This window comes from Harpia harpyja, chromosome 12 (assembly GCF_026419915.1).
Source record: "Harpia harpyja isolate bHarHar1 chromosome 12, bHarHar1 primary haplotype, whole genome shotgun sequence".
Taxonomy (NCBI): Eukaryota; Metazoa; Chordata; class Aves; order Accipitriformes; family Accipitridae; genus Harpia; species Harpia harpyja.
In genome coordinates this window covers 24,940,044-25,061,939 of record NC_068951.1, presented here as the reverse complement: position 1 = coordinate 25,061,939, position 121,896 = coordinate 24,940,044, and the positions used below count along the sequence as shown (strand labels likewise).

Genomic DNA, 121,896 nt, shown 5'->3' with positions numbered 1-121,896 from the left:
TTCCTTTTTACAGCAACTGCCCTTCCCTGAATGACCTATATGTAATTCTGGGCTCATATAAGCTTTGCCTCAGGTGACACCCTCATTTCTCAGGCACGCATTGCGACGAAAACACAAAACATAAATAAAAATGCCTTGCATCATGCCATTCTGTGAGCCTCCGTGGAGGGATACGCCTACTGGTAACATGATTCAGAGAGGCAGAATTGACCTCCGGGAGACTTCAAAGGGTAAGGCATAGGAAAAGGAACAAGCTGCCTTTCCTTTTTTAGCTGGGCATGGCAAGGTTAATACCAGGTAGCCAAAACACAGGGTAGGTGCTGTCCGTCTGGGGACAGGGCTAGGGCGATGCCCCGTTTTCCACGGGCCGGTGGGACTGCAGCAGCGCTCAAGCCATGCTTAATGCTGTGAGGCCCAATCACGCTTCCCTGTATGGGTGCGAAAACCTGCACTTTGACCCTAATGAAACATCTGTCACAAGCCCAAGAAGCGCGATATCGACGGGGGGGGTGGAACTCTGGCAAAAAAACCCCAAAACCCCAAAACCCAAACAATAAAGCCAGGCATGCCCCCTACAACGCGTCCTGCGAGTAGGCCCCCGGCCGACCCCAGCCCCGCCACCCCTGACTGGACCTGCCGCCCGCCCGGCTTCGCCCCGCCCCGCCTCCCCGCGGCGTCGCTCTCCGCCAATCAGCGGCGCCCTCTCCTCCCGCGCGCCTTCCCCCTCCCCTCGCCGCCCACCGCGACGCTGACAGCTCGGCGCCGCGCGGCTCCGCCCGCCGGAGAGGGGCCGGCCGGCCGTCTCGCGAGAACAGCGGAAGCCTCGCGAGAGCGGCGAGGCACACCCCCTCGCCCCCCCCCCCCGCAGGCGGCGCTCCGCCCGCGGCCCTCCCGCCGCCGCCGCCGCCGCCGCCGCCGCCGCCGCCGCCTCCGCCTCCGCCTCCGCCTCCGCCCGCCGCCGCGGCCGGATCTGTCTCTCGCTGGCTGCTGGCTGGGCGGTGGGAAGGGAAGAGAGAGGAGAGGAAAGGAGAGGAAAGGAAAAGAAAGGAAAGGAAAAGAAAGGAAAGGGGGGGGGGCGGTCGGCCCTGCGCACTGAGCGATGTTTGTCCGCCATCGCGGCGGAGGAGGAGGGTGAAGGAAGCGCCGCCGCCGGAGCGAGGGGCCTGCGCCGCCGCCTCGCCGCCGCCTCCGCCGCCGCTTCCTCCCTCGGCTCGGCCCGGCCCGGCCCCGGCCCCGACCCTCCCGCCCTCCCCGCAGCCCCGGGGGCCGCAGCCCGGAGTGAAGGTCGCCAGCGGCCTCCTCTGCCCGGCCCCCGGCCCCCGCTCCCGGGGTCTGCCGCCCCGCCGCGCGTCCCCCGGCGCCCCTCCGGACGGGAGGCGCCGCCGCCGCCGGGCCCGAAGATGTCGAACCTGAGCAAGGGGACGGGCAGCCGGAAGGACACCAAGATGCGGATCCGAGCCTTCCCTGTGAGTACCGGGCCTAGGCCGGGCCGAGCGGCCGCGCCAGGCCCCGGCCTCCGCCTGCCCGCAGGCCCCGCGGCCTCGCCGCCCCGTCAGCCGCGCCGTGTGCCCGGGGCCGCGGGGCGGCGAGCCCGGCCGGCCCCGGGCAGAGGCGGCCTCGGGCCTGGGAGGGGGCCGCGGGTGCGGGCGGTGCGGGGAGAACTGTCAGCCGGCCGGCGGCCTCGGGCACCCCCCGTGCGAGTTGCGGGACGGAACGGGCGGGAGCCGCATCTCGGGGGAGCGGTGCTACCTGCCGCCCGACGAGTGGGAGGTGGAGGAACTGGTCCCTGCGATTATCGTCTCCGTCATCAGTCAAGCAAATCAATTATGGAAATCCACGTACGGCATGGGGGGGGGGGGGGGGCTGGTTTCTTTGTTTTCAAGGAAAAGGCCTCAAAGAAGGAGTCGAAGGTGATACGCCTACATCAACAAAATTAGTTAACCCCGGAAGGGGGGTGTGTTTATTTATGTCTTCTGGAGAGTTTCCTTTTGGTGGATTTATTTCACTCTCTACTCCGTAAAAGAGGCTATAAGTCGTATGATTATAAGATTTAGGTGGCACAATGCCAGCTGTTTGGAAGATGTTACTATAAACATCTAGGCATAGGTAACTTTCACGCATGTTCGGTGGAGCCATGAGCGTGCCATCCTTTTGAGTTACAGAGGGGAATGAGCCAGATTATTAATTTATACTGCCATAAAGCTTGCTGTGTTTTGACAGTTGGTTCAATTAAAGCTTACAACAGAATAACAAATGCAGTACTATTAATGGCGCTGAGGAATGAGAGAAATAGAGAAGCTTCAGTCTGCCAGAGGATGGCCAGGAAGTGTGTATGTGTTCATCGGTGTATATGTTAAAAAGAAGATACTCAGTTGAGTCACTGGCTTTTAAGGTTTAGCGTTAACTTTTTGATGCTACGTCTGATCCCAGTAGGCAGTAGTGTAGAACTAATGTGCTTTGCCTTTATAGAGAAACTGGATATACCTGTTTATCTTATTTCACTGGCAAGGAATATATCAATATATTTGCTTCATCAAAACTCTCGCTGATGAAATTAGAGAATTCTTTATATTCTCAGCAGCTGGCTTAATCTTAGCAATCTGATTTATACTGTTTTCCTCTTATTCTTTCCTCTACTTTTAATGACGGACAGTTGCATTTAGTGGTAAAAGTCAAAAGAAGAAAATGGGCTATGAAATTAGGAATTTTAGCTGATGAAGGGTTCTTGATCTCCAAATTGCCTTTATTTTTTTAAACAGCATTTTTCAAGAATATCAATTTTGTTAGGATGTGTTAGATTATAGGAATAAAGAAAAAGACTTACTGCAATGTGGCCAGGGCTCTACTGACTTCTTCCTATGGTAGTAGGAAAACCTGTACAAACATAAACCATGACAAAAACAATGTGTATGTTTTATAACGAACTACACCAAAAAATAGTCTTTTAATTTGATAAACAGATTCTGTATTCCAACTGTGAATATGTAGATATGGGTCAGCCAACCAAGGTGGACTTAACAATGGTATAAACTTTAGTTTGTGTTTTACTTTTTTCATCACTTCTGTAAACGAGCATATGAAATTAGTTTGGGGGGTGAAGAATGCTCATACAGAGCCCTGCTCTTACATAAAGTTAAACATTGTCATCAGGGTTTTTTTCTTCTGAAACTGTTTTTGCTAGCATTGTCTTTTCAGTTGCTTAAAGAATGTCTAGGTTAAAAGTTTTTTAAAAAATTACCTTCTTCCTAGAATAATTCGATAAGTAAATAGGCATCAAGGCCTACAGGTCTTAAGTGTTTGGTGACATCTGTTGACAGCAATTTTTCAGGTGTTCACTTCAATAGATTTTCTTTTCCAAGACATTTTGTTGACAATCCTGTTGATAAAGCGTTTGTAGAAAAGAAGCATGTACTTGGTTGAGAGATTTGGAGGGGTTTCTCTTTCATAATTGCAGAAGGCAATAGCTGTACTTCGTGTAAAAATCTTAATGCGAATTTTGTGGAGGCCTAAGTGGTCGTATAGCTTTGGTCCTGTGAATAGTGCCAGCGACTGCAGTGGGATTATTCATGTCAATGAGGTTGCATTTGTGTGGGGGGTAGAGTCTATATTTAGAAAGTGTACTATTCGTACTTTAGCTACTGATCTTCGTTCTTTTCTCTCAAATTTAGTGGTTCTGCTTTTGAGTTCTGAATTGACTGCTTGCAGAGGTGACTTTTGTAGGCTGCTTTAATTTGTCTTCTTATTGATCATCTTTCCTCAGCAGGTCTACCTATTTTAGATTAGTTTGCTTCTTGCATGGAGGTAGCTATTTACTATTATATTAAACTAGAAGTAGCCAAATTTGAGAGGTAAGGTTCCTGGAATATAGCAATATTATGGTAGCTCCTTCCATGTAGGTTCTGTCTGTAATATTTTCTATTTTTCATAATGTTTTTGATATTTCTGTTATTGTTACATTTTACTGTAGCTAAAGGAAAGGAGAAATAGTAATTTGCAAAATATTACTACTCCAAAGTTTTCTTTTTGTACCTTACTAGAAATTAAGTAGAAATTGACCAAAACATTTGAAAACCATCAGTGTTGTACCTAGAGATCTTAATGTTTTGGAATTAGTTTTATTCCAGATTCATTGTTTATTATTTCTTGTGATTGGTGGCAGATTATCTGTCATCTCAAGCGTCCGTTAATATTTGCTAGCTCCTGGTATGTGCTCTGATGTGCTTTTTCATACCTCAAGGGCAATGACTGAGTACATGGTGTACTGTTTTGCTGAAGTGGGTTGTAGAGTAATCAAAAGTAGTTGAGGAAGATAGTTTTGTATACATTTAACCAATTTTTCTGTTCACAATAGAAAAAAATGCATTTCTTTTCCTAATTTAAAAACTTACTTACGAAAGAGTTTTTTGTGTTCTCGTGTTGGGCTTGACTTAAACACAGCGATAATCTTTGCATCAGAAGTAGTCCAGCTGAGGATGCATTTTTTTTGAGACTTCAGACTTGAGCATTTTTTTAAAATCCAGAAAGAATAATAGAAATAAATTTTTATCAAAGTTTACACAGTTAAGCTTGTGCAGTTAATTAACCTTATGTACCACTGTAGAAGACTTCCATTGTGCTACTTTCAATAACCACTTATGGTACTTTTAACACCTTCATAATATATAGCTGTTCTATATTTGTATAAGGTCTATCCAGATAGTGTTCAGAGTAGCATTAGAGTTAATGTGAGAGATGGAATAGTGTAAGAGGGCTTTTGAGTGAGTGCAGGTTCTTTTTTCTTAAGCAATCTTTAAACTTTCTTGTTTCAAATTCATACACACTGCAACAAATAGGAACATGTTGTGGTTGGACACTAAAAATAGCAAAATAATTTCTGAAATGTCAAGTAATTGTCAGTGATGTAAGTTGGATACAGTTTGTAAGTATTTTATTTTTTTTAATTATTTGGAGGAGTGCAGTAGTATTTTTGCTGAATACACAGTGTGTGCATTATGTGAAAATGCAGCTATGATACTCCTACAAAACATTAATTAATTGTACCTGTTTTGGAGAAGTGTTGGGATTTGTTTTCTTCCGTTCCCTGGTTTAATTTAAAGTACTCTGAGGGTCTCAAATTGGCTCTCATTGCTTAACTCTCGGTGAGCCCATTACTGCTGGCTAAAGGAGTACTTTAAAAGCTCTCAAACAAGCTGGCAGCAAATCTGATTTTAAGATGATGTAGTTGATCTGAGAAAAGTGGTGCCGAAGAATGCTAGATTTGCACTTAAAACTTTTGGAGAGATGTGATGTCTATAACGGAGATCTAGCATGTGTAAATTATGTTTCCTGCAAGTGTATTTGAGGTGGTTTGCTGTGACTGTTTAGCTAGTGGAAAATAGTAGCCTTAAATGTGTTTTGATGGAAAAGTTGTACCAAGTAAAAGATGCACATTTCTTACAGAAATAAACAGTATGTGAGAATTTGGAAAGCATTTTGGGAATTCATTTTCAAAATTTATACAAGTAACGTTAAGCTGTGTTGAATGAACTTTTTTGCAAGAACTCGTCCTTCTCTCAATGCAATATGTCAGCTGTCACCATAAAATTGGTTGGACAGATCTTTCTGAAAACCAGCATGACCTGATGTAGGTTATTGGGCTTGATCTTTATAGTTGGGGTATCTTTTTTTTTTTTGAGTGCTTTTAATCATTTTCATTTCCTGCAGAGCTATCTTTGCTCTCTAGAGCAACGCTACAAAATAGTGTTTTGCCAATTCTCAGAACTATTCTAGTGGATCAGTATTATATGGTTATATTATGAATTCTGGAAAGCATTTAGAGAGATCCTACACATGCACTTGCAATTGAACGAGTCTTTCAAGTATGTATGTGTGTATATATATATATACACACACATACATACATACATATATATAAAATAAGCTTCACTGATTCATTTTATTTGAAATAGTTGTGTCCAAGAAAATTCTTATTTCATGCGGTCTTGTGCAGAAAGGCAGACAGCCTTTTGTTTCTTTCAACCCCATTTATCAATTGATGTTACTCCTTCCTCAAAGAAAGTTCTGTAAACTTAGAAGTAAATGGCTTCAACTCTTCCATGAGAAAGTATTAAGACTCATATTTCCATTGCCACTGCTCCTTTCTCCTCAGATCTAATGGCCACTTGTTTTGGGCTTTGTGTAGGCAGAAGGCTTTTTTTTTTTTTTCTCGGGGAATGCTAACTGCTTCTGTGGTTTGTTTTGAATCTTGGGGAATTGATGATGCAAGTTGATATGAGGTTTGTTAAATTTATGCTTCAACATAATGTGTAATCTATCAATTCAAGAATTTTATGTAAAATTTTTGTCTGTCTTGAGCATCTTACAGCAGATAGACCATAGAAAACATGTTGAACTGTGGTCAAATGATTAGGTGTTCATATTATGTAAGCAATATGTGTATTTCTGCTTTGGTTTATAACTGTTAGAGTATGCGTGCTGTATTGGTGAGTGAATGGAGAGGCCTGGAGGACAGAATGGGGATAGAATTGGAGGATGGTTTACTGCAGGCTTTTTTAGCTCTGATTAAAATAATGCAATCCCACCGAGTGCTGCAAGACCACCTAGTGAACCTAAGGCTTTGCATGGTTGCTTTGTGAATCTTGATTGCTTTATATTCTCAAACATATTTATAAAAGCATCTTAGCTATTAACCCATATAGTGTATACAGTAGTAATAAGTTAATGTTAGCAACTAAAATTTTAGTAGGTTTAAAATCTCGAAATAAAACAGACCAAAAACCTAAAACAGTTTATCTTACTCAGAGGAAAAAGGTGGTGTTTTCATGTAAATTACAGAAAAATAGAGAGATACTTGCTGTTTATTGGACAGTTAACCTTAATGAAGGCCTTCCAGTTTTCACAGATACTTTTTCTTTTTTGTAATGAAATGCTGTGAGCAGACTGACTGCCCTGATACTACATTTAGAATTTTTAAGAGATGGTAACGCTAATTCAGGGTAGTTTTTGAGTAGTTGTAGGTGGTTTTTTGCTTGGTTGGGTTTTTTTAATACACTGTACATACTATCTTTTAGTTGTGGTCTAACCTAATCTCATTAGAATTCCTGAGTTCTATAGATGTTTGGGTTTCAGTTGCACATTTTCTTGGTTTTTCTTGTTAGTTGGGTCTTAAGTTCTGAGCAATCATCATTCCAGTTGGTCTGAGTTTTGAGTAAGTGCCTCTGCATGGCATTGGAAAGGGTACTGCTGTTTATGGATCTTGCCTGTATTTGAAATTTGCTTGATTTTCATGCAGAAGTATAAAGTAACACCACTAGCATTCTGTTAAGATTTTTATACTGGCTAATTCAATCTGAGGTTTTTTTCAAGTGGCTTGATAGGTTTCTCCACCTCCTCATTCTTGTGTTGTATAGTAGTGCATTATTAAACAGGAATTTTTTTTCGCTGGTAGTGGTAGGTAAAAGGGCTTTGTGAGACTTGCTGTAAAACTGATCAAGAGCTTTTGGTATTCTACATGAAGAGTTACAATAACAGAAAGTAACATAAAAATAGAAGTTTTTTCTAGAAAAATTATTACAATTTTTCAAAATGTTTCTTATTTTAATCTCTTTTGGGCAGATGTACAGGACATAAGTGGCAACATTTCTCAGAATTTCAAATATGTACTCTGAAGTCTTAGGCTTTGATCTGTAGGACAGGTAGTCTTAGTGCAGGTGCTTTTAAATTTTCACCACCACGACTGATCTGCAGTGTCTGATAATCTCTCTGTATGGGGTGAAAACATTTTGTGATGGACTGGGACAGATTTTCTTAAGATAGTTTGATTGAGTCCAAAATAGGTTTTTGACCTTGTGTGTATGTTATCTTTGGTTTCTAGTAGCTATACATGTGGAAAACTAACTCTTGAGAAGAAGTGAGCTCGTATTTCTCATTCTGAGACAGGTTTTGTGGAAACAAGGATAGGAAAGTACTGTAATAGAAAACTGTAGCATGGCCAAGCATATTTTTTATCATATGATTATTTTTCTGAAGTTCAGTTAAAGCCAGTAGAAATTTTAAATCACTAAATAGTTCTTTTGTGAAGGTGCAAGTATTGGCATATCAGCAGAAGTAAATACTGTTAGATGACTTAACAAAAGAACTTCCATAATGACATTTTTAACACATGCATTTTAGGGCAGGAAAAAAGTGCATTTAATACCCGAATACAGCAAGGAGGACAAAACTGTAATAAACACATTTGGATGGTGCTTGCTGTGGAGTTGCCTAGATTGTTTAATTAGTTGTGCATAAAATTGGTATTTGAGGGCTGAAACTGTCTTGCTTGTAGTTTAAATAAAGTGTAGTAGTATGCAAAATGTACACAGATAACTTGCTTTATTTGTTTATGGTTATGGATGAGGTGCATTTGTGGAAATGCCAATTTTTGGTTTAATACTTCTGAGATTAAACATAAATGAGGACAATAATAATTTAAATTATACATGTGAATGATATAAAATTAGACTAGCTTATATAATAAAAAATTTGTGACATTCATTTCTTGTAGTACATGTAGTCTGAGTACAGGCTGTGCGTGTCTGTTTCTTACATTTTGTATGTGAAGAATCTTTAAGGAAATAAATACTTCCCTTTTACTTTCACACTACTTCTGTTTTTAAAGTGTTGGTAGCATCTGAGTGGACCTATTTTTTGATATATACGTGGATATAACTTCCATGTATAGCTCTGGATTTTTTCTTTTCTGTTGCACTCGTTTCAGTGTTAGTCTTGCTCTTCCAGGCACTGCTGATTTGTGCATCCGATCATGGTGTATGCACTGTATGGTGCAAAAACCCCCAGAGAAAGGTTACTGTCAGCATGCAGCAGTATTGATTATCTGTAAATGCGTAAGTGATTTATTAAGTGTATCTTCCTTCCACTCCCTGAAGTAAGCTGAGAAAAAAAAGTTATCCTCTGTTGGCCTCTGTCTACCATAAAATTTTATCTTTTATTTACTATACAAGTTCTTGAATTGTTATACTTTTATCATTACGGAGGAGGAGTTGTCAGCAAGCCTCCAAAGCCTCTAAAGGCCCATCTGCCCCACACCCACCCTTTCTTCCTTCATTCCCCCCAAATCGTTCATTGTGTTCCTTGTTCTGAAATGGCCTCAGAAAACGTGTCTGCAATCTGTATAAGTTCGTGTGTATTTCACAGATTTCCTCTTTAAATAGTGTTGATTTTTGAACAGTTGTAAAATATTGAACTACTTGTAGGTTAATTGAAAAAACCCAGAAATAATTCTTGTGGGATTTGCATTGAAGTTGAGTGGGCAAAGAATGGGCCATTTGTGGTTCAGGGAACCCTTCTGAATCCAGGTCATTGAGGCTGGAAAGTTAATAAACTAATGGATTTTTTCACTTGGAGAGATGATACCCCTGAGGAGACTCGGTGCCTTCCACAGAAGGTATGGATGCGCAGAACAGCATTGCTCTTTCCCCCAGCAGTTCTTAACTGTGATTGAGGCACGCAGCATCTCCGTTATTCTTTAAAGTCGTTATAATGTTAATATTATACAAGTCATCAATATAAAACATTTGCCAAAAACCCCCATGAATTTGCCTCTTGTTAAATTAATGCTATTTATTTCTGCTTTTTAATGTTGGGATGATGATCTTAAAACTAATAGAAGTATGATCACATATTGAATCAAAGTTTTAAAAACTGTTTTGACTTAGGTTAAAAACCAAATATTTCTTTTGGTTTAGAGTTAGGAGTGATGTGAGTGGCAGGCTGGGTGTAATAGTGCTGCTTCTGTGGACAGTGGCCTGTCGTCCGTTATGGCAGTTTCAAGACAACCTACTGCTTGTTACCTGGAATGTTGGAGTCCCACGCTTGGGTTTTAAAAGGAGATGAAGAGAGTCAGGGACCTAAATCCCATTGAAATTTGAGAGTTCCAGCAATTTTTAATCTTTGCTAGTAAATCTTGTTAGGTTATAGGTAAGCAAAGAACTTTTCTTTCTGCTTATAAGTCTTCAGTAAATTGGGAGTAATTGCAGTGGAAGTGGAATGAGCCACCTTCCTTCTACTGCAGTGTAAGAGCCTGCACATGGCCAATTATCCCAAGTAAGCTGCTTTGAGGAAATTTGTAGTCAAACTTACTTTGTGGTACTGTGCTCATAGTCACATAGTCCTCAGATTTGAAAAGCATGTCCTTGGCTGTTCTAAGATTTTATTGCAGTGGAGAGCTAAATGACTTGAATGAATTTTTGGGGACTGGCCCTTGTTTGAAAGTGGGGAAAGGCATGCCCCGTAGTTTATGAAATTTTGTGCCACTGTTTCCACTGTCTGTACTGTCACCTTTGACATGAGCCTGTTTGACAGCTACAGACACACAGCTGAGCTCTTGAAGTGTAGAACTACCTGTCCCTGTGCCTTCTAGACCTCCAGGATCCTGCTGACACATGAGACGGATGATTCACTCCCAGAAACTCAGCTCTTCTTCATTCCATTTCTACTGTTCTAATTCAGTTCAAATATTTTCTTTTAACGCCAACTTCATTTAGGATAGAAGTCTTAAAGTTACTCTGTTTCTTTCAGGAACATATTTCCTGCTGTTACACAAGCCTTTCAGAATTTTTTTTTTTCCGTAACTTTAATTTGAGGAAAGTTGTCTTAGGATTGCTACTTCTGAAGTGAATTGAGAGGACTCTTAACTTCTCATTAGTCTTCAAAATATTGATACTCATTCTTTTGGGCAGGAGAGAAGTAGGCAGATTTTTGGTGTTAAATCTCTGTATTTATTCTGCTGTTTCATTCAGAATGGGTTTTTTTGAGTTAAGCAATCCTGACCTGATATACTCTTCCCCCCCCCCCCCGTGTTAATTGCACCTTAAGTAATCAATACAACTACTGAAATAAGCCAAAAACTTTTTTCATGTCTGAAAATGCTTCTGTTACCTTGCAAAGTTAAACATGAAAGATCAGAGTTTCTGAAGTGTCAACTTACATCTAGACTTCAGCTGTAACAGTTTCCAAATTAGTAAGAGAAGTTTCAGAAGCATAGACAGTTCTTCTTTACTATGGTTAGGTTGAAGCGTTCTTAGGAAGTAAGTAGTTTCACTATAGGTGTTTTATAATCCTCCTCCATTTTCAGGCACTATAGTAATGAGCGCTGTAGAAATGTCATTGAATGTTTTTAAAAGAACATTGGTTAATACAGGCAATGTCACTATTTTGGCTGTATAATCACTTCCATTCTATAGCAGTGACAACTATCTTTTGAACTAGAACTTCCTATATTTAGCCTCTTACCAATTCAGTTCTTCTAGAAGCTTGAACAAAACCAGTCAACTGTTATCTTTTAAATACAGCTTTTTTAAAAACAACTTTAATAATGTGATGACAGGTGGGCAGAAGCTTGCACCATGGCAGGGGAAGAGTTACCCATTTATAGATAATGCCTTTTGGTATTTGAAAAGGCATTTTTATTTGTCTGCAGATGCTGGGGAAAAAATAAGGTAACTTAAAAACTTGGATTTCTGTATTTTTAATTAAATATTATTCTGCTATCCTCTTTGGGCAAAGCATGCAATTCTAGAATAAAGTCCCTAGTGTAATTAGTAGCATCTTTGAAAGTTTATGTTGAAAAGAAGTTAATTTAGGTCTGTTTTCTTTGTTTTTCCCCAGTATCCAACCCTGCTGGAGGACACCATCCCTTAGTCCTTGCTGACTAAAGCATATGTGTATTTCAAGCAGTTTGGGTCCTGTGGAAAATAAATAGTAAGACAGATGAGTGTATACGAGACAGAGTTCAGCTTTGTATAGGTGATCTTAGATACAGTATTTACTGACTCTGATTATCTTGTGTTGTTACTTAACTTACTGATAGAGTTTTTCTACAGAACCTTAAAGACTGGCCTGTGTGAATCCATATATACCAATAAGTGAATGAAAAATGAGGCTGGTGAGCTATCAGTCATTTTTCATTGACCCACTTAGACAAGTAATATTCTGATTTTATCTGTATTAATGGGAGTGACTGTTCGAAGGTGCATTTTGTAAGTTGAACATCATAAATTGCAAATTGAACGTGTAAGTTGATTTTTAAACAGCATAATGTAGTTTGTGGGCTACCCTTAATGGACCTGCAGCAGAGGAAAAAGATAGGCAAGTCTTGTCCATGGACTTAAATGTGTCATGCAAGAGTCTGCAAGTCTAATAAAAAAGTTGAAAGAATTGCCAAATCAGAGAGTCTCAAGGGTATTAGAGAGTAGTGAATACACATGGACCTTGTTTTGAATTAAATAGGTGCTGTTACGTACTACGTACTACCCCTCTGCTATTTACTGCTGACTAAATATATTGTCTTTTACAGTTGGGTTATGCTTTGCAACCATTTTATGAAAGACTGTTGACCTTAGTCTTTGTGTATATGATGCATTCTTATAGTTCATTAGTAGTTACAAACACTTAGTATGAGTTAGCGTTGGGAAAGCGTGCAAAGATCTGTAATGGAAAGAAGTCCCCATTCACAGAATCAGCACTGTGTAATTTTGTGTTTCAGTTTATATTTAGTTGTCTTCCTCTGCAGGTTTTCTCCATTGTTTTTGCATTTTTTTAAAGAAATTAAACAAAAAGTTTTAGATTATCTTTTGTCTTGTGTTTATTCAGTAACTGATGGCTGCTCAAATTTACATAGTTCATAGTCACAGTTCAGATGAAACAGGTGTTTGGGAGGAGTTGTTTTTCTCATTTTTTCCCCTTTCCTCTGGGGTAGTATGTTCCACAGATTTGCAAGACTGAAGGTGAGGAGGGGCATTTGGGAAAAATGAAGACATTTTATTAAATAAAAGTTGAAATCTAGAATAAGTCAGGTAGGTTGGCAGTGCAGGATTAGTCCCATTCTTCTGAATCGGTTCTTAAAATATGAAAGAGAAACGAGTCTCTGATTTCTCTGATCTTTCTTTAAATTTGTTCAGTCTCCTAAACATGTCAAAACTGCTGCTGCAGTATGATATTTTCTATTAAAAACTTGTTTTAAACTTTTCATATAGGCTGTTAAATTGCTATTGTGTGGTGGAGCTCCTGTCAGGTCTACCTATAACACAGACATGTTACCTTTTGAGAGGAGGAACAAATCTTTTTTCCTGGGCTTTAGGTTTACTAGAAAAGGAAGTTCTTGGAGGATATTAGTTTGCTGTAAAGCTTATCAAAACCAACCAACCAAACCCCTTCCTTTTCAAGCCCCCACCCCCAAGCAGCACTTGTTTTGTGATGAGACCAGCAGTACTCTAAGACAGTGCCTTGGAGGTAGACCAAATCTGTCAGTTGCTACGCAGGAGGTATGACTCCGTCTTTTAAGGAACAATCACTTTTAATCTACTTACTACTTCAGCTCTGTGCTGGCAGAATAGCTTTTCATTGCTGCAGAACCCATTTAAGCAAAGTGGAGAAGGAAGGGGTTTTGCCTAAAATCCTGCAGCCCTTGAGTGTTTCAGTTGACAAAGAGTATTCCCTTTTTTTACTTAATTGTGCATTCTGCTTGCTTCTGCTGAATAAAGCCTGACAGAGCTGGGAAGGAGAGGTGGATATTTAAATTCCTGCATTTCTACTACTGACTGAGTATTGTCATGGAGCCCTGCCTGTTCTACAGAGGCTGGAGCCTTTTTTGGAGTCAGACTAGACTTGATCTTTCTCTTGGCCTTTATGGGATTACTCTCAGCACTGGTTACTCAGCTCATCTTCTGAGCCTGGAATGGAACATGGTGCAGGCCATGAATATTTCTTGCAGGAGGAATCTGGAGAAGTTTAGTGTAGAGGTTGCCCACCCAAACAAGGGTGAGGCTTGAATGTCAAGGGATGAGTGAAGAACAAACCACAGATATTAAAAATGGTGTCAGTATTTAATGTTGTAAATGATAACTGGCAGATGCCATAAACGAACTGCAGGCATACATTCCCCACCATCACACACACCCTCTGAGGGAGTATAATAGCGTAGTAGGCATTTCCTGACACTCCTAGGAGATGTGGATAATACTGGATAGTCATCTCCAGTTGTTGTTATAGGTCACCTAGGAGCAAAAGCCTAGTTATTAGGACCAGGTTTGGTAGCACGTTGCTGTGACTTCCCTGTGACTCTTTCAGCAGATGGCCAAAGTGGAGTAGTAGCCTAGGTGCAGAACAGCAGTAGGTCAGGGTGCCCCTTACTTTCTTCGTGCTCCTTCTCTTAGCTTCCAGTCATGTTCTTTGGTGTGTAACAGTCAACCTAATCAGATAACACTATTGAGGAATTTTGTGCCTGGTGGTTTTGTTTTTTCAGAAATTAGTTGTTTTTATTTGTGAGTGTGTGTTATGGAGTTATTTGCTTCTTGACATACTGGTGTTTCTTAGGCAATGAGTTGTAGTCAATGTATCCTCTTCCAGGTAATGCTCCTGACTACAGAGTGATGAAAACTTCAAAATTCAGAGAAGTATGAATATTGAGCTCTCCATTTGTCATTAATAGGAGTACATTTTATCTGCTCTGTAGTTGAAGAATATGTAGTTCCATATCTTAATATGCCTTTTTTCAGAGATATTATTTGAGCAAACGCTAGACAATATATCTCTGTCATTGTAAATTCTTGTCTTCTAAATTAAGAATATTGGAAGGGTTTATAAAAATTCAAGTAGCAATTGGGTTCTGAGGCAGGAAGTGTGCTGCTCTTGCCCTTTTCTGGATAACCTCAGCCAAGCTTCATCCAGAATGAAGGATCCAAGCTAAGGATGCTGAGTTATTGTGTAACAGGCTATTTAACACCATCCTGATGAATGCCCTGTCTTGAAATGGAAGTGAAGACTATTAGTTTTGATAGCCTCCCTTGCCTCTTGGACTGTGGGTCAGGACCCCTGTGGTAGCAGTTTTAGATGGCTGCGGTCAGCCCCTGCTCATTTTGTCCTGCTGAGGAATGGGAAATGGGGGAGTGAGAACAGGATGCAATTACTAGGTACAAATGTTTACTCCCAGAGCTGCTAACTAACTTTGTTGGTATCCACTCACCTCCTTCAAGGAAGAGAGCGTAAACACTTGCATTCTGTAATTTCAATCGGTTCTCACTCTAGTGCTCTGGGGTGTTAGACCTAAAGGATGTCATGGAAAGGAACGAGGCAGGTGATGGTTGTGGTTTTTGAAAATCATGATAAACGCTCTGCAGCTAGTCTGTAGAAAAATTGAGTAGTAATGTTTGTGACTTTTTTAAAGCAAAAATGTCCTGCAAGTGTGTTTACAGTCTGTTAAAACTTCTGAGAATTAACAATGACCTGTTTCGTCTGAGATCTTTGTGAGAACTTTGTAGAACTTGTCTAGAAACTTCTTCTGCAAGAAGGATGAGAAGCTGTGTCTAGTCACTAGTCTTGTGAGTACTAGTTCATGTGCCTCCTGTTTCTGCTGTTTGGTAAACCTCTGTGGATGCTCCTACCGAGATTCCATGGGACATCTATTACCTCTTCCTCACTTCTTTCTTAACCACCTCTTGTTTAAGAAGACTAAGTAGCTACTTCCAGTAAAAGTAAGCTGGTGTAAACAGTCAAGGGTTCAGCAGGTTCTTAACAGTTTACTCCTGTAACTGCCTTTCCTTACAATTCACAGCAGTTCAAGCATGGTTATATAAGTAAGAGGAGCAAGTTCTGTAGTGTTAAGGGCAAAATGACCAACTGACAAGAACATGAAATGAAGTTGCGTTCAAAGGAAACTGTTGTAAAAGCTAAATTGTATAGAATGGAAATTATACAAAAAAACCCCAAGCATTTATTTCTGTGCAAAGTAATCTGGATTTCCAGCAGTAGATCTGTTTGATGTTCTGCATAAATCTGGGAGTTTTAATGTTCTTTGACTGTAGTTAAGATAAGCTAGGGACCAAATGCCTGGTTCCACTGGTGACCGCAAGCATTTTATTGCTTGCCTTTGTTATCCTGTGACGCATTTCAGTTGGAAGACTGGTGCTGGCAGTTTTAATAAGTCATGCTTACTCAGGGAGCCCTGGTTTTCTGAATTCCTCAGTGTACAGCTGTAATGCGTATCACCAAATCAGAGAATGGTTGAGGTTGGAAGGCACGTCCAGAGGTCGTCTTGTCCAACCCCTCTGCTCAAGCAGGGTCACCTGCAGCCGGTTGCTCAGGATGGTATCCAGACAGCTTTTGAGTATCTCCAAGGATGGGGACTCCACAACCTCTCTGGGCAACCTGTGCCACTGCTTAGTCACCCGCACAGTAAAAAAAAGTTTTCTTGGTGTTCAGAGGGAATCTCCTGTGTTTCAGTTTGTGCCCACTGCCACTGGTCCTGTCACTGGGCTCCACTGAAAAGAGCCTGGCTCCCTCTTCTGTACACCCTCTCTTTAGGTATTTATATACATTGATTTGATCCCTGTGAGGCTTCTCTAAGATAAACAAATCTGACTCTCAGCCTTTACCCATGTGAGAGGTGTTGCAGTCAGTTATCTTAGTGGCCCTTCACTGTACTCTTTCCCGTATGTCCGTATCTCTCTTGTACTGGGGAGCCCAGAGCTGGACAAAGTACTCAGCGTGTCTCACCAGTGCTGAGTAGAGCCCTCAGCCTGTTGGCAATGCTCCTCCAAATGCAGCCCAGGATACCATTAACCTTCATTGCCTCAAGGGCCCATTGGCTTGTCGCCAACTTGATGTCCACCAAGAGCCCTGGGTTCTTTTCTGCCAAGCTGCTTTCCAGGCAGTTGACACCAGCATGTATTAATGCATGGGGTTGTTCCTCCCGGGGGACAGGATATTGCACTTCCCTTTGAACTACATGACTAGAAAGGAGATGATAATATTTTGTTTGAAGTTACACATTAATACCAAAACTACTGGAGTTTAGCTGTTTGCCCCTTTTGATTTAAGGAATGCTGATGAAGTTATTCAAAAGAGGTGGTGGCTGTAGTGTTAGCTTCTAGGAGGGAAACACTGAGAAGTATATTCAGGACTGTTACTAGCTTTACCTGCTGGTGTTGTACTCTTCAGATGATAATGGCAGATTGCTGACAGTGATTATTTATTCTGTCTTGGAGATTTTAATAGGATAGACGAACATTGTTAAAGAAAGGTCTTGCATGTATCTGATCCTGCACTGTGGCAGTACTGTGGAATAAAGGACCTTTTGAGTCCTTAACAGACTTTTTTTTTTTTTTTTGTGAAATGATTGTACTTTCATGTCCACTGATATTTTAGTCTAATTTCCTCAAGATGTACTTCTGCTACACTTTGAGTTCAGATGTTTGTGTTCAAGTTGCATCTTTGAATCATTAGCATTTGGGCAGCAGTTTGTGGAAGTTTTCCAACTAGCGGCTTCTTATAAACAGCTATCTCTTCTGCCAATAATAGACTTGATCTCTCTCCCGTTCCCCAAGAAAGGTAATATTCAGATAAACTGGAGTACATTAACACATTTCCTCTCTTTGGATACTGGTTTCTTACTATCTTCATGAATCTTGGTGTAAACACTACTGAAATTACTGGGATTTTGCTTCTGAAAGCTTTTCTGAACCTGGGTGGTTTTGGTTTGGGTTTTTTGTTTTTTTTTTTCCAAAGCACCAGCAGAAGCAGTAATTTAGCTTCTGCTTAAATCTGCAAGAATAGTAGGCACAAGCAAGGCAACTGTATTACAACTGTGGAGTTGACTTAAAATACAACCGTTAGAAGAAATCTTGGAATGAGCATGGAAGAACATTTGGGCTCTGATCCTGTATTCATATTTGTGGAAGTGGATCACTTATAGGCTTTGTTGTTGACGGAGATCTAGAGAGTTGCATAAATCTTCACTGTTGGGTCAGACTGATGGGTTAGGATCACAGTTGTCTAATAGTGTTTTTAGTGATGCTTTTGTACAGAATTCTGAAAGATGTCAAAATGTTCTAGTGACATCACAAACTTATTGCTTAGTTGTTTTTGTTGTGGTTTTTTTTTTTTTTTTTTAAATTGCGTACAAGCCTGACTTAAGGAAGGGGGATGAAAAGAGATGAACCTGTGAGTTAAATAATCCAAGGGTAGATTTAGTCATTGCAATTCTTACATAACTTTGAGGATAGTGATAGAGGAAGATCTCTTCTGTTGAAAAGGTAAACAGCTTTTCAGCAGTGGAGAGGAAATAATAAATTTTTGCTAAAGCTTTACTGCAGTGACTTACTGCCCGATAGAGTGGAGCATTTAAAGTATTGGGAGCCTTTGCTTTGTTAGCTGGCTTGTTTACAGCAGTATTTTCTATGCTAGAGCTTTTTTGGAAGACAGTGCTCTTCTAACTTGGTACCCTAGAATTTTAGCAAATCTGTTCCCACAAAACCTCACAGATAGTAATCTAAAGTAAGTCAGTAGCAGAATAGGAAGCTGCACTGAGAAGCAGAGTCCTTTATGCTTAATCTTAAAAGGTAATAAGATAAGTTTATAATACTATTTCAAATATTTCAGTATATTTATGCCATGGAGATGTGGACTTCTTAAAATTCCCTTTTATGGATCTTTTTTGTGCTTCCAGAGCAGCTCACGGTGTGTCAATTGTTAAGTGGCAGAAAGCTATGTGTTTATGTTTGTATTCAGTGAGTTCGGAGCAAATAATGTTACAATCATTCCTTCATTTTTTTGTAGCATTTGGATTAAAGGTAGAAGAATTAAACAGCTCACTTTTAGCTTTTTCTTGAACAGATCCAAATTATTAGATGTACTGCTTATCTGTAACGTACAGGAATGTTTACCGGCTGGCCAACCCAGAAACAGCAGTGCTGTAGTATCTCTTCAAACTAGAGGCTGGTGATTTCCCTGTTTTATACAGATCATACTTTTTTTTAAATACAGTGAGCAGTTAAGTTGCAGTTGAGATAAAAAGGTTATCCTGTTGGCTGGGAGATTTTTTATTAGCAAGGGGAGAAAATGTCATTGGGACGTGTTGGTTTGAGTCTATGCTTTGTTTGAAAACAAAACCTCTTTTTTTTTTTTTTTTTTTTTAAAGGAAGACTGAAAAGCTTTACTTGGATTGCTGTCTGCAATTCTAAATGGTTGCCTTCGTTATTAGTACTTGTAAAATTGCTTGTTCAGGAAAGCTTTAGAAAATAATTTGCCTGAAGAGGCACCAATGTAGCAAATGCAAATTAAAAAGAAAATAACTGATCTTTCAATATTATGCATAGCAGAATAAGCAAAAAGCAGGGCTGGGGGGATGACATTCCGCCATTTCTCTGTTACTTTGAGGTTTTGGTTTTGGGAGGTAGGAAGCTAAGAATTTTTGAATGTGTATGTGAATTTTTTGGTTTTAGATATACAATGACATATCTCTTAAGTTTTGGGTACATACAGGTTAGTAGGCTAGTGGATCTGGTATCACGAGAGTGGGAAGAGTAGCGATAGGATTATTTTTATCGTGAAAATCTTTGTATTTAACTAAAACTCAAAAAGACGAGGAGGGTGGAGGAGTGTGTCTTGTCTTGATTTTGTTCGGCAACCCATTCCCTCCTAAGGCAGTGAATGGCTTATCCTTATTATGAGCTGTACTTTTATTTATAATGCCTAGAAAACTTGTTATTTTGAAATTGCATGTAAAAATGTACTTTTAATGAAAAAAGTTCTGCTAAACATTGTGTTTGATTACAAATGCAGGCAAGTCTAGTGTTCCATGTTTTTCCTCTATTCACTTAGTGGTTTTTGGGTGGAAGAGGAGGGAGAAGAAAGGCAGACCAGGGCTAGTCATGATTTTCCTCTAGAATGTCATACCATTATTCTTTATACTCTTACTACTTTCAGCTCTTATTTTCATGGCTGCTTTGACAGTATTGGTAGACTCAGGCATATTTTCATTCTCCACACTAATTCTGGGAATAGTGGCCTTTTTCCTCTCTTCAGCCTTTTTCTTTAGATGTAAAATGCTAGATCAGTTCCTTTTTGTATAAACTAAACCAAACTTAACTTTAAACATGCATTTTAAATTTGGTTCATTTAAAAAGTTTGGGTTTTTTTCGGTTGGGTGATAAAACTTGGCTAAATCACAAACTTTAAGCAATACTGACATCTAATAACTTTGTTGCTATACTTATTTGCTATCCCAGATACTGCTTTATATAAAGCATCATATTTTGAAGCACCTTTGCATTGGTAAAGCACAATCGTAAACTGATTCACACTACACTAGACAAGTTGGTGTGATATGAGACTATTTCTTATAAGAGTTTCTCTCTTTTTCTCTGAATTTTTCTTTATTGCTCTAGTTTTTATTTGGTGTATTTACTGAAGTATTCAGTGTCTGAATAACATCAAGTGGATGCATATTCTGCTTAGTGCTTGATGCATATCCTGTAGCAACTTACTTAACCATATTTGTGCCGTGGAAATATGTTCAATACAGATGTTAATTTTGGACATTCGTAGGGTTTTTCAACAACACTTCCAAGTATTTAAATTGTAGGCACAATATTGTAGGCACGTAATTCTTTGGCCATTAGTATGTTGCTGTAAATAAAGAATATCTAGTTAGCTGAAGCAAATGACTAAGTAAGTTTGCTAACTCTGTGTCAGACATTATTGTCTTTTATTGTACAAGTTGATTTGGGGTCTGATTAAGCAGATCAGTGTTGCAGTGCAATTTATGAGGTGCCAAGTAGCATGTCAGTATGGGAGGAAAGTTAAGTGACTATCATTATTAACGCTGTGGAGGAAGAGTAGGGAAGAGACTCATGTCCACAATTACCTGCCTTCCCTCCTGCACAGGCTCTGGAATTGGGTTCTGTAGATTTGAAGGTTTGAAGGAGAAAAGCGTTAAACTTTTACAAACTACAATTTTCATAACTATTTTTTGAAATCCCATTAGTTTCATAAATACTGTTTTCCTTTTGATAAAGTTTGAGAAACCTTGTGATAATGGAATGAATAAAATGTGGCAGAAGCAATTACTGCTCCTGGAGTTAAAACTTCCAAAGATAACTTTCTGTAGTGATCTTTCTTGATTCTAAACAATAATGTATTGTTTTATTTTTACAGATGACTATGGATGAGAAATATGTGAATAGCATTTGGGATCTTCTAAAAAATGCAATCCAAGAGATCCAGCGTAAGAACAATAGTGGCCTCAGTTTTGAGGAGCTGTATAGGAATGCATATACAATGGTGTTGCATAAACATGGCGAAAAACTCTACACTGGACTAAGAGAAGTGGTCACTGAGCATCTAATAAACAAGGTATGTCATTTTATGAATTAAAATTGAAATGTCTTATATGAAAGAACTCTGAATAGTTATTTAAATGACAAAAAAAATTTATTATGTTATTATGTTGCCTTGTGTTGACATTGTATTGCAACCCTCAAAAGTGGTAGCTTAGAGCTAAGCTAACATCAAGCTTAAATGACTTCTTATTCCAGATGCTGTTTAAGTTATTCATGGAGGGTGGACCATAGGAAGTATTTGAAAGTGTATAACAGGTAACAACTTTAGCTGAAGCATAACTGTTGAGAACTGGGAATTTTTTTTAAAAGGTTTGTGGCCTTTTGGTGGCAATTTGTGACGTTCTCAGAACAAATTTTGGTTTGTTTTCGAGTCAGTTTTTTCATCTGTGGAACAAAAATACCAATTTAAGAACCTGTTTGCTATGGGGTAATGAACTAATTCACAAGTTAATGAGAGTTGTGCTAGGATTACTCTATTTAAAGAGGCGGTAGGCAATGTACAAAAACATCAGCTCAGCAACAACAAAAGTCCAGAGTAGTCTGCATTCTATCATTTCAGCCTTTTCGAAACCATGTAACTCAGTCAAAAAGACATGCAGAAACTTCTTGTTTCTGAAGATGTATCATCTTAGAAAAGGGCTCTTCACATCTTACAGTAAACCATGGAACCACCTCTTCAGTCTTTGAGCAAAGTTTAGGGTTGATTAATAAGTATGTCACTGAAAAAAAGTTAAAACTCAGTTTTTATGAGTCCAGATAATATTTACTGGTAATAGGATCATAAGTCTAGGGAAGATGCCTTACTCCTTGCGGTAACATCCATAGCTGCCGATTTTTGAAAAGAGACACATTTGATTTCATATACTGGCTGTGGGTCCAGATGGAGTGTCAGATTTTTGTTCTGTTATTACAACATTTGAAAAGGAAAGTCATAAACCATCATGTGTCTTGGATGATTACTTATGGCTGAATTACAGAGAGTGGATGGGAGGTTTATGTCTAAATAATGCATAATACTTGGGGAGCTTTTTGTGCATTCTGACTAGAGTTACTGCTGTGGCAGAGAAGTGTGTTCATTTCTTTTCTAAAAATCTTAGTTTTCAAAGGTGTGTTCCAGACAAGTATAGTCTAAAACTGCTTTGAATGTGGAGCTTTTTTACTGTTCGCATGAGAGGAAACATCCTGTATGAAGTGGCTAAATAATTTATGGCTCTGTTTTATAATTGTAGCACATCTGTGACTCTCAAACGCTTCTGTTTTCATAATCTGTGCATTCATAATCTGTACTATTCATATAAAATGTGGCAAATGGCTGAGGCTTTTTGTGCCTTGTTCTTGTATGTGCCTATGTTTACAGTTTATACTTAATAATAATCACGACACTAAACTTTTATTCTTCTAGGCTTTAGTTATACCCTGGCTTAATTTGAGGAAAGCTTCTTATCTTTGTTCCTATCTATTCTGCATATTAAAAATTCTTCTTATCTTTGTTCCTAGCTATTCTGCATATTAAAAATTATCCATATACACAACTAATTATTCTGAAGTGCTGATTGTGGCAAACTGACAAAAGAGCAGAAGATCCTGTGAGTTTGTATTGTCACTGCACTGGCTGAGAGGGTTGCACAGATACCAGTGTAGAGAATTGCCTTTCTGACACTTAATGCAATTGTATCTAATGCTTAAAAAGCAAAAAATAATCTCCAATGATCTAGTATTCTGATCTTTATTGTGATTAATCAAATTATATCTATGTGTATGGGTGACATAAAAATGGATGATCAAAAGCTGCTTAAATAAAAAGGCTAACTACTGAGTTTTAGTAGTTAAATGCTGTAAAAAGGCTAAATTATTCAGATGTCTGATCATGCCGTCCTATAAATTAAATAATCCCAGGAAAAGATTTTAAAAAAAGAAAATGTGACTTCTGTCAAAAAGTTCTCAACAATAAAGAAAACTTCTGTGGGCTCAAAGCTACTTCTTGTTCTTTTTGGTGGTTTGCTTAAGGATGCTATGTTGAGGCACTTACAGATGGAGGTATGGAGAAAATAGTGCATTGTTTATTAAGAATAGGATCAGTTCTATAATGGCATCTTATGATTGTGCCATTAGTACGTGTTGTAAGATAGATAAAAAGAAATTTTTGTTTAACCTCACACTTCATGTAACAGAAATTTTAGAGGAGTCATGTATTTTCAGTGTCTGCTTCCAAGAGCAGTTCGCTGTTAAATGTTAAGTAGCTAATTAACAATAAATGCTCTCATCACAAGTCTTTGTAAACTTCTATTCAGAGAATCAATGGTGGATGTTAGAGTTTAGAAGAGGGGCTTTTGCCAACTGAAATGTTGTTCATGAAACCTGTTAACTTTTATCAAAACGAAAATGTGCAGAAATGAATAGATTTTAGTAAAGGACTACGCTCAGTTTAGGGAGTGCTTCTGAGGAGCCAAACCCAAATTTTGAATTGCTAGAATCCTTGAAACAGAATTGCCATTTGCTGTCCACATCTGCTGGTTATCTTTCTACAAATAAAGTTACATCCCTGTAGTATTCCAGTCATGCTGGTTAATTAAGAATAGATGAAGAGACTAGGTAGAGGCAATGTATTTGTTCAGATGTTTTTACAAATAGTTTTCAAGCTTGGAATGCAAAAGTTTTTATTTTTGGTGTGGCACAGTTAAGAGCTGTATTTATGCTTTATGCTTATTTAATTGCTAGATGAAAGTTGTGCTTACTCAGCATTTTTATTAGAAAGAAACCAAACACTTTAAAGGTGAAAATTATCTAACTTGTCAACAAGAAAACACAATACTGCGTACTGTCTTTACAGCCTGTTTAATTGTAAATAAAATGACAGGTGCAAACATGATCCATACAAGATACAGGCACGCAAGCAAGTTACTATAAAGTATGCTTGATTTTGAACTTGCAGACCTTAATGGGTTTTAGTTACAGTCACCAGGTTCCGACTGCTTGATGAAGGCACTAGTAAGCCAGGTAGCTTACTCTACATCATTGACAAGAGTCAGCTGTCTTGAACTACCTTGTTTTTACTGCAGGGTAAGGACATGCTAGAACTTGTCTTTGTGTATTGACATCATTATTAAAGTATAGTACATATAAAATTTTATTTAAAAATACCGTTGAATAAAAAGTACTGAAACCTTTCATCTTAATTCAGGCATTTAATTCTTGTGCATCTCGTACTTCATTGATTTCTTGCTTTCTTGTCCTTCAGCAACCTTGTAGCCTGATGTGGATGTTCTTCCTTCACACTTCTCAAGTCTAGTCTGTTATTTCTTCATACAAGTGTTGTAAAAGTGTTTTTTAAAAATAAACACACAAAGCTTAGTTTACAGCTCTCTAAACCATTTGATCATAAGCAACATCACTTGTGTTAGAATAAAAAAAATCTTGAAGTTAAAAAGTTTGCAGGATAGTATTTTTAAAGTTCCCTTCATTTTAATGTACACTTCGTAGTCTAGTGAAATCTAAACCCATGACATGCAATGTCATAGACATTATGTAAATCGTGTGTGTGTGTGACAAAGAGATTGACTGATTTGTTGGCCAAGCCCAATACAGTTTTGTTGTTTTTTCTGTGCAGTGTACATCAGAGATTCAGAGATGTAAAGGACTGTCCTAAACTTAAATGGGCTGAAATGTGCTGTTTTGGGGAGATACTAGAGCATTACTGAAAAGGAAGAGATGCTTGGGATGTTCTTATTATGTCCTATAAGATTTCTTGATCTTACCAAACATTTCTGTTACTGTCTGTTGCTGGCATGCCAGAATGCCTTATGACCTGGTGGTCATTGCTGATACAACTGGTGGAGGTCGGTAACAGCTGTCCATGCTATTTCAGAATAATAATAAAGGCAGGCATGCAAGAAAGCCTTTGGTAAGGGGGGCACAGAGCCAGTCATTGTGGCAGTGTTGTTGAGTGCAGAAGAAATTGCATGGGGTGCTGGTGCAGAAGGTATGGGGTAAAGAAAGCATGTCTATTCTGGGGCTTATAAAGATATGTCTAGGATCCTTGGCAAGCTTTAAAATTTGCTATCGTGGTGTTGCAGAGAGAAGGGGAGAGAGAAGATAGGAATCTTCTACGGGCAGTTTGAAATTATTTCCGTGACATGTATGAAATAGGGAGGAATGACATGAGGAGTTGTGTCAGAGATAAATTAAATAGTGAGCATTACGGTGTGCTGTAAGCCTGACTGGCAACGTATGAAGTGTTATCTGCCTTTATCTTTCCTTAATGATGTTTTAAGATGATCTTGTGCAAGTCTGCAATTATATGGAGGGCAAAAGGATGTGAGGGAATTGCAAGAAAGTAAATGCAATTCAGAATCATCAATATTCTTCAGTAGTTTTTTTCTTTCAGCAAAAGGATAGCAGCTGCAGGGGTGAACACATTTCCGGTAAAGTCAGAGTTAATCTGTTAACTTAGTTGGAACTGTAAGATTTTAGAATACTATCTTTTGGACTATGGAACTGTAAGATTTTAGAATACTATTTTTTGGACTACTTGGACTTTCATAGAAGATGAAGGAACTCCATAATAAAAGTGCTAAGTCCTGGAGGACTTAGTTCAGAAAGAGATGTTCTATCCTGCTGCTCCCCACAGAAGATTCTAGCTGGCCTTACAATAGTGGAAATTACATAATTGAACTATTCGTGCTGCTGCGTCAGGCCAGGCACTGTAAGAGAGAAAATACTAGGCCGTAAGTCTGCTTTGTGTACACTTAATAGAGAGTTATTCAAAGGTATTGAAAGCTTATGCCAACAAACTATTCATAAGAGATAGGTGGGGGAGGGTGCTATATTTCCTTAAGAGCTATATCTAGTAGAAAATACTGTTGAGCTTGAAGTTATATGCAAGATTTCATCCTTGCAAATACAAGAAGACCTTGTATAGATCATGAAGCTGCTTGCTTATTTCTGAGACTGTATATGGACAGTCCTATTTAAGCTGGATATGCTTGCCAATTTACTGCATAACTGCAAAGATTGTCATAGAAATCACTATAGGCTCAGCTAATTGAAAGTAACATTCTGCTGATAAAAATCTTTGAGACTGAAGTTTTCTTGAGGCTTTGGAAGAGCAGCAGCTGTGTCTGTGAAGGGCTTCCTTCTCTGTAGAAGAGTGTGGATATCCAGCCTTTTTTACTACAAGTTATTTATTCCACCAAAGTGGTTTGACTCTGCACCTTTGCATGGCTAAGCCATTTTGTCCATTATAGTAGTTTTTCTGTAATATTGTTGTATTCATGGTCCATACAAGGAAGGTGTTCAATGCTTATTAACTAAACAGCTGTTGTAAGCAACAATTTAGTTGGCTTTTGTAGCAACTCAAAGAACAGCTTCCCAAATGTGTCTGCAGCTTAAAATAAACCTAGGAGAAAGTCACTGAGAAGCTTCACAGAGAGACTCTTAGTTTTGTTGTACAGCACCATTCCTGCATTTAAAACACATTTGCAGAAAGCCACATGGCATACTGTATGGAGCAGAGGTGGCACAGATCTGAGTGGTCCTGTGTCTGCTTGGAAGCAAGTTGGCATTGCTACCTGGTGGCAAGAACCCCCTTTTGCTACCAGTGATTTGGCACTGGCTGGTCTAGTGGGATTATTGTGATGGGTGTGTGTAATTATAAAGGCACACAGCCTCTGAGTTGTTAAAGAAGAAAAAAAAAAATCTTTGATCACTGAAGAGTTCTGTGATGGCCTCATACACTTGGGTAAAATTGACCAATCCCTACCCTGGTTATCTGTGCTTGTAAACTAATCATACTCTTAGTTTTGCTTTGGTAAATTTTACTAGTGTGGGTGATCTACCAAATAATGTTTTCAATGTTTTTCATATTGACTAAAGAAGTGAAAGCAACCATGTCACGTTTGTTTCTCTTGTTCTGGGAGATTCTGTGTACTCTTTAGAAGTATGACTGGTGAAGTTTTTAATGCATATTTACATTTTAGCTGAAAACTACATAGATCGGATGACAACAGGGCACACATTTGGGACACCAAAGGGTAAATGATGATCACTATCAGAAAGAATGAGGCAGCTAAGCAGTGCTGCTTGTGACTTATAACTGCATATTGTGTTTTCCAAAAGCAAGGAGGAGAGGCCTTGCTCAGTTCTGGGGAGTAGGTGTTTGAAGATTTCAGAAGAATTTGATCAACCTGCAGACATGCCTATATTACCTAGATTTAATAACAAGGTAAATGTTATGGGGATAAGTTTCCACAGCTTCTCGAAGAGACCATTGTGTTCATATGATACGCCATTCTATGTTTCTGGTTTGCTCATCTAAGTTTATGGAGTATATATAGTAGTGTGGCAGACTGAATTTTTTGTTATGCTGGTTTTGCCTAATAACTTCATAAAACTTAAATGTCAGAATGAAGTCTGTCAGGTGGTTGCATCTGATGTTGGTGCAGCTTGTGGCTGCTTGTCGTGTGTGTTTTGTTTTCCTATTTGAATTCTCTCTACTTGTGCAATAGTGTAAATTTTGGTATAAATGCAAATCTATAAATGTAAAAATACATTCTGTTTGGTTACAACAGAGGGCAGAATGTCAAAAGTCTATTCACATTTTGTTAATTCTGGAATAATTTTTTGTACATTCCCTCAGGTTTCTCCTTTACATGAGTTTAAAGCTTGAGCACTGTAGTATATGCGTACTGCATGAAAATCAAAATATGAAACTGGATATTCTTTTTTATTAGTAGGGAGTAGTAGCGTCAAAAAGAAATAAAGCCTGAAGTTGATGGGACAAATTAATCAACGAGGAAATACGTTTGTAAAAACAATGATGACTTCCTTTTGTTCTCCAGAGTCTTGTTGGCGATTATGGACTATTAGTACGAGAGTCTGGTCTTTACCAAGTGATTGATTGTTTTCTTTCAGAACTGTTGTTTGCTGTAACTTTATGCTATCTCAGCATGTCTTCCCAAATGCCATTATGGCCAGTTTTCCACCTGTGCTTGTTCCTGTTCATAACATTTACCAGTACTACCTGATATTCTGAAATTACTTCTGATAGTAAAGTTAACATTAATTGAAACACTATAGCATAGGAAATTAAACCTTTGAGGAGTTGTAAAAAAATATTTTTAACATTTGAGTTTTCATGTATTCCTTTGAAATTTAATATCCATTTTATTTTGTTGCTCTTGGTTTTAGCCTGTTTTTATTTTTTTATTTTTTCCACAGAAATGAAATAAAAGGTAGGGACGGTGAGCACCCAGGAAAAGCAAGAACTTGTTTGTAATATTTGAGTTTGTAGAGGAGAAAGAAAAAAAATTTTTTTTTTTTTTTTTTTTTTTGAAGCAAAGCTTGTTAAGATTTAAATGATGCAGGAGAAACTGACGTGGGTTTATAACAAATTTTTTTTTTTTTTTCTCTCTTCAGGTGCGAGAAGATGTGTTAAACTCCTTGAATAACAACTTTCTACAAACACTAAACCAAGCATGGAATGATCATCAAACGGCGATGGTGATGATTAGAGACATTCTGATGTATATGGTGGGTATTCTGCTTTTTCACACATTTAACTTGGTGCAGTAAATTGTCTTTTGACAAATGTAAACAAATGAGCTGGAGGGGTAAAAAGCAAGGCATGCTTACCGGTCTTCCTAAGACTGCTGTCTGTCCCTTGTTTTGAATTTCCTGTGCGCACACAAGACTGTTATGGGTGTGTGACCAATTATAATTGGATTCTTCTTTCAGGTTATCTCATTATCACTTGAAAAATGCATCTGAAAAATGGTTGAATTTTGCAGTTCTTAAAAAATAAGCTAGTCAGACCCATTCTGGCAGGTTATAGATGTTACTTGCATGTTTTAGTTCACATAGTGGTGGTTTCTTACTGTGGAAAGCATAACAGTGTAAAGTCCCCTCAAACTTCCAATGTGGTGGTTGTTCTTTAACCTTAACAGCTTGAAGAGGATAACTTTGCTTAGGTACAGTCTGTGTCCTTGAATGTTAAATTCTAATTGAATACTTTGCTGTTCATATAGAGCTTAGGTACAAGATCAAGCAGAGTACTTAGATGATGATGGGATCTTGGTTGCATGGTTGTAATTTTAAAAGAAAAAAGGAAAGCATTTTTTACCTGATAGCTAACAGAAAAGACCTTTTCTGAAGAGAGAGGGCTTACATTTTTGTGTCTGGATTGTGTTATGCTTTAGGTAGTTGGTATATGTCATGGTTTAACCCCAGCCAGCAACTAAGCACCACGCAGCTGCTCGCTCACTCCCCCCCGCCACCCAGTGGGATGGGGGGAGAGAATTGGCCAAAAAAAAGTAAAACTCATGGGCTGAGATAAGAACGGTTTAATAGAACAGAAAAGAAGAAACTAATAATGATAACACTAATAAAATGACAACAGTAATAATAAAAGGATTGGAATATACAAATGATGCACAATGCAATTGCTCACCACCTGCTGACGGATGCCCAGTTAGTCCCCGAGCAGCAATTACCCCCAGCCCCACTCCCTCCAGTTTATATACTGGGCATGACGTCACATGCTATGGAATACCCCTTTGGCTAGTTTGGGTCAGCTGCCCTGGCTGTGTCCTGTGCCATCTTCTTGTGCCCCTCCAGCTTTCTTGCTGGCTGGGCATGAGAAGCTGAAAAATCCTTGTCTTTAGACTAAACACTACTTAGCAACAACTGAAAACATCAGTGTGTTATCAGCATTCTTCTCATATTGAACCCAAAACGTAGCACTGTACCAGCTACTAGGAAGACAATCAACTCTATCCCAGCTGAAACCAGGACAGTATGTGTTTAAAATCCCAGAATGGTGGGTATGGTCTGAGGATGCAGGAGAGTGTATTTTTGCATAGATTCTAGCCAAAGGCTTTAACTTCAGAAGGAAAAGAAATATGTGTTGAGACACTGTGGGTTTTTTATATAAAATCTTTTTTTTCCAAAATATCATACTGAAGATAGTACTTTATGCAATATTAGACAGTGAAGGACAGATAATGGTAGTGCTTATTTTGTTTTTGTCAAAAAAGATGATTAACTGAGATTGTACTCGAATATCTGCTGAACAACTGGAGTTAAGATCTTGTAGCTGTTAAAGATCTCAGGCTATGAAATTGAACCTGTTTGTATTAGCTGTGAAGAAATCCTACTTGGTTAATAAGCTACTAAATGTTAAAGAATTTGGAGTAATTATTGTAGCTGCATAGCTTAATTTTTTTTTTTTTTTTAAGTTGTGAAAAGACCACATACCTAAAGATAGAGGGCTGGATAAAATGCCTTCAGTGACACTTAATGAACCATGTATCTTATCTTGCCAAAAGGAAGAATGGGAGATTATTTTGAAGATGTACTATCTTCACTATAAGAAATCCTGGAATCTCTTATGTTTGTGAAGGACAAATACAAATCAATTGCTGCTAGCTGCATCTGGGCAAATTCAATAATAGTTAACGATTAGAATAAGCTACCAAAGCTAGTGGTGAATTTTCAGAAACGTTAGAAGACAGAATCCAGAGCTTTCTAGGGGAATAGCTGTTGTGTCTTGGCCAAATACTACGTATTATTTCAGTACAGGAGGTGCTGGATGCTCCAATACAATGTTATGTGCTGCTCTTAAATTCAATAGATCTTTGATCCCTCAAACAGTGTCAGAGAAAGCTGGCCTCATCAGCTCTTCTTGTTTTAGTGTATTGACCAGTATATTGAGGACCAGAAGTCCCCTTTCTGAGGAAGGGTTACATGCTTCAGTTAGCACTTCTGGGAGGAGATGAGAGCTGTTTCCTAAGTATTTTTTTGTGCTTAGGAGAGCAGTGCCTTGACTTTTGTTTGAAGCTTGCAAGTGCTGTTAGAACAGCCAGCCAGCCTTCTCTTTTCCACCAAAACTCCAGAAGGTGGAGACCTGCAGCATTCCTACAAGTGCAAATTGAACCTCATTGGGTTGGTTGTATTTTAGATTCAGAACAGAATAGTAAACAAATAAACTTGAATACCTCTGGAATATATAGTCTTTCACGTGCTGTTTGACAGTTCCTAATTATTTCAAGTGGGTGTTCAGCTGAGGCCTCCACTTGCCTAATTATTTGCCTCTCATAGGCTTTTTCCCTTGTACCAAAATGACACCCAAGAAAACAGAAAAGATGCATCTAACAATAAAACATATTTATCGTATAATAGTAAAAATATAATAAACTTTTCTTTCAAAATGCTTATATAAACTTGTCAAACTTCAGGAGCACTGATGTCTTTGTTAAACATCTATAATGTAACATGGTTTTTATGATTATAAATTTAATCTTTATTAGATAGAACTGTCTAATGCAAGGAGCTAATACAATGGGTAGATTCCCTCCTTTTCTTTGACTTGTAGGGGCATAAGATGAAGTGTCATGAGAAAATACATGCTTTGATTACAAATTAAAAGTATAAGCTATGGTCTAAAATGGGACTAGTCTCAAAGATTTGCAGTTTCACCTTTGTCACTGGGATGTCCTGTTAGTCAAACATAATTCTGTTCATTGGAAAAAGGTTAAGAGCAGGAAACTTCTAGTCTTGAGTATGTATTCATTCAAAAAGCTTGAAAAAGCTGCTAGTACCAAAAAATTACAAAGCAGAGGAATATCTGTCAAAGATGAGACCTGACTGCTCTTCAAAGAAACAATTTTCAAGAACTTTATAAAATAAGGAATGATTTGTTCTTTTATGATGTTGAGTCTGAATGAAATGTAGTTTTATAATGATATGCTTATGTCAGAAGTTGTTTATACCTTTTTATTCAAGCACAGTTAATATAATTTACCTAAAAAATACTTTACCTTAAAAAAACCCCAAAAAACAAAACACCACTGTATAAACTCAGTCACTAGGCATTGTTAATTGATATGCTTGTGTTCCATCAGGAGAAGTATATGCAATTTTAATATGTCTATAAAAAAAGGATGACCCAACCCTCCTCCTCTTATTTTGTAGGCTGTCCCAATTACTTACTCATCACTTTCAGGAAATGTACCTATTGGTAACCAACAAGCCACAGTCTGACATCAGTGAAAGTAAAACAGTTAATATCCTCTTGAATTCTGATCTTACTTTCTTAAATTCTTGCTTCAGCCTAGTGATTGTACCTCTTAAACTAAACTGTATCTGTTTTAATGCCATGTTTGTTTTCCAGCTTATTTTCACCCATTGTCTCCCATATGATGTAAGTCAAAACAAACCTCTCCAACCCACCTTAATCTCTTTCCTCTGTTTAATTTTGCCACTTCTAAAATAAAAAATAATTCAAATATATCTTTTTTAGAAAGGTATATATTTTGTACAATGGAGTTTGTGCATTGTTATGATACTTAGTGACTAGAATACTTGCCGTTTGAGGTTTACAGCAGGATTTCATTTTACATGCAGAACCTCTTCCCCAAGACACTTGTAAAGCTTGCCTTCTAGTTGCATTTTAAAAAAAAGTCTCACGTCTCTTGTGTTGTGGTTGCTGCCTGGTAGAAGTCTGCTTGGTTTCAGGTCTGTTGCATAATGTAGTTCTCATGTGAGGTTTTGCAACCTGTAATTGCACAATAAAGGCAAATCTAAATTTCTTGAGATATTCCAGTTTCATAGTTGAATTTCAAGTTTACGTAGTTCCACTGTATTTTATAGTATATGTGCACTAGCTCTCCTCCTTTTATTTTACGTGTTTAGGCAACAGTAATCAGTGCCAGAATAGATGTAATAATCTCTGTAAATTCATGGTACTGTCTGCAGCAAGCAGTGAGGTACCAAAGCAGTGAAGTCCTGTCCTAAGTAGTATCTTCACTGAGTCAAGTAACGTACTAAGACATGTTGAAGTAATGTACTGCAGTTGGGCATATCTGAAATTTAGTCTCACTTACGGCTGCAGTGTAGGTAAGCATACCTACAATAGGTTTTATTTAGCTACTGTATGTAACAGTAGTAGTGGAGGTGGAGTTCTTTGGTTCTTCTCTTCAAGCTACGTGAGCGTGCGTATTCTTGGAATGTCTTACGGAAACTGGGCTAAACTTGATTCTCTGGTGTCCTTTCTTTACTACTTGTACTTGCTAAATTTAAAGCAATTTCAGGTATGCAAACACAGCGGTCACACCCCTGGCTGCATTATGGGCATATGGGTAGTGCTAGTTAAGCACTGTCAGAAGTGAACAATTACTCTTGCGAATACAGCTGTGTATTTCACAGAGGGCAGAGCATATACAGCTGTGTATTTCACAGAGGGCAGAGCGTTCCCTTCTCATCTGTGCGGTGCACAAAGCCAGTGTCTTGATTTAGGCCAGCACTGACAGATCAGCTATGTGAGTTTTGACCTCGAGGCATATGACTGTCATTGTTGATGGCTTATGCACAAGGTAGTAGGGAGAAGTGTTGTTTTTATTTTCAGAACTAGGATCAAAGACACTTGCTATATATATATATATATATACGCACAGCAGTGTCTGAAGGCTACATCATCCAGGTAGTGCATCCATGCAGAGATGGGCAAAATGTGGCTGGGGATATCTTACAGTAGGTAACTTGCTTTAGTTGAGATCAGAATTATTCTGCAGTGTAAGCAGCATTGTAACTTATGAATAACTGCTGTCTGAAACTCCACCCTTGTCTCCTGAGAGTTACTCTTACCTTTAAGCACCTGCTGCTTCTCCCCGTGGGAAGTGATGGCTGTTCAGTAGCATATAGCCTTGTCAGTCAAACCTGTTCCCAGATGGGGCTTCCTGTCTCTAAGATTATTTTTTTTTAGGTTTGGGAGAGCTTCCAGTAAACAGTAAAAGTGATCTGTTACCAAGGGTAAGCAAATCAGCAGCATCAGAAATGTTAATGTTGCTACTGTAATTTGGGCATTGTGGAGTGGTCTGGCTTACTAAAGAGGCATTGCTATTGCCTTAAGAAGAGTTTCTAGTGCAGTTACTATTTCATTTCATAACGGCAGCATTTAGCACTGCCACAACATAACATATGCAGATGAGTCATGGCCATGGCTTTAATCCATTTTGATACCCTGCTGCCTGTGCTTCAGAGGCCTGAATATTCTTTGGAAATAATATATATGTTCTTTTCTCCTCAAGTTATATAGTATATTAGACACTATTTTTTAATTTCATCTTTCATCTCTTTGAAAATGTATTTTAAGTTTGCCTTACTTTAGAATCACATTTATTTCTATTCTTGATGCAAGTGTCTAAATAAGGGAGTGAAATAAATAACCCTGTCTTTAAATAACGGAAAAAAAAAAATAGAGTAACGCATTCCAAAGACCTAGACCACCATGTGTCACTAAACTGACTTCATGAGCCCAATTAGTAAACTTTTTTGTTTGAGGCAGAACTGAGCTCACTTCATGGGCCACAGAGTAGGCATATCTGACCTGTTCCCATCTTGGTTTTGCATTTAAATTAAGTGCTGCCTTTCTGAAGGGAGTGAGTGGGAAATCACTTGTCAATTGTGGAATCTGGTGTTTTGCTTTCCTCTGGTCATCAAGTGGCAATCTGGCATATAATTAGCATACAAGTAATTTTGCCAGAAGTCCTTATGTACAATTTTGCAGTATCAATCCATAAATGTTTTGATTGTAACTATTCTCATTTTGGCTTTACGTTTTCTTCTGTTCATGTAATGATGCTATTTTAAGGAAATTTCACTGAATATTGAGGGGGAACTCTCTGCCTAAAAGGAGTGGTAGGAAGATGCATGGGAGATGGGGAAAAATTCATTAATTTTTCTTAACGAACAAAGAGGGGTGGATGGAAGGGGTTTGAGTAGGTAAGTAAAACATCTTTCAGATCGTGCCATGAATTTTGTCATTATTTGGAGATTCTCCTGCCCCCAAACTAAGTGGCAAGGCTGGAGATTTGTTCTGGCGTGCTTTATTCATAAATGCTATGCTTCCACTCTTAAGCAAAGTAGAGTTGCTGTGTAAATAAAGTTTTGGAAAATGGGACTGAGTTTGAATTTTGAGGGTACTTACGATTTCCTTTTATGAAGAAAGGAGAGAAGATTAATTTGATTATTTCTGCACAGTGGAAATATGACCAATCTCTTGCAATTTTGAATAGCATGGGTGTAGTGAATTTAAAATTTTATTGCTGTGTATGCCTTCATTGCAGGACCGCGTGTATGTGCAACAAAATAATGTGGAGAATGTCTACAATTTGGGCTTGATTATTTTTCGAGATCAAGTTGTACGCTATGGCTGTATTAGGGATCACCTGCGGCAAACTCTGCTGGATATGATTGCAAGAGAAAGGAAAGGAGAAGTTGTAGACAGGTAAGATGTTTGTAAGTGACTGCATTTTGTTGTAAATAACGCATGTCGATTTTTAAGAGTGAAGCAAGAACATACACAAATAAATCATTACCTAAGGCTGTGTTCCTGATCACAAGATAAATTTCTTCATAATCCGGGATAACATATTTCTTTGTATATTAAGGTTTAGCATAATGGTAAATGGGGAAGCTTGATAATATATATTTTAATATTTATCTTGTGGGTTTTATTAAAACATCTGTTAAATCTCTCCATTACCTCCTTATGCCAGAGCATTTGGTTATAAAACAGAGTTTTGACAATTCTCTGCCTCCTGCTACCCTGTATTTCCTCTGTACTGAGAGATTGTTTCGTTTTCTTGTACCTGTTGATTTTTTTTTATTATTGTTGAAGCTTTCTTTTTTAATTCGATTTCCCTTCCTCATGTTTTGATTCATCTGTTTCTTTGTAGTTTAGTTGTATCTCTGAGCTTTTGAATCTGTTCCTCCTGTTCTTTGACCAGTTCAGTAGATGTGGAGTTTTGTGCCACACGTTGCAGATACTGCAGCTGAAGTAACTTCAAATTTGCAAGTTTTCTTGGGCTTCTCCAGTTTCAGAGCAGCTGTTGGGTGTGGAGATATGTAAGCTCCATGCTGCTTTGGCTGCAGTTCTGTGACTGAGATTGCCCAACATACAATTTATGAAGAGAAAAATACTCACTGGCAACAGCTGTGTGTATTGTCCCCTACTGCCAGAAAGTGGAATTTTTTCCTGGATGCAGTTCTTTTGTTTTCACATTTTATTGATGTGTTTCTATGCCTAACCAAATGCTGAACTTGCTGATAGATTTTCATTTTGTGGGTTTTTTTCTTTTGTTTTTGTTTTTTTAAAAAAACCCCAACCAACCAAAACCCCCAAACTTTGCTTTTCTGAGTTAGTAGAACTTGAGACCTGCTTCCCTATCGTTGTATTTAAAATATTTAATAAACATTGTCAGTTCCTTAGTTTAGAACAAAAACAATCAATCTTGCTCCTGTAGTCTTCTTGAAAACCTGTCGTGTGCCAAACAGATTTAGGATGGACTTTCTATTACTATATTTTATTTAAGTTGATACCATGTTCTGAGTTGTTATTCTGCTGTGTACTCTGTCTTACAAGCATGTAGATTTCTCAAGTTGTTAACAACTTACTTTTTGGCAGAGGCGCAATAAGAAATGCTTGCCAGATGTTAATGATTCTAGGTCTTGAAGGAAGGTCAGTCTATGAAGAAGACTTTGAGGCTCCGTTTTTGGAGATGTCTGCAGAATTTTTTCAGGTACAGCAATGTTGTCACATCATATTTGGAATGTTGTTATAACAGCCTGGAATTATGAGAATTGGCGGTACTTTAAGTAATTGCTGCTTATTTGATGAGTGTGTCCATCTCGGTTAAATAAGAAAAAAAATCACTAACTTTGTGGGAAAGGTCACACAAATTTTACAGCATTACCATAATTTGAATGTAGTTTTGAGCGATGGGTGCCAATAACATGTAAAGTAATCATCATGCTAATCTTGTGCCTGCTTTGGGCTATTTCATGCAACTTAGTCTATCCTTGCATTGCAGTCACAGTCTTTTTGAAATACCAGTTCTAAAGGTTCAGACTGTTTCAGGCTGGGAATGGAGAGGGGAGACTACCTGTCAAACTGCTTTTGAGGAAGCTTTGTTTCCTTCATAGTTTCTACATTTGTGAGGGGTTTTTTGTAATAAAATGAACCGAGTCAAGGAATTAAGTGTATCCAAGTGGCTATCCAGTTGTTGGCCAGCCAGTGAATAACATATTTTAAATATTTCCTGAGTTTTTTTCTGAGATTAGTTTCAGGAAAAAAGCCAGTTGAATGGTTGTTGAGTGTAATCATGCTCATCTATTGTTGGAAATTTGTAGAAATTGTAAAAGCATGTTAAAAGATATCTAGATAACATAATTTGTCAGTCTCCCAATTCTTACGCAGTATCGAGTGTCTGTCATATCCTCTGATCTCCAATCTTCTTTGAAAATCGGAAGCATATGTTGCACAACCATTTAAAAGTAATTGTATTCTGTTTTTCATTGGTGCTACGTAAAATTAAGAAAAATAATTACTTTCATTTAAGTTTTATTTCTTAGCTCCACTGTAAAAAAAATAAAAAATAAAAAAATCTTTCTTCCAAAAGACTATGCTGACCACTATGGATAAAAGCAGTTTGACATGAATAATGTGCTCAGCATTGTCACAAATGAGAATAATGAGAACTGTTGATCCTCACAACTCATAAATATGCCATAAACTGATGTTTGAAAGGAATTTCTGCCTCTTCCCTCTCCCCATCCTTCTGTTTTCTTTGGACCTGTGGCTGAAACTCTAGCTGGTGACTGGAAACTAGGTTGGCTTAGGTTGTTTTAGTATGAAAAATACCATGTTCATATTGCATGTACCCCCTTATGTATGTAACACAATTGGTGTAATAGAACCTTTATTTTGTATTAAGCATGTATGTAAATCTTGGGGGTATAATGATCTCATTTGTTGGACATGCTGGGTTTGATTTGAACTTGCTTATAAATGCTGATCTGAAATAACTAGTACGTTTCCTTTTTCCCCTTGAAAAAAAGTCTAAAGTACTAATTTGTGTTAATCACAGATGGAAAGTCAGAAATTTTTAGCTGAAAACAGTGCTTCTGTATATATAAAGAAAGTAGAAGCTAGAATTAATGAAGAAATAGAACGGGTGATGCATTGTCTGGATAAATCAACAGAAGAACCAATTGTGAAAGTTGTTGAGAGGGAGCTTATTTCCAAGCATATGAAAACTATAGTGGAAATGGAGAACTCTGGGCTAGTTCATATGCTGAAAAATGGGAAGACCGAAGGTAAGACTGCATCATATGGGAGACAGAAATGCTTACAGTACTGCTTATTGTTTTTAAACATAGGATAAGTCAAGCTTAATGTTTGTGTTCCTGTGTAATTGTAAAAACACTTTGGTGGCTCTGTTTTGCAAACATCTGAGAATATTACTTCAGAGACTTTCAGAGGGCTCTTAAAACAGAGCCCATACATACAACTCATGTCTATTTAGTACCAGATAAAAGTACTTTTTTGGTAAGCCTAGTATCTCTTAAGAAAAGTACAAATCTATTGTAGTGGTCTTTGTTACCTGTTTTCCATGAGCCATTTTATTACTTTCATTCCTCTAGTATGTACCTGTCAAAATGCATCGAAGTTTTTTGGTCCACAGGCAGTTATTTAAAAAGTGCTAGTGTAAATCACTTAATAGAAGTATTGCAGGACCAATTCTTCGGGAGAGGGCTTTGTTACAGAAAAAAAGTTGGCTGCTTCTAAAGGATACGAAGCAGCTTATTGCAGTAGTTGAAAAAGAAGGGCTTGGCTTGATTTGGGTTCCCTAATAGAGGTTAATGTAGGACAGAATGACTGCATGAAAGTTACTATGGAAAGAAATAGAACATAAGTTTCTAAAGTAGCATAATGAAGAGAGTGATTGTAGTATCTATATTTAGAAATCAGTGCTCACACTAAAGCTGTGAGATTGGGGAACAGACTTGCTGCTTAGATTAATGGCCTTTGTTTGTTAAAGCAGCTTCGCAATTACTAGGTGATAGTCAGAGTGACAAAGTGAGCAAATTTCTTAGCTGGAAGAAAAGAGAATTACTGTGTTGAATAGGAAAGTGATGATACTATACTTAACATTTTTTCTTTAATATCCAGTTAAGATAGCCTTCAGGCTGAGGGTACAAGGATATTGAAGAGTATTCATAAGATACAGGAATTAGTTTAACTTTTATGAGCCTTGGTTTGATTTAGTTAAACACTAGAGAGGAAATACTTGCTGCATTGTGAAGATAAGATTTCACATAAATGTGCAAGGATGGATTGCTTTTTTGGAAAGCCATGTTTAACCTAAGCCACTTATCATGATTTTAGATGGATGAAACAAAGTAGTGTAAAATTATATGGCTGACTTTAAGACAAATATGAATTAAACTCTGATTTTTTACATTTTTTTGCTTTTGATACAGAAACAAGCATCTCATTAGTGTTGTCCTATTTGCTTTAACTTAGACTTTTCTTATAACTTTTAATACAGTATTTGATTTTGGGGATGATAATCTTGGAAGGTACATTCTTAAATACCACTTGAAAATATAATCTTACTGAAGCTTTAAATGCACTATCCTTCAGCACAAGCAACAACTTTTGCTGGCGTAGGGATCAGCAAGTGGCTGAACTTTTACTGTTGTCTTTCGCTATGAGATGAATGAGTTACAGAAGTATAACAGACAGAGGGTGTCCTGCATAATACCTCATTCTGTTTCCAGACCTTGCTTGCATGTACAAGTTGTTTAGCCGTGTGCCAAATGGTCTGAAGACAATGTGTGAGTGCATGAGCTCATACCTGAGAGAGCAAGGCAAAGCACTAGTTTCTGAAGAGGGAGAAGGAAAGAATCCGGTTGACTACATTCAGGTAGTTAAATATTTTAACTTTCTTTTCTTCCATCTTTCCCACGTTCCCCAGAGTAGCAGTTAACTACATGATTGAAAAGGTAAACCTTAATATTGATTCAAGCTACCTTTATAATTTTGTTTAAAATATACATTTTCTGAATTTTCAGACATTTTTAGAACTCTTCTTTTACCTAAGTTGCTTGGAAAGTACGTGCTCAGTTTTTGTGCTTTTGGTAGCTGCTTTTATTAAACAACATATTGAGGCTAATTATCTAACTGCTGGGAACTTTTTGGATTATCCTAAATGATATTTGCCTCCAGAGTGAGTTGCACGTCTGCTGGCAAATAGCTTTATAGTGTCTATTTTGTTGAATTTTATGTAAAGTTAGTTATCAATGTTTGAGACAAAAATCACATGACAGTATTTCATGGCAAGATTAACTATGTCTGAGAGGTGAATGTGTTATAAATTATAACAAATTACTTGCTTCATTCTCTGTCTCCCTGAGAAACAGAACACTTCTGCATGTTAAAAGACATAAGTGTTCTTTCTTGTTCTCCATCTCTCACTAAGAAGTGATGTATACCATTAATTTATCAAGGTCACAAAATATGCTTTAGGAGTGTTTGTCATCTTTTCTCTCCCATTGTCTCTGAGAAGATGGTTTTAAATTTGCACATAAAATCTTTAGACTTCCTTGGACTTTAGGAAATGTTTTTATAGCTGGAAGATGTTTTATACTTAATGTGAAAATGTGTATTCATTAAACATTAAGTTGGGGGGGGTTTAAATGTGTAGTTGAAGTCCTTGTGTCTGGTCTTTAGGAGAAACATTTAATGCTGTATGTCTATTATCTCTGCTGTTTTGTTTGAAATCAGTAACTTTGCTAGAACTGGTTACTATTGGAAGAAGCCATTTGAGTATAAAAACATTTTTGATTGGATTATTAATTTTCTGGCAATGCTGAAGCAAACTTCTTACCAAGCTTGAACAAGAATCACCTCTCCAAGGACTGTTAAAAAGAAGAGAGAATGCCCTTTGAAATTTATTAGGTTTAATGATTAAGGGCTGTTATGTTTTTTTGTGGTTGTATGATTTAAAAAAAAAAAAAAAGATATGGAAAATAAGTGTCTGGATTACTTTGAAGTAATTTTCACTCCTTTTAAATCCTGATGGACCTAAAGGGGTATCATTAAAAATTTAACTGAGAAAGAGTTAAAAACTTAATTGTGAAGATGCTATCAATGTTTCTTGCTACAAAGGTGAATAGCATAATGAAGCTGAAGACAACTTATACTGCATGTCTTTTGGCAGACCTCATCCTCTCTGCCCATTAGTATGTACCCCAACCATCTCATGAAGATGTCCTAGGGAAGGGATTGATACTTGATTACTACTAAACCCCCAAATAGATTTATCTTCCACTTCCATTGACACAATGGAAAAAGAGAAAAATACCTGTGAACTGAGGAACCACCTCACTCTTCTCATCTCAGCCTTGTTCATCTGAATCTTTCAAGGACTTAAAGAGCAGTAAGAAGACAGGCAAGGAAGCTACATTATACCACCAAGAAAAAAAATTCATCATAGGCCAGCACTGCTTCTGAAACATGACATCACCAAACCCTGAGCGTAATTGGCGAGATGATTGCAAAAGCATTGCCAGGGGATTAGATTTAAAACTTCTTAAAATAATTTGAAAGGATGTTGAAATGCTGTTGTAATTTAAGGTACTAACAGTTTCTCCTGTTCAACACCAGGTTGTTCAGATGGTGTGTACTCCTGGAGAGGAGACATAAGCTAACCTTGGTAAACAGAGAGATAGTGGGATTTACTTTGAATTTAAAATTTCTAATACGCATTAATTAGCCTGTCTAAAGACCATTCCTTTAAGTGAGATGGTGAGTTCTTAAGAAACATTACTACTACTTTGAGTAATTCTTGAATGGCTTCTTTAAGTAACCACATATAAATAATTTCTTAAGAAACCAAGGACTTTAAGATCATTTAACCTGAACAGTTTTTGTGGGCAGTTGTTATCCATGATAAATTTAACTCTCGAGTGATGTTTTCTCTGCTGCCCCTCGCCCCCAAGTGCTGTCTTAGTTATGTCTAAACCCTGTGCGTATCATAAATACTTAGCAAGGTGTTCAGGTGATTTTAAGATGCTCTCCCCTCCTGCACTCAGTTGTTTTAACTCTGGGTGAAGATGGTGCAAACCTCAAAAATGATGTTAAGAATCTGATGATTTAGCTCAGACAAAGTGGTTCAGTTCAGGCCTGTGAACTTCACACTGTGATAACTGGAGAGCTACTGCTTGTATTCAACTTTCATATGTTCGCAGTGACTCTTAAAGATCAGCTAGAAACATGCAACTAAATAATGCAGAACGTGTCCCTGGATTGAAATTAGAGGGGGAAAAAACCTAACAAGATTAGGCCTGTTGTTGCAGTGTGTTTTCTCCTCAAACTTGTTTAGTAGCTCTAGGGATGCAGCTAATGGGTGCTTAGCCTCATCTTTCCCATATCCTGTATTTATGGTAGTGACTTTGTCAACGTTATTTGAAATAGAAAAGGCTTAAGTACAACAAATACCTCCTTTAAGCTGTGGATTTAAAAATACAGTAAATTAGCCTGTTTAACAAAGGTGATTAAAAAACTTTCTTAATCTTCAAGTAGCCTATTATAGCAAACTGCACCAGTATTTGACACCAATGTTTTAGGCAATTTATCTGTAAATTGCTTCTGTAAGAGATTTATGGCAGCTATACATATTTAAAAAAAGGAAATGAAATTTCAGATACTTTCTAAGAATGCTGAACTTAGAGAGCGCTTTGCAGAATTTCTGACTGTAGATGTGGTCCTCTCTATGACTTCATCTATTGTTACTGTTTTACAGCTTACAACTTCAAATCAGTGAAAATGTTTTTGCTTTTTTTAAAAGGGTTTGCTGGATTTGAAGAGTAGGTTTGACCGCTTTCTTCAAGAATCTTTCAATAATGATCGACTCTTCAAGCAGACTATTGCGGGTGACTTTGAGTACTTCCTCAACCTCAACTCTAGGTCTCCAGAGTACCTCTCATTATTTATTGATGATAAGCTGAAAAAGGGAGTCAAGGGAGTAAGTATAAACTAAATGAAAAGGTCATGTTCTTTGCTGTATAAACTTGGATGAAACTAAACTAAGCTACTTTTCTGAGAATTATTTTTATCTTAAGATAAATGGCAATACTGCCTTAAAAAAAAAAAAGTATATGTAACACATCTGAGCTCATAACACTTTAGATATAAACTTAGAGAAATATAAGGCACAAGGAGATCGAGATATTGTGTGGCTTGTCCCCCATCTCTGAAGCAGTGTACCTGGATTACTTCTGGCAGATAGCCCCTCAAAAAAAAATTAGGTTGTAGTAGATTGTGCAGCTCCCTTCTCTTGAAAGCTTAAATATCAGCTCCTTAAATATATTTATAGTTTGGCAGTTACTCTCAATATGTAATAATTTCTTTTGAAAATTAACTCACTTGGGTAGGCTAAACAGTTTGTCTTTGCCTCTTAATACTGCATTTACATATCAGAGGACTATTACCATATCTGTCTCTTCTAGCTTAAGTACAGCTGTTTCTTCAGTCTTACCTCATAGCTTCTTTTATGAAATTTTTTGAGGTACAGCACCTGGAACTGGACAGGATGGTTCAGCTGAGGCTTCAGTGGCTCTGAATAAAGCTGAATATTATTGCATGCATCTTATACTTTGAGAATCGAATAGTAAATTCTATTTATTTATAAAATAAGTAATCATTTTACTTGTTGTGGCATTAGACAGGCTTTGCAAAACGAGTCTTAACATTTTTAAAAGCTTTCATTCCAAGCTGACTTTTCATACTCTTAATACTGGTTTCCATCTATGCTTTTTTTTTTTTAAATACTTAAAAACTTATCCAGGAACTTTCACTATATTTATCCAGGCATTCTACCCATCCATCGTCTCCTGTCTCCCTCATGATTGCTTTTCCTTCCATTTTAGATCTGTTTCTTTCTCTGCTCTATTGAGTTTGTGCGCTGTTCATTTGGCTCTATCATTCACATGTTGGACCAGTTTTGTTGGCTTCTTTAAAGGCTACTGTTAGACCATATGCTTGCTGTGAATTAGTTTTAAGTATTTAGGTTGTATAAGACACTTGTGCTGGAAGGTTAAAACCAGTAAATTATTTCTTTTACAGCTAACAGAGCAAGAAGTAGAAACTATATTGGATAAGGCAATGGTTTTATTTAGGTTTATGCAAGAGAAAGATGTTTTCGAACGCTATTACAAGCAGCACTTGGCAAGAAGACTTCTCACAAACAAGAGTGTTTCAGATGACTCTGAGAAAAATATGATATCTAAATTAAAGGTAAGACAGTATCTGCATACTTTTTCTTTTTTTTTTCATAAATATGGTTTCTTCTGTTTTTACATAAGGGATGTATAGATAACATACATCTTGATCGCTGTTAAATACAGATTTGATTTTAAAGCCCCAACAGAAAATATGAAAGCCTTTTTTGAATAATTTCTTGGAAATAAAAGGAAGGAAATACTGGAAAGCACCTATGATGAGAGAGCGATCTAGAAAACAAAATAATTTTTTTGAAAATTTGTTAAGATTTTCCAAATAAGAGGACAACTCCTGTTATCTAGTGACTGGATTTGAAGACAAGACTGTGTTTTATCCTATATTTTCCGTTCTTCACAGTAGAATTTTTTTATTGCATGCATTGTTGTTCTTTAGTTGCCTCCATCTGCAGACTGGTGATAATGTTCAACTCCTCCTTTGATTAAGTGGTTGAGATAGATTGAAAAAAAAGGTCTTCATATCAGTGTCTGGAAACACGTTTTCCTGTTTGGTTCATTTTACTGATGAAATAGGCCAAGAGATGGAGAAGAAAGGTGAACAGTCCTTGAAGCAAGTTCTAATGCAGCTTCTTCCTCAGTGGCGTGATAAATGGCTAGGGAACTTCCAAACCAGAGTGATTTGATCCTAAGATCAAACTTTACTGATCCTCATTTTTGACCTTTGTATTCTATGAGTAAGCCTGTTTGCATCAGATTTCTCCAACCTATGCGTATTAATTGCCTCTCCACTTCTCTAGCCTGGTGATTTAGAAGGCACGGGGCATACATTTGCAAAATGAATCAGTGGACTGGAACTGCCCTCTTTTCTTACGGATTTGCACAGTGATTAGGATGCTGAAGCTAACATACTTGCCTTTACCATATGTGTCAAAGTACATGTTAGAAATAGGCACAAAGTCCTGTATGTGCAACTGAAATGCATGTGTTTGTGCACATGTATCTAGATATGCATATGTCCCTGATTCTCAAAAGGTCTATTAATCTCGCTTGGTAATCTGCAGCAAGTGTTTAAAATTACATGCTCTTAGGACAACAAGATTTTTTTTCTGATACAAATAAAGTTTATTTCCCTTTACAGTATCATGCTAAAAAGCAGGTGAAAGTGTATGCCTTGGTCTGATAAGCTTTCACAGATTTTTAAGATGAGATAAGAAGCTAAACAGAAATAAAAAATACAAAAATGGAGAAAAGAGAAGGAAAGTGAGTTTTGATATGTGTAGGGTTAGATCCTTATATGAAATATGAAACTTTTCTAAGTTCTGAAGATAATGCAAATGGGAATCCCAGGAATCGGACGTAAAGAAATATCATTTTTATGAGATTTATAAGCTAACTCTTAGTCTTGCAGCTCACGTATCAGAGGCTCTGTTTTCGTAGCGCTGGCACAAGTTATTTTGTGTGTTTTTAGACTGAATGTGGATGTCAGTTCACGTCTAAACTGGAAGGAATGTTCAGGGACATGAGCATCTCAAACACAACGATGGATGAGTTCAGGCAGCATCTTCAGGCGACCGGGGTAAGAGCGTTGGGGGACTGAGTGCTTGTCCTTTTACTTCAGTACAAACCCTAGACCTTTATCAAGGCTCGTGGTTTTTGATTTGTTAGTATATGCATGTGGAAAGAAGGATTTTGTTAGCGTGCTAAACTTATATTTCTTTTACTGTGTTTCCTATCTTACAAGCTTTGTTAGTATTTCCCGAAATACAAAAGTCAGTTCGAAGCTTGATCCACAGCTTGAGTAGTGCCAGTTTCGTTCCATAAAATCCTGTTCCAACTTCTGTCGTACCCGCATTCTTCTGAAAGGGCTCAGGCTCGCTGCCGAGCGGCTCTTCCTGCTTGTGGCCGGCAGGGGGCGGGCGGTCGCTGCTGTGCCCCCCGCCCAGCTGTGCCCAGCTGTGCCTGCCTCCCCTGCCCTGCCACCCCGCCCAGCTGTGCCTGCCTCCCCTGCCCTGCCACCCCACCCAGCTATGCCCCCACCCAGCTGTGCCCACTGCCCCTGCCCCGCCACCCCGGCCTGCCCAGCTGTGCCCGCCCCCCCTCTCCCCCCAGCCCAGCTTGGCTCCTGGGGCTGGTGGCCTGCTCTCGTGTGCATTTCCAAAACGCCGTGTCACCAGCAAAGTCTTCCCTTTCTCATTCTTTAAAACTAATCTTCACTGCGACCTGTATTTTATGCTAACAGCAAGAAAAATATTGCATACTGCAGGTATTTGAAAAACATACCATCTCATGTTTAACTTCTCGGATGCAGTTAATGCCTTTACTAAAAGCAGAACTGCCATTTTATTCAAATTGCCAAATGTGGACTTAATTGTTCGATCAGGAAGTGTTACACCTTGTTGTAAAAGTGGACCTCTGGAATATTGCATAATGGAGAGATCGTTTGTATTTTGAGATATCAGTTTGCTTGCTCTAAACACTTTTTTTTCTATACTGATGCTCAGTAGCGCTTAATAATATATAATAAAGAACCAGGTAGTTCCCCGTCTGCAGGTAAGTAAGTCTGTATATCAAGCATGTTTGAATGAGTTTCAGAAATCTGAATGCCAGGAATATGTTTGTGGATTTACTGTGTCCATTGTCCCTGGTTGTGCAAGGTGATCTGAATGAAGTCTTTGCTGTCTTGAAGCAGTGAGCTGAAATCTTCCTCATCAGCATACTGTGAATCATCATGAGTGAAAGAACGGGATGTTCTCAAAGTCGTTTCAGAAAAAGTTGTAGAGGATATGGATAGATATAAAGGTGTTTGTGGACAGGCAGCTTTACGACTGCTTTTTTTCTTTAGAGGCTAATCATGTTTTCCTTCTAGAATGCTTGAAATACTGACTTCAAGAAAAATTTGTTAGAGCATTCCCATTTTTTAGGTATCACGTGGGACTTGTACATGGAGGAGGGCTTGTGTTAAAGATTCATGTAGTTTACACGACAGTTTTACATTGAGTGAGTTAATAAATGATGTCTATCTTCTTTTTAGTTATGTGCAGCTAGTAAGTTGAATTTAAAATGTTAACAGGTATTCTGCTAGGCCTTATTTGAAACTTCATCTTTCTCTTGGCAAGGGACCAGCAGTTTGCCTGATGGTTGCCTTTTGATCACCCTAATTGTGGCCTTCTAATGAAATTTCTGGAGTACTTATTTATGATAGGAGTGTATATGTTTCTACTGGTGTCAATAATATTGGAGAGGAAATACAGACAGGAAGACTTCTGGTTTTTTGTGTTACTGTTAACTTGCTGGTGATGCTGTGTTTTATATGAAATAGTCTATTCTACGCCTTTTTAAACAATTTGTGTACCTTGAATACATATAGTGCCTCCTAGAAGAGTCAGGCATCTGTTCTTCTCTAAATAATCCTACCTGCAAAGTCTCCTGCTGGATCCTCTATCCTGAGATACAGGTAGTGCCAAGGATTGTGTAGATGATTGGTTTGCTATCAGTAAGTGGAAAGCTCAGCGCTGGGGAAAGTCCAAGCTAATAGATTATGAGTGATTTCTACAACTGTGATCCTGAAACTTCAGTTTGTTGGAGTTTGTAAAGATTGGATCACTTCAAGGCACTTTCCGTTAGTTCATACCATTTTTATGCTGAAAAGACATTTGTAAAATAAAGTGCTTCCAAAACTTTTTCAAGTCACAAACTGCTCAGTGCTCTGTATAATGTGTGTTGTGAGGCATTCTAAATTAATGCTCTGTTCTGGTCTGGCGAAGACCAGAAAAATTTGGGAAACGGTTGCCATCTGAACTAAGATGTTTCAGTTCCAGATAAAGATACTTTCTGTACCTTTTCGTCTGCATTGATGGCCCTTCCGTACACTTCGGCTGGAGGGAGAAAACTTTTGAAGCTTTTTTAGGTGATTCACAGATTAACTAGTTTTCTGTGTCTGAATGGCTGTTTGAATTTGTCTTGTGAGCCTTATGACATTGGTGATATGAAATTAGAAACACGGCAGTAATGTTGGCTACCGAACAACCTTTATATGGGTCTTTAAATATTTTTGCAAATTGTTCCTCTTAAACCTTAATGAAATTCAGTCAAAGGGATTTCTGTATGAGTAGCCTGTCACCAGTCTGTCTAGATTTTTCAGAAGTTTCCTAGGCACAGGTTTGTTGATGCACGCAGGCATTCAACACACACAATTCAACACACACAAAAACTCTTCCATAGTGCATGGAAATGCTACTCTGCTACTTAATAGTGGAATTTTCTGAGTTTATATGACAGTTCTTGACCTTCTAAAATATAATGTGCTCTATTTCTGTGTAGTAGGTTTGTAACGAGCTGGATATGGTATGCTTTGTTTTTTCTTGTCAATAATGTCCATAATCTTTTCCAATAATCTTTGAAGGTATTAGTTATACCTCCTAGAGCTGAAAGCAGTCAGTTTTACATTTAATAATATTCAGTTTAATTGAGATACCTAGTGAGGATTATGCCTCATGGGTAGGCAGATGTTTATCACCTACTAACACAACTACTTTATAGATCAGCACTTCAGTTGTAGAATGTTTCCTAACCAGTACTGAATATTTATAGTAATGGCTGTCTTTAGGGAAAGTGGCTAGGTTGTGTGTGTAAAAGTGAGTAACTGTTTACATTGCAGTCCAGAATGTAAGGAAAAGGACTCCCAATGGTTTAATATTAGATATTCAGTATTTACTCTCTGCTTCCAGGGAGTAAATTTGTAAACAGTTATTTTGAAACTGATATGTTTAGCAAAAACTGGATTTACTGTATGTCATCAAAAACCTGTTTAGAAAGAATTGTTACATGTATTATGAGTTCTGTTTATGATCACAGACATTTCATTGTTGGTTAAGAATTTATTTTGTTAAATTCTGTACACTCTTAAATGCCAGAGGGGAAAAATGTGGAGGATTTTTGGTGTACGATCTACTCTGATAGTGATGAATTCATTTGTCTGGCTTTGTAAAAAATAATGTTCATAGATATATTTCTATTTTTTTCTTAATCTGTGAAAATTCTATACTTTCTACACTGATACAGAAAAATGGTAAAACATGGTCTTGTTTTAAAATAGTGGATGTTTTCTTCCAATTGTCCTTAGGTCTCATTAGGTGGTGTTGATCTTACAGTGCGGGTCCTCACAACAGGTTACTGGCCTACTCAGTCAGCCACACCAAAGTGCAACATCCCTCCAGCTCCCAGACATGCTTTTGAAATATTTAGAAGGTATGTATTAAAACAGATTTTTAGGTAGAGGTTTTAAGAAGAAGCTTTCTGAACTTAACTTAGAGGTATGTTTTGCCATTAGAGTTAAAGATATGCTAGCATACTGCTCTTCTTCAGTTCATGTGAAAATTAGAGAATGCAATGGTCACATTATGAGGCTTGAGGTTTTGGGAGCTTTTAAGTAGAATTCTAACAAGAGCTAATGTTTTGAAAATGCAAAAGTTAGAAATTTCTTGAGAGTGTCCTTAATGGCTATGAGAAGTCTAGGTAACTGTTTAAAGCAATTTCCTCTTAAATACAAAATGTGAACTAAGTTTTCAATTTAATTACATTACAGATTTTATTTAGCCAAACACAGTGGGCGACAGCTGACACTCCAGCATCATATGGGTTCTGCAGATCTCAATGCCACTTTCTATGGGCCTGTTAAAAAGGTAAAGTATCAAGATTATGAAAATACTGTGGATTTCCTTACTTTTTGAGATACATTTATAATAATTTCAGAATCTTGTAAAATAAAAGCTTACCCATTGATAATACAAGAATAAGAAAAAGATGCCTTCAATCGGTTTTATAGTCTGATTCTTCCTTTGTAGCAGTTTTGGTTTTGACTTTTTTCCCCTCTCTAAATCTAATTTGAATGCATCACTCGGCATCATTTCTTTGTTACCTCATAGAAAAGTAGTAATTTTGATCTTGAAGGGACCTCAGTGGTTTGAGTATTTTGGGGTTTTTTGACTGTGAATCAGTCAAAAGTGAAATGAAACTTGTTTCTCTCTAGAGTAATTTTTGTTAATGTGAAAAAGTGTTGTTAAGCCAAGTTTAGCCTGCTTTTCGTATACAGAGTGCTAGCAAAGTAGACAACATTTTTTTCAAACATGAGAATCTTAGTAGAGTTTATAGAAGTACAATGCTTAATATTTATTTATACAAGAAAATAATTTGCTAGTGATTTAGACCAGTTCTAAAATGCTAAGCTAGAGGTAGTAATGGCATGATGCTTGGGAACATAGAAGGCAAGGCAAAATGAAAACAAAATTTTTATAACACTAAGTATTAATAATGTGCATTTGTGAGGATGTTAAAATTATATTACTGTAGAAAAAATATTTTGATTAATTTTAAAGATAAGAGTAAGAAAACTGGAGGATGGGCAAGTAGTGGAACAGGGGCCAGAGAGGTGGTGGAGTATCCATCCTTGGAGATGCTCAGTATTTGACTGGACACAGTCCTGAGCATCCTGCTCTAGATGGCCTGGCTTTAAGTGGTGGCTGGACCGTGGGACCTACAGCGGTGCCTCCAACCTCAGTCACCCTGTGATTCTAAGACAGCTACTGGAGAGACATTCTGTTTATGCCACCAGGCGTATGCTATTCTATCACTTCTGTAAACTGATGTCCTAGATAATTATTTCATCAACTAACTTTCATTTTGCCGAGGTAAAATATTTTGCAGTGGAGAATAATCTAATAGTAGCTTTGTAATTTTAAAATAGGAAGATGGCTCAGAGGTTGGTGTAGGAGGTGCCCAAGTAACTGGCTCAAATACACGGAAGCACATATTGCAAGTCTCCACTTTCCAGATGACGATATTAATGCTCTTTAACAACAGAGAAAAATATACATTTGAGGTAAGCATTATGGTTTTCTCACTTGATTTTAAGTAACTGTTTTAGGCACTTTCTTGTCCTCTTGAATAGACCTTTGAAGATCAGGTGCTTCTTATCCTATTTGAGTGTGGATCAGGCCAATAAATACAGCGAGCAGATCATTAGCAATACACCTGGGAAGCAATCCTAGGAGAGGAAATTATTTGGGAACAGAAGTTTTCAGAAATGTTGGAGAGCTGTGAGTGTGGTTATTCCTAGGCCATAGAGCTATAGAAAAGCTGAAGTTGGAATGCAGCAGGTGGCTCCATTTGCTCATTTTATCTTTGAGAAACTGGATTTAGAGGCCAAAGGGTGGAGAAGGGTTTGTATCCTGGCTTCTTAAACACTGAAGTGCTTAAATTGGCAGGTGGGAGTGAGCTGTAGGATGAATCAAAGAACTTTCATCCCTTCTCTGTGCTGGTGAGCCAGAAAGGACAATGAAGAAGGGCCAGATAGATTCTTAACAAGGAGACTAGAGGGGCATTGCTGGGAAAGGTTGAAGTGGGCAGCTAATAGACAACAGTGAAGAAGCCTTTGGGAGTGGAGGAGGATCCTGTGCTGTGAGGTTTGAGCATTGTATTGTTAATGTCAATTAATAGTTTCATTTTAGATGTTATCTTCTGTTTGAGAGAGCATTGGCAGCCTTGAAAAGCAGTATGGGTGCAGTTTGAAATGGTTTTCCAGGTTTTCTTACCTACTTTTGACTGTGCTATGCAGAGTAATCATTTGCCTTTTTATTTGGACTTTGTTTTCAGCTTATTTGGCATACTTCTAGCCTGTTAATAAAGAATGTTTCTTTGAAACGGTCTCAGTTGGGATTAAGAAAGCCAGGGTTTGATAAGAGGCTCTTAATAAATTACTCATAGTTCAAAAAAAGATTATTTTGGAGCACAGAAAGTCCTGTGTGTTGTGAAATCTATTGCAGGAGCTTTGAGTACTTTCTCTGCAGAAAAGTGGGGGGTGGGGACGGGACTTAATAGCTCATTTTTTCTTGAAGTTGGTGTTGAAATCAGGCTGGTGGCTACCTGATTCCACAAAATTGTAGGCTTTATGAGTAGTAGAGCCTCACCTGTATATGAATAAATAATACTTGGTAGAGTAGTGAAAAATACAATTTTTAATAGGTGCTCTAATTATAGTTTATTGTACTAAGACCAGATGATAGAGAAATATGTCCATGTGCTTTTAGGTTGTGTATGTTTTTTGTTTCTGGTTTGGGAGTTCTTACAGTGGGACACAAAGTAAGAGTTTAACTAAAACATTAAGAAGGCGTATTTGTTTGTTTTGGTTTCTTTGGTGAAGCACGTGGGAGTTGTCTTTAACTCCGGCCAGGAATGCTTATGAAAACTTAGGATCAGAATGAATTTTATCTTTGTTCATTGATTATTGAATACCATGATTAATTGCTGAGTGCTGGGCAAATGTTATTTCTCTGTCATATCAAATTAGTGCTTTTACTGCAATGTACTATGAGAGATGACTTGTGGTGTGTGCTTGTGTAAGCATAAAACTTTGATATACAAGTGTTTCTACAGATTCACAGCTGAACAGATTAATTTGAAGGTGCCTTCGCAGTTGAACAGACTTTGCTGTTTTGTTTTGCATTCAGTGTGATTATTAATTGCAAACTTGACAAGATCCTCACAGTAATCCTAACAGCCATTAAGCCATGTGATTGAGAGAAAAATGGGATAATGATGATACAAACATTATGCATAAGATGCTACAGAAACCTAAAGGATTATTGCATAGCAAAATTCCTTCACAAAAATGTATGAATTTATTGTATTCCTATGCAGCAATGTTTTATTTATATATGCGAAAGAACTGCTGGCCATATGGGTCTAGGTTAATGCTACTTGAATCTAAGAGGAAGGATCTTCATGCAAGCCTTCAAAGAATGCTATTTTTTTAAAAGAATTCAATTTCTTCTAATCAAGCCTCATCTAATACTCAACATATTTTTCTGTTAGTTTACAGTACCTGTCAGTATTTTAAAAGGTGAAATGCACAATTTTTTAGTGGTGACATCAAAAATAAGGGGAAAATTTTTTGTTCATTCTTTAGGTTTAACAAACAAATACAAATGCAATTGTAGTAGAAGTTGTTGAATAATTCCACAAAAATGAGAGATTAGAACTTAAAACTGGCTTACCTGTTTTCTCTTTTGCTGATCTCTGCTTTGGAAGATACACAAGTTGGTCTGTAAATAAGAATAAAAATCTCTTCTTTCTTTTTTTTGTCATTTCAACAAAATGACATGATGTTTTTCCTTCTGCACATTTTCCTTCTAATAAACTTTTTTTCCTGCTTAGAACTGGACAGAGGCAGTTCCATGCCTAGAATTCTCTCTTGTAGCCTCCAGATAGAGCTTACCTGGTAATATTTTTAGAACTAAGATTGTGTAATCAGTACTGCTCTTGTGCATGACTAGTGTGGTTTTTAAAATACGGCATTTATGGAGATGGGGGAAAAAAATCCATTTTTCACTGTTACATCAAATATCTATATAAAAATGTGTTTAGAAAAATGATATGCTACGGACCGAAGGAAAAAGAGAGCATAGGAACATCTGTTATCCCCATTTACATTCATAGCTACACTTTTTTTATCCAACTTGAGGTTTTTGCAGCCTTCTGAGGCAGCGTACTGCAGTGCAATTCTTTCTGTGGTTCTTATTTTAATGCTAGCTTATAAATTCTGAAACCCAAATGGTTTGCATACGTTAGTGGCTGAATTGGAATGCTACAGAGAGAAGTAAAATCAACACAGAAATACATAGTTGTTAGTATAAGGCTGTTTAGCATCAAAAAAAAAAATGGAATTCCATTTTAGCTCTTTGTTTCACTTTCATCAAAAGCAGAGTATATCTGTTTCCTTGTAGAAGTGACTTAGTTTTGAAAGCATTAATTTTAGGTGTTGATCAAAAATCAAAGTTTGGGAGCCTGCGTGTCACAGGCATTACATCATTAATAACCTGGATTTGGTTTGTAGCCTCAAGGCTACATTTACCTAAGTCCTAAAATCTAAGTGTCACCTTCCTTTTGGTTTGTTAAATTTATGCTGATCAATCTATTTCAGTAAGACTTTTTTTTGTGACCATGTAAAGGATTATAGTGTTTTGGGTTTTTTTTTTTAATATTACTTTGTGCCAGATCTGGAAAAAATGCATGAAGGTAGCAATTGTGTTTTAAATAAAGCAACAAATGAAGAAATAGTCTTTCTGTGAGCTGCTTGGGAAGAGGCATTTTGATACTGGCAAGTAGTTAAAATATGTGGATACATGTCACTTATTTCAAATACTATGAATATTTCTGAATGCATTATGCTAACAATACTCTTAAGAACATTTTAGTATTTCCCAATCATCCATAAGCAGTAGGTATCAAAAATTCTGAAATTTTTTAATTTTAGACTTGCTGATTGATTATTTTTTTTAATTTACCTCATTCAAATGAATTTGAACTCATGTCAAAAACACAATTTCACATGATTTCACATAAAGAAAACATGGTACATGTAATGTTGGGTCTATAGTTGAAAAGCAGGCATATTCTGTCTGAGCTTTGCCATCACAGAGACCTGGTAGTGAGATGTATACAAGATGCGCTGTAATTAATGACAGAGTCCAAGTAAAGGCCAGTATATCCATATTATTTTTATTGCATGTTTTCAGTGCTGCATAACCACAGAAGAGAGGCTTTTTTTTTTTTCTGGATTGATTTTAAGAAACTTGAGTACACTCAAGAAATAACATCATTTAATAGAACTTCAGAGTACAACGAAGTTAGATTTTTCTGTTTACAGTACTTTTAACACGTTCTTTATAGGTCTTTACAGATCTTAGCATTTTGGTCACTGGGAGTTGTAACTGCAGCTTTTAGCCTGAAGGTCATCAGTTTGACTTGTGTGCCGTGAGCATTAGGAATTTATGGGGACAGTGGAAGAGCTTGATGCTGCTCTTGGAACCGAAGGTGGGGAAGCTGGGAAAGCGACAGCTCTTGTGGACAGTTACATGTCTGTGAGGTTTATTTTTTCTATTTGGTAGTTTAATTGTTAGCTGCTAGAGGTCCCTCAAGAGTCTGAATGGGAATGTGAAATCAGAGTAGTCTGCAGTTTCCTCAAATTAGAAACAGGAAGAAAATAGAGATAAGGCTAAAATGAACTTCTAATGAATGGGAGTTTAATAAACAAGTTAGGTTTGAGGAAGCAGTAGTAGTTGGCCTACTCCTAGAGCACATTAAGGCATCATTTTGCATCCAGTATAATTTGCTTACTAACTCATGATCACTGGTGACTTACCTAACATACAGCTCTCAGCTGAACTCTTCAGAATACTGACAAGAGGTGCAACAAGTTATGTACATGTTTTTACAAACATTCTTCTTCAAAGTTCATATATTTGCTGCACTGGGGTTTTTCTTCTGTTTTACCTGGAGAAGTCCTAGCCAAGGGCATCTGGGCTGTAAACAAATTGTTCCAGGTTATTCAGAAAGGAGGTGTAATTAATCTAGAGTATTTCTGTGTTATGGTGAAACTAGACCTTGTTTGCTTCCATTTGTAAAGATCCTATTTTCAACGGTGCTGCTGAATGCAAAAGCATTTACACAGTTCTTTGTCAGGAATGCTCAGGAACATTATGGATGTTTTCCGTCACTGAGTTACTTAGAAGGTTTGGTTTCACTCTGTTCAGCAATTGTTGGAGACAGTGAACAAATCCTTTCAGCCTTCTCAAAAATTATAGTGAAATGAAACAGCTGGTTATTCATTCTGCTATTTTCAGCTCATACCGACTATTTTACTTGACAGAATTCACTGTCTGTGCCTTGACCCATGTGGATCATTTTGCATAGTACATATTGAGACTTTGCTACTGAATGAATTCTAAACTTTCAAGCCTCACAACTGTCATAGTAGTGTGATTTTGCATGCTTGAAGGTGGGCATTTTAAGCAATCAGTGCTGTTGTTTGCAAAACATTATAATTAAGATACTTTTCTTTAGGAAATTCAACAAGAGACTGATATCCCCGAAAGAGAACTGGTTAGAGCCCTACAGTCCCTTGCATGTGGCAAACCAACACAACGTGTTCTTACAAAAGAGCCTAAATCAAAAGAAATAGAAAATGGTCATATATTTACAGTGAATGATCAGTTCACATCTAAACTACACAGAGTCAAGATTCAGACAGGTAAGTAAGCTTTATATTCTACTGTCTTGCAGTCCCAAAACTGCCTTAAAATGTCAAATTATCTTTTGCGGGGTTGATGTTCATACAAGTAAGAGGAAGAGAGTAGTATTTTTTTTTTTATGATGATGATTGGTTGCATCAAAATGAAAATTTAAATATTGAGAAAAGTGTGGAAGTCATAGTTAAGCCTTTTACTTTACAAAATTTGTAATTATCTCTTAAAAGGAAACATTGAAAGAGAAAAAATTGAAATTAAATAGCAAAATTAAAAATATGCTACTGATTGATTCAGAAATAAGAAAATTGCCTCATAAGTTGCTTTACTGCTTTGAAATCGAGTGATATTTTTAGCCCGTGATATAACAGCCATTTCCAAGTGCCAGGTAGCTATAATAGTTTTGGGGAATGATTCGGGTTTAACAAATAAGAGAAGGTACAATACCACTGCATTAGCTCATCGAAGTGCTGGTTTGTTATACATAAGTAATGTTGGTACCTTTTTGTCTAGAAAGCTCTCTGGAAATAATTTCTGAGTTGTTAGCATTGCTGTAGATACACTTCATAGAGTGTTTTGGCAGATTAGTTCTTAGTTTTAGTACATCTAAAAATATTTTCTGACTTTGCAGATCTTCATATATAAAACATTGCCAGTGATGCTGTGTATTTTAAGTGCAACATTGGTAATTCACATGCTCTTTGTTGCACATAATATAACTTGTTGGGCTTCTGTGCAGCACGCTACGTCCAGGGATGTAAGCCTGTAAAACCCAGTAGTGCCTACATACATTACCTTGCACGTATCCCTCTGCATAAGTGATAGCTAGACTGTCTTCATGTGCATGCAGAGTGCTGTGATGTCAACACATTTGCCATGTCTGGAGAATTTTTCTGGTGAGCAGGAGCACAGCAGCCAAATGAGGATGTTGAGAATTCTCTGATTAGGGTCCAAGGCACTTCTCTGGCATAATTAAAGTCAACTCTGTAACAACTATTTAAGCTTTAGTGGAATTCTGCTTTTTCATTTCCACTCTACAAATGTCAGTGAATGGGGAATATGATTTGGGGTTCAAGATGGTTTTAGAGCAAATTCGATACTTGTGGTGTTATGTTTGTGTCTTATGTAGAAGACTTCTTATGTGTATCTCTCTAAAACTGATAAATATTTGGGGCTTTTGTGTGAAGAAGGGCAGAGGGGAAAGTGGTATAGCAGTGTGGGAGGAGGGCTTGATTATAATGATGCTTGGGTGAAAGGGTAAGAAAAGCTAGACATAAGGGCAGAAATGAAACATAAATAGAAGAGGAGAACAGAATACAAAGAATATAATTGAGTTGGGGAGGATAAAGTTGGACTGTTTCTTCTGACTGATGAACTTTTAAAGTATCTAACTAGTTTGTAAAGTAAATCTTCAATCCTTTTTCTATTTTAATTAATGGATTATTTGATATATTAAAGAGAAGAATATTTAATGGGAGCATGGGGGTTGGTGGTGCCTGTAAGCAGATTTGAGTACTGTTGAAATTTTAACATAGCAGTAATTAAATAACAGATTGTTACCTTGTCAGTTGCTATCAAAATATGCCAGAAAGTGTTAATATGTTCTTGTAGCTGCTCTTCACAGAAAAAAAACCCAAGTTTGAGAATGTCAAAACTCAGGAAAATATAACTTGATGTCTAGATGAAATAAATAGTGAAGCTAACACTTACACAATGAAATAAATTTTAATTTTGCTAACATACTTTACATTCTCTTTCTTTTCTTTAAGTTGCTGCCAAACAAGGAGAATCTGATCCAGAAAGGAAAGAAACAAGGCAGAAAGTAGATGATGACAGAAAACATGAGATAGAAGCTGCTATAGTTCGGATAATGAAATCTAGAAAGAAGATGCAACACAATGTGCTAGTAGCAGAGGTATACTCATACACAGTTTTGATATGGGCTGGGGAATTCTTTTTGCTTTTCCTGTTAATTCATGAAAGTTACATAGCTCTCACTAACATGATTCTGAAAGGCTTTTGAGAGAATGCTGTGTTTAATCCATCCTTTTTTTTACTCCCTGTGTATCTGTAGACATCTAAATCCTCACCCTTCAGTTTAGGATGTACTCATGGGTTTATCTAATTCTTCTTCATCTTAGTGCTATTCTGATGTTATCAAATTCCTTTAAATAACAGTTGGCAACAAAAAAACCACTGTACTTTAATTATTTTCTGCTTTGATCATGTTACTGACTGTTGGGTCCAGATTTGAGAGATTTGAGCTCTTAGCAGAGGGAGAAAGAGTCCTGCTACTCTTAACTCCTAAGTTCTGACAGCTTCAGGACTGGTATGGATTTTCCATTCTTGAACTCCCTTAGGCCTGTGAAATTGAGGTGATTCTCAGGTTGTGACCATGCCTCTGTAGAGCGTCAGTACTTTGAATCGTACCCAAAAAATGAGCAAGCAACTGATGGGGGGTAAAAAAACTGTTAGAAGTTTGCAGACTGCTTCTTATGCTTCATGGTTGTAGCCAGCCCTGTCTAAATATATTTTTCTGATTATTTTGGTCAGTTAGGATACTTGATGATCTTCCTTGCCCTGTGATCTCATATTGGTTTTGATCTTATGTTCTAGGTAACTCAGCAGCTGAAGGCCCGATTCTTACCAAGTCCAGTTGTTATTAAAAAACGTATTGAAGGACTTATTGAGAGAGAATATTTGGCACGAACACCTGAGGATCGCAAAGTATACACTTACGTAGCATAAAATGCGTTCAGAAAATTTGATTTATTCTTGGACTATACTCTTCGCATGAACTGGGAAGTTCTTTTAAATCATTAATATTAAGACGACCATCTCTTCTATTAAATTACAATACATGTTCTAGACCATTCAGATCAAGCCTTCTACTCCTTTTGAGAGTTTTCAACATCAATTGATTGAGCTTCAGGCTTTTCAACGTTATCCCTGTAGAGATCATCCTTACAATTCTTCGAGAAAATGTGAATGTGCCGCGTTTGTTTTCAATACTGTATGAAAACAGAAAAATAAAAACAAATTTAGAAAACACAGCTCACTTAAAAAAATAAAATTGTTGGAATTTCATTTCCCCAGATCTTCAGTGTTGATGTAAATGTGTTTCTGTAGTGTTGCTTAGCACTTCGCGCATTGTATAAGTTGGGTTTAAAAGAAACCACAACGGGGAAGGCAGAATTCCCAGTTATATTGCTCTGCTTCAAATGTTTCTTTAACTAGCCATGTTTAATTTAAATATTTGGTAATCTTTTGATGACCCAGGAAGACAACTTGAGCATGTTTCACTCTTCCAGCTGCACTCACTGTTCCAACAACATGAATCAGGAACTTCTGGGGGCTCAGAAAAGACCGTAATAATTTTGGCTTTCCCTTCTGTAATTTGAGTTCTTCTAAATTAAACTCTATATTGATTAGGTTTGTTCTGGTTTCTTTATAGGAAAAAGGAAAAGATTTTAGTGTGTATAAACTGTATAATAATTTTTGCTGTTGTACTCACTGCTGATGGTGGATTGTACAGGGCGATGTTTTTATTTCACTAAATGTAGACAAAATAAATTTAAAATAAATGGATTTAGTGTACACAAACACCTAATTCAAGTGTGTTAGAGTACAGGGTTGACAATCTTTTGGAACTAAATACTGTCCCCTGGGGAAACGTACTGGGATGATATTTTGTTAATAAACATCATAGATGGATCTGTAGCCCCAGGGCTTCCCATCATAAGTGCATATTTCAGGAGATTAAAGTGAAGCCAGCATGCACTATTTGTTTTTAAAAATGCATTTTAAACATGCAATAGAAAATTGTTACTGTAATGAAATTTTTAGTTCTTACACTGGAACTTTTTTCTTCGTGTCAGTGTGGCTGCAAAAATAGATTAAAAATTGCAGTTTAGTGGCATCATTATTCTCATAGTTAGAAATGGTTTGAAGTGTGCATTGTACTGCAGAGTTTTTATTAAACAGTGTTTCTGACATTCCAATGCACATATTACATGGTTTCTCTGCCATAGCTATTTTTCTGTTTTAATTCAAAATATTTTTTTTCTTGATTCACATTACTTTCATCCATAGATACTGAAAAATATACTTGGGATGGGCTTCCCAATACGTAGAGCTGTAGTTGAAACAAAAGAAAAACTTGGTTGTAGAGCATTAAGACACTGCCAGAGCATTTCTTGATTAGCCGTATTAAACAAATATGTGGTGGTGGTGTAATGTAGCAACGCGATTGGACAGTGTTTTTCATGATGTGTCCCCAATTTCACCCCTCTCCAGCCTGTTAAGATACAGATCCTGGCTATTGTTCAGTAGTAGCATATTTCTTCCAAAGAGGGACTGGAATTGGAGTGATATTTTAGCTTGACTATTCTGAAGCTTTTCTTAAGAAGCTTTACTTAAGTTTACTGCACCCCCCCCAACACTCACACACACACATAAGTAGCTTTTAAGTCATCAGAGGGGAGGTGGCTAAGAGACTTTCCTGCCATTGTTCTTCAAGAATTTAGCCCTAAAAGAAAACAGCTAGGCCATTGGCCATTCTAAAAATGTATTTGCTGACAGTTACTAAAACACCTGTGTCTCTGTACGGTATATGCAAAATTTCAATAGAAATGTAATCATTGTTTAGCCATAGAACAATACTAAATACGGGTTGGATGAGATCTGGGTTTTGGATTGTGCTTAAGTCATGAGAAACATCTTCCTCAAAATGGAACTCGGTCTTCCATGTATCAGTATGAAGGTTTTCTTTTATGTGTATCTTATTCTTTAATAGCATGAATGTTGTGATAATTGCATGTTAATGCTTTCGCATGTGCTTTTCAAGGAGAAATGGGTTCGCATCCTTTTTTCCTGTGAAGCTTATAGAGATGCTAATGTTGCTATCCATGACAGGAGGACTTTGTCCTTAGTGTTGCAATTGTACTTTTGCCGTGCATCAGCTGAAGCTTTCTACCTCTGGTGGCTTTTGTAAGTGCTGAGCCTGAACGTTCCATGAATGACTGTATACTTACGTGTTTAAGGGTGGGGGTTTTTACAAGCTATGTGGGCAAGAGTGTTTGCTAGAAGAATAACAGATGGTGATGGCTATCTTCAGTAACAAATACTAAGAGTATAGTTTCCATTTTAAATTTAATAGAATTTTGAAGACACTGTTCAGGAAGGGACTTTTGCTGAAGTCACCTTTTGGAAATGTGCCCTTTACTGTTGAACAACAACATCATGATACTGAGGATTTAAAGATGGAGAATGTGAAAACTCTGGTCAAAGAGAACAAGATGTCATTAGGACTCTGCTTAAGGTGAGTTTCATGCTCATGCCTTTACACTGTTGGTGTACATTACTGAGATTTCTTTTACAGTCCCCAGTAGAATTCTGCTGTGCCTTACCTAATTTCATTTTTGCTTCCTTTCTTAATTCCTACTTAAAACTTCTTTGTAATCTTGTTAAAATTTAATCAGTAGGATTGTACTTATGAAGTGCGATTATTAAGTTTGGCTTCCTTGCATTTATGTGCAGTTAAATACAGTAACAAGACGTAATAAACATGGAGTTTAATTCTTCAGAATTTTTAAAATTAAAAGTAGGTTTTGAGTTTTCTAGCTATTTGAAGATACATAGGCATGTACCTCCCTTGTAGACAAGTTTACTTTAAAGGGTCGAGAGTACACTTCATTTACCATCGTAACAAATAAGATTATCCTATGTATCCCTGATTTAGTTCTTGCTCTTTTCAATGTTAGCTTCCTTTACAGCTTTGATTTGCTCTTTTTGTCTCCTAGAATTAATCTGTACAATTTCCCCATTTGCTACAGAACAAACAAATGTTAAGCATGTCTGCAAAGCAGACTGAGTCCTGGATGCTAAACTACTCTTGAATGAAATATCTCTCCTTGCTCCCTTTCCTGAAGACAAACTTTGCCCCGTCGACCCTAAAGCTTTCAATGTAATACCTTCTGTTCTTGTTACCTTTGCTCGTTGTGAATTGGCAGCTGCCATAAGATTTACATTTCTGGACTTGTAAAAACAGAATCATTACACTAAATATTCTGGATGACTGAAGTAATTTTATTCACATGTGTTGTAATCAAATTGTACAGTACCTGATAGGTGGCACATATATATATGGTAATAGAGCCTGTCATGCATGCTTTAGGGGATAAGCTTACACAGAGATGGGGTTCCCGTTTTGGCAAAAGTAGCAAAAACTGGAACTACTTGTGGCCTCTCGTCCTATGTCCAGAACTGGCCAGAACCTTCATAGCTCAATCAAACTCCTGAACTCTGTGTTGTTAATCAGTGGTTAGAGGCGAGGTGGGCTCTGATCGTTAGCTCCCAGTTCCTCGGAGCCTCTGTGGATTAGAGCAAGGATTTGACAGTCTAGAACTAGGCTCACAGCAGTGTGCAGAGCTGATAAGAGGCATCGTCTTGTGTCTGTACCGAAGTCCCATTTCTGTTAATAATCATTTTGATATCTTGGATAGTAAATGAAATAACCAATGTGCTCAGTCTGAAGCATGAGTTTAATGGCTCTGTCTTCTGGAGTGTGTCATGTGAAAAGTTTGTAAAATGCAGAACTTGATATTTATCCAGTTTTCAGCTGGATATATGTAAAGAACAGGAGAGTAATTCACCTAACTTGCTGTCCTTCAGTATGTAGGGAAGTGTTCATAGAGTGTGCCCACAAACTCGATTGAGTATTCTGAATCTTTCAGCTGGCTTTATCCATGTTTTAACTCTGTACTGGGCATGGCAGAGGTGAACGTTACTGTAAAAATGTAAGGATGCTGTTTTAAATTAATGTAGTGGCACAGCTTTAACAAATGGCCGCGATAAACAGGCGGTGCGCAACAACACCCACCCACATCAGTGCAACCTGGCTTACGTTTTGTGGGTATGGTGGTCTCTTTCAGAGCAGCAGGTCTCCCCAGGCGCACTGCGGTTCATATGTTTGGTGTAACCTTATTGACGTGACCAGAGCTCTTGCTGCAGGAAGGTACTGCTGTGATGGCATTAGTATGTGTCAAGTTTGTAAAACAGCTTCACTTCTGTCAGGGTCCCGCTCTTCTCTTCATTTCTCCTCCAAAACTGGAACTTCAACGGGGAGTGAGTCCATGGGAACTAATGTGTTTAATATCGAGACGAACATGAAGTTTATGGATAGGAAAAGACGTAACATTTGAACTGAACAGCAGTGATGTTCTATTAATTATTCTTTCTCCTGCAGTTCAAAGCTTAGCTTGCGTTCCAGGTACAACAGACACTGAGGAACCCTCCGATCTTAATGACTGCTGTTCTGTTCCTCCTCTTTGAACAACATACTGCTGCGGTTCACTTCATTTGTGTGCCTTATCCTTCAGATGCTGGCAAAGCATTGACGTTTGATCTGTCAAGCTGAAGCTAAAGCAAAGGTGTTGCAGTGTATTGTGCACGCTCAGGGAAGAAATGTTTAGGCAGCGGAGTGACGTGTTTGCGGCGAGGGGCTGTTGCGCTGTCATCGCAGCGTGTCAGCTGTCGTGCAGGTGCAGGGAGGAGAGCGCATCTCTGGGGAGGGTAAGGGAGGTGCGCAGTGCGAAACTTCCGAGATCGTTGTGGTGGGAGTTGCCAAGCCCTGCGCAAAATGGGCTTTTAGTAACTTGTATTCATCATGTATTAAGATGGTAAGCTGCGCTGGTAGCTTTGTGGCATCCTGGATGACTTCCAGCGAGAAGTAAGTATTACCAGAGATGCCTCTTCACCAAAAAAAGCAGCGTCTGCGGTACAAAAGCGCTCTGAACATCAGAAGTTGTGACGCTGGTAGAAACGGCGCCAGCGAGGTCGCCGGGACTCCCTCCGCCTGTGCTCCCAGTCTTGTCACAGCTGGAGTTGGAAGGAGCGGGGGCCGCGGCGCGTCCCCGCGGCGCTGCCGTGAGGCCCCACGGCCGTGCGGAACGCTGCAGCCTGCCAGCCGCCGGCGGGGGCGAAGCGTGGCCCTGGGGGGGCCGCTCGGAAGCGCAAGGGCGGGCTCGGTCTCCGCCCCCGCGGCGGGGTGAGGGGCAACGGTCAAAGGCCCCAGCCGGGCCGGCCGCGGGGCGGGGCGGGGACGCCGGGGCCCGGCCCCCTCGCTCGGGCTGTGGGAGATGGGACGCCGGGGCCCGGCCCCCTCGCTCGGGCTGTGGGAGATGGGGGGAGCCCCCTCCAGCCCCCCGGCAGCCGCCGCGGCCCCCGCTGCCCTCGGCCGCCCCGGCCGCCCTCACCCGGGCGCGTCCCCGCGCAGAGGCGGTGCGGCAGGGCCCGCGGGCGGGGCGCCGGGGGGGGGGGGGGTATGTCCACCGGCCGTGGGGGAACGGGGCGCTCGGCGGGCGGGGAGCGCCCCGCGACGGGGGGGAGCGGCACTGCCTGCCCGGTGCTCGGGTGCCGGCTGCTCCGCTTGCGTCTGCACAGGCTCCTCCATGAGCTTTCCTTCTTTCTCTCCCGCTCCTTCCCTTTCTTTTCCTTGCCCGCAGTAAAGCTCTGTTAAACATCCAGCAACGTCTGCTACAAGCTGCCTGTACAGTTGCCGTCTCGAAACTTTGAAGACCGTGTTTTGGAACAGCATGGACGGGGGCAGGAAAAGCAGCTTCTCTTCCCGTTTAGCGTGACGTGCTCAAGGACGAGGCAAACGAGTCACGTACGCAACGTCAGGTGATGAAACAAAATAGTGTTAGGTCTGTAAATTGAATCTGAAAATCATGAGTTTTCAATCTAGTCAGGGGACATCTTTTTAAGTTACAATGCCAGATTTTATTTCTTGCATGTTTCTTACAAGCTGAAAACACTCTAAGACATCCAAAGGCCACGAAAAGTGTACGGATTAGTTGGCAGTGATAAATATATTCGTTATGCTTATCATTTATCTTCCCTTCCATCTAGCATAACCTCCTCTCCGGATAAGTGTTACGGAGTTGGGGTAACCTATGAGATGTAGCATGTACTGCGAGTCTTGTGCATCATGAACTCGGAGCGGGTGTTAAGGACATGAATAGAAAAATACTAAGAAACCCCGTCTAGGCTGAAACCCCGGTGTCTTGAGCTTTGTTGTACCAGCAGTTGATCTGCAGTTCTGTGATATGACAGCACTTGGGCTCACTAGTTACTGCCTTCAAAAGGAAACATGTATTATCAGGGAGGGGTTTAGCCCTCCCAAAAGGAGTATTTCCCGAGCTCTTGGAAACGCATGGTGTCTCCTGTGCATGTTTCATGTTCTTTGAGTGATGTGTTTTAATAATGAACTATGATTTTGCAATTTATAGAGGCTCTTAACGTTAAGCACTGCATTAGGCAGAATCACACTGACCCTGCGGTTTGTTCCACAGGTTCATCAAGCAGCAGTAAGCAACTGCTCGGTACCCTTGTGATATTCACTGTGTGCTGTGTGAAAGGCAGGGGCAGCACTAATACATGAAACAAAGGTGCTGAGAACAAAGGTACCCGCTGGTTTCTTTAACACTGAGCTTTTCTAAGAACCCCGTTATATGCATATTCACTATGGGCACTTGCCTCCTGCTGACACTGCACAACACTAAAGGTTCATAGTGCTATAGTAACAGCATGTTGACCAGCACCATTGCTGTGGTTTGATTTGTGTCTCGTAGCCTTATCTGGGAAAAATGCCTGCTGAAATCTATAGGAATTCATCCCAAGTCCCAGGCTGCATGATGTAGTGCTGGGTGCTTGGCGAAGAGATCTCGGTTGCTCGTTCCCTTGAGGGAATTGCTACTCATTGCGCTCTTGGGTGAAGCTGGGAATTGCATACCTCCAGGGAAGCAGATTTCACAAAGTGAGTATAAACTCTAGTTCTAGGAAGTCTTGATTCAAATTAAGCCTACTGTTAGTCTTTTCTGAGCTGGAACCCACGTGAGGGAGTAATGTCTGAAACTGCACTGCTCTGCACTTGACTCGGTTTGGTCCGTGTGTTGTGATACAGAATAATATCAACATGGAATAATATTTTACACTCAGTCTGCTCAAGTAATAATGGCATCACAAAATGAAGAGCAACAGAAAAATGAGGTTTTAGCTAGAAATCGGTGAATAATAGACAGAAAAGAGTGAAAATACTATTCCAAAAGGTAGGAGATATGCTCCAGGTTCTCAAATCACTGTGCTTCTGCACTTCAAGCATCTTTGGCATCTTCTACACTTTAGCTGCAGTAACAATTGTGCTCTGAAAATCCAGTGTAGATGTGTCTTATTACGTGAGGACAATTATGCTTTCTCTCCAGGTGGGCTGTTAGGATCATCTTTAGTCTGGTGGGGTTTTTACCCTCTTGTTTTTAATCTTAGTTAGTTATTATTCTCATTAGGTTAGTACCTGGAGCCTCAGTTGTGATCACATTGTATTTATCCTGTATGTGGAAAGCCACAGCATTGGTTCTTGCTTTAAGGAGCTTATCACTGTATTTACATCTAACATGAATTTCTTTATTTTTACGACCTTTGAAACGAAGCCAAGTTTTTCAAGGACAGTCTGGCTGTTTTAGGGAAGTACATGCACAAACTATGGTTCTGCAGCAAAATATTTCTGCCTCATTCCACACTAAGGCTGTAAGGTTCACAGAGGTGCTTCTGGTCCTTCAGTCTTCTCATACCAAACACAACCTTGACCCTTGTTTTCACGGTTTTTGCCTGCAAAGAAAATCTTGAAAATGTGGTGTGACTGTAACTAACACAGCAATATCTGCCTGGGTCTCCGAACAGTCCGACATAGTCTGCCTGCTCTCAGCAGCTATTTATCCTAAAGCAAGAAGGCACATTGATGTTTAGGAGAGATGGGCCTGTTTCACCTCCCCGAGTCATGGAACCGCTGACCTGGATTAGCTGTGGACAAGACAAGGAAATTGTCTGGAGAGATGATGGTCTGGGAGCCATGTGCTCCTGTTTGCCTGAGGAGAAGCTGGGAGGGAAGGGGGATACACTGGCAGGTGCAACTTCCATTCACTGTTTATGAATAGCCCTTAGCAGCCCTGTTCTTGGGAGGAAGAACTCGCAATGGGAAGGGAAGTTCTGAAGTCCTCGAAGTGAAGCTACATTAGAGCTTGATAGTGCCTTACTATGGCCTTTGAGTTCATGTGCAGGTTTTTCTTTGCAAAGTTTGCGAGAACACGCGCCAAATCCCAGCAATGCCTGAGTTTCTTAGGCTGTGAGAGCCACTTCTGCTAATACTTGTTCGATGTTTGGATATTGCTTCTTTTGAAATTCTGTTAAAGATGAGGCTAATGATCTCCTGCAGCTTGTCTGTCACAGCATTTGTTATCAACTTTATGTTGGAATTGCAGATTTGCATAATAATGTGGGATCCAGGCTAAGACTGGGGTTTTTTAATTAGAATTTGGGGTATATTATTCTGTATCTCAGGAGGGCTGTCCTCAGGAAAGGGGGTAATTAGACGCCTTCACACCGTGTAGGTCTAACTTGTTCCTTAAGCTGGAGCTTGGACTTACTGGCGAGCTCACCATCTCCTGGTGACTTGCTCTTACTAACACTCAGTAGGGTGCAGTTTCTCTCGGCATCTGCTGCTGGCCTTCCAAGAATTTTGCCTTGAGTTGTCTGCAACAAAGTTAAATGTAAGCTGATTAAATAAACACTTCACTGGTGCTGCAAGTCTCAGTTTTGTTTAGATGTGCCTGTTTTCTTTTTCTGGAAGGTTTTTAATTGTAGTGTAATTTATATAAAAACTGCTAGGCTGAATCTTTCAGAAATGAGTCCCTGAAGCTAGGCACTTCAATTCACATGTAGGCAATCTGACTCCCTCCTCATGCCACACTGACCTGGGTAGTAGTGGGGTTGATGCTGGGGATGTGGGCAGAGGGCTCTCAAAGATACCATCTTGGGTCACTGCTAGATTTTGACTCTGTGTAGACAAGTCAACAGACTTTGTTTTCTAATACTAGTTTCTGATAAAACCTCCTATTAGGTCATTATGTTTCATGGATCTTGGTTTGTGTGTATGGAGTGCTTTGGAGTTTGGGGGTTTTTTAAAATATTTTAAGCAAACTGAAAACTGAGGAAGAATCTATCTGTCTGCAAGTGCCCCGTAACCTGCTGAGGACACTGTGGTGGGTTGACCCTGGCTGGAGGCCAGGTGCCCACCAAAGCTGTTCTATCACTCCCCCCTGCTCCCCCCCCCTCCCTCAGCTGGACAGGGGAGAGAAAATATAACAAAGGGCTTGTGGGTCGAGATAAGGACAGGAGAGATCACTCACCAATCACCATCACAGGCGAAACAGACTCAGCTTGGGGAAAATTAACTCAATTTATTACCAATCAACCAGAGTAGGGTAATGAGAAATAAAACCAAATCTCAAAACACCTTCCCTCCACCCCTCCCTTCTTCCCAGGCACAACTTCACTCCCGGATACTCTACCTACCCCTGCAGCGGCACAGGGGCACGGGGAATGGGGGTTTACGGTGAGTTCATCACACATTATTTCTGCCACTTCATCCCCCTTAGGGGCAGGACTCCTCATGCTCTTCCCCTGCTCCAGCATGGGGTCCCTCCCACGGGAGACAGTCCTCCATGAACTTCTCCAATGTGGGTCCTTCCCACGGGCTGCAGTCCTTCAGGAGCACACTGCTCCAGCGTGGGTCCCCCATAGGGTCACAAGTCCTGCCAGAAAACCTGCTCCAGCATAGGCTCCTCTCTCCACGGGGCCGCAGGTCCTGCCAGGAGCCTGCTCCAGCACAGGCTTCCCACGGGGTCACAGCCTCTTTCGGGCATCCCCCTGCTCTGGCGTGGGGTCCTCCCTGGGCTGCAGGTGGATATCTGCTCCACCGTGGACCTCCGTGGGCTGCAGGGGGACAGCCTGCCTCACCGTGGTCTTCCCCACGGGCTGCAGGGGAATCTCTGCTCCGGCGCCTGGAGCATCTCCTCCCCCTCCTTCTTCACTGACCTGGGGGTCTGCAGGGTTGTTTCTCTCACATGTTCTCACTCCTCTCTCCGGCTGCAGTTTCTGTGCGCCCTGCAACTTTTTCCCTTCTTAAATCTGTTATTGCAGGGGCGCTACCACCGTCGCTGATGGGCTGGCCCTTGGCCAGCGGCGGGTCTGTTTTGGAGCCGGTTGGTATTGGCTCTGTCAGACATAGGGGAAGCTTCCAGCAGCTTCTCACAGAAGCCACCCCTGTAATCCCTCTGCTACCAAAACCTTGCCACACAAACCCAGTACAGACACATAGCCCAGATTTGGTTGGAGCTGAATGTAAAAGCTGCCTCAATCAGGTTGTATAAATCCAAATCTTACAAACTTTGTGTTTGTGGCTGTGGTGGGATGCTGGTAGCCAGGCAAGGACAGGCAGTGCCTTCGTATGATGTATTTGTTACTAATAGGAAGCTATAAATGGCAAAAGCATATTTCACGGCTTTTTGGGGGGTGCAGCATGTGCCCATTGCTGCGAGCGAAGGCACGCTGCTGCTAGCAGTCAGTACGGCAACCTGGCTGCTGGCACCAAGGCCTGAACCGTGTAGGAGTTTCTGCAAAGAAACTTGTGCATTTTTGGTTACATGCGCTTATTTGGAAGGCTTTCTACTTTTCCCTGTGTTCAAGTTGCTTGAATTTGAACTGTCTGAATGACTAGAGCCGGCCTTCTGCTGTTCATGCTTTCTTTGAGATTTCCCTTGCGTGTGGCTGTAGTGGCCATCAGCCGTCTAACTGGAGGGAGGCCAGCGGTCTAACTGGAGGGAGGCCAGCATATGTCAAAGGCATCTATATAACCACACGTGTCTCGGGCGTCTTAGGGCATCAGGAGCGGGAAAGCTGACTCAGGCTTCAGGTACACAGGGGTTCTTTGTTCCTCTCCCTGACCCTTGTCTTGCGGTTGGATCTGGTGCGCCCCACCGAGCGCAGAAGAGGGGCTGGAGGGAGGGCGGCGTTGCTGCACATTCGGTGCTGTCAGCGGGCTGGCTCTCGCCCAACACTGTTGCAGACTGCAGCAGCATCCTCCCTCTTCCCTTTGCCTTTGCCTTGGCTTAAGCAGAACGGCAACTTGTTTGGGGTTGGCAGCTGTGATACAGCCTAGTTCGCATCACTGCAGTAAGTCTGGTTTAATGTGAGGTTTCCAAGATCCTGTTGAAGTCGGTGTGTATTTGGAAACTCAGTCCTCAGTCTAGGCTCTTCTTTTCCTGAGAGATTGTTCAGGTATCGATGGTAAAAGCTTGATTGCCTCAAAGACTATGGAAGTTTTAACATGGGCTTTGGCAGGGTCGTGGTTTGGTCCATTGCCAGTGATCTCCCTCGTCTCTGTGTCTCAGTGCTGGTCTCCCAGCCTTGCATTTGCGCCAAAGTCCATGTTGCTTGAGGATAACTTATTTGCTTTACTTTTGTAAATATAGTCACTAGGCGTACAGGGAAGATGTGGTTTGATCCTAGCTGTCCCTCTGATGGTGTGTGCTGTAGTGCTGCGAGGATGCCTGTTCCCCCAACCGCTGCAGCTGAGAGTCTGGAGGAGCCTCTCTCATTTTAGTTTGCATTTTTATCTCCCGTGAGTCTTGAAACTCTATCTTGTCCGTGCATCTCCTAGCATAGTGTTTCTCACAGCAGGAGTCTCAAGTCGCTGGGTCCCGTCAATGGGAGGAGTTGCAGCCTGCTGCGCTGATGCTGCTGCCAGGTCAGAGCTGCGACTCCCAGCAGCGGCCGAGGGTCAGCCCTCCTGGTAGCTCTGCGAGGTAAGACAGGCTGCAGCCTGCAGCAAGCTTCCCTGTCCCTCTCCTCTTTATAACTGTTTTGGGGGTTTTTTTTGGTTGGTTGATTGGTTGGGGTTTTTTTATTATTTTCCTTTTCTTTTGTGCGTGTGTGCCCTTGGATCCTGATTCGCAGTGTGCAGTGGAGCTCTCTGTATTTTCTGTGTCTGCTGACAGACCCTCGCTGGATTCCTACTCTTTGTTAGTTGGTTAAAAAGAAGAAACAAGAACTGTTTGGGAGAGGAGTCTACTTAAAAAAATGCAGTAGGTTAGATGGTTTTTTGCTCTTTTGGTCATTGGGGTTTTACTTTTCTCTGAAGTGATGATGAATTGGAGTCACAAGGTTTGGAGCAAGAGACAAACTCTTTGAAAAGCCTATAGTATTCAAGTAAGACCTTAATCCTGATTTTTTTTGTCTCAGTACTGTCTATGCTGTAGATAATTGTCATCTAGCAGGTTAATTTAGGATTTTTGTCCTTGTTATAGGCAGCGCTTGAAATTGGCGTAAAACCAAAAAAGGTCTTTTAACAGTTAGTAAGCCCAAGACATTGCAGGTATTTTATGAGGCCTGCTCGTGAGATGATTAGGTAATTCACACCCAGTCTCTCTGAAGTTAATTATGTGCTAGCATACAAAGCCTAAATCCTTACAAAGTGACTTCCTTACAGATGTTACTATAAACTTATTAAATCCTGTGATGCGTCATCAGTCTTGTTGGTGTCAGCTAGAGTGAAGGGCTCCGAGTACCACAGAGGACTAGGCATGTATTAAGAATTCATTATGACAAAGAATTTTTAATTATTTTGCTGTGCCTTTCCACCATAAGATTTTAAACATGTAGCAGACAGTAGTCTCTGAGGCTTCACACAATAAAGTGTTTGTTAGTTGTTTACCTTTGGACTTTATTTTATGCAGGGCTTACTAGTGTATATATTGGTGGTAGATACAAATATTCGTATCTGACCTGCTCTTACACAAAGCTGGACTACCCCAGCAGCCTGCTGTACATTCTGCTGTGTTGCCAGCTGCTAGCATGTGGGAATGCAGCTCCAACATATTTTTTGAGTATCATATCAGAATTTTTTTCCCCCCTCCCTTCAGCAGAGTGACTTTTCACATAAGATTGAACTGCTATTTTTCTAATCTCTTAGAGAAATCTTTCTTGGAGTGTTCAGTAGGTCACTATGAATAATGTGCTTTTCCGTTTGGCAGCCAGACTGGAAAGCTGGGGGAAGGGGGAGCAAAGGGGAAGGCAAGGACTCATTACGTTCGGGGATCGGAGTGAAACCAGCACTTTCCTTTTCTTACAAGATCCAGCAAAATGCAGCACTTTGTTCTGATGGCAGTCATCCCTTTCCTACCTGAGACCTTCTTGGTGCCTCTGAGAAAAGCAGTGGGTGAGGAGGTCAAGACTCACCAGGCTGCAGCAGCGAGGGTCATGGCATCCTGGCTTTACCCCAAGGTTTAGGGCAGCAATAGATTGGGGACAAAGTGAGGGCATGAGAATACCCTTGCCCAAGGTTGAGGAGCCTGGGTTTGAGCCCTTCCCCGTGGACATTTAGATGTCAAAGCAAAGTGGAAGACGAGCAGAGCACTCCTTTACTGGATGGTGCTTAGCCAGCGTGGGTGGTGGGGCTGCTCTCTGAAGGAGGGGTTCAGGCAAGGCTGATGTTCAGTTCATCCCATGCTCCTTGTGGTAGGAGTGGTGGGGACCCCTGACCTGGAGCTGCTGGAGAGCTTATGGGTCCGAGAACCAGGCCTAAAACTGTTCTCCAGGCAGCTCTATCAGATAGAGCTCACAGGCGAGACTGCTTCTCCGTCCCACCCCAGCAAGCGCACTGCTCACAGAGGAAACACGGCATGGTGGCAGGGTTCATGATTTGGCCCTTTTTGTGCGTAGGCTCGGTTTCTTGGCCGTTGTAAAACCTGGTGACGCTTGAAATAGGTGGCAGCTACATCAGATCCCAGCTCTGCGCAGGAGAGATGCTGGTCACCTTCAGCAGTCTCTGTGGGAGGCACCTGCCCATCTGGAAACCAGTTTGGCTCCCACCGGCTACAGCAGGAGCTGGAGGGAGATGTGGTGTCTGCATCGTTTCCGAACCCCTACTCCTCCCGGCTTGCCAGCCCTTACTCTCTACAGCTGCTTTGCAAGAGTTCATGTTACCAGTACTTTATCTTCTTCACTACGACGCTGCTGCCCCCATGGGATTTTAAACAGCCGGGCTGATGCGATTCGAGTGGGGATGGGGACAGAGAGCCGTGTGAGCCTGTAGTGCTTGATGGGACTGTGCAAGGAGAGCAGCACTCGCTCCCTCTTCACGCCCATGAGAATGAACGGTTTGCCGGCGGAGAAGTGATGGGGTGCCCTGCTCTGTGGGAGAAGGGGAAAGGGAGGGCAGGTACCGGGACTGCGGTGTAGTAGCAGCCCAAGGGGGTGATCACCCGGGGAGGGAGCGAGCGTGCAGGTGGGGTGAGCATGGTGGAGCAAGTGCTCTGCGACTGAGCCAACGCACACGCTCTGCGTTTTCAGAGGCATTGCAGCATGTCCCTGAATTTGCCACCCAGCCCCTAGCAGTCTGGTAAATTCTACATCCGTGCATGTGCTCAGTCACCTGCTGAATCCCCAAAAACTTCTAGTATCACATTGCCTTGTGGCAGGCTTAACGATATGTGTGGAGAAGTGTTTCCTCACTTGCTCGGAAATGAGTTTTGGTAGCTGCAGTTGGTCCCCTCGCTGCTTTTTGGGAGGGTACTTTAACCTGTGGCTGCGCCTTTACCCTCCTGATGCCACTCATAACCTTATAGATCTATAGTGTGTCCTGCCATGGTTCCTTCTCCAGGCTGAAGGTCCTCATCAGCTTGCTACTCTCACTGAAGCGGCTTCTTTCATTACTCTTGTCTTCCTCCTCCTGCTTTCTCCCTAAATCTCCACATCCATCTTATTAAAGGGCAGCTGGAACAGCACGTACTATTCAAGGTACAGATGCGCTTTGGATTTATAGGTTGCCATACAATGTCTTCCATTTCCCTCACTATTCTTTCCCTACTAATGCCATTGTTTCAGGCTGCTGCTGGCCGCAAAGCCGCCACTTTCACCCAACTGCCAGCTCAGCCCTGTCAGCGTTGCTGGGCCATACGCCAGCCTGCGGTCCCACAGCTGCGTGCATGGGGTGAGGATTGCTTCCCCCACCCGTGTTTGTGTTCACTCATATTTACCCGCTTTGACCCTTACGGGTCTGTGTTCGTTTGTCTGAAGCTAAGGCAGTACCGCAGGGTGGTGCCTTGCTTCGGCACGCTGCCGCCGTGGCTGTGCCGGGCATCTCTGCCATGCCCAGCACCGTTGCCTCCTGCCACAGCAGGGACCCCGAAATGCAGCTCGTGCTTCCAGCTACAAACTGAGCCCCGATGAACTTTGTTTCCGTGTTTTCTTGTACGGGCAAAATGCCCCTTTTCCTCACCTGCAGGAAGGCAGATGACTGCTTGCCCCTGGCCTGTAGCAAAGGGTTGATGAATCATTTCCTTTTCCATATTTTAGTAAAATTGTGTTGTTCAGAGCTCATCTAGAGCGTTTTAATGTTTTGAGTACTTGCACTCTTCACTCTCTTCCTGCAATTGTCCAAAGGCTGGATTTTTTTGTCTCCCTCCCAACAGTTGTTGTTGCTTGCTTGGAAGTGTTGCGGATGGGTTTGTCTCTATCAGTGCAAATTAATTTTTTTCCTCACTTTCTAGTCAGCCTTTTTATTTTTATTGCACATTGGTGTCAGTATGATTTTAAAGCATGAATGTGAATTTCTACCGGTGAGAGTGATCTTCTATGTAAAGGAAACCACGGCACCGCTACTTGTGCCTTTAGACCTTGGAGATTTTGCTCAGCTGAATATAAAGCTAGGGTTGTATTTAAAAAAAAAAAAAAAAAAAATTAGTTCAGAGTTTTGAATAACAGACTCTTATTAATGCTGGGATTTGTGCACAGTGAACCACTGCTTTGTGTGCTTGGCTGTTTGAGAGGGAAATTGGTATGTCAGCAGAGAGAGATAGGTTGTTCTTAATTAGATGGAGCTGGATGCATCGTTGGAGGCCCCAGTTGTGATTTAAATACTGGCTGCAGTGGGGGCAGTTCTGTAGAGAAAATGGGAGTTGGCTTGACTTGTATGTATTTCTCCTGGGTTGGCAAAATAAGGAGATGAAGGGACAGTGTGATTTATTGTCTAGATACTAGAAGAGGCCTGGAAAGAGGTGTATATTCGGCATTCCTATTGCAGTCTACACAATAAGCTAAATTAAGTGCCAATATGTAAACCCAAGGAGCAAGGAAAAAAATCTGGAGTTTGCTGAGGGGTGCTGATTACATGGGTATCTCAGCATTAAAAAAAAAAAAAAAAAAAAGAGAGAGAGAGAAAAAAGAGGCAAACAGAGCACTGAAAGGGGGAAGCCTGGTACCTAGCTTTTATGGGTTATGTATAATAACCCAGAACCTGGTTTCCAGCTAGGCAGCAAGCCACCTGTGTTGTGAAGTGCATAACTAGGAGTCAAAGTTTTTTCCCAAAGCTCCTCTTTCCTGAGGCTGATTCATATCTGCCCTTATTGTTATCTGTTGTGTTCACATGTTGGGGTTTTTTTCTTTTGTTAGTCTGTTTTCCTTCCTTGTTTCTAAAGAATAGCTTATCTGTACACTCCAGAAGGGTGTGACTCGCAAAGATCACAAGCTTTTTACAATGAGCTAAAACCAGCCTGCTGACTACAAGAAAATATGCTGAGGTTTTCAAACATGAGTGCCACATTGCCTTTGCAAAAGGCTGCAATCGCACCGAGATGCACACTGGTGGGACTTGGATGGATCCAGAGCGTCTGTTTCCACTGCTGAGAGGCAAGTGTGCTTACAACATCACCTCATCTTGGAGAATTACTGCTTTTGTGTTTCAGTGCTTTTCATCTCTGCTGCCCTGTGCTGCGAAGGACAGGAGCAGTAGGACACACAGGTGTTTCTGGACGCATCGGTCGCATGTACACAGTGACCAGAGCTCAAGTCTTGGAGTTGGAAAATGAGCCTTCAGCTGAGCTCTGCTCTGATGTGAGTGACCTGGGACTGGTCACATAATGCCTCGTCACTCCTTGCCTGCCTCCTTGTGCACATTAACTGTGCGTACCTGCGTATTTCATCGGGTTATTGCAAAGCCTGGAGAAGATTGAATTCATTCGGTTGAAGTCTTAGAGTACGCCCCTCGTGTTACTGAGGCTCCAGTAGTAGGAGAAGGAGAGGGAAGGCACCAATTTGTCCGTTTTTATTTTTTGTCAGGAACCTTTGCAATGGATGACAGAGCAGACTCTCTGATGACTGTGCACCTTCTCGCCAATTCAGGACACTCACTGCTTCTGCAGCAAACTCTGGATCGTCTTTTGGAGTGGATCTGCCCAGACATTCGCCTTATCACGGTGTCCGAGCGAGTTACTCCATTGAAATACTATGAGAGATATCGCAAGAGAAGCTATGGCTTTCCTGGAATATCTGTTCTCCTTTTTCTACATGAGGACTTGGGAGAAGAACGGATTTTCCAGGTCCATGAGCAATTCCAGCGTCCACCCTGGCGCTACCAGTGTGCCCAGATTGCTAATGGGCAAAGCCACCCCTATGCCCCAGCTCACCAGGACTTCTACAGCCTGGATGACCAGATGCCTGTGTGGGGCATCAGGCGGGTGCACTGTGGCCCTGAAATCCTGCGTGTCACCCTCTACTGCAGTTTTGATAACTATGAGGACGCAGTGAGACTCTATGAGATGATCCTACAGCAAGAAGCGACTATGCAGAAAAGTAACTTCTGTGTCTTTGTGTTGTACGCAACCCAAAATATTGCCGTGCAGCTCTGCTTGAAGCAGCTGCCCGTCGGGGTGGCTGCTGAGCCAAAGGAGTCATCAGCCTTGCAGTTCAAGGTGCGAGAGATTGGGCAGCTGGTGCCTCTCCTGCCTAACCCCTGTATCCCTGTCAGTAGCACCAGGTGGCAAACGCGGGACTACGAAGGAAATAAAATTCTGATTCAGGTATGTGTCTGGGGTGCTCTCAGAGGAGGTTTTTTAGGGGTTTTTTTTTTTTCTTCCAAGGAAAGCGGGGCTGGTTCAAAATGGAAATTAAGATTTTGCTTGTTCATGCTTTCTTCTGAATTTGTGAATGCAGTAATTGGTATCTGCCAGTGCTGTGATGCTGTTGATAAATATAAGCACAGATCCTTGGAATGTTTTTATATTGTTAAATTAACATCATTACTGCTTGCCTGAAATTAAAAGTATTAATGCTTTTTTGAGCAGGCTAGTTTAACATCTTTCCTTCCCTGCCTGAATCAAATGATCGTAGCAGCCTATTCTTTTGATAAGTCATTACATTATAAATGTTTTTGAAAGCAGATATTTAGCATCCAAAACCAGATATAAGAACAGTGTTGGTACAACATAGCCTGTGATAGATTTTGTGAGCTTTTGAGTGAGTTGCAGTTGGGCGAAAGTGCCGAAGAAGTGTGTCATAGGAAATCCCTGCCTTTTCTGTTCAAGTGTGCGGTCCAGAGGTTGTATGAATACAAATAAATAAAAAAACAACAAAAAAGATTGCGCTAAGATCATACATAGTGGGAATTATACATGTGAGCAGGAGGGCAGTTTAGCTCAGTGTGCTTGCTTTCTATTGTAACAACCCCTCCCACCTCTGATTTTTTTTTTTTTTTTTAATTTGGATATTTAAATAATTTGCCCATCCTGTGTTTTTAGTTTTTCCTTCCAGAGCTCATTTGTTACAAATCAAGTTAATTATTCTCTCTGGCCTATTTTTATGCTACTCTGAGCACTAATCCTCAGGGCAGCCTTTGTGTACTTCTCATTCAGTATCACTTTATGAACTGGTTTGCCACCCACTAGGACTGGACAAGGCCTGAGCATCTTCACGTAGCTTTGAAGTTGGTCCTGCCTGGAGCAGAGGACTGGGCAGGTGACCTCCAGAGGTCCCTTCCTAAATTACTTTGTGGTTCTTCCTGCTGTAGATACAAGGTCTTTAAGCTGACAGACGCACATGAATTCATTGGCAGGAAATTTGGAAGCATTTTTGGGGGGTGTACCCATGCTGCACTGTGCTCCTGGCGAAGGAAGCTGCAGTCCACTTGAACCTGAGGATGTGTATCTTGTGTCCGTGCTCCACACAGCACGCTGACAGCCTAGCATGCAGCACTTTATTTCGCAATGCTTCAATTCATACTGTAATTCTTTAGTCTAAGTACCTGAAAATGATTTATTTTTTCCCCTCTGACTTATTGCAAACCAAATCCAAGGGTCTGCTCATGGACTACCACCCCGAACCTGCAAGAACTCTTTCCTTGGTTTTATTGGGGAAGAGATAACCCAAGCCACCTAGTTTGATAAAGAAGTAAATAAAGCACATCCTCTCTTTTTTTGCTGAAGTTGCTCACTAATTACTGCTCTATTCCATGTCCTTTCTCTGAGTGTTTACAGCAGATCCCTGTGGCTCAAATTTTACAAGTTTAGCCATAAGACTCAAGTGGGAGTCTTAAGTAGGAGAGTAGGGCCATCTCTGTGTGCTGTTTTGTAAATAAAGACATGAAATGTGTCTCTAGTCTTGCAGAGGATTGGTGAGGTGGGTGCCTTGCTCTGGGCTGGTGTCCCCAGGGGCGGCATGCCCCATGGGAAGAAGTGGGACATGCTCAGCAGGTCCTGGTCCCCTTGGCCTCACTGGTCTGATGGGTATCTCCTCCCTGGATTACTGTTGGTCCATGTGTTGCCCAGCCATCAAAGAAATGCCATTTGATCCAGAGCTTCCTGAACAAGTTTATTTCCAAAAACAGCCAGTCAGGATTTGCAGATGTGAAGGAGCTCCAGTAGTTCTAATGCCACCAAGAAGGTTTGGGGACAGGCACAGCTATTTGTGTGTGCTGTGTTTAGGTCACCTGCAGCAAATCTGTCGTGTGTGTGCACTAGTCCTGAGGGCCCTCTGAAAGCTGCCCACGAGCACCACAGCATGTGCATGCTGCCATCAGGAAAATCCCAAACAGAGGTGTAAGAGCTTGATAGATACTACATGGTGATTCAGGTTTTTTGTCTAGACTGGGTTTCAGCCACATCTGTCTGCCCACAGACCTATGTCTGACCATAGGTGGCTGCCTTGGCATGAGCAGCAAGAGGACAAATGCATGTGTTACGCCCCACTGATAGACTCCTGAGTTGCCTGTGTTAAACTTCAGGGTCTTCTGAAGCCAGCTGTGGTAACTGGCAGTGACTCTGCTTTCCAAGTGTTCATCTAGTTTCTCCTTGAATCCATGTGAACTTTTTTTATCCGCAACATACTTTGGCAGGGACTTCCCCTGGTCTACTGCTACCTTCATTTAATTGAAACTGTCTCCAGCTGGCTTCATTTGATGGCCTCTGCTTCTTGCATTGCAGATGGTGGGGAATGGACAATACCTATCTGTTTCTCCAGGTGGCTCATGGTGTTTTAGCCTTTTATCCTCTCCCTCCCAAACTGCTTTTTTCCCCAGGCTTAAAATTACCAGCATACACGATTGTTCCTTTACTGTACTTGCAATTATCTTTGTTGTCCATTTCTGAGCATTTCCAGCTCCATGATACTCTGTTGTGAGCTGCAGGTGAGGGACAGGCACCATGGTCCGGCTTTGGGACCAGAGCTGCACCACGCATAACAATGTTCTCCATTTTGTTCAGAATAATTCTTAAGATTTCATTTGCTTTCTAGACTGCTGTCAGGCATTGAACTGATGCTAACATGGTGCTGCCTGTCACAGAAATGAGGCCCCTGGGTTACAGTCAGCTTACAACCTAGCATTTTGTATGTGAAGCTGGGATTGTTTTTCTCCATGTGCATCACGTTATCTACATTAAGTTTCATCTGCCATCGCTCAGGCTTGTAGGACTCCAATGCTGTTCTCTAGTGGGGCTCCGACTGACTCACACTGCAGGTGATTTCAGCACAGCGAGGCTGGGTGAGAGCATCATCACTTGGTCAAGTGTCGTGGTTTAACCCCAGCCAGCAACTAAACACCATGCAGCTGCTCACTCACTCCCCCCCACCCAGTGGGATGGGGGAGAAAATCAGGAAAAGAAGTAAAACTCGTGGGTTGAGATAAGAATGGTTTAATAGAACAGAAGAGAAGAAACTAATAATGATAATGATAACGGTAATAAAATGACGACAGTAATAATAAAAGGATTGGAATATACAAATGATGCACAATGCAATTGCTCACCCCCTGCCGATCGACGCCCAGTTAGTCCCCGAGCGGCGATCCCCCACCCCCACTCCCCCCCCAGTTTATATACTGGGCATGATGTCACATGGTATGGAATACCCCTTTGGCCAGTTTGGGTCAGCTGCCCTGGCTGTGTCCCCTCCCAGCTTCTTGTGCCCCTCCAGCCTTCTTGCTGGCTGGGCATCAGAATCCGAAAAATCCTTGACTTTGGACTAAACATTATTTAGCAACTGAAAACATCAGTGTTATCAACATTCTTCTCATACCTAACTCAAAAACATAGCACTGTACCAGCTACTAGCAAGGCAATCAGTTCTATCCCAGCTGAAACCAGGACATCAAGGTAGAACGGTATGTTAATGGGGTTCTCTCCAAATTTTCTTCAACAGGTTCAAGACAGCTCCAAGCCCCATGAAACAAATGTTGGGTTTTCCCATCAGCATAGTGATGCAGGCAATGAAAAAATCCTGCAGGACTCTGTCCCAGCCCCTTTCCCTGTGAAGCGGGGTAATCCTGGGCGGAGAAGCCAGGAGGTCAGATCCACAAAGGGTAAACCAAAATCTGACCAAAGCGAAGCCCTTACTCCTGAGCAAGCCAGTGGTGACCTCCACAGGCACTTCTGCTCTTCTCACAGAGGTCCAGCCACCCGGTCATGGTGGGATGCCACCTCTCTCCGCAGGCAGGCGAGCAGCAAGCCGCAGGCTTCTCTCCAGGAGAGCTCCATTCGTCAGCAGGCAGCGGAGACCAACGTTGACACCGGGCTCACCGTGGCAAATCCTGCAAGCGGCCGCTGCCTGCTGAACCGCTTTTCCAGGGACCTGCGGAGCAGCCTCCTCCAGCCACGAGCACCCATGGATGGGGCCAGCAGTGCCGTGCCCTGCCAGGACAGGACCCAGCTGCTGTTTGCTGCAGCCAAAAGGAGTGAAGGAGCAGGGCAAAGAGCTTCGGGCTTCCACTTGCAAACACCACGAGCCAGCCCCGCAAACAGAGTGGAGGATGATGATGAGGAATTCTTTATATGACTGAAAACAAATGTGCCAGATGGACTCATCATTTCCAAATGACAGTGGAGTGCTTTTGTGTGTATTGTGCCGCCTCGTGCCGTGACTGCCGCTGCTTAGCTTACCTCTGTAGCTGTGGCTACATTTCAGTAGTGGGTTCACTGAGGTATATGCTTACTTTCCATGGAGCGATACAAAGGAGGCTGCAGGCAAAGCAGGAAAAATAACACTGTATTTACAGAAAGGTTTATTTTTTTAATGCAGAATAGATTGCAGGATTATTGTGCAATGAATAGGAATAAGCCATATGACTCCTAGAGCTGTTCTAAGATGCTAAAAAATAGCCAGTGACATCTTCAGATGGGGTTAGGAGGTGCAGTTTGCCTAAGCTGCCCAAGCAGCTGGATGCCCCCAGCCATGGGGGCTCATCGTCCCTCACTGGGACGTATTGGAACAAGGTAGTGGCATGGTCACAGTGGTTACGCTGATTTTCCTCTGTGTTCCTTCTTGCTTCCCCTGTTGTTGGTCTTTAAAAGCTATCAATGTTGTCAATTTTATGCAAGGTGTGAAACATAAGGATTTTTTTTTAAATATTTTTGAAGAAAACAATTTCTAGAGAGACCTTTTTGCCAAATTAGCACAGTACATGCAAAAAAACACTTGCAGAGAATAGTTTGAGCTATGTTTATGCTCCAGTAAGACCTGCTGTTGCGGATTCATATGACACTTAAACGCAGCAACAGGCCAGGCTTTGTTAGACCAGTGTGCAGTTATCAGTAGGCAATCCTAATTGGGTATTAATTAACAGAAGACAAGAGAAGTTAAGAGTCTTGGAGGGAACTGCTGAGTGCTGGAGAGTAAAAAGGACAGGAGAAATGAAGTAACATTTCAGCAACAGATGCTGAAATAACTCCCATCTTGATCAGCAGTTTTCTCTTCTCAAGTAGGATTAAATAAATCTCAAGGGGAAAGAAATGGGAAGTGCATGATAGAGGAATGAAATTATTGAATGAAGAGCCAAATCTGATCATACTTACCTTCCAAACAGCACAACAGAGAGGTATTTTCTCCTTAAATACATCTGAATTCTGCTTTACACAGAAGTGTGAATTTGTTTGGAGAGTGTCTTCTCATTGCCTCTTCTTAGTTCATAACTCAAGTTCGACAGACAATGGCTTCTTGCGGCCCAAGGAGAGGCAGAAGGTGATGAGCAGCAGCAGAGCCTTCCTGCGGGGGGTTCTGCACAATTTTGTGGGTATTTACTTGTACGTGTGCCCGCTGAACGCAGCCCACGCTGCACTGCATGAGCTTTGTTACCCCGGGAAGTCCAAACCCATCCCCCTGCTGCTGCTGGGCTCTGCGGCCCAGTGGGACTAGAGAGCGATGCCATTGCTGGATGTTAGCTTGGGCTTCGGGAAGGCCCAGCGTTTTGGAGAAGTTTTGAAGGCACAGCCGAGTTGGTCTGAAAAGCTGCAGGTGGGAATAGGGCAGTCCCTGCTCTGTGCCTCCGCGCCCTCACAGCTGGTGTTGCCCTGGAAGCGATGCTCATGTACCCTTCGATTTGGAGACCGACACCTGCAGAAAGCTGAACAGGACACTTGTTTCACTGGACACTTACAACCCCCCCCATGTTTTTATAAGCTCCGTAAAAATTTTGGACTTTTTAATAAATCATATGGTGATATTTTACATCTGTGAGGGTGATTATTTAATCTTACCTAGCATGCTAGAAACTGAGCCAGTGCTTTTCAGAACTGGAGAAAATGTTCAGTCAACTAGGAAAGCAGCAAAGAGGAGAGCTTGCAGGTGGGTCAGCTCTCTGGGTTCGCTGTGGTGTGTGCAAGGACAGGCTGGGAGGGATAAGGAGAGAGGAGGGGGATTGGGGTAGGGCAGTGGCCTATAAACATGGGGTTACAGCCCTGGCAGTGGGCATGGAGGGGATAGTCATGAACCCAGGAGTAAAGCCAGAAGTGGGATTTGTGGGAGAAATGGCTTTAAAGAGAGATTTCATGGCCTTCTCTCTACTTTTTCATGCCAAAGGTACTTGAGTGTCACTATTCAGCATAATCTCATTTTACTGAAGAGAAAGAGGGTGCTTAAGAGGTAGAAGGTCAGTATCTAGCATGGCGAAAATGCTCCATCATTTAAAATGAAAAAGAGAATGATACATGAGGTTCACCTGCCTGCAATAGATCACAGAAGAAAAGGACTTCAAGTCAAAGGAAAACTGCTCTGAAAATACTGCTTGTAACAGTAAGTATATAAAATCCATGTATTCTAAGTGCAGAATACACCTAGTGTAAATGCTGTATTACACAGGCAGCTGTTGGTCAGAGAGCACAGTTTCTCCCTGGATGAATTCAGTAGTGGAAGGCAAAGGTTCACATAGTCCATAGGCTGTTCATATCTCTGCAACCTTTATTTTGCATTTCTTCCTTGTATACTGTGTCATTTCTTTCAGGTTTTTAAAAAAAGGCTAATAAGAGAGAGCGCGGGTTGACAGGGGTCTGCTGAAGCTCTGTGCCCCAAACAACACGTGAGGAGCTCACAGGTAAGCAGCCAGACCCGGCAGCCTCTTGGGAATGGGCAGACGAGCGAGGTGTGCGGGGTTGGCAAGGCTGGGGGCGGGCTGAGCCGGGGGCTCCTCCCTGCCCCAGCTCCCATCCCGCCTGCTGGTCCCAGCAAAGCATGCAGGGGAAAACAGTCTTGGTGGAAAACTGAAGAGGGAGTTTTGAAAAGTTATGCTTAGAGGTATGATGGCACTGCAAACCTCAATGAAGGGAAATGAGGTGCGGTTCTTTTTTACCATTTCTATGTGTCGTACTTGATTATCAATGATTTAGTCTGGTGGGAATGGTTCTGACCTAGCTGTGACCATCAGGGGTGATCATGCTGTGGATACTGAGCTGCTGATTCCTTTGATGGGTGCCTTGATGGACAGCAGCCAAGGTGGTCAGCGTGGGTTGGCACCCATTAACCAAGATTTTGATTTTGAGCTGTGCATTTCTTGAGGGTGGTGGGCATCCTGCGTTGTGCTGGTCTGTCTGTCAGGCAGTGTCACACCTGGGAGCAGGAGCATGACCCCAGGACTCCTGCAAGCCATGCCGTTGGAGGACCCCATTCCCAGGTGGGAGCAGAGATGCTGCTGCGTCTGTGCTCACAAGGGATGATGGTGAACAGTCCCAGCCTGAAGGGAAAGGCTTTTCTGCTGGGCTAGCTGCACAGTCTGGGTGATGGAGGGGGGACAATCTATCTGTTCTTGTAGGAGCAGGGTGCATGCTGAGAGCAGGAGCTGCTGGCAGCGGGAGTCGGGCGAAGCAGGAGAGCTTGTTCTGGAGTCGCCTTAACCCAACCTGCAGAGGCGCTGCTGTCGCTTTTGTTGTTTTAGCCCCTGGCTACAGAAATGGTGTCTTTTTGTCTCCTCTGAAGCCAGCGCAGTGGTATTTCAGAGGGATGAGTTGCCGGGGAGGAGCGGGAGCACTTTCCGATGCCTGGATACGGGCACAAAGGCAGGGGGTGCTCCCTCTGCTCCTTGGGCCTGGCATGGTGCTAGGGTGCAGGTGGGCACCCAGGCAACCTCAGCCTTGGCATGCGGCCGCTGGAGTCAGTTAGTGGTGCCGCAGGCTTGGCCTCTCGTATTAAGGAGAAGTTGGCAAGCTTGATTCTTTCGGGGAAGCAAATGCTGAATGCACTCTTCTTCCCTGACTTTTGGGCCAAATTCAGCTTTTGTGAATGCCTTGGTAAATCCTGAGGTAGTCCAGCAAGCACAGCCAAGCTTTCCAGATTTACTCTGGTGGGTCTGGGGTGGGAGTCTTTCTTCTCTCAGCTCAGGCAGGATATTCTTCATCTGTGTCAGTGCCGTGCTCTGTGCACAGGACAGACAAAGCTTCACAGCCACTTGGTGAAGGACAAAATGCTGCATGCATCAGAAATCCCGTCTTTGTAATGGGGACACAAACCAGAAATTGTCCGTTTAGCCAAGGACCAGTGCGGCAGCTCCAGCTCCTCTGTGGGCTGCGCCGTGGTGTGCTCCTGGCACCTCTGCACGGCGCGTCCACGGCCCGGGCATCGGGTCTCTGTTGCCATAAATTGCATGAGAAGGGTGCAGAGTCACTGACTGATGGGTCCCTCTGTTAATCTGCGCGTAGCTGTAGCAGTAATGTCAATTTTCCGCTATTGCCTCTCTGCTGTGTGACTTGAGCCCAGCCAGGTGCCCCGTCCCTCACCTCTTGGTCTTTTCACTTTGCCAGATCCTCTTTTTTTTTTTTTTTTTTTTTTTTTCACTTATTATTCGTCTCTTTCCTTTTGTTTTCGTGTAGCCTGGCTGTCGCGGCTGAGCTGCCGGGCCGGGGCGTGCGCTGGGCCCGTTCCCGGGGTGGGGGGGCTGCAGGGCCGGGCTGCGGGCGCCCCGCGCGGCCGGGGGGGGCCAGGGCGCCCGTCCCCGAGGCACCAGCTCCGCCTGGTGCCCGCGAACGGCATCTTTCCTCCCGCGGGTCCCGTCCCCTGGCAGCTGCCTGCCCTGGGCTATCCCCCTCCGACGGTGTCCGTGTGTCCGTCCCGTTTCCACCCCCCCGCCCCGGGAACAGCAGCAGCAGCAGCAGGGAGCACGGGGACTGTGGGCAGGCAGCAGCTGCGATCTGAGTTCGGGGTCTTCGTTAGCCTTTTCATTTGGTGCCGGCATCAACCTGCCTTTTGCCTCCCCAGCCCCCAAGTATCGCACAGGCTTTCGTGAAGCTGCCTGGAGGAACCACCCCAAGTTTTTACCCCCCGTATTGGATTTGGTTTTGGTAGCAGGGGGGTTACAGCGTGGCTTCTGTGAGAAGCTGCTAGAAGCTTCCCCTGTGTCCGACAGAGCCAATACCAGCCGGCTCTAAGATGGACCTGCTGCCGGCCAAGGGCCAGCCCATCGACGATAGTGGTAGCGCCCCTGCGATAACAGATTTAAGAAGGGAAAAAGTTGCAGGGCACACAGAAACTGCAGCCGGAGAGAGGAGTGAGAACATGTGAGAGAAACAACCCTGCAGACCCCCAGGTCAGTGAAGAAGGAGGGGGAGGAGATGCTCCAGGCGCCGGAGCAGAGATTCCCCTGCAGCCCGTGGGGAAGACCACGGTGAGGCAGGCTGTCCCCCTGCAGCCCAGGGAGGACCCTACGCCGGAGCAGGGGGATGCCCGAAGGAGGCTGTGACCCCATGGGAAGCTCGTGCTGGAGCAGGCTCCTGGCAGGACCTGCAGACCCGTGGAGAGAAGAGCCTGTGCTGGAGCAGGCTTTCTGGCAGGACTTGTGACCCCATGGGGCACCCACGCTGGAGCAGTGTGCTCCTGAAGAACTGCAACCCATGGGAAGGACCCACGTTGGAGAAGTTCGTGGGGGACTGTCTCCTGTGGGAGGGACCCCACGCTGGAGCAGGGGTGATGAGTCCTGCCCCTGAAGAGGATGAAGCAGCAGAAATAACGTGTGATGAACTGACCATAAACCCCATTCCCTGTCCCCCTGCGCTGCTGGGGGGGGGGTAGATAGAGAATCCGGGAGTGAAGCTGTGCCTGGGAAGAAGGGAGGGGTGGGGGGGAAGGTGTTTTGAGATTTGGGTTTATTTCTCATTACCCTACTCTGGTTGATTTGATTGGCAATAAATTAATTTAATTTTCCCTAAGTCGAGTCTGTTTTGCCTGTGACAGTAATTGGTGAGTGATCTCTCCCTGTCTTTATCTTGACCCACGAGCCCTTTGTTATATTTTCTCTCCCCTGTCCAGCTGAGGAGGGGAGTGATAGAGCGGCTTTGGTGGGCACCTGGCCTCCAGCCAGGGTCAACCCACCACACCCCCGCAGCGGTTCCCAGGATCACTCTGAGTGATGATGTTCATATGGGCACCACTGCACCGGAGGGGGGGGTGTGGGCAGCTACCTGCAGCCCACTGTGGCCAGGGATCCCCCCACCAGGCTTTGTCTTTCTGCAGCATCAGGTCTCCAGGCCCAGCTGGGCTCCAGTGCATCTGAGCTCCTTACGGAGCTCTTTGTAAGTCTCTTCAGGCCCCCCCTGCCTTCCAGTAATTGAGGCTTTTAATCTTCACTTTCATTAACATTAAATTAACCTGATATGTCAGAAAACAATAGAGGTTCTAATAACAAAGGCAGGCAATTTATCTCTCATTCATTCTTTTTCTTTGCCAGCAAACTAGTTAATCAAGGAGATCTGTCATGTAAGTGACAGGGAAAAACAGAGTCCTTCCTTAACATGTTTTACTGATTTGATGGCAGCCTCAGACATCTATGCTCTGCAATTTCATACACAGTTGTTACTGTGTATCTGCTGAGTGTACAGAAAAATTAAGATACGGTACTGACATGCTTGCTACAAAGACGTTTTGCTAAAAAAAAAGCTATGGCAAATCAACTTTTTAGCTGTAATAACAGAAAAAAGTAAATCATTAGTTTTAACTGGGTGTAATTTCATTTCAAAGGTCAAAAAAAATAGACCTCTCCCTTTTCTTCAATGGTCAAGCACCAAAGGATCGCTTTTGGGTTGTCATGAATTAATCCCGTTCCCCTTTATGGAGACGATGCTCCGTTATGTGATGGAGCAGGGCGGGAAGCAGGACCTTTGCTTTGGCAGGGCAGAGCGGGAAGAGATGCAGAGCTCTCCGGGTCGTGGCTGCAGTTGCTCTGTGCCTCGCTTGCAAAGTGAATTATGAAGCTCAAAGGCCCTTAGGCTTTGCTTTTCTCTAATAATGAGGAACAGGAAACTTCTACTGAAACCAAAGTGAAGCCAAGGAGAGGTCTGGGCTGTGGGAGGGAGGCAGAGGGCTCGGGGGGGCCCGTGGCACCCTCTGCGTGTGGCGCACGTCCTTCTCTGCCCCGCGCCACGCCGTGCGGGTCGGTGTTCGCCCCTCTCGGCGCAGGAGCAATGAAGGGGTGTGTCGGGACCAGAAGGGTTCTCGGTGGCCCCTTCTGCCCGCTGTGCTGCAGACTCTGCTGGGGGCGGGGGGAGGAAGGCCACTGCCCTTCCTGCCCGTGTGTCCCTCCTGCAGACAGGCCTGCCTTTGCAACAGCTGCTCGGGCCTGCGCGGTGGCGGTGGGAGGTCTTGCTGCTGGATTTTGCTGGTGAACCCTCATTAAACCTTCAAATACTAGTCACGTCGGTCTGACAGGCCGGCTGGTATGGGACATGCGGGAGTGGAGTGGGAGCGTGCGTGTGTCAGGGCTGGGGGGGCTCAGCTTGTACGGAGCTGCCTAACCTGCTTGTGTTCCCGACGAGCTTTCGCCTTTGTCCTCTTCTCCAGTGAGTGTTTTCAAGCGAGGTTCACCGGGACCTTTCTTTTGTCCTCAGGGAGGTGAAAACTCATTTTTCCTTCAATCTTTTGGGCCCTGATACGGTGAGTGCAGAAGGCGCATCCCTGCTTTGGGGCGCTGCTTGCTTGCAGACATCAGGGACATGGGAGAGGGACTCGGCAGCAGGAGCCTCCTGAGGACAGGGTAGGATGTACAGGAACAACCCAAGTGCCCCATTTGGGCCTCAGTAAGAAACCTGGAGTACGACACGCTTCCATTCATCAAAGTGCCTATCTGGCTGTGGATTTTCTCCCAGCGCGGGGCTGGTTCATCCCCGCGGTGGCTCAGCATTGCGGAGGTGCTCAGCTGCTTTGTAACCCCTGCAGCCAAACACGCAGTGGAGGGAAAAACTAACACGAGAGAACAAAATGCCTTTTAAAAGACCGGCCTGACACCTGCAGTATATTCCTCAGGGTGGTAACTCTTAGTCAGGCCCCTCTTCTGCCAAAGGCATGCGTGCCTTGCAGGCCAGGCTTCAGCAGCAAGTGGTGTCCTGGATCTGTCCCCTTCTCGGTGTCAGGCATTCCCCATCAGCTTTATTTTCAGGAAGAGCTGCTCGTTTTCAGTGCCGTATCTCAAGCTGAACCCCCCAAATCCTTAGTGCCTCTGTGAAAAGAAGTGCCAGAGGTATTTCCCTGCCCCCAAAACATAACAGCAGTTGTACAGAACAACAAAATACAACAGCTGTTACAATAAGCAATTTCTTTCCTGTTCCCATGTAGTGGGTTTCGTTAAGCACAGAGGATGCACCTGATCAACCTGGATTAAAAATTCAGTTATCCTATATTTTACAGGAGAAGCAGGGATCACACTCAGGTTTGAGAGGGTGTCTGGAAGGAAAAATCGGTGTGTTGGGAAGCAGTCAGTATGGGTCTGTGGTCCTGGGCACTACCAGGAGGCAGCGATACTTCCACTGAATTTCTCAACTTTGTCTTTCAGCAGACTCCTCCCAACACCACAACTGCATTGCAGCTTACTGTGCTGCTCTCCTAATGTTTAATTCTCATAATTTGAGAGAGGTTTTGAGAGGTTTCCATCTCCCATGGAGCACTTGCATTAATATTCCAGTTCAGGATCTCAGTTCTGCTGCTGATTACAGGCAAGGACAGATCCGATTCCTATTAGCGTGAATTAATATTCTTTAAAAGTCCCAAAAGCTTTCTTCTCCCCTATCACCCTCCTTCAGGCACTTGGCAGCCTGGCTATGCTGGGAGGTGATTAGGTTTGTAAATTTGTTCCTGCAGACACTCAGTGACACCATTAGTTTTCTCATCTCACTTGTGCAGCTGAAATTGTGACAGCCTCGCTTCTTTAATTGGGATCATCTCAAGTTGTATCTCGGCATCAGAAGGAGCCTTGTAGGGTGCAGGCCTGGGTAGGCACAGAGCAGGCAGGACCCACTGGGGCTTTTAGCTGTCACAGCTGGTAAAAGATTGATCCTTGTGATCCTCACTTTCCAAAACTGGAAGATAGGATGAGAGATGCCCTGACAACTGACTGGAGGTGGAAGATGTCCCTTGCTCTGAAGTAACCCCCTTCCAGTTGGCATAGCTGGGATTCGGCACCTTGGCACAGAGGAAGAGGAGAAAGTCCCTCCTCCTCCTCTTGCCTTAGGTTTGGCTCACTGCCACTCCCTTGGGAGTGGCAGGAGAGACAGAGGGAGAAGGGGGAATCTGAGGCATCCCAGCCCTTGTGCCCTTGTGTCACTGGTGCCCTTGTGTCACTGGCTGTGATGTGCTGGTAGCTGGGGTCATTCCTAGTGGGTGTGCTGATAGGAAAAAGTGCAAGTCCTGCATCATATCTCTGCACTCGGGCATCTGGGGTGGGAAGGGGTGTAGCTGGAGCTGTGACTCCTTGGTGGTGGCTTGCCCTCTGCCTGGGCCACCTTTGTCTCTTTCTTCACGTGGTGGCAGCGAGTGCTCCCGCTGGGCTGGGGGGACCAAAGGTCTCTGCAGAGCTCCACGCAGCCCCTAGTCGCCCTCGGTCCCCACGCGGCAGGGAAACACCCTGCCACGGCTGCAGGCAGCGCCCGTCGGCCAAGCAGCTGCCTTTGCTCTGCCGGCTCCCGAGTCTGCCTCGGGGAGAGGGCTCTTGGGCGATGCTGGGCTGCCCTCACTGCTGCCAAAGACCGAGCGCTATCAGAGCATCTTTTCTTGGCACCAACTTCCTCTTCCAGCATCACCACTTCTCCTTCCCTGTTCCCTCTCCCGCTGTCCTGCAGATGATGCTCATCAGGTCTCGCGGGTGGTGTGCAGGAGAAGGGTCCCAGCGGGACCTGTGGCATGGGGGCAGGATGTGCGGGCGGCTCCGTGCCTCTGCTGTGGGCAAAGGGCAGTGCCCTGCCACTGCTGCGGTGTTCCCAGGAGGGAGGGAACAGGGTGACCCTCTTGGTGGGGAGCTCAGCCTCGAATCCCAGTGTTTGTTTGAGCACCAGTAAGGAAAAACCTTGGGGTAAGCAGAAGCCTCTGCAGTGCCCCTTTTGACCTCTGTGGAAGAATTTTTCTAGGGCCTGAGAATTACCGGCTGGTGGGATGGGTGGCTGCAGCTTAGAGTGGTACTATATTTATATGCAAGAAAATATTAAACTGCAGCCTAATCTCCCCTTGGATCTCATAGTTTATCTGTTTCCATCCACTGGCGTTGTGTTGCTCGGTCAGAGGCTGCAGACACGGGAGGGCTGTCATCAGCCTCCAGCTGGAGTCCGCTGTGCTCATGGCCTTCACAGGAGGGACTGAATCTGGTGCCCGGGCCATAAAAGCTCGTCTGTGATCCTTTCTCCGGGCTGGCTGGGAACTCCATCCTACCGCTGGCCTCCCCGAGGGCCACCCCAGGCTGTCCTCTGCTCTGAGCTGCCCCAGGCTGTCCTCCACTCTGAGCTGCCCTACCGCCACTGGAGCCTCCCTGTGCCATCTGTCCCCCCAGTCCATCGGCTGCAGTGGGAGTCGAGGCTGCTTTGGGGGAAAGAGGGACAGTTTTGAGGGCTGGGAGCGAGGAGGCCGCAGAGGACAGCCCCACGGTGCCAGGAGCAGGGCTGCTGGAGCCGGGCTCCTCCGGGGACACGGCCGCCAGTGAGCCGGGGTGAGCACGCTGGGTCTCACGGGCGCAGCGGGTGTGCCCACAGGCTCGTCGATCGTGCCGGCAGCGTGTGTCAGTCCTAGGCCTGGGCGCGTGGTTGTCGTCATTAAACATCTGCCTGTTCCCGTGGACTGCTCTTTCACCTCACCACAGAGGGAAAGCTTTCCTCCTCTGCATTTGTTGTTGCCAAACACTGAAGCTGGGAGAGCACATGTCAGGGTTAGAGTGGTCGGGATGCAGGCTATTGCCTGCCCTAGATTTTGGCAATGAGTCTGCCTGGCTCGTCGGACTTCCCTCTTCAGCTAGATACCGTGGCTGAGCGAACGCTGCTGCCAGCAGTGTGCTGTGTGCCGGGCTGTTTCCTCCAGCGGTGCTCCAAGCCAGGGAGCACAAACGCTGGTGGGCCCCCGGGGAGCACGGCTGCGCGCTCTGCCCTGCCTCCCTGCGCGGGCAGCTGCCCTCTCCTGCCTGGCAAAGCAGCCGTGCGGCGCGTGAGCTATTCGCTCGCTGGTGATGGTGGGAGATACCCAAGCCGTGGTGTTCCCGTGCCGCTTTTTGAATCTGCAGCTTCACTGGCGTATTGTTGGAGTGGAAGCGTGGTTTGTGGTTTTGCTTTTGCTTTACCAGAATTGGCTTAAAATGCCCCTGGGATTCTCAATTAAAACAAACAAAGGAGGTTATATTCAAGGAAACTCCCAGGACAACGTGAGAGATATAATTCTGAGTGTGCAGTGACTACAAAGTGAAGGTGTTTTGGCCATCCCAGCGGCTGGAAGTTTTGTTTCCAGCCTGGCAGTGGATCTAAACAAGCGGATCTTGGTTGTGTTCCTCTCCCTCCCTTGTTTGTTGGTCATGTTAGATGGAAGCATCTTCACAGGGTGACCACATGTGTCAGGAACGCAACTGTGGGGAAACCAGTAGTGGTCACTGGGATGGGTGTAAGTAACCGGGATGAAGTAAATGAGTGTTATGAAACCTCGTGTTATAGATCAAATGCAGCATTTCACGGCATTGATATCCCACTTCCAGGGGCTTCCTTAGCCGTCAGGTATGGCGGTTGTTGTGTTGGCTTATGTGGCCTCCTGCCAGTCCAGCCAGTGCTTAAAAATGTAGATGCACTTTCCAGAAGCGAGTTGAGTTGTTGGAAGATGACTAATCAAATTGGTTCTGGCACCACCAGAAGTGTCTCGGTGGATCGGATGCCAACGCCTGGGCTCCAGTGAGGGTCCTGCTGGGTTTCCGCTGGCCTTGGTGGGAGTGGTTTGGCCACCAGCTGGTTTCACCTGTAGGTTCAGTGGCTTCACACTGAGGAGGGCACTGGGCTCCCAGTGCCGCAGCCTGGGTCCCCAAAACCTACAACCCTGACCTAAGCCAGGCTGTGAGGGTTTCCAGCCTGTCCGCCTGAGCTGGGAGACCAGGGGAAGGGGTGGGATGGGAGCAGAGCTTCCCTGATAATTTCCCTGTGGTTTTTCATCTTGATTTAATTCAGAACTACTGGGCTTTTTGGAGGGAATAGCTGATTGCAGAAATGCTTCATGCTGATGTTTACCAGATATTCTTTTTAGATGGGAAAACAGTTCTGTGTCACGAGAAATTTTGCAAATACTAGTTTTTGTTGCAAATCAGAGTGAAACCAGATTTCAAGAGGTTTAAACTTCTCACAAACTTGGCGGTTTGGCTACCCTTAGCTGCAGCTCTCTGACAGCTGGCTTGAGCTGCTGAACCACCTCGTTCTGTAGCACATGGCACAAGGTGTTAAAACAGTTGAGACAAGATATGTGCTGTGGGAAGCCAAGCATTTTCTATTAAGGAAGAGCAAAACTTTTACTGTAGCTGTTTTGATTCAGCAATTGTCTTAGTGGAGACTTCTTTCTTTTCCAGTTTCATTGTTTGACTCTGGTAATAACCACTGTTGTGTTTGCAAGTTTTATGTGACGACAGGCCAAACACCTCCCCAGCATTTAATTTCTTCCCGTGTCAGTGTGCTGGCTTTGCTTGCCTTCATCAGCACCAAGGGCTTTCTCTCCCTTGCTCTGCTTGACATGTAACCGAGCTGTGGACAAGCCCTATCTTGTACCGTGCTGGCATGGGGTACGCAGTCCCTGTGCCTCCCCAAATGATCAATGTCTCGAGGCACCTCTCATTCAAAGTGTTTACATTCGGTCTGCAATTTGCTGGCATCGGTAAGGCGGGTACTCGACTCAATGACCTTCATGCTCCTTCTGTGCCCTGTGTTGTATTTGGTTCCTGGGTTTAGTTTGGAAAAAAAGAAGTGCTGCCAGGGTGTCTGTGGGAGCAGGTGTGTGGGTGTCAGAGGTGCAGTAGACTTGGCAGGCGGGCTCATGTGAAGGGGTCGCCAGGAGCGGGGATGGTGGTGGGAGGACGTGCCTGGGGCTGAAATTGGCCCCTCTCCATGCACCAGGGCAGGCTGGCCACGGCACGTGCCAGGAACGGCTCCTTCTCCTCCTCGTTGTCCCCATGTGCTGCCAGCACAGACCATCCCTGCCGAATCTGGCCAGGGGAGCACAGCACAAACAAGCCCAGCAGCAGCCGCCAGCATGACCCAAGAGGCAGCACACATGGTAGCTGGGAGCAGAGAGCTCCCGGGATTCCGGTTTCAGGGTGGGAGCTGCAGAGTCACGGGCTGACGTCAGCCTGGTGGCCCCCCGCAATACCAGACAGCCCTGTCACAGCCAGGCGCGCGGCCGCTTGCACAAGCTGAGTTACTTAAGCTTATGAGTGATATAGAAAGCTGCCTCCCAAAGAAAACCTTGTGAGTTTAGCCAAAAAAAAAAAAAAAAAAAAAAAAAAGGGAGGAGAGGAAGGAAGGAGGACCCATAAAACACTTTCCTCCAACGTCTCGCAGATTCACAGCTCTTGCCCCACTTATCTGGCTGCTGGGGTTTGATTCATGAGAACGTGTCTCAGAGCATTTGGAAGTGTGCGGACTACTTCCGACACCCCCCCCAGTGACTCACGCCATCAGCGGTGAACCAGCTAGGTAGTGCTTCCACAGCCTTGCTCCCCCGGGGGGGGAGAAAGGGGTGTCGGGAGCGTGGGGGCTGCCTGTGCCCCGGAGCCGCTGCTGTGCTGCCTGGTGAGGCGCCTGTGCGGCTTGCTGCAGTTGGATAGCATGCAACTTAGCAAAAACAGAGCAGGATGGGATTTTTCCAGGTTTAATTTGAGCTTTTCTTGATTCCGGTGTAACTGTGAGATTTGATGGACTCCTGTTTTTTCCATGTTCCACTGTGCTTTTGTGGCAGGAGCAATGACAAGCCTCAGACCATCGTCAAAAAACCTGGTTTTGAGTTGTTTGTGAAGGGAACTGTATTGATAATGAAAACACTTGCGAAGTATTGCAAGGCCAAGGCTGAATGGCGATCTCCTCCCTCCACACCCACCACAGAGATGTTGGACCTCCGAGAGGTGGGTGAAGACGGCAGCGGTGGCCGCCCACGAGCAGCTGACCCACGGTGCATGGAGCGGGTGGCCTCCTGGATACTTGTCTGGATTTCTCAGTTGCTATTCTGGATAGGATTTGTCTGCAAGAGAATCTATCACGGTTTTGATTCAATATGCAGTTACTGCTTGGAGGGTGATTATGTGAGAGCGTTTGTTCTATATGTTCCTCCTTTGTGTTCCGTCTTGCTTGACCTACACACAGAAATGCACGTTGGCAGCCTCAGCCTATCCATCTATTATCATTAATGCTCCAGCATGTGTTTTTACTTTATGGAGGATTGCGTGGTGTTGCTGATGGTAATGGGAAACGGGATGTTATGGGCATGCAGCAGCCCCATTTAACATCTACAACATCTTGGCCAATTTTTAAAAGCCAAAGCAGTCACCCGTTGTATGTTCTAAAAGCCACTTGTCTGTAATCTTAAATTGTAATAATAAGAATAACCTTGCTAGTGCAGAGGATGTGTGGGAGAAACAGGCCTCCTTGAAAATTTCCTACGAGTCTTTGCCAAGCTTGAAGTGATTTTTTTTTTTTTTTCTTTTTTTTTTTATGACTGAAAGCCATTTCTCACAGCGGTGGGTAGCAGTTCCAACTGCGACATGTCGGAGCCGAGCACAGGATCAGGCTCTGGAGGCAGTGTGGCTCTGTGCTATATCCTTTTGCAAAGCATGTAGGAGGCAGCACAGTAATTTCCCCAGAAATGTGGGGAATGAAGCCCTGGATGCGACTGCCCTTCAGTTCAGCAAGGCGTCAGCAGCGTGGTCATGTCCCTTCCCAGCCAAGCTGTGCCCAGCTCCTGCACATCTGCAGCTTGCAGAGCTCAGACTTGGGCTCGGCATTTCCTCAGAACCCCCTAACTCATCCAGCATTGAGACTGAAAAGCCACTCATCTTGCTGGAAAACATGCAATGTGCCAGCTTGCTCCAAAGAGGCGGCAAGTTAAAACTTGGTTACCTCTGTGGGACCGTGGAGGTCTCAGCTGCATAAACGCAATTTAATGCCTCGAAACCCAGCATGTGTGTGGGTGTGCAGGGCAGGAGCGTGATAGCTGGCGGGGGTGCAGAGCGTGCCCCAGGCTCCAGCTGCCCCTGGGATGCTGTGCAGCGGCGCAAAATTGATGAGATTGTCGTAGGCGCTGCCGTGCGGTCACGGTTGAGGAGGTGCTCTCGTCCCCAGCCCCTCTCCTGGGGCTACCAGCCTCTCCAGAAAATTACTCTGTAGAGTGTCATTTCTCATGCTTATTCTTAGCCTAACGGTGTGTAGTCGGTTTGGGTTTTGGAAGTTGGATGAAAGTCAATTAATTTGAGTTTAAAAATTCAGTCAATCAGATGTGGTTGGTTGAGTTGTTTTTTCTTTCACCTCGTGCTTCATAGACATTTTGTTGGTGGGCTTTGTGAGCATTAGGGCCGAAGTAATCTAAACCTCTCCACTGGGTAGGAAAATAGTAATATTCCCATTTTATTCAGAGGCAAATGAAAATAAAGGGATTTTATACAGCTTGCCCAACATCACAGGGAGAGTCCCTTTAATAAAAAACAGATCTCACATCTCTTAATCTTACACATTAACTGCAACAACATCCTTCTACCTTAATACTCCTTTCATATGCTACAAAACTTTGCATTAACAGTTTGTTTTTATTGGGCATGGCCTTGATAAGTGATTTCTTTGAACAATAGCCAATTCATTGGCTATTGTTCAGTGGTAATGAGCTGGCTTAACGTAAATTCAACAGTATGCCAAGACTTTACACCTGAATAGGCATCCAGAGGTCTGAACCCTATGTCTGATATTTGAAAAAATCCCCATTATTGTTTGGAAAGAAGGATGAGAAGAATTAGGAAGAGGACAAATGCAGATGTATGGCATAAATGCAAACTGCAGTGATCTTAGGTACTCAGGCTGGTTTCTCTGTTTTCTTATGCTGTACCATCACTCCCTGTTTCAGTCCTTATAATTCCTCTTTGTTGGATGGTGAGATGATGATGTTGCCTTCAATCAGGGATGCGTGGGGCCGAGACCAGCTCCATGAAGGTTGGTCGGTGCTGGGCAGAAGGAAAGGAGGTATTCGTATCTGTAAGAGGAGAAGGGGATTTTGGATGACAGTGAAGAAGTCCTCCTTGTTTGGAGGAATGATGAGCTATTTACTGCATCTTTCTTCCACCTAAAGTAGGAGTTGGGAGGTCAGCTAGACTACAGTTAAAGGACTTCTTGGTGAATCTGGGCATTCCCAGACAACATGGTATCTCAGAAGGATGTGAATGGTGGGATCAGAAATAACTCAGGAATGTTTTTATCTCCATGCTCCTTATGTGTTTACGTGTATTAATGGAAGTAGTTCCATCTTTTTCCTGCCTTTGGAGGTGCTTATTACTACAGGCTGCTGCACGATCCTGGGGAGTGGATGGTCCTGCTTTGGCAGGAGCATTGATTGTGCTTGGAAGTTAAGTTCTAACAGCACTTAGAGTTTTAACCTTTCCCCTAGTCAAGAAGCGCTTGTTACAATTGTGTACTGTACAGTGATTTGGATACTAGGGAGGTAGACCCGACCCTAAGATACCTTTGCTGTGATCATCTCTTGTGGGTTGAGGTCAGTCAGCCAATGTAGTGTTGATGTTGCCTTTTAGCAGTTGTCGAACTGCAGTAGGCTTGCGTCCTCCTTCAGGCACTCTGGTGCTGAGGAAGCCCCACATCCACCCGTGGGTGCTCTCCTCGGCGTGCAGGCAGGGAGTGCTCATTCCCAGGCTCCTACTGTTGGTGACAGAAAACAGATGCTGATCCAGCAGCATTGGGTATTAGGAATACTGGGGCTGCCCCCACTCACATGTTGCACTGCTGGTTCTGCAAAGCATTACTGCAACTGATTTTGTTTGTTGTTCGCAACAGTTTTCTCCTGGGGTCATAGATTAGGCAGTTTTGGTTTGCTCTTTTTTTGCTTTGGTTTTAATTACTATTTGACCTCCTTGCTGCTGGTTCTCTTCTGCACTTGCTGTATTGTAGTCATTTTGCTCTGGGCTGTGTTCTGAGAAAAACTAGGACATACTTAGTGCCTTTGGTAGATGTTATGCCTGGAAGGTGGCCCAGTGCTGTAAGAAGTGCTCCTGACTGAGAACTAGAAGCTAAGAAATAAAAAGTTATGACAGTGTTCCAGTTAAAACATGGGACAATCTCACACAATTTCAAAGTGGCTTAGCCTGTGTCATCACAGTACCAAAAGAAAGGTAGATCCAGAGTACTGCTGTTCCCAGGAGATCGTTGGTTGTATAAATAAACACTCGAATTAGGAGTTTTCAGTGATAGCTTAAACCCACACCTTCTGTTTTGCCCATGTCCTTTGCTAGTCTAGCTGGTGGACAGGCCGTCCCTCCTCTATAGGACTTGGATGCAAAGGACATCACTGGAGACTCGGAATTTATCAGGAGACAAGGCATTGCAAGACTTTTTTTAATGAGTGTAGTTTTAAATGTAATGTTCTGCTCTGCTTTCTGGGTCCATATTTGTTTAAATCTCTTCCATGTGTGTTTCCCAGGGTGATAAGATCTCAGTGGCACAACCTCAGCAACAACAATTGAATTTAGCCCATCATCTTTCAAAAGCCTCTGCTGTCAGCAGCAGCCAGCGGTTCCTCCTCGCTGGCTGGAGAAGCTCCCTGGGAGAGCTGCCCGCAGCGACGTGCTCCGCGGGGATCGCACTCAAGCAGTGAAGCTGGAACGGGCCATTGGTGAAGGCAAAGAGCTGAGACCGAGTGATGGAAATGTTAAATGAGATACGGTTGTGCCTTTTAAACCCTCATCTGGGTTACATAGAGGTCAGATGTTTGTACAAGGCAAACAAATACCGTTTCTCTTAGCCCACATTCAGAGGGTGTGATGCTCATTACCTCCAAATCAGAGTTATGGGATATGCAGCAACTTACTCCAAAGCTCTTGGTTTGACCGCAGAGCTGGAAATATCCACCTGGAATGTTGGAATGACAGGGATCTAGGTGAGTAAAGGCAATGATGAGACAACCTTCGGTGGAGATGCCTAGTTTAACTGGGATTTGCTATAGGTGACTTTATTGCCTAAATCAGCCAGGCTCCAGTGTGCTTTTGTCACTGTTACTTCTCTTGGCAAGAACTGGGTCTTCTGCTGTATGTTTGTAAAGTTCTTCCTTTAACAGGGCTCTGATTTGCTGGTAATATTGCTATGTGATAGGTGAATATTGAAATTTTATTGGCTAGTGCTGAACAAGCATAAACTTGCTATTTTATCATTCCTACTGAATTATTCTTAGAATGTTGTTGAATAAAATACTTCATTATTTCATTTTTATTGTATTTGTGCATTGAATCTAACTTACAGACAATAGTGAACTTTGCACTGTGCTGTGGAAATGCTCCTATTCTTTGTCTTGTGCTCTTTTAAACAAAGCAATCTGCAAAGTGTTTATCTAGAGGCATAAAAGCCCCCCTATAAATTGATGCATATCCAAACTTTGTAAGACTTGCGTATTAATTTGCTTATTTTCCGTCTGAACAAAGGATCTCAGGAACCCACAAATGTGGTCAGAATCATCTTGATCCAATTTGCTGCGTAGTTTTGCTTGACTGTGCAGATGTTTTCTGTGTGTTTGGCAAAACAGGGGTCAAACCCTGTATCTGGGTCTACTATTTCTGGCAAAAACCCTAATGTTTTTAATCCTTTTTGAACATGAATCTTCTGAGAGCTTATTTTGATTTATTAACCTGATTGTTTGAACACAGAGAAACAATCTGGAGCTGCGACCTTTGTTCAGGAAAGTGCATGCTCAAGTATTCCTGCTCTGAATCCCTCCAAGCACAGTGCAAAGTGTGTGAAGGACCCTGATGTGCACAACAAGGCTGTTCAGAGACACAGGTAAGCCTATGCATCTCCCTCTGCAAGGTTTGGGTATGGTTGGCTCTTGCAGTCTGCATGGGGTAGTGGGATCTGCACCATGCAGTTACCTAAACGAGGTCTGATGGAGGGCTCTGCTTGTATCGACAGACCTCTCCATGGCTGAGGAACCCCAGCCCGGTCAGCGTCGCATGGGGCTCCCTGCTCTGGCGCGACGTTGATGTGGGCTGAGTTCGCCTGGAGACTGCGACAGGGCGCTGCGCTGCACATACGTACTGGCCATTGGCGGGTTGCTGTCTTATTGAGAACAGCTGGGTTTCGGGGGATGTCACCCCGTGCAGTTTCATTCAATAATCCTCTCTATCTCTCCAAAGAAGACCTGGAGATCACCTCTTCCTACGGGCTTTGGGAATGTGTGGTGACATAGCATCAGGATAGCTCCCATTCTCCATTTGTCCCGTGGCAGTATGTGAGGGGTCCCCAGCGTGGGTGCTCTATGGATGTGGCACAGAGAGATGGACACAGTCCCCCAGAGCCTTGCAGTGAAAGTGTATTCCCCCACTGAGTGGCAGGATGAATAATGCTCTTAACATTTTCTGCAGAGCTCTGCAGCCGGTGTGACTAGGCAGCAGTCGTCTGGGTCATTATACCTCCCTTCCTGTTACTCACAGAGTTACTGACTAATTCACACATTTCTGGCCAACGTTTTTGCAACTTGGCTGCCTCAAAGAAGGCACCTCTGATGAGAGCGGCTGGGTTTCAGAAGGTGCTAGGGAGTCCCTGCTGCCAAGCAGAGTCAAATTCGCAATTGCTGGCCTACATTTTCTTTATAATTGCAAACTCTGTCAGCATTATCATTGCGATTGGAACCGGGTATTTTCTTTAATCCCATGGAGATGATCTGAGTGTGCTGCAAACAGCTCGGACAGACCCTGGAGCAGCGAGGATGCACGGCAAGACGGTTCCCAGCCCATGGCAGAGCTGTCTCTGTGGGGCAGACCGCAGCGCAACTGCTGCTGACAGAGTAAAGTACGCGGTGGATGTCTGGGGAGGTGTCTGCTGGATGTGATTAGTGCTTCTTCTGCAAGCTGGGTGTTGGAAAAGGAAACCGATGGAAACAATAACAGGAGCCAATAAACAGCCTTGTATACAGCAAACTGTTAAATTCTCCATTTCGTAAGAAATAGCAATTGTTCGGGGCCAACATCATAAACGCCCATCTTGGAGTGCTGCTCTCCATGCTGACGATGACCAGATGTTTAGTCAAATCTGACTAACCTCTGTTTTACAAGTTCAGGCTTTTCCTGTGCTCTGGGCCAAACCCAAAGCTCACGGGTGTGATGGAAGGCCTCTGTGGGACGTGGGGGCTTTGAGATGTTTTCAAAGCTCTGAGGTTGTTCGTATAAATATTGGAAAGAGGTTCTCAAGTGGCTCTCACTGTGTTTTGAGTGCTGTTCACTTCTTGGCTTTGAAAATGCATCAGATGTAGACATCAGTAAAAACCCAGCATTGTGAGTGACACTGGAGTGAAACCTGGGGATGGGGAAAAAGAGAATTAAAAGCTTAGCTCATGCTACTTGCATTACGTCTTGAATACATTTCTCTGCCTCTCTTCTCCAGAGAAACCTCAGTGGGCATCACAGAGGCAGCTGTGTTTCAGACATTAGCCAATGATTTTATGTGCTGACTTAAGGAAAATTAAGTTTTGGCCCTTTGTGCTCTTTCCCAAAGCACATGCTGTAACTATATTTTTGATTTAGGGATGACTTGCCGTGGCTTTTATTTATTAGTCTTGACTGATCCCGATGTGGCTTTGTTACCTAAAGAAAGCCCTTTTCGTCACGAAAGCTGTCTCCAGGGCGAGCTCCATGGGCCTGCAGGTGAAGTCCAGAGAGGCAGCAGGTCTTGTGGTCCTTCCTTCTCATTTCTAGCTGAGAAGAGTGGAGCTGGTTGGCTGGTGGCACGGGGACAAATGCTGCCTTTGGCTCCCAGTGACAATGAGTTATCACGCAGGTAAGTGTTTCCAAAAATCCTTTTTCACCCAGCAATGCTCTGGCTGGTGGAAGTGGCTCTGAAGGAGGATCCATACCCAGACTTGGATTCGTCTCTGTTACAGTCTGATCTGCCTAATGGCCAGGACTGAGAGATCCTCAGCTGGATTGAGACGGAAAAGGTCTGGGACAGATGTTGCATTTCATGCCTCCGTTGCATCCTAGTTAGCATACAGCAACACAGTGCGATTGGCTTGAGCTCAGAGCTTGTCAGGGAAACTTCTCTTTTAATCCATAAATGTAGGGCATCTGTCAGATTTGTTCTGTTTTCACTTATCCTGTGGTGCCTACTGTGGCCTCTTTGAAGTGATAGTATGGCTTGGTGTCCCTTTGACAATTGTCCAACCTGTAGGTGCTTCCTGGACATGCACAGTGAAAACCCAGTATATTTTAGTGCAAAACTTCAATGCCTAAATTTCTCCTATAACTCCCCTAATTCACATACTCATCTCTCAAATCCTCAAATATTTCCACTTGATTCTACCCCCTCTCCTGGCAACCACATTCTCATCTTTTGCCCCCTATTGTAACAAGGCTCAGCAGAGTCAGTGGAAGGCTGGTCTGTAGCCTCTGCAAGGTCTGGGTGTGTAAGCATACCTGAATTATTCTTCACCCATATAGGGAGTCCTTAAACTCTTAGATATTGCATATGCATACCAAACAGCACGTTAAATTACTTCCTTTTCTATTAAGCTCCAGTAGAGACAATTTTGGGGGTGGGATGTATGTGCTTTTTTGAACCACCATGTGTTTTCCAGAATTGCAACCATCATGGCTACAGCTTGTTTCCAATGCAGGAGGGCCACATCCAGGAGCTCGAACTGTAAAGTGATGAACAGAACCCTCAGCTGCCCCATGTTTCTCCCTGTAGATGAAGATGAGCACAATGAAGATGGCTGGTGTCTCCAGGTAAGCTAAGAAAAGGTTTAGCAGGTCAACAAATAGCCGTCTGTTAGAGAAACTTGGGGTGGAGATCTTTGTGGTGGAGAATGAATCACAAACTAGTGGACTACCCAGTGTTCTTGTCTAAGAAAACAAACAATTTGTTGCCAATCTGGACAAACAGTGATTTTTGAGCAGGACTTGTTCTAAGCCAATGATGACAGCATGTCTCATCCCAGGTTGTTATAAGAAACCCTACATTCAATTCCACTCTCTTAATAGACTGCCTACTCATCTGCTAGAAACAGAAAGATAGTAAATGCTTTGTACTACTTTTTTTTCCCCCCAGTATTTCATATAACAGTACCGGCACTGATGGCTTACACTGGTGTGTCCTAAATCCAAACCGTAGAAGCAAAGTGCTGCTGTTGACAGTGACTCTAGCAGGATTTAAAAGGCTGGTTGTTGCTCTCCTGGCAAGCTCTTTTGGGTCCCTTGGTGTCTCTGTACAACCCAGTCCCAGAAAGGCCAGGTGATGCCTCATGGACACACAGGGCTGTACTGGGCAGCGGGGACCCGAGGGGACCAGAGCTGTGGCCCCTGCCACCTTCTTCGGCAGCACCCAGCTTGTGCACCGAGCCATCGCAGGGCAGAGGGAAGCTGACCTCAGTAGCATCAGGGGCAACTCTTGTTCTCAGGCAGTGATTTGATATGGACCAAAACACCCACTTTGTGCAATTCCAAAACTTGCAGACAGCGCAAGTGAAAAGTAATCGCCATGTACTTGATCTGTTGATTGATGAGTGTTGCTCTGGGATGGATAAAGCTGTCTTGTAGGTCTGGCCTGGCCTCTCGCCTCCTCCTAGCAGAGGGGAATGGAGCCATCAGTAACTGTTTGGTTTCCACTGACTTCTGAATTTACCTGTAGTTTGTGGAGAGGGAGCCCTTCGTGCACCCCTGATGTTAACCATGGTAGGATGAGGCATTAGTTTTGCTCCTCTCTACTTCCAGGCAAAGTTTGTGTGTGGGCAGAAGGAAAGCAGGTTTGGGGAGTGCTCATCCCTCCTCAGGCCCATGCGCTGGGATGCACACTGCTCCCTCAGCCCTGTTCCAGGGCAATGTATGAGCTGGTGTCCCAGGTAGCTCTCCGTTTCTGTCCATGCGTCTTCCCTGAGAAGAAGGATCTCTGTCTTAGCACTGACTGTAAAAATTAGGAAACGTTGGTGTTTTATAGCTTGGCAAGCATGGATGGAAGCTGGGGCTTGACCGCTGTGCTGTGAGGGGACAGCGTGTCTTCCCTTTCACTGTTTAAAATAGGTTGATTTGAACACTATAACAGATTAAGGCACTGTGGGTGTTTAAACTCTCAGGATGATTGATCACTCTTCGGAGAGAGGCAGATGGTACTGTGATGAGTTCCAGATCCTTTCAATTGAGCATCTCGAGGGAAAGCTTTATGGACCAGGCTGGGGGGAGGGTGCTCTTAAATTAATTATTTTTTTTAAAACAATGTAGGATTTCAAATTAAATCCTGTTGGCTCATAAACAGTAACTCTAAAAATTGACTCAGTTTAAAATAAACTGCCTGAGCTGCTCTAGGATGTGGGCCAGGTGAAAGGGCCTCAGTTCACAGCCCCCCGAAGGCTTTGGGAAGGCTTGGAGTGGGTCAGGCTTTGTGCCATGGTGTCACCAGAGTGCTGCTGCATGGCCCCTCAAGGGAGCTGTCCTGGTTTTGGTTGGGACAGAGTTAATTTTCTTTCTAGTAGCTGGTACAGTGTTATGTTTTTGATTTAGTATGAGAAGAATGTTGATAACACACTGATGTTTTCAGTTGTTGCTAAGTAGTGGTTATACTAAGTGAGGGATTTTTCAGCTTCTGATGCCCAGCCAGCAAGAAGGCTGGAGGGGCGCAAGAAGTTGGGAGGGGACGCAGCCAGGGCAGCTGACCCAAACTGGCCAAAGGGGTATTCCATACTATGTGATGTCATGGCCAGTATATAAACTGGGGGAAGTTGGCCTGGGGGGGGATCGCTGTTCAGGAACTAACTGGCCATCGGTCAGCGAGTGGTGAGCAATTGCATTGTGCATAATTTGTTTTGTATATTCCAATTCTTTTATTATTATTGTCACTTTATTATTGTCATTATCATCATTGTTATTTTCTTCCTTTCTGTCCTATTAAACTGTTCTTACCTCAACCCACGAGTTTTACTTTTTTTCCCCTGATTCTCTCCCCCATCCCACTGGGTGGGGGAGAAGTGAGTGAGCGGCTGCGTGGTGCTTAGTTGCTGGCTGGGCTTAAACCACGACAGGAGCCCAGGTCTCCTCCCAGCCATGTGGCCTTGGACGGTGACCACTGCCAGCTCCTGGGCTCTGCCAAAAGCATCTGCATTAATGCCCCTGTTTGGATTACCCTACTTACAGGCTTTTGATCCCTGGAGTAGGAACGTGGTTTCAGACCCACTTAAAATATTCCAGTGGCTGTACTGGAGCCGTTAGCCCAGTAACCCCACAACAGGGCTGATGCTCAATGAACTATCATTGATCTTCATCAGTGAAAAGCAATGAGCAACTAACAAGCAAAGCTCAGCAGCTTCCCAAACACGTCCCACTTCTCTGCTAGCCTCTGTTGTCTGAGGAGGGGGAGAATTGATTAGAAAGAGTCACTTGCCTTCTTGCTTTCCGGCATAGCTTTTAACACTTTTTGGCAAGTGTGCCATGCTGCAGTCAGCCTTCCCTTCATCTGAAGCAGGTTCCTCCCAAGCATCCCCTGTGCCTTGGAGCAGAAGCATCTGTCTCCGTGTCAGGGGCTGCATCTCCACGTTCCTCTTGGTCCCCACAATTTGCCGGGGAGGCTGGGAAATCACATGTTGGCTTCAGTTCACAAACTGTTAACTGTATGGGCGTTCAAGAAGCCGGTTAGTTTTTGAAGGCAGTTTCTGGCCTTTACGGTGATGTAAAGTTTCTCCGTAAGCCAGTTGGCAGCAGCACCTGGGTAAAAGCCCGTGCTGTGTCACTCTTCCTTGAAGAGCACTCCCAGCCTGCCCAAGTCCCAGCTCTGTGCCTCTTTGGGCTGTCTGGCTTGACTTCTGCAATTAGTTAAAGGTTATTGTAGGTTTAAAATGCTGCCTGCTTTGGCAGTATCTGCAGTCCCTTAAGGCAAAGATGCCTGTTTATTGTTATAACACCATCTAAGCACAACACAGAAAAGTCCCTGTAGAAAAGAGTATTTCAGTGAAGTGGATTTTTTTAAAAAAGAAGTCTTGGCTGGCCTCTGAAACTTAAATGCCATTGGAAACTAATACTAAGCTCATTTTTTTTCCTCCATAAATCATGTCTCAGAGCTTTTGTTGTTCTGTTCTCATCCTATCGTATCTTCCCAGCACTGATAAAGAGCACTTAGCTGCTGTCCCGGATCCCCAAGGGGTGAGCAGAGCTCCCGGGGCTGCTGGCAGGTTTCCCGGGGGCCGAGCGAGCCCGTGCTCTGGCCCTCAGGCATCGCGTGAGATTGGCAGTGCCACCAGACGAAACTCCAGTCAGCCTGCGCCATGGCAGCAGCCCGGTATGCGGTGGTGGTTTACCAGTGCTGATGGCTTCACCTCTGTGAGCACGTTTATTTAGTCGCAGCACTTCTGCTGTGCAAGCCTGCTTGCAAACCAACTTTGCTGGCATCCTGTTGGGCTGGGAAAAGTCCCGGCAAGTAACAAAACGGCTTTCCGCTAGCTGCCGGTTGGTCTTTGCTGGGGTCCATCAACTGTGTTTTGTGCTTTACCCGAGCATTGATGGTGTTAGGACAGTCTGCCTGTGCAGGATTGTTTCTCTGTGCTGGAAAATGGAGGAAAAACCCCTAATGATCTCTCTCTCCTGCTGGCCTTGGTTCTCTTTAGCACAGCTGCCGGGTGGCCAGGGCTGCATGGATGGTAGTAGCATGGCTCTTCTCCGGCAAGGCCACGAGCTACGTGGGCTGCTGAGCTGCCTGCGGCTGCTTGGCACGTATAGGAGTGGAGGAGACAGCATCACTCACCGTGAGCTGGGGGCTGGCCTGCCACCCAGCCTGCTTGGGGCACCCAGGGGTGCCTGCCTTTGCTGGGGGGTCTGCTGGGAGCCACCACATCCCAGACCTTTGGGAACAGCTCCTCTGGGGGTCAGTCCTTTTAATGGTAAATACCCAGCCACCAACCAGATAAGCCATCTCCAAAAGGAGGAAATCCCATGGTGGGATGGGCTTGCATATGAATTAAAATAAGCAAATGCCCTGAAATCTATTTTGGGCTTATCTTCAGAGGAACCGGAATATCCAGTTTAGTATGAAAATCCCTGCATCTCTCAGTGGGAAGCGAAGGATGGCTGGGAATCAAGAGTCTGTCTGTCGGGCTGTTTCAAGGGTTTGAATGCTTGTGCATTTTTATATGTCGGAGCAAACCCATATGTATATATATGGGTTGTTTGGTTTTATTCCCTCCAGCACCCATCTTTGAAGCTTTCCCCGCACTCCACTGGGGCTGTGCAGAGGAGGAGCCAGCCCAGCATTACTGTGTGCCTTCATTTCACACACATTGACGTGAAGATGCTAAATGACAGAATTCAGTCCTCCTCCTGCTTGCGCCCAGGTGGGTGCAGGTGGCCATGCTGCTGCTCAGAGGGAGGAATCACGCTTTGCTGGGCCCCAAAGCATTTGCTCGTTTCTGATTACGCTAAGCCAGGTAATTCCGGATCATTGTGATGATGTGGAATAAATACTGAGGTCTTCTTAATTCTCTAGCTCACTATAGAAGACACTGATGCATCATTCTGATCCTTTCCTACTATTAACCAGCAGGGTAATCACAAGTGAAACGGAAATCTCTCTGTATAGATAATGCTTGACTGTGCAGCCTGTGTGCTGCCTGCCTGTGGTATCTATTGAAGATTTTCCAGTGATCTGGCACATGATGAACTGGAATGATTTCTGATTTCACTCCTGACCCCCTTCATCATGCATGCATAATTTAGCAAGAATAATGAGCCAGATCATCATGACTGCTATGATACACCAGCTGATGAAGTGGCCTATCATCTCTGCAGCTAAGAGCGCATCCTGGTGCGAGCAGTGGTTTGAATGTCTTGGCTTTTACTGAGAGCACTGAAACTTCTGAGTGGATTTATTTCACTTCTTTCCTTGTATTTGATGTGAACGTTATGCTAATGAATTTCAACTCTCTTGATGTTCCTGTCAATATTCCAACTTTCATGTCTTTGCCAGTAAGGAGTGAATTAGGTTCCTAAAACTTCACAGGAGTGATGGTTTCAAAGCAATTGCTTGTAAACACATTACTCAAGGAAGAATATTAGCAGAATATTCATGTATACGTTTATCTTCCAGAAGGAAAAAATTGAGGCTTAAATATCTCTGTGTGCTTTATCTGCCATACTTTCCCTTTTGGGGCTCTGTAACTACTATATTGAGATTCTAATATATAAAATTAATCTTTTTGAAGAAAGAGATATAGATGAAGTATCTGCCTAAACTCAGAATTGTACTGGTTTTTTTCCTGCTTTGTTAAATGGCAACTGTGGTAATGATCTTTTTTGAGGATGAGGTTTTAACAGCAGTGTATATTATACCAATGTTTTCCTAAAAGCATGAAGTGGAATTTACACTTAAATCATCATTTGATTAAAAGTGGGATTATGTGAACTCACAGTAATGATCTTTGAGTGAGGATAATTTCTCTCTCATCTCTCTGAGGGAAAGCTGGGAGGAACCCTCCTGAAATAAGCAGGGTCACAGTGTTATTGTAAACCTCCTGTCGTTTTGAGAAGAACTTGGGACAATAGTTATTGGAAATACAGTGCTGATACATGCCTGTAAAGTTTTGCCTTTCCTTATGGTGGGCTGCAAAAATCCCTTTATACCTCTTTTTGGTACAGCTGAATCTGAATATTGTGTTTTTTAAAGACTTTTAAAAGAATTTTTATAGGGGTTTGGAGATTTTTTTTTAAACACCTCTGCCAGCGCTCAGCTGGGCAGGAGAGGGGGGTTCCCCTGCAGCCCTCTGCTCTGCAAAGTCCCACCACTCCACTGCTTTCTCTGTGCCCTTTTAGGAACCATGCATATCTTTTGGCCCTTGGGGCATGAGGTTTACCAATGCTGTGCTGCAGCTTGGAGCCCCAGGACGGGACGTGATGCTGCGGAGCCTGTCCAGCCACTTGAACAAGAAACAGCTGCTCTGCCTTCTTTGGTCTCTCTGGTTTTGGAGATAAGTTGCTTTTCTCCCAGCTCTGTTCAGATGCCATCTTCAGAGCTTCTTCCCTGCCTGAGAAGACCCTGTAGTTAAACGCCTCTCTGGTATTTCCCCACTCGGTAACATACAGATGCCTTGTGTGCCCCAAGTTACTGAGGCAGAGCTTCACTACTTGGTGCCGGGGAATTATGGGATCCTTTGCCACTGTGCATGCTGTGCCTGAAACTCCATCGGGTATCTCTGTCCCACACGCTGTTAATCGACCACGGGACCAGTTGGCATTTCACAGGCACCTGGGAGATGAGTACCCTTGCAGCTTGTCGTTCACAGCTCGCTCGCTTGTGCTAGGGATGTAGCTTGTTGCAAAAGTAGAAACTGCTCTGGAAAGAGTTTGGCAGGTTATGTCCTTTGAGAATTCTGGTTGCGCTGTGGGCTTCATAATAAATTAACTTTGATACTGATATTATTTTACTAAGTTTGATGGGAGAACTAAACAAAACGTTTTTGGGGTCGTTATGTCGGCGTTAAGCTGCTTTCCCATGTTAATACCCCATAAATAAAAAAAATGACAACATATTCTTTGTTCAGAACCATACGCAGACTGTTGCACAATATCCTTACTTACTGCAGATGAGCTTTATTTTCTATGACTTCTGACTCGCCATGGTTGGAGCACGAGCAGCCAGGAGCTGGGTCTGAGCAGAAAACAGCCCCCCGAGAGGGGGTGAGCGCGGTGGCTGCAGCGGGGCTGGGACGGCAGCAGGGGTGGCCGGGGTGGCCACAGTGGCCGGGGAGAGGTGCGCTGGCTCTGCTGGTGGTCACTGCTCTGGGTACGTGGCAGGAGCCGTGCCCAGCGAGAGGAGGAGCAGGTCTTGGCGAAGGTGCTCCTGCACATCCACAGCGGTTGATGGCGTGCAGTGGAAACGACTGGCAAGTGTGGTGTTTCCTGTGTCAAAATTGCAGCTGGTGGCTTAGGCTGGGGATCAGCGAGAGCTCAGCAGGGAGGGGACGTTTCTATGCCCTCGCCAGCTGACCGCCAGCCCTTTGCCATATTACAGTCCGGGTCTGTCGGTGTGTCTCAGGGTCCCCGGGGTTAGCTGGCAAGAGCTGCATTCATCTCCTTGCTGTGGTGGTTGCTCAGGCGGGCTTGCTGTGCCATGCCGTCCCCTCGCTCCACCTGGTGGGACACAGTCTGGCACCGCAGCCCCCTTCCAGCTGTGAGCATGACAGCAGCTCTGCTGGCTCACATGGCTGATCCTGTAACGCTGACGCTCGAAAGGAACAATCTGACTGCTGCCAGTGTTTAGATGCACGACAGACCTCTACCCTTCACGAGTCCTGAGCAGCAGCAGTCAGCGAAGGGCTGGAAGTGGGACGCTGGAAAGCAGCTATCCAGTGGGGCTATAACGCTGACGTGAACCTCCTTGCCCTGGTGCTTCAGGGCCAATGACTTCCAGATTTACACTTGGGGTATCCCCAGAATTAAATCATGTGCATGGAGCTGCTTTTGCAGGCCGGCAGCAGGCTCTGCTCAGAGCAAGTCTGTTTGTAGAGCTCCTTAAGTCTGTTATTCAAATTATTTCCATACTCAGCATAAAAGCACTGAAGTGATGTAAGCACACTCGGGCATTAGAAGCAGCCCTAGGACCTCACACAGGCTGTGACCTCAGATGCCACTGGCGTTTTTAGCTCATTTCTTGTGCTTCAAGTAAATGCCAGAAGAGTTGAAGGACACAGACAAAGTGCAGGATGATACCAAAATGAGCTGCCATCACCTACGTGGTGAAGCCTTACACGGGCGGCAGGGCCTTGCTGTGCTTGCAGGATAGTACAGCCCTTACAAAGGGCTGGGTTCCTCCCTTTGCTTGCTGCCAGGCTGCTCGCCTGCAGACTTTGAACATCCTTCAAGTAAAAGTTGAACAAAGCTGCCCTCCCTGCTCAAAAGCTCCCAATTTGTCTCTGACGGCAGCACGCTGCTGCTAACGGGAGCTGGCGATGCCGAGTACCGGCAGATCTCATGGCAGCGCAGATGGAAAGTCCGACGGGGGAGTGAGCACGTGCTCCGTGCCTCGCTTTCCAGCTCACAGCCGATGTGGTTCAGCTGCCAGCGCCGGGCAGAAGCCAGAGAGAGAGCCTGCGGCTCGGGAGAGGCTGAGCTGAGTTTCTGTGGGAGGGGTCCAGCAGGCTCTCCTCCAGCTCCTGGCACCACAGAGGCTCCCAGGCTCTCGGTTCCCTTCCCGGGCTGTTGCTCATGCACTATCTCCACCCCGCAGCCTGAAATGCAGTTTCCATCCTCCGTATATTTTGCTTCTTCCCACCGTCCTTCAGTGAGGTCCCGGGGTAAGCAGTAGCAGAAGGCTCCCAGTGTTTCTTCTGTAGGCAGCAGCCGGGAGGGATGGGATGCGTGCTTCTCCCTTGGATGTCCTGGGCAGCTGCGAGACAGCCAGTTTCAGAAACTGGCTCTGTCTTTGGGGAGATTTGCAGTGATGATGGCTCCTCTCAACCCCACTCGTCCCAGCTGATACCCCTGTGCTGTGCTGCTTTCCTTCTTATCTCTGTACCCCTGATTTCTCCTCCTAACTGCCCGTCTCTCCCTATTTCATCCCCTGTCCCTGCAGCAGTGTGACCAGGCATCTTTCTGAGGCGCGTAGGACATGCTCCCGTTGAAGCAGGTACTCGCAGAAACACTGAAGGCTGCTGAGACCACCCCTCGATGATCTCAAAGCACTGCTCCGCATCCAGATAAGCCGCTGTAAGGTTTTAACTGAGTCAAAATGAGGAATTTCCTTTTTCCTTCCCATTCCTGATGCAAACATTTCCACTAAAACCTTCTCGGAAAACTCAGCCTCAGGGAAACACCTGGCTTGGAAAAAAAAAATCTCAACACGATTGATTGCAACTGTGCAGCTTTGCAAGCACCTGAAAAGGAAAGGTTTGGAGGCAGAAAGTGCTAGGCAGTTGGTGGCTGCAGCTACCTGCGCTGCCTGGGAGGCCTCGGAGCGCTGAGGAAGCAGCTGGCCGGGGCGCAGGGCGGCCGGCCGGAGCGTGCTGCTTGTGCGGCACCGACGGCTGAGGCCGACAGTGAAGCTCGGCTCCGACTTCATCAGGCGTTAGATTAAAGTTAAACGCTATCAAGGGTCCTTTTCTCATTCTTGCTTTGGGGGGGGGCACACACAAACAAGCATTTAGCGTATAGCGCGCCGAGCTTTTAGTGCCTCTTGAAAGATTTCTTTAATACCAAGCCTGACTGGAAGTAGACCAGCTGAAAAATGAGTAAATTACACTCGCAAAAATGCATTAGGAGCTGCGGTGTGCATAAATCTAACTGCCATTTAGCACAGGTGCTAACAAATTAGAAATTCAAGTTTTAGATACAAAGCTTTTCCAGGCTGTGGTTGGCAAAGCAGCCTCTGCCTCTGGGCTCTTTGCCTGCCCTGATGTTGCTCTTCTACCTCGCTTGGAGAGCTGCGGGAGCAGCGTGCAGGGCAGCTCACGATATGGCTTCGTGTGTCAGATCTCTGGTCTTTTTTTTATTTAAGGTTAGATTATTCCATACAAACTTGTTTCTTCGTGCGCTCTTCATAAAAAGGATGAATGCTGCTACCAGTAGCGAAGCCCTGTTCAGGGACAAGTGCTAGGCACTCTTCCGAAAATCAAAACCTGCAGCTTATGTTGATATGGTATTTGGGCACCACCAGGGTTTCGAAGTTGGAAGCCTTCAAAATCCTTCCAACCTTCATCGCTGAAAAGCCAAACTCTCAAACTTGCAACTCTTGCTCTTTTTCTTAATAATGGGGGGCAGGATGGGGGATGGGAAGGGGCTCAGGGGAAATACAGTTTCAGCAATTAAAATATAAGTCTTTATTTTCTTTTTAGAGAAAAAACCAAAAAACCCTGAAAACCCAACCTTTCAAAACTAAAGTCTGAGTATGCCTAGCCAGAAACACTAGCAAATCTGTTTCTCAAAGGATGTTCTTTAGTCTCTAACAAACATTTTAAACACCAAGTCTCCAAGAAAAAGCAAAGCAGTTTAATGTAAATATGTTGGGTGAATTGTGATGACAAATACTTTGAAATATGCATTTAAAATAAATAAGTAGTGTTTTCTTGTTCTCAGGCTTGTAGTTTCTGGGACAAGCACCTTCAAACTGCAGAAAATCAAGATTTTTTCCTCCTCTCCCTCTCCTCCCACAGAATTTGAACATTGTTCTCTTTTCCCCAGTGTGGTTCTTGTTCTGCTGTCTGCCAGGCATGCCGCCTCCTCCAAACACATACAAAACTTGCAATGTATTTAAAAATAAATGTTTCTTATGCCCTGGCACCCATGCTTATCCAGCTCTCAGATTCGTTTGGAGGGTAAGTACTTGATTTTTCTTTAAAAGTTAGCAGAAGACTAGTAGTCAAGAAGATAGCTTTAAAAAGTGCCTCCCTCTAAACACCTCTCTAGGTACTTATTTCACTGGTCGTATGTGCTCTCAGATACCCAGGGAAGGAAGGCCCTTCAGCATGTGCTGCTGAAATCAGTTAGATAAGCAAATTTAAAGCACGACGTGTAAGTGCTCATCTGTATTGCAGATATATCACTAAGCACCGTCACTGGGGAGTCTCGAGTACGGCCAAGGGCAGTTAGGAAGGAAGATTTTTAATAGCTACCTAAGTTCATGCTATATTACTTTCACCAGTGGTAATGGTATATAAGCCTGGAAAACTTCTCTTTAACTCTTCATTGCCGCTAGAGCTTCTTTATGCTTGCATGGTGAGAAAATGCACCCCGGTACCACAGAAGGCAAAGTGAAAAACCCACATTGCTGCATTAAGTCCTCTTGTAAAGCAGAACCATGCTTTGAAATGTTAAGAGGCTTCTTCCTTGCCTGTCTTCATCTCCTCCTCCCTTTCCCCAGCTGTTCTGCAGTGAGTGTCATCCTCCTCGCTGCATCAATTTCTAACACACGGCTGCAGGGTGATGCCACCACTAAATTCTTCTTTCTGATCAAGGGGGAAGGATTTAGGTGAGTTTTGCTCATAATATCCTAAAAGAGGAGCAAATATGAAAACTGCAAAGGTTTACAAATGCAGCTGGGTTCCTGGACATAACACCCCTATGACCCTGAAGAGCAGGAGCTGCTTGCTTTGCAGAGTAATCGTTTGTGTGCTCTGAAGCTCTGGAGTCCTGAGTGCTACATGTAGGATAGTCAGCACTGGAGTGAGGAAACTCAATTAACAGTTGCAGAGATTAATGTCCTGTCAGCTCACGGGGTTGCCGTCCTTTGTAACCATGACCCACACGGGGCAACGAGGCCTTGTAATAAAGTTCAGCTGCCTACCAACACGCTGCTGTCACCCATTTTCTTACCCCAGCTGTGTTTTTCAGCAGTGGCTTCTACTTTCCCTGTCTTGGGACCTTGGTCTGAACTTCTGAAATACCTTCTTGTGCCTGAATCTAGGGTTTGTATTTGTTTATTTTATAGCTGTAGGGAAAAAACCCTGGTTTTGCAAGGGAGGGGGGACATCCTGCACAGTTGCATTGTACTGACTGTCAAGCCTATATCTTTAATTCTTCACAAAACCATTAAAAAGAAAGCTATAGTAATTCTACTCCAGGTTAAATGCTGTCTTAAATCCAGGGAGGGAATTACAGTTGTAGACAGCTAGCAGTTTCATTGTATTTTAAGTACATTTTCTCTCACTTTTAAATCTTTTATTATATAGTGTGCAGATATTTCTATATCTGTTCTTGTTTTCATGCCAAAACATGTATTTTGGGGGCATTATTATATATGGTACTGAGACGAAGGAAGGAGTAAGGCTGTGTCATGATGCAGAAGTACTTCTGCATCCTCAACAACACAAGTAGAATCCGAGGCCTGACAGAGGCTCCATTTCTGAGCAAACTCAGTAAATTTCTCCTGGAAGAGAGGGACATGGTGATGGCGGTGAGACTAGGGCTACATATCAAATCACACACGTGCCGCCACTGGGTTTTCATCCTTGCTTGCACTGGGTTTTTCAACCTTGTTAACAGAAAGAGCACTGAGCATTATGAGTGTGTAGGATCCCAGGAAGAAATAAAACCCCTGCCCAGGAGCTTTGCTGAGGCCTGAGCTGCAGGAGGTGGCTTTGGCCAATTTACAGAGAGAGGTAAATGAATGGGAATATTCTCCAACTTGCAAAGGCTTTGCCACAGGAATCCCTCGTGGGTCTAGAGCTCTCTGGCAGCGTACAAAGAGTCTTCAATTCATATGCATATATGCGGCAGATGGCTGTGCCTGTGCATTCCAGGTATCTTTCAAAATCGCTGCTATGATATCACTTTAAACTGATGCTTTCCATACTCCCGCATCCTGACGTGGTGGGTCCTGCCTGTATAATGGAAGAGGATTGTCCTGGGGAAGATTGAGACAATGGCAAATGAAAAAGCACTTTTGCTTGCACACAGCAGAATACCCATCTGGAAAGATAAGCGATTCTGCTGCAATCAACAGGGTCAAGCCTGTGTACCAGTAACATGTCAAGTGCAGGACTATGGTCTTCTGGTTTAATTTTGTTTTAAGCTTTTAAACTGTGACTCTCCATCTCCACAGCAGCTGTAGAGTAGCACAGCTCCACCGACTGCCACGGACCTCTGCTGATTCAAAGCGTTTGCACATTGTTTTGCTGAGGAAGGTGAGGGTGAGCGCCACGGAGGCACCAGGAGCACGGTGATGCTCACTGAGGACGGCAGCCCTGGAAAGCAGATCTGTCGTCTGCCTTGCTGCCTGGCTCTGCTCCGTGCAGTGTGGGCTGGCCTAAATAGCTTCCTCGGAAAGATTTATTAGTTTCCCTCTAACCAGGGATCAAGGCATGGTGGTGCAGTGCTGATCACAGTTTGGATGAGGACTCATCTCTGCCTGCTGTTTCTTAGCAGTCACCACTCGGAGCCCCTTCACCATTTCAAAGAAGGAGCAGAGACGGTCATGAAACCCACCTTTCTTTTTTATTGGGTGCAAGTTGCTTATTATTATTATACATTTTGTCTCTTGAATTATACATAATCAGAAATCAAAGCCAAGAAAAATCAGGATGATAAATATATTGCCACAAGCAAAATGTATGTAATATTTGTCTTTGTGTTCTTTTAGTTAGCCATTTAGCACAAGGTATTTCAACAGAGCAATTTATCCTCTTTGGTTACTCGGTATAACTGTATTTAGCAGAGGATGAAGTAATGATTGTTAATGGCGGATAAATTACTGTTCAAGCTGGTGGATCCCACATGTTTTTGTTACCTATTAAAATTTATCGGTTGAATATTCCTCCACAGGGGACTAAGAGAGAACTGGCCCTTCAGATCCAGGTAACCAACAGTTTTGTGTCTATAATCAGCAGAGGTTGTGCTCTACTTGAAATCTGACTTATTCCAAATGTCACTTCCAGATGATCCAAAGGGAAATGCTTACAGATGCCTGAGTTGAGGAGAACAGCAAGGGAAAGGGCATTACACGCATCCATCTCATCAGGAAGTTTTGTCACATTGCCAAAATCCCAAAACATTCGAGTTGCCAAAGCCAGTTTCTCTTGCCCTCTAAATCAGTTCAGTACGCCGTACAGAAAAGCAGTCTGAACAGCAGTGTCCTTGAAGGAGCTAGTACGGCTCGCTTATTTTTAATTGAAAATAATGAACCAGATGTTCAGCATATACTGGGAAACTCAAAATGCATCCCTACTGCTGCGGGGCCAGACCTGCGACTGATGGAGTGGGACCATGAGTTGCCTGGGGAGCTTTTCTCCCCTGGATCTGCTTGGTGCCTCCCTCCTCTCCCTGTGTGTTGTCCTCTGGCCCACAGTAGGGCTGGGTGTTTGTGCTCCAAACCTTTCCCTATCCCATCCCACACCGCCTCACCGCTGACCCTAATCCCAGCACTGCGGTGACTCAGCCCTTGTGCAGGGCAGCTCCTCCTGCCTGCCTCCCTCTCCGTGCCTGACCTCGCATACACTCAGATGCGCTTCACTGTTGTATTTTGGTTTATATGCTTATTTGGAGTCAGAAAAAGCATAAGCAGAAAAATAGCTGCTCTAACAAGTTACCTGACTTGTCCTTTTCCGTGTGGCTTGGCTGCTGCCCCAGCTCGCCGGAGCAGTGCTCAGCAGTCCCCAAGCCTCCCAAGCTCTGGCATCTGGTCGGCTTTCAACTGAAGCAGAAGCCAGCCATTTACAGCAAGGAACTGGTGCTTGTGGGAGATGTTTGCATGTGGTAATGTGCTCAACGGTTCTCAGTCTAAGTATTGAAAAATGCAAAACACCCTGGAAAAACTGCTAGCCTTTGGAACTTAACTCTTTGGTGATCATGTAACAAGCAGCTAATGACTGTAATCACTTGGTTAAAACTACACTTATTTCCTCCTTTACTGCTTACTTAAGAGAGGAGTTAAATCTGACTCCCCAGCCTTGTTTGGAAAATCTTTGTAGAGTTCTTTTCTTGTCCGCATAAGAAATACTGCTATTTACTTCACTCTTTTTACTTCATTTCAGATTTAATATTCTAGAATTTATTGATTTACTATTTGAGTCATTAGAAAGTTACCAATTTTCAGTCCTAGCAAGGATTCCTCTATCAAGACACTGTTTCACAGACATCCTTTCAGTCAGACTTGCTTCATTAACTGGCTGAATCACGTGTTGTATATGAGCATCATTTGTGGTGAGATTTATCTCAGGTGGCAGTATCTCCTGTTTGTAATATGAAAGTGGCCCACAGACTTGTGTCACCAAGGAATGGTGCCAGAAAAGCTGAAAAGTGGCCCTAACATCTCTACTGCTAACGTCAGACAACAAGCTAGGTGATGGCTAGGGCATTCGTGGTGTGGCTGGGGGGAGCGGGCTGCCCGGGCTTGAGGCAGTGTTCCCACCAAGTGCATCACTGGGCAATGGTAGTGGGGGGACCTGGAGCACAGAGGTTATGTCAGAACTAAAACACTTGTGAGAATTTCAAGGCCCAAATAGCAATATCAATTCTGGTACATGATTTTTATGCACAAACACATGTATAATAATGTATATTACAAAAACACATTATAAATTCCAACATACATACAGGGCGTATATACCACTAACACCTTAGTCCTTGTCTTCTGTGTGAAAATGCACAAGCTCCTCTAAACTTCAGTTGATCTTTGGTCCTTCCTCTAGCAATCAAGTATATTGTTTAATTTTTTTGGACAGTACCCACATCACTGACAGGCACTTCATAAATATACCAAAATCCATCCTGGCAGGTTTCATCTCTAATTTTACAAGGTGGTTTTCTGTGTGAGACGACTACATTTTTTCCTAACTGTTTTAACAAAAGCATCCAGCATGATTCAGGTTTATTCTCTTAGCGATTGTACATGTTGTGCATTCAAAATAACCAACTCTGTCATCTGGAGGGCTGTACGGTGCTCCTGAACAGCAGGTGGGATGCTTTAATCTGAGATTCCCATTACGAAGCTGGTGCAATCAGTCCACCTGACTTCTTAAGACCTTATATGTGGGGTTTTTTCCCCCCTTTGTGACTAGGAGTGACTCATTGACCGCAGCTTCCCTGAATTGGTCTGGAGTAGCCCCACTTCTGTTTCTCTCGCAGGGTGATTGATGGGCCAGTACCTGCCCAGCTTTACCTCTGAGGCCAGGTGAAGGTGTGGAGCTGCTGTGCCCTCCCCACGCAATCGCTCTGTGCCAGCCTTGGCACTGAAGAGCTTTTGGAAGCAACTTGTCGAAGAGGTGCTGCGGTTTTGGTCAGTCTCTTGGTGCTCGTAGAGCCAAAGGTTTTACTGTTTTGTTTTTTTTTTACTGTTTGTTTTTTTTTTTACTGTGTTTCACTTTCCTCCCTGCGCATGCTCTCCTCTTGCAAGCTTGGAAAGCAGAAACATTCAGAAATGGCTGGAGTTGCTGGGTGAGAAGAAAACCCTATCAGCAATTGATTTGAATGGGAATAAGAGAGAGGTTTTTTACGGGAGGTCAAGGCTATGGTACATCATGTCTAACTAGCCTGTTTATCTTCTATAGTTCTTTCAGAATGTTTCTTCACTTTTTTCTTCTTTTTTTTAAATGGAAAATCTGGGGGTGGTTCTTTCCTTTCTGCTTGTAATCTCTGGGTTTAGTTAAACCCACAAAAATGCTGAGGGAAATTGCTTAATCCTGCTGAAGTCTGTCATCATCTTACAGCTCAATATAAATTTTTGTTTGATTTTTCAGGAAATTGTTGTTTAAAGTATTTTTTAGGCCATGACAGAAGATGGTATCTGTATGTGTTATGGAAAGTTTTGTAATAAGTACAACTAACGCATTGCAAAACCAATGTTCTGCACATTCAGTTTTTAGGGGTAGGTCGAGGAAATGTCCTAGAGAGTCAGGCTGAGCAGGCTCCATGTGCCACACTCGAGCTAGCACAGGTTTCACCACACATGACTACTAAAAGTACATATCTGTGAGGGTTTTGCTTTCTACTGTGTTACGGTTTTATATATCAAAGATCTCACTCTTAGCGCAAAGCTCAACTTCCAGGCTTTATGGCATTGCTGCAGCCTGCTCCAAAGCGAAACTTCCTATGTTCTCCCTTGTTACTTCTAAAATCACCTTTCTTTGAAAATACATGTTGTGTTCTGGGTGGTTACAGGTTTGGCAATTACCTGTCCATGCACTTGGCAAGACAAGATCTGTAGCAGAACACAATAGATCTATAGATGTATATAGGCCCTGGCTTGCCAGAGGAGTTATCAGTAAGAACCCTTTTTTTGGCCAAAATGTCCATGACTCAGCATCCGTGCATCCATCACTGATCTCTGGAAGTCATCATCATACCTGTCAAATGTTCAAGTTTTTTCCAGCTTACAAGTTTCCTAAACTGCTGTTGTATAAACAGCCTTTTAATCAGATCTTTCTTACAAGTCTGTTAATTTATTAAAAGGGCTATCTGTACTATCTGAATAAGCACCATGTCTTCTTCCCTTTGCCTTCCATCCTTCCAAAATATCTGCTTGTAACTGTGACAGGTATTTGTGTTCAAGTCATCACCTAATCTAGAAAAATGAGATCTTCTTGTACACAGCACTTACGTCTTTACAGCTGTATTTCAGACTAATAGCTGACACTGAACTGAACTTTCTGAACTCTCTATCTAGCAGCCTGAAAACATCTGGTCTCTTGTGACCGAACTGAATAAGCAGCAAAACTCAGTTTTTTGTTGTTTTGGGGGAGGGGGGGGGTGGTGGTGTTTGTTTGTTTGTTAACGAGTTTTAGCATAAATTCTGAGAAACTTCTGTACCTTTCATGTTCGGAACATGGTCATGAACCTTCCTTGGCTATAGTGAAATACCCATGTGCTTGTGTAACAGGTTTCCCATGCTTTTTCTCAGCTGAAGCTCTAATGATAATAAGGCAACACGGTGTAGGGTACCAGGCTGGGAAGACATCTCTTGAATGGAAAGCCTGTGTCTCTTGGTGGCAGATGCTGTACAGAAAATTGCTTAAGTTGAGCTGGTTGGGAGGTTACCCTCACTATTTCCTGAGAGAAATACGTGGTTTCTGTAAAAGGTAGTGTTTCTTTTTTTAAAAAAAACAAAAATCCAACACTTGATTTGGGGAAGGAGGGGAATTCAATTCCCCATCAAGGAAATCGGGAGGAGACATTTCCTCTGGGAAATGTTGATGAAATGTTGATACTTGTCTGCTTTTACAACGGTGGCTCTGTGCCAGCATTCTGGCTAAACCACAGTAGCTTAACGCTGTCCTCTGACTGTAACTCGCTGTGGGGTAGGTGCTCTGTCAGGAGTTCGTCACACACGTGCAGTAAGGAGCATGGGGCCTCTGAACCCAGTTTTACAGACACTTATATGAGCAGGTTCATGTGGTTGATTCCCCACAAGAAATATTTGAGCCAAGAATGCTCTGAGCTCCCACGCTTCAAGGGAGGTTGCAAAAACATGACCTTTTTTGTTCCAGTTTAGGACAGAGCCAAATGGCGTTTCAAATGGGAGAAAATAGCGATTCTTGACCTGTCACCCGTGGCCCACCTTAAGGTCTGGTAAGTCAGGCTTGATAGTACAGATACACAGTGGCCCTAGACACAGTCGAAGGCTGAGCCGAAGTATTTTGCAAGGACTGCAATAGAAATGGCCAGGGCAGATTGTTGTTCTTCTGTCATCAGCTCTGCCTTAAAGCAAGCACTGTTATCTTAAATGAAGAGTGAATTTGAAAGATATAGCAGTTCAATACACTGGCTAAGGACAACAGCAATAGCTCTGACTTCACCTCGTGCATTGTTCCCACCTTGCAGAGCATAACAGCAATAAGCTGTATTTAATTACCATCTGTGTGCGTGCCCCCATGAAAATTGTCTTGCCTGGGACTCTTAGCTGGCTGCAGTCCCCAGTCGAGGTGGAGAGCGTCTCCCCTGCATCGTGGGGCTGCATGGTTAGGCAATAGGGGCATGGGAGAAGTGAGAAGCAAGTGCTAAACTTTGGGCTGGAAGAGTGTAAGAACAGGAACATCACTGGCTTGCTTGGAAAGGGGTGGGATCAAGTACTGGCATCCCACCTTGTTTTCTGTGTCACGGGGCTGATGCTGGGCAGTAGGTAAAGATTGAGCTTTTCTGCCTAGTGCCAAAACCATGAAATGACTCTTCATTGTTTTCCTGTAGTTGCTCTTGACTGTTTTTCTGTTGGCTGTGGGCATTGCGAGGATTCACTGTGGGCTTT

At 42.9% G+C, this 121,896-nt stretch overlaps 3 protein-coding genes across 3 annotated transcripts; all 3 read left to right on the top strand.

Moving 5' to 3' along the window:
- The first annotated feature begins 1,044 nt into the window (after positions 1-1,044).
- Positions 1,045-59,763, top strand: CUL3 (cullin 3). The gene is made up of 16 exons (XM_052802980.1): positions 1,045-1,466; positions 20,992-21,189; positions 28,590-28,703; positions 35,294-35,454; positions 36,634-36,748; positions 38,096-38,324; positions 39,792-39,937; positions 42,863-43,039; positions 44,140-44,310; positions 45,721-45,828; positions 49,375-49,499; positions 49,837-49,933; positions 50,995-51,129; positions 56,151-56,337; positions 58,102-58,247; positions 58,949-59,763. The coding sequence occupies exons 1-16, from the start codon at positions 1,401-1,403 to the stop codon at positions 59,078-59,080; spliced, it is 2,307 nt and encodes a 768-aa protein (XP_052658940.1). The 5' UTR covers positions 1,045-1,400; the 3' UTR covers positions 59,081-59,763.
- A 14,414-nt stretch (positions 59,764-74,177) lies between these two features.
- On the top strand, positions 74,178-82,993 carry FAM124B (family with sequence similarity 124 member B). The gene is made up of 2 exons (XM_052804507.1): positions 74,178-77,082; positions 80,693-82,993. The coding sequence occupies exons 1-2, from the start codon at positions 76,354-76,356 to the stop codon at positions 81,323-81,325; spliced, it is 1,362 nt and encodes a 453-aa protein (XP_052660467.1). The 5' UTR covers positions 74,178-76,353; the 3' UTR covers positions 81,326-82,993.
- Positions 82,994-101,638: 18,645 nt separating this feature from the next.
- Positions 101,639-108,076, top strand: LOC128149657 (uncharacterized). Its single transcript, XM_052805135.1, has 4 exons — positions 101,639-102,039; positions 102,875-102,986; positions 107,425-107,569; positions 107,952-108,076. Exons 1-4 carry the CDS (start codon positions 101,789-101,791, stop codon positions 108,074-108,076), a joined length of 633 nt encoding a protein of 210 aa, XP_052661095.1. The 5' UTR covers positions 101,639-101,788.
- The last annotated feature ends 13,820 nt before the right edge of the window (positions 108,077-121,896 follow it).

Bases quoted from the DNA above. Each gene is read 5' to 3' on its own strand.
- FAM124B (XM_052804507.1), top strand. From the start codon at position 76,354: ATGGATGACAGAGCAGACTCTCTGATGACTGTGCACCTTCTCGCCAAT. The intron at 77,083-80,692 runs GTATGTGTCTGG...TTTCTTCAACAG, and splicing joins GAAATAAAATTCTGATTCAG to GTTCAAGACAGCTCCAAGCC.
- CUL3 (XM_052802980.1), top strand. From the start codon at position 1,401: ATGTCGAACCTGAGCAAGGGGACGGGCAGCCGGAAGGACACCAAGATG. The intron at 28,704-35,293 runs GTGGGTATTCTG...CCTTCATTGCAG, and splicing joins GAGACATTCTGATGTATATG to GACCGCGTGTATGTGCAACA. The intron at 49,934-50,994 runs GTAAAGTATCAA...ATTTTAAAATAG, and splicing joins TCTATGGGCCTGTTAAAAAG to GAAGATGGCTCAGAGGTTGG.
- LOC128149657 (XM_052805135.1), top strand. From the start codon at position 101,789: ATGACTTGCCGTGGCTTTTATTTATTAGTCTTGACTGATCCCGATGTG. The intron at 102,040-102,874 runs GTAAGTGTTTCC...TTTCCAATGCAG, and splicing joins GACAATGAGTTATCACGCAG to GAGGGCCACATCCAGGAGCT. The intron at 107,570-107,951 runs GTGGGTGCAGGT...TGCATAATTTAG, and splicing joins CTCCTCCTGCTTGCGCCCAG to CAAGAATAATGAGCCAGATC.